Source organism: Plasmodium sp. gorilla clade G2 (genome assembly GCF_900097015.1).
Source record: "Plasmodium sp. gorilla clade G2 genome assembly, chromosome: 3".
NCBI classification, from domain to species: domain Eukaryota; phylum Apicomplexa; class Aconoidasida; order Haemosporida; family Plasmodiidae; genus Plasmodium; species Plasmodium adleri (nom. inval.).
Window position 1 is genome coordinate 627,546 of NC_041695.1, and position 144,179 is coordinate 771,724.

The 144,179-nt window shown below is 19.4% G+C and overlaps 34 protein-coding genes across 34 annotated transcripts in view; 23 read left to right on the top strand and 11 right to left on the bottom strand.

The window, feature by feature from the left end:
* The window catches only part of PADL01_0316600 (CPSF (cleavage and polyadenylation specific factor), subunit A, putative), a gene marked incomplete at both ends in the record, with an annotated part of 9,014 nt that extends 2,240 nt beyond the window's left edge, over positions 1-6,774 (top strand). Inside the window, 10 exons of the mRNA XM_028684614.1 lie at positions 1-4,915; positions 5,021-5,092; positions 5,181-5,257; positions 5,358-5,424; positions 5,570-5,616; positions 5,754-5,825; positions 5,961-6,003; positions 6,097-6,170; positions 6,277-6,579; positions 6,693-6,774. The exon at positions 1-4,915 is cut by the window's left edge and continues 2,240 nt beyond it. Of these exons, the coding sequence (XP_028536580.1) occupies positions 1-4,915; positions 5,021-5,092; positions 5,181-5,257; positions 5,358-5,424; positions 5,570-5,616; positions 5,754-5,825; positions 5,961-6,003; positions 6,097-6,170; positions 6,277-6,579; positions 6,693-6,774 (5,752 nt within the window). The remainder of the gene's footprint in view (positions 4,916-5,020; positions 5,093-5,180; positions 5,258-5,357; positions 5,425-5,569; positions 5,617-5,753; positions 5,826-5,960; positions 6,004-6,096; positions 6,171-6,276; positions 6,580-6,692) is intronic.
* A 316-nt stretch (positions 6,775-7,090) lies between these two features.
* PADL01_0316700 (proteasome regulatory protein, putative) lies at positions 7,091-7,756 on the bottom strand (the record flags this gene model as incomplete). Its single annotated transcript, XM_028684625.1, has 1 exon — positions 7,091-7,756. The coding sequence occupies one exon, from the start codon at positions 7,754-7,756 to the stop codon at positions 7,091-7,093; it is 666 nt and encodes a 221-aa protein (XP_028536581.1).
* Positions 7,757-8,292: 536 nt separating this feature from the next.
* On the top strand, positions 8,293-10,533 carry PADL01_0316800 (conserved Plasmodium protein, unknown function; the record flags this gene model as incomplete). The annotated part of the gene is made up of 2 exons (XM_028684636.1): positions 8,293-8,355; positions 8,548-10,533. 2 exons carry the CDS (start codon positions 8,293-8,295, stop codon positions 10,531-10,533), a joined length of 2,049 nt encoding a protein of 682 aa, XP_028536582.1.
* A 466-nt stretch (positions 10,534-10,999) lies between these two features.
* On the top strand, positions 11,000-11,608 carry PADL01_0316900 (conserved Plasmodium protein, unknown function; the record flags this gene model as incomplete). The annotated part of the gene is made up of 1 exon (XM_028684647.1): positions 11,000-11,608. One exon carries the CDS (start codon positions 11,000-11,002, stop codon positions 11,606-11,608), a length of 609 nt encoding a protein of 202 aa, XP_028536583.1.
* A 1,082-nt stretch (positions 11,609-12,690) lies between these two features.
* On the top strand, positions 12,691-13,812 carry PADL01_0317000 (stomatin-like protein; the record flags this gene model as incomplete). Its single annotated transcript, XM_028684658.1, has 1 exon — positions 12,691-13,812. The coding sequence occupies one exon, from the start codon at positions 12,691-12,693 to the stop codon at positions 13,810-13,812; it is 1,122 nt and encodes a 373-aa protein (XP_028536584.1).
* A 3,260-nt stretch (positions 13,813-17,072) lies between these two features.
* Positions 17,073-24,317, top strand: PADL01_0317100 (DNA-directed RNA polymerase II subunit RPB1; the record flags this gene model as incomplete). The annotated part of the gene is made up of 1 exon (XM_028684670.1): positions 17,073-24,317. One exon carries the CDS (start codon positions 17,073-17,075, stop codon positions 24,315-24,317), a length of 7,245 nt encoding a protein of 2,414 aa, XP_028536585.1.
* Positions 24,318-24,948: 631 nt separating this feature from the next.
* Positions 24,949-28,576, bottom strand: PADL01_0317200 (conserved Plasmodium protein, unknown function; the record flags this gene model as incomplete). The annotated part of the gene is made up of 3 exons (XM_028684681.1): positions 24,949-27,777; positions 27,925-28,349; positions 28,486-28,576. The coding sequence occupies 3 exons, from the start codon at positions 28,574-28,576 to the stop codon at positions 24,949-24,951; spliced, it is 3,345 nt and encodes a 1,114-aa protein (XP_028536586.1).
* A 1,277-nt stretch (positions 28,577-29,853) lies between these two features.
* PADL01_0317300 (conserved Plasmodium protein, unknown function) lies at positions 29,854-33,482 on the bottom strand (the record flags this gene model as incomplete). Its single annotated transcript, XM_028684692.1, has 17 exons — positions 29,854-30,034; positions 30,131-30,201; positions 30,320-30,386; positions 30,479-30,560; positions 30,672-30,741; positions 30,826-30,966; positions 31,088-31,159; positions 31,271-31,344; positions 31,434-31,539; positions 31,634-31,713; positions 31,827-31,884; positions 32,034-32,084; positions 32,184-32,247; positions 32,424-32,466; positions 32,590-32,688; positions 32,820-33,015; positions 33,126-33,482. 17 exons carry the CDS (start codon positions 33,480-33,482, stop codon positions 29,854-29,856), a joined length of 1,812 nt encoding a protein of 603 aa, XP_028536587.1.
* Positions 33,483-35,626: 2,144 nt separating this feature from the next.
* Positions 35,627-50,242, top strand: PADL01_0317400 (conserved Plasmodium protein, unknown function; the record flags this gene model as incomplete). Its single annotated transcript, XM_028684703.1, has 1 exon — positions 35,627-50,242. The coding sequence occupies one exon, from the start codon at positions 35,627-35,629 to the stop codon at positions 50,240-50,242; it is 14,616 nt and encodes a 4,871-aa protein (XP_028536588.1).
* A 252-nt stretch (positions 50,243-50,494) lies between these two features.
* PADL01_0317500 (cleavage and polyadenylation specificity factor, putative) lies at positions 50,495-53,746 on the bottom strand (the record flags this gene model as incomplete). Its single annotated transcript, XM_028684714.1, has 1 exon — positions 50,495-53,746. One exon carries the CDS (start codon positions 53,744-53,746, stop codon positions 50,495-50,497), a length of 3,252 nt encoding a protein of 1,083 aa, XP_028536589.1.
* Positions 53,747-55,951: 2,205 nt separating this feature from the next.
* On the top strand, positions 55,952-56,311 carry PADL01_0317600 (trophozoite stage antigen; the record flags this gene model as incomplete). Its single annotated transcript, XM_028684725.1, has 1 exon — positions 55,952-56,311. One exon carries the CDS (start codon positions 55,952-55,954, stop codon positions 56,309-56,311), a length of 360 nt encoding a protein of 119 aa, XP_028536590.1.
* Positions 56,312-57,334: 1,023 nt separating this feature from the next.
* PADL01_0317700 (triosephosphate isomerase, putative) lies at positions 57,335-58,792 on the top strand (the record flags this gene model as incomplete). The annotated part of the gene is made up of 4 exons (XM_028684736.1): positions 57,335-58,096; positions 58,239-58,359; positions 58,530-58,624; positions 58,697-58,792. The coding sequence occupies 4 exons, from the start codon at positions 57,335-57,337 to the stop codon at positions 58,790-58,792; spliced, it is 1,074 nt and encodes a 357-aa protein (XP_028536591.1).
* A 510-nt stretch (positions 58,793-59,302) lies between these two features.
* On the bottom strand, positions 59,303-60,912 carry PADL01_0317800 (conserved protein, unknown function; the record flags this gene model as incomplete). Its single annotated transcript, XM_028684747.1, has 3 exons — positions 59,303-60,420; positions 60,562-60,648; positions 60,837-60,912. The coding sequence occupies 3 exons, from the start codon at positions 60,910-60,912 to the stop codon at positions 59,303-59,305; spliced, it is 1,281 nt and encodes a 426-aa protein (XP_028536592.1).
* A 2,090-nt stretch (positions 60,913-63,002) lies between these two features.
* On the top strand, positions 63,003-68,702 carry PADL01_0317900 (P-type ATPase, putative; the record flags this gene model as incomplete). The annotated part of the gene is made up of 1 exon (XM_028684758.1): positions 63,003-68,702. The coding sequence occupies one exon, from the start codon at positions 63,003-63,005 to the stop codon at positions 68,700-68,702; it is 5,700 nt and encodes a 1,899-aa protein (XP_028536593.1).
* Positions 68,703-69,699: 997 nt separating this feature from the next.
* On the bottom strand, positions 69,700-70,023 carry PADL01_0318000 (E3 ubiquitin-protein ligase RBX1, putative; the record flags this gene model as incomplete). The annotated part of the gene is made up of 1 exon (XM_028684769.1): positions 69,700-70,023. One exon carries the CDS (start codon positions 70,021-70,023, stop codon positions 69,700-69,702), a length of 324 nt encoding a protein of 107 aa, XP_028536594.1.
* A 909-nt stretch (positions 70,024-70,932) lies between these two features.
* On the bottom strand, positions 70,933-73,644 carry PADL01_0318100 (endonuclease/exonuclease/phosphatase family protein, putative; the record flags this gene model as incomplete). The annotated part of the gene is made up of 1 exon (XM_028684781.1): positions 70,933-73,644. The coding sequence occupies one exon, from the start codon at positions 73,642-73,644 to the stop codon at positions 70,933-70,935; it is 2,712 nt and encodes a 903-aa protein (XP_028536595.1).
* A 950-nt stretch (positions 73,645-74,594) lies between these two features.
* PADL01_0318200 (ubiquitin-conjugating enzyme, putative) lies at positions 74,595-75,192 on the top strand (the record flags this gene model as incomplete). Its single annotated transcript, XM_028684792.1, has 2 exons — positions 74,595-75,020; positions 75,136-75,192. The coding sequence occupies 2 exons, from the start codon at positions 74,595-74,597 to the stop codon at positions 75,190-75,192; spliced, it is 483 nt and encodes a 160-aa protein (XP_028536596.1).
* A 2,114-nt stretch (positions 75,193-77,306) lies between these two features.
* Positions 77,307-81,462, top strand: PADL01_0318300 (kinesin-8, putative; the record flags this gene model as incomplete). The annotated part of the gene is given in 2 exon segments (XM_028684803.1): positions 77,307-77,363; positions 77,380-81,462. The coding sequence occupies 2 exon segments, from the start codon at positions 77,307-77,309 to the stop codon at positions 81,460-81,462; spliced, it is 4,140 nt and encodes a 1,379-aa protein (XP_028536597.1).
* A 1,419-nt stretch (positions 81,463-82,881) lies between these two features.
* Positions 82,882-84,140, top strand: PADL01_0318400 (RNA-binding protein, putative; the record flags this gene model as incomplete). The annotated part of the gene is made up of 4 exons (XM_028684814.1): positions 82,882-83,002; positions 83,096-83,194; positions 83,340-83,494; positions 83,610-84,140. The coding sequence occupies 4 exons, from the start codon at positions 82,882-82,884 to the stop codon at positions 84,138-84,140; spliced, it is 906 nt and encodes a 301-aa protein (XP_028536598.1).
* Positions 84,141-85,072: 932 nt separating this feature from the next.
* On the top strand, positions 85,073-85,827 carry PADL01_0318500 (elongation factor 1 (EF-1), putative; the record flags this gene model as incomplete). Its single annotated transcript, XM_028684825.1, has 3 exons — positions 85,073-85,200; positions 85,321-85,471; positions 85,636-85,827. The coding sequence occupies 3 exons, from the start codon at positions 85,073-85,075 to the stop codon at positions 85,825-85,827; spliced, it is 471 nt and encodes a 156-aa protein (XP_028536599.1).
* Positions 85,828-87,578: 1,751 nt separating this feature from the next.
* PADL01_0318600 (ABC transporter, putative) lies at positions 87,579-97,379 on the top strand (the record flags this gene model as incomplete). Its single annotated transcript, XM_028684836.1, has 4 exons — positions 87,579-87,720; positions 87,910-88,012; positions 88,160-97,098; positions 97,267-97,379. The coding sequence occupies 4 exons, from the start codon at positions 87,579-87,581 to the stop codon at positions 97,377-97,379; spliced, it is 9,297 nt and encodes a 3,098-aa protein (XP_028536600.1).
* A 255-nt stretch (positions 97,380-97,634) lies between these two features.
* On the bottom strand, positions 97,635-99,050 carry PADL01_0318700 (conserved Plasmodium protein, unknown function; the record flags this gene model as incomplete). Its single annotated transcript, XM_028684847.1, has 1 exon — positions 97,635-99,050. The coding sequence occupies one exon, from the start codon at positions 99,048-99,050 to the stop codon at positions 97,635-97,637; it is 1,416 nt and encodes a 471-aa protein (XP_028536601.1).
* A 1,056-nt stretch (positions 99,051-100,106) lies between these two features.
* Positions 100,107-100,991, bottom strand: PADL01_0318800 (conserved Plasmodium protein, unknown function; the record flags this gene model as incomplete). Its single annotated transcript, XM_028684858.1, has 1 exon — positions 100,107-100,991. One exon carries the CDS (start codon positions 100,989-100,991, stop codon positions 100,107-100,109), a length of 885 nt encoding a protein of 294 aa, XP_028536602.1.
* Positions 100,992-103,400: 2,409 nt separating this feature from the next.
* PADL01_0318900 (protein phosphatase inhibitor 2) lies at positions 103,401-104,350 on the top strand (the record flags this gene model as incomplete). Its single annotated transcript, XM_028684869.1, has 5 exons — positions 103,401-103,429; positions 103,584-103,692; positions 103,814-103,876; positions 104,008-104,144; positions 104,254-104,350. The coding sequence occupies 5 exons, from the start codon at positions 103,401-103,403 to the stop codon at positions 104,348-104,350; spliced, it is 435 nt and encodes a 144-aa protein (XP_028536603.1).
* A 1,966-nt stretch (positions 104,351-106,316) lies between these two features.
* On the top strand, positions 106,317-107,640 carry PADL01_0319000 (SNARE protein; the record flags this gene model as incomplete). The annotated part of the gene is made up of 6 exons (XM_028684880.1): positions 106,317-106,483; positions 106,648-106,754; positions 106,922-107,008; positions 107,119-107,265; positions 107,390-107,433; positions 107,527-107,640. The coding sequence occupies 6 exons, from the start codon at positions 106,317-106,319 to the stop codon at positions 107,638-107,640; spliced, it is 666 nt and encodes a 221-aa protein (XP_028536604.1).
* Positions 107,641-108,440: 800 nt separating this feature from the next.
* Positions 108,441-110,078, top strand: PADL01_0319100 (CPW-WPC family protein; the record flags this gene model as incomplete). Its single annotated transcript, XM_028684892.1, has 1 exon — positions 108,441-110,078. One exon carries the CDS (start codon positions 108,441-108,443, stop codon positions 110,076-110,078), a length of 1,638 nt encoding a protein of 545 aa, XP_028536605.1.
* A 1,540-nt stretch (positions 110,079-111,618) lies between these two features.
* Positions 111,619-113,226, top strand: PADL01_0319200 (T-complex protein 1 subunit epsilon; the record flags this gene model as incomplete). The annotated part of the gene is made up of 1 exon (XM_028684903.1): positions 111,619-113,226. One exon carries the CDS (start codon positions 111,619-111,621, stop codon positions 113,224-113,226), a length of 1,608 nt encoding a protein of 535 aa, XP_028536606.1.
* Positions 113,227-114,095: 869 nt separating this feature from the next.
* PADL01_0319300 (oocyst capsule protein) lies at positions 114,096-123,347 on the bottom strand (the record flags this gene model as incomplete). The annotated part of the gene is made up of 1 exon (XM_028684914.1): positions 114,096-123,347. One exon carries the CDS (start codon positions 123,345-123,347, stop codon positions 114,096-114,098), a length of 9,252 nt encoding a protein of 3,083 aa, XP_028536607.1.
* A 3,207-nt stretch (positions 123,348-126,554) lies between these two features.
* PADL01_0319400 (nicotinamidase, putative) lies at positions 126,555-127,823 on the top strand (the record flags this gene model as incomplete). The annotated part of the gene is made up of 1 exon (XM_028684925.1): positions 126,555-127,823. The coding sequence occupies one exon, from the start codon at positions 126,555-126,557 to the stop codon at positions 127,821-127,823; it is 1,269 nt and encodes a 422-aa protein (XP_028536608.1).
* Positions 127,824-128,418: 595 nt separating this feature from the next.
* PADL01_0319500 (conserved Plasmodium protein, unknown function) lies at positions 128,419-129,507 on the bottom strand (the record flags this gene model as incomplete). Its single annotated transcript, XM_028684936.1, has 5 exons — positions 128,419-128,529; positions 128,766-128,834; positions 129,076-129,109; positions 129,202-129,314; positions 129,436-129,507. The coding sequence occupies 5 exons, from the start codon at positions 129,505-129,507 to the stop codon at positions 128,419-128,421; spliced, it is 399 nt and encodes a 132-aa protein (XP_028536609.1).
* A 1,205-nt stretch (positions 129,508-130,712) lies between these two features.
* On the top strand, positions 130,713-132,146 carry PADL01_0319600 (signal peptidase complex subunit 2, putative; the record flags this gene model as incomplete). Its single annotated transcript, XM_028684947.1, has 8 exons — positions 130,713-130,749; positions 130,914-130,978; positions 131,140-131,221; positions 131,327-131,388; positions 131,486-131,572; positions 131,676-131,733; positions 131,886-131,952; positions 132,065-132,146. The coding sequence occupies 8 exons, from the start codon at positions 130,713-130,715 to the stop codon at positions 132,144-132,146; spliced, it is 540 nt and encodes a 179-aa protein (XP_028536610.1).
* Positions 132,147-136,343: 4,197 nt separating this feature from the next.
* Positions 136,344-137,822, top strand: PADL01_0319700 (ATP-dependent RNA helicase DDX6; the record flags this gene model as incomplete). Its single annotated transcript, XM_028684958.1, has 2 exons — positions 136,344-136,734; positions 136,912-137,822. The coding sequence occupies 2 exons, from the start codon at positions 136,344-136,346 to the stop codon at positions 137,820-137,822; spliced, it is 1,302 nt and encodes a 433-aa protein (XP_028536611.1).
* A 2,578-nt stretch (positions 137,823-140,400) lies between these two features.
* Positions 140,401-141,466, top strand: PADL01_0319800 (histone H2A variant, putative; the record flags this gene model as incomplete). Its single annotated transcript, XM_028684969.1, has 3 exons — positions 140,401-140,494; positions 140,872-141,123; positions 141,336-141,466. The coding sequence occupies 3 exons, from the start codon at positions 140,401-140,403 to the stop codon at positions 141,464-141,466; spliced, it is 477 nt and encodes a 158-aa protein (XP_028536612.1).
* A 1,584-nt stretch (positions 141,467-143,050) lies between these two features.
* Positions 143,051-144,179, top strand: part of PADL01_0319900 (conserved Plasmodium protein, unknown function) — a gene marked incomplete at both ends in the record, with an annotated part of 1,667 nt that continues 538 nt past the window's right edge. The window contains one exon of the mRNA XM_028684980.1: positions 143,051-144,179. This exon is cut by the window's right edge and continues 104 nt beyond it. Within this exon, the coding sequence (XP_028536613.1) occupies positions 143,051-144,179 (1,129 nt within the window).

Here is a 144,179-nt window from a genome sequence, read left to right on the forward strand (position 1 = left end):
TCATCCTGTTGAATATTCGACTTACTCTGAAATTTTAAAAGAAGATGAAATGTTATCAACAGAAATGAATAATATGTGTGATGATAATAAATATGTAGAAGACATTTGGAATAAAAAAAAATATATGGTAGTCCCTATAATGAATGACAATGATAGAAATATGTTCCATATAGATAATATTAACAATGTAAGTAATATTAACAATATTTCAAATATATCTAGTGGTATAAACAATTTTTATAATAATCATTATGAAAATAATCAAATAGATGATATAAGAAAATATTGTATCAATAATAAACAAGAGAACAATATTAATTATAATAGAACTTCTTTTTCTACATATCCTTATCATGATACTATAGAAAGAAATAAATATAATAGACCTAAGAATGATTACTATCATTCTAGTATTAATACATCAACAAGAGATGTAACTTATGGTCCTAATATGAATTATATAAATGATTATAATGAAGTAAATGAAAAAAACAAAACAGAAAAAAAAAAGTTTTATATTGAAATATTATCAGTAATACAAAATATGGGTCCTATATTAGATATGTGTGTTATAAAAAACAAACATAATGAAAATGAAATCATCACATGTAATAGCTATGGAAGGACGGGATGTGTATCTATTATTCAAAGTGGTTTAAAAACTAATATAACATGTGATCTTAATATTAATAAAGTTAATAATTTTTTTGTAGTAAAATATGTTATATATTTAAAAAAAAAAAAAAGTGCACATATTACTATTACAAATGATACAATGAAAAAAGAAAATAATAATCCTGAAGAAAATATTTCTAAGGATTGTATTACAAATGATAAGGATAAAGTTTATAAAGATTCTTTATCTATTAATGAGAATAAAAATAATATTCCTATCAATGATGATGAATATATGATGAATGTATCTAATGATGATGGAAATAATTTACATCCCAAAAAAAAACAAAAAAAAAACAAAAAAAAAAGTATATCAGAAGAACCATTACATTTTGATGTTTTTGTATCTTTAAATAATAAAAAATATATAAAAATAAAAAATATAGATTTATGTTTTCTAAATAAATATTACTTTGAAAATGAGAAAGAAATAAATGTCTTGAAATATTCAAATTTTATTTATTTCCATATTTTTATGATATGTGTTACGTATGCAAACCAAACAAAAATAGTTGGAGTTTCAAGGAATATATTAAAAAAGAAGAAGACAAATAAAAAAAATTGTAGCACTGAAATTGTGATTAATAATAAGGATAATAAATTTGATAATATTACGAATGAACATCAAGATAATATTATTAATTATCCTTTGAATGATTCTTTTACAAGTTATAATAATGATAATATGATTGGTATGTCTCATTCTAGAGATATACCAGATGATAAAAAAAAGAATTTAAATAATCATAATTTTTTTTTAAATGAAGAAAAGAAAGAAGATATGAAAAATAATATATCTAATGAAAGCTTTTTAAAAGAAATATGTAATGAAATATTTTTATGTGAATATGAAAATACAGATATTGATATGTATAGTAATACATTATATTTTAATATTGTTAAGAATCATCCTTATCTAATACAGATATGTAATAATAATATTCGATTATTATGTTGTTTATCTTTAAAGTTGATATATAATTTGGAAGTTACATTTATTTTTAATTATTCTATATATAATGATTATATATATATATATTGTAAAGAAGGAATTAAGATATATGTTGTTATGGAAAATTATATTGCACATTTATATACATATATTTTAAAAGAAAACATCAGTAGCTGGTCTTTATATAAAAATTTATTAGTATGTGTTTTTAATAATAAGGAAGTTGTTATATATAATGTAAATATGAATAAATTGAAAGAAATAAAAGAAGGCAATTATAAAAAGGAAAAAGAAGCAACAGACATAGATACAAATGTCGAACAAGAGAAGGATGAACAGACTCATCAAATTTTTAATGCCGTTAGTTATTACAAACCAGTGATGAGTTTTTTTGTATATATAAGTGACGTCGAATTGATAATGATGAATGATAATATGTATTTATTCTTGGGTTATAGTGATGGACATATAGAATATTTCATAATGTGTGCATATGATAAGAAGAAGCAAAAAGAAAAAAATATGGAAGGGCAACATACGTGTCAAAATTATGAAATGTGTGATAATAAAAGTGGTGATAATAAAAGTGGTGATAATAGAAATGATGGTGATAATAGAAATGATGGTGATAATAGAAATGATGGTGATAATAGAAATGATGGTGATAATAAAAATGATGGTGATAACAACAATGGTGATGAAAGTAATAACAATGATGAAAGTAATAACACATATGATGATAAACTTGAGTGCACTACTATGGACAGATTTTTAATTGATAATAATTATAGAAAATGGGTTAAGAAACAACAAGAGTGTAACACATTATTTAAATTACATAAAGAATATTTAAAAAGGAGAGAATTCATTTTAAAATATATTTATAAAGTTTGTAAGGATAATAATTCTGAAGAACCTACACATTCAAATTGTAAATATACATATAAATTAAATATGTGTGAAGATTTAGAAAATGAGAAAAGAATAAAAAATAGTAAAAGAAATGTTTTAAATTTTTTATCTCAATGTAACACTGACGTTTTTGATTTCTTCGATTTTGGTAGTGTGACATTTAAAAATTCGAAGGAGTTATATAAAATATGTAATAGATGTAAGGATGATGTTATATATATTGACAATGAATATTATTATAATGTAGATATTGAATCTAATAATTTTGTTAGCTTACAAAATTTTCTGGAATATAATAATGAGATTAATAAAATGGATACGAATACTAATAGTGTGGATGGTATTGAACGTGTTGATAAGAAAGACTCATCTGCTAATAATAATATGAATGGTAATATGAATGATAATATGAATGATAATATAGATGACAATAACGATAGTAATGATTCAGATACAAATTTTAGTAATTCAAATGATAGTGATTTATTATATATAAATAAATATAGTAGTAGTGATGAGAAAAGTTTAGAAAATTCAGAAAAAAATATAAATAAAGGAATGATAAAAAAAAATAATTCTGATAATAATAACAAAAAAGTATTGGTTGTTAAAGGAGAAAAAAATGTAAAAATAAATATTAAGAGAGCTAAATATTTTTTTAACTTTTATCAAGTTTATGGTATATTATCTGACGAATCTTCTGATTATGATAATAATATTGATTTAATAACCTTCAAGAGAAGCAAAAAATCAAAGGAAAAATATAATCATGATAAATATAAAAAAAAACTTGGAGTATATAATTCAGAAGAAGAAATATATAATGATTCTTATTATGGTACCTTATCACCTAGAAATATGTATATTAATAGACATAACAAATCTGTTGATAGCCTTTCTCATTATCTCAATAAATATAGTATAAGTGATGATGACATCTTCTCATCATATGATGATAATGATGATGATTTTAATCAATATTTTGAGTATACCAGAAAAAATAGAAAAATAAATAAGAGAAATAGAAAAAGAAAAAGAAGAAGAAGAAGAAGAAGACAAAAAAAAAAAAAAGAAAGAACAGATGAATTTATAACAAGCACAGACTCATCAAGTACTTATAACAGTAATATGGATTTATATTTTGATTATGATAATGAATTTGATATGTATGAACAAGAAAATGAATGTGATGATAATATTTTTGAACAGAGTGATATACCAAGAAAATTTATAAAAAATGTAAAAAAGAAAAAAAAAAAGAAAAAAAAAACAGCAAATAATGATAATATGACTGTAATAAATAATAATAATAATAGTAATATTAACCATAATGATATTAAGAAACGAAAAAGAGAAATTAAAAATATGTTAAATAAGAAATTAAGAAAAGAATGTAACGATAATAATTTAGAAGAAAATAATAAATCTGATAATTCAAAATATAGTACATCTAATAATAATATCTCTTCTGATATTCCTTCATCTTTTGAAAATTTGAATAATATATTATTTGATGAAAAAATATATTTAAAGAGTAATATTTTAAAAAGTAATAGAATCGTTTTAATAAATAAGAGGAAAATGAATGTATGTAATGATTCTATTAAATTTAAAAAATTTTTAAAAGTCTTTTCTGAAAAAAAAAGAATTGATATAAATCAAAGTAATATAATAAAAAAGTATAATTTTTTGTTTGTATGTTGTGAAAGTCCAATAATTATATATTCAGATATAAAAAAAAAAATAAATATATCAAAATTATCATTAAAAAATATATATATTGTAGATATATTTAATGATTTCAATTATTTAAATCCTTTTCATAATTTTCTATCATTTAAAAAAAAAAATCAAAATAATTTTTATTTTATTTTTTATGATGGGTATAATATGCATATATCTCCATTGAATCAAATAAAAAAAACCTTTTTAAAAAGAATACCTTTCTATAGAACTGTTGAAAAAATTACATATCATTCAGAAACGGGTTTATTAATAGCTTCATGTCCTTCAGAAGAAAAACATAAGACCAATGAGATGATGAAACAAATTATATGTTTTTTTGATCCTTATCATGATTCTATAAAATATACATATATTATACCATCAAAATATCATGTATCTACAATTATTATATATGATAATGATAAACTTAAGAAAAAAAATTTCGATGTTACAAGTTTCATTTTTGTAGGTACATGTAATTCAAATGAAAAAAATAATGAACCAACATCTGGTCATATACATATATTTATAGCAAAAAAAAAAGCTAACATTTTTGAAATTAAACATATATATACACACAATATTAATTACGGGGGAGTGACAAATCTTGTCCAATATGATGACAAAATAGTAGCAACAATAAATAATATGGTAAAATGGAAGAAGTCCATATGTATTACACACACATAAACATATATATATATATATTTATATATTTATTTATTTTTTATTTTTTTTTTTTTTTTTCCTTTACAGGTTGTCATTCTTGATATAAATAACCTAATAACAAAATATGAAGCTTTTATGGACCCACTAAATCTTCAACCAGTACGTAAAAAAAATATAATATATAATATGTAATATATGTGTATGTATATATATTTATATGTGTCTTATTATTTTATCCTTATTTTAGAAAATAGAGGGAAACAATGCTATTGTTGAGCTAGTCTCCTTTACCCCCAGCTCATGGATCATGACAGTGGATGTTCAGTAAGAAAATATATATATATATATATATACATATATATGTGTGACCGTTTGTGTGTTAAATGCTCTTTATTTATACTATTATTATTTTTATTTTTTTCAGTGGAGATTATATCGTTGTGGGTGATATCATGACATCAGTTACAATATTACAATACGACTACGAAAATGTAAAAAATAAAAATTTTAAGAGAAATAGGAAATAAATAAATATAAATATATATATATTATTTCCTTATGAATATTTGGTTTATTACATATTTTTTTATATTATTCTTACAAATATATATCATTTATATATTATCTTTCATTCAGTCTCAATTACTTGAGGTGTGCAGAGATTACTCCAATATTTGGTGCACGTAAGTTATAATTTGATAAACAAAGAGAATATAAATAAATAAAAATATATATATGTTAATATAACATATGATGAAATTATATTTTATCTATATAATATATATGTTCAATATTTTTTTTTTTTTTTTTTAAATTTCAGATCACTTTGTGCCTTGTCGAAAAGCCACGTTGTTGTATCAGACATGGATGCCAATTTTATAATATTACAAAAGTAAAAAAAAAAAAAAATAAAAAGAAAAAGAAAATAAAAAAGAAAAATAAAGTCAATAAAAAGGTGCATATAAACAAGAATATGTATATATGTATATATATATATATATATATTTATTTATTTATATTTATGTAGGTCCAAGTTTAAATATAACGATGAGGATTCCTTTAAACTATCGGTAAAATACAATGCTGAAAATATAGGATTATGTTCCTGTTACATATAAAAATAAAATATATAATTTTTTTTTTTTTTTTTTTTTTAAATATAGTCTGTGTCATTGTTTAACCACGGAAGTATAATAAATAAAATGCTACCTCTATCGAATTCAAGTTTAATTGAAGAGTAATATTTTTTTTTAAATACATACCATTGTATATATATATATATATATATATATATATATATATATATATATTTATTTATTTATTTATTTGTTTCTATTTTTTAGTGATTATGATAAACACAATATACTTACAAAAAAGGATGGTATTTTATGTGCATCGAGCGAAGGATCTATTAGTGTTTTGATTCCCTTTTCCAATTTTTCTAATTTTAAAAAGGCCTTATGTATAGAAATAGCTATAAATGATAACATATCGTCTATTGGTAATTTAACTCATAATGCATATAGAGAATGTAAAGTAAATGTAACTGCAAAAAATTGTAAGGGTATTGTTGATGGAGAATTATTAAAAATGTTTTTCCATATGTCATTTGAAAAACAATATAAGACATATGTATATGCTAAATGGTAAACAATAAAAAGCTCAACTTGTTGAAAGTTTTTAATTTTGTCATTATAAATTTATATATATATATATATACATATATATATATATATATGATTTCATTTTATTTTTATAGGATTGCGAAAAAGATTAATTGCAAATTTGGAAGTTTCGACAATTTCGTAATAGATTTAGAGAACATGTGTAGCTTTTTATAATTTTTAAATATATTTTGTATATATTGTATATATATATATATATTATTAGTTTTTTTTTTTTTTTTTTTTTTTTTTTTTTTTTTTTTTGTTATTTTGTTTGTACCATTCTGGTAATATTATTTTTCAACAAAATTAAAATATAAACATAATAATGATTATAAATAAATACATATATATATATATATATATGTATATAATATATATAATATATATTTATTTATTTGTTATTATTTTTTTTTTTTCCCCTTTCTTCTTTTTTGCCTTATAAAAATCATATATATTATTTCATTTTTCCTTTTTTGAAGGGAACAAATATTTAGGAACTGTCATATGGAGATATGTGACATCCTATATATAAACCTTTCTGTGTCTGCTCAGGAATTATATGATAAAATAGAATATTTTCTTCTCTTAATATTTTAACTAATATTTGTTTAGGTTGTGTTTTCATATAATTTCCTATTTCTTTAATGAGTTGTATATTTGAATAATTATTTTGTTCATTTTCATTTTTTTTAATAATATCTCCAAATTGAAAAATCTGATCATTTATTTTTAATCCAGATTTATGAGATGGAGAATTATCTATAACTTCATCTATAATAGCAAATATATTTTTCTTAGCGTTTTGAATATCTTCTTCTTTTGTTATTTGTTGTGGTGTATTTAATAAATCATTATTTATATTTTTATTTCGTTCGACACGTATAACTGGATGAGTACTATGCACCTTATGTATATATTCTTCTAGTTTCTTATTTATATCTATATAATCGTTTTTTAAACATATTATCTTATTTCGAGCCACACGAATACTATATATGTCAATATCATTCCTTGGAAATCCTTCTGAATCAATTAAATTTCCTTTCATACCAACATTCTTATTTTCAGGACTTTCTAAAAAATCCATATGTACCTTTAATTCATTTTCAATATCTTCTCTTTTCTTGACTAATTCGTTGAATTCATCTAAATTCATCATATTATAAATTATTAAACAAATAAATAAATATATATATATATTAAAAATTTTTGGATTATTCCATAAAAATATTCTTATTCGAATTTGTTTATATATGTACATATATACATGTATTTTTTTTTTTTTTTTTTTTTAAAAATATTATTCACAATTGTATACCTTACAATTTGTATGTCACAAAATTTTAGAAAAAAAAAAAAAAATAAATAAATAAAAATAAAAATAAACAAATAAATATTATATATATATATATATTTATATATATGTAATATTTATGATTTAAAAAAATACATGAATTATGTACATATGACCAATGGGCCATATATCCTCAAAATGTGAAAAAAAAAAAAAAAAAGGAAAAAAAGAATCCATATATAATTTATTATCGATGATATATAAACCCCTTTGGAAAATATACACCTTATTTCTAAATTTAAAATAAAAATAAAACAAAACAAAATAATAATAATCAAAAATTTTGTATGTTCTCATTTTTAACTTTAGGAAAAAAGGGAAAGAAAGAGAAAAAAAAAATGTGGGTTCAATATATTCCTCAAATTATGCCTATGGAAAAACCTATGTTTCATATTCAGAAGGTAATACAAATAAAAAGAAAAAAAAATATATATATATTTATATATATATATTTTATATATATATCATTTTATATTTATGTTCATATATATACCATATTATGTTTAATCAATTTATATATATATATATATATATATATATATTTTTTTTTTTTTTTTTTTTTTTTTTTTAAATTTGAAACCACTTCATTGTAGCGCTTTGCATATTATAGATTTCATAAGCGAGTAGGTAAAGGGTCTTGGGTTGGATATATAGAAAGATATAAAGTTCCAAGAAGTATAGAAAATACACAAAGATTAATTTACAATTATGAGGCAAGTTATTGTGAGAAGAAATTATCATGCAGCTGGTTATGGATGTTACCAAAAAAGCTAGCTCTATCAACGACTTCAGATGAAGTTTTAAATGTTTGGGTTTATTATCGACATAAAAAAAAAAAAGCTTATCATTATTTAAAAGTTTTAAAAAGATTAGTAGATGTTGGTTTTTGTTCTTCTAGTGATTGGAGATTTAAATTAATTACTTCTAGAATTCAAAATAAAATAAATACATTTTTGAATTTACCACGAATATGTTTTTATTATGGTAAATTAAAAGCTACTGCTCAATTAGAAAATGTTACTAAAATGTTATATAATAGATTAAATTCATATATGCCTTATCAACTTATATTGATTTTAAGAGCCTTCTCTTATTGTCATTTACAAGATATATATCTCTTTAATAAAATTAGAGATATACTTCAACCACAAATACAATCACTTCCTTTTTATTATTTGATAAAAATTGTAGAGTCCTATTCGTCTTGTTTAATACATGATTATTTATATCTTAATAAAATTGTAGAAGAAATTATTTATAGAATGAATATGTGTAACCAAGAATTTGTAAACAATGTGAATGACCCTATATCTGAGAGGATGAATAATATAAACAGGGATATATTTTTAAATAATAATCATATAGACAATTCAGACAGCGAGATAAACAACAATAATTGTAGTAATCAAATTGGCATTGGTTCTATGAAGAGTAGGAATATTATGAACAGCCATGTTGTTACTGATAATGATAGAATTAAAAATAAATATGAAAATAATGATAACTATATAGATGACCATATATATGATAATACAGATGATGATTCATTTTATAACTTACCATCTGATGATGAGTTAATAAAATATAAACAAGAACAATTTAATTATTACCCCAATATAAAGAATATAATAGATGTAGGATATTATTTATCTAATTTAAAATTTCAAAATTATATTTTTTATGATTATATAAGTAAATATATAATATATATGTTAAAAGAACAGAATTGTTTAAATCCATATTTTATAGAAAAAGTAATATTATCATTTCATAAAATAAAAATTAATGATATAATTTTATATGAATATATATTAAAACATATTGATATATATTTTTATGACTATCCACCTAGTGTATTATGTAATATAAGTTCTTGTTTATCAAGTGTATTACCATTATATTATTCTTCAATATATAAAATATTAAAAAAAATATTATTATATATTAATAAAAATATAGATATATTAGATCTTTCAAGTTTATCAAGTTTATGTTATTTCGCACATAAATTAAAGATTAATAAAAATCTACAAAAGGATATATTTTATAATATAAATAAACAATTAAAAAGAAATGATAATAAAAATAATAAAAGCATTTATGATATATCAACAATTTTTGAAATATTATCTTTTCATAATCTTTTAGATGAAACATCTTTTCAAATTTTATGTAAACATTTACATCGTCATTTAGAAAGTTTAGAACCTTATGAATTTAATAAAGTTATGAGAGCATTAACAAATGTTCAAAAACATTTAAAATTAAATGATGAAAAAATTGTTAATGCTATAGCTAGAAATGTCATACAACAACATGAACTATTCCATATTATAGATTATCATCAGATAGTCAAAATGTTGTTACAATCTAATCTAGTTAAAGATATATACAAACAAGATCTAATAAAATATCATAATAATCTTCCTTTTTATTCTTTTGACAATTTAGAAATTCAACATGACATAAACAAACAAGTCAAACCGAAATCAATATATAGATATCAAAAAGGAACCATTTATTTTTCAAATAAAAAATATGAGCAGCCATATCCCTTACACCAGTCCCTCCAACATTAAAAAAAAAATATATATAATATATATATATATATATATGTATTTATTTATTTATATTAATTTGTTTTTATTTATTTCCTATTTTTTTTTTTTTTTTTGTGTGTTTTATTTTTTTGTATCATTTGAACCATTGTTTTATATTTTTTGTCTCATAAAATTTATTTGGTCATTTGAAGAAAAAAAAAAAAAAATATATATATATATAACACATAATTTTTGAATAAATATGTGTTATTATACTCTGTATTTACATACAAAATGTACAAAAAAATATTTGTCTTGTTATAATTTTAAAATATATTTTGCACCTCATGAATAATTAAAAAAAAAAAAAAAAAAAAAAAAAAAACATAATATTTTTTTTTTTGTTTCAATTAATTTCTTGTTATCATTTATTTTTCCTAATACAAATGTATTGATATATAGCATATTATCTCTATATAGATTTTTCTTTTTTAATAATAATAAAATGCAATATTTTCCTTTGTGTTTTCTCTTAAGTTTATGTATATATAACATTTTGTCTATTAAATGTTTCGAAAATGTTTATAAACAAGATAATACAAATAATTTAAATTTTAAAAATAATATTTATGAAGATGATGAAAAAAAATATTATTATAACCCTCAAGTAGTATACCACCTAAAAGGTGATGCAACTAAAGAAGAAAATGTTGATATGTATGATAATATTCAAAACAAAATGGACATCTTACATAATTTAAATAAACAATATAATTTTGGTAAGATAAAAAAAGAGTATTACAAGGATGGGTCTAACAAAAAATATTTAAACAATCGCTTGAAAAAAATTTTAAGCAATGCTCTAAATATCCCACAAAAACAAATAAATATTCACGATATAAATATGTTAATAAAAATGTGGACAAATATGAATAGCAAAGATAAGACCTATTCTAATATTTTAAATAACGATGAAAATTATTTTAAAGGATATATTCAGCAACACAATAATTTTGCTGACGAAAAGAATAAAATTACATTTAATGATAATGAAAAAGAAAAAGCTGAAATTCATTTTATAGATCTGGATTATTTTACACAATTAACAAATTAATAAATTATTCCGTTGTGTAAATAGAATAATGAAATATGACAGTCACGTTTTTAATATCATAAAATGTTAATAAAGATATATAAAATATATTTTTAAAAATATTTGAAATATATTAACCATGTATATATATAATTAAGGTAATAATAAAAAAAAAAAAATAATACGTTTCATAATTAATTATATCTACAAAATATATATAATGATTGTATCTCTATACACCTTTAAGGTGTTTATTTATAATACATATGGAAAATGTATTTTTTTGAAATGTTTATTTTGTTAACATGTTCATTACTTTTTAGTATACATATATATATATATATATATATAATGTTAATTTTTATTGATCCTATAAAACTACAATTATTAATTCATTATGTATAACATTTTTTTTTTTTTTTTTTTTTTTTTTTTTTAACAATTGTATGATCATATGATCCTGGTTATATGTAAAAATTCCATTTCTATTTGTTGATTATTTTTTAAGCCTACCTTATAAAAATTAAACATTATTTTATACATTCTGAAAGGTCATCAATATGAAATGAATAAATAAATAAATATATATATATATATATATATATATATATATATAGTGTTTGTAATTAACTTGTATATGTAATTTCTTTTATGTAATAGGTATTATAATTCATAGTTAAATATATTATGCACATATATTATTATGTATATATATATATATATATATATATATATAATAATTTATTTTTTAAGGCTTAAAAGTCATATTTCAATTATATATTATGAGAAAATAAATAATATAATAATGTGCTCTCTGTTTTTTTAAGAAATATTTGAAAAAAAAATTAAAAAAAAGAATTATATATATTATATATAAAATGTACATTTTAAAGTATTATAAATATTTTACCAAATAGCCAGCACATATATAGAAGTGTAAATTAAAAAAATTAACAGAGAAAAAAAAGATTGTGTAATAATTAAAAACTTTGAAATATTAACATATATATAAATATATATGTATAGATATATTTTTTTTTTTCTTATATCGTAAGAGATTTATCAAAATAATTATTATAAGATTTATAAAAATTAATGAGAAGATGAACACTTTTTTTTTAAGTAGATTTAGAGGGGGCACCTTTTTTTTACAAAAGTATGAAAAAATATTAAACCCAGCTAAAGGGTATCATACATATAATTATATTTTTCAAAATAATAAAAATATAATAAACTATAAAAAAAATAAAAATTTGTTTTTATGTGAAAAAAGAAATTTCTATACTAGTAATGATGGAAAAAAATATACAAAAAAGTTTTGGAACCATTTAGGTTTTGTAATTATACCTCAACAAACAGCATATATAGTAGAAAGGTTAGGAAAATATAATAAAACATTATTAGCAGGTATTCATTTTTTAATACCTTTTATAGATAAAATAGCTTATGTTTTTTCATTAAAAGAAGAAACTATTACAATTCCAAATCAAACAGCTATTACAAAAGATAATGTTACTTTAAATATTGATGGAGTATTATATATAAAATGTGACAATCCATATAATTCTTCTTATGCTATTGAAGATGCTGTTTTTGCAGTAACTCAATTAGCGCAAGTTACTATGAGATCGGAATTAGGTAAATTAACCCTTGATGCAACATTTTTAGAAAGAGATAACTTAAACGAAAAACTTGTTAAGGCTATAAATGAATCAGCAAAAAACTGGGGAATAAAATGTATGAGATATGAAATTCGTGATATTATCTTACCTGTGAATATAAAAAATGCTATGGAAAAACAAGCTGAAGCAGAAAGAAGAAAAAGAGCTGAAATTTTACAAAGTGAAGGAGAAAGAGAAAGTGAAATTAATATAGCAATTGGAAAAAAAAGGAAATCGATATTAATAGCAGAAGGACAATCTTTTGCTATCAAAGCTAAAGCTGATGCTACAGCTGAAGCTATAGAAATTATTTCAAATAAAATAAAAAAACTAGATTCAAATAATGCTATTTCTTTACTGGTTGCTGAACAATATATTGATGTTTTCTCAAATATATGTAAAAATAATAACACTGTTATTATACCAGCAGATCTAAATAATATCAGTAGCCTTATTTCACAATCATTGTCTATTTATAATAATATTCAAAATGCAAAAAAGGAAAATAATCAAATTCATACTTTGCCAATTCAAAAACAAATCCATTCTGATATGAACAACTAATTTGATTCAAGTTTTGGAAAATAACAATGTTACACGTGTAATATTTAGGGAATTATATGAATCAATCAATAATATATATATATATATATATTGTTTGTATGTTTTTTTTTTTTTTTTTTTTTTTTTTTTTAGTTGGATAAATTTACCTGATCTGTTCATGCAAAACGGATAAATTAACACACAATAATTGTCGTTCATACGACCTGAACTGTTCATAAAAATTGAATCATGTTCATACAAATTATGCATTTTATATAAAATAAAAAAAATATTTTTATTTATATACTTAATTTCAACGGCAGAGGTTGCACAGTTATTCCTTTTAATATTTAATATTTTTTTTGTTAGGTTTTATTTATTATGATTACATTTTGTTTTTTCACATTTCTTAATAATGTTGATTAATGCTTTTATATCTATAAATGTAAGTATATATATTTTGTTTTACATTCTTATGAATCATAGGGGATGGCAATGAAGCTAGTCTTATTATATATATATATATATATATATACATATATATGTATGTATTATATGTATTTATTTCATTTTATCATTTTCATTTCTTTTCTTTTTTGAACACATTTTTTCTTATTTGTATATTCTTTTTAAAAATATTTGTTATAAAAAATTAATCATAATATGAAAAAAACTATATTTTTATGAAAACATTTTTTTATTATTACATGGAATATACATATATTATTATATCTTGAGGGAAAATATAATAAATAAGTAGTGTATATTATCTACTAAAAAAAAATTATATTCAGTGAAATTTATATTATATATATATATTATATGTGTCCAAAAGAAATATTTAATATTTCCTTTATTCTCCTATATCACATATTCATATTATTTTACAAGTTTAATGGTTTGAATAAAATATAATAATACGATAAAAAATATAAATTCAAAAAAGATAAATGTATGCATAAATAAATACACCTTAATATATATATTATTTATATTTTTATGCGTTGCAAATTTTTTGTAAAAGAAGTACAATGGATTTATAAGTTTTGTCATTTTTTTTTTTTTTTTTTTAATTAAGTTTAAATGCTTATATAAAAAATATAGAAATATATATATATATATATATTATAAATTACTTATTAATAAAAGGTGCACATTTTTAATATTTATAAATATTTGATCTTTTAAATTATTTTTCTCTTTTATTATGTGGAAATGTTAAACTATGATATACTGTTAAAAATATAATTAAAATAAAAATTATACATTTTTTTTTTTTTATGCTTTAATTTATACGTATTTCTTATTATAGATCTACAAATGTTATCATATTTTTTTTTTTTTTTTGACATGTTGAAAAATATATATATAATAATAATGAATAATACGTACAATTTATAACATTAATTTATTAAATATGTCAAAATTGTTATTATATGTAGGCTTTTTGTTATATATATATATATATATATATATATATATATATATATATATTTTATTTTTTTTTTTTTTGTTGTTATTTAAAAATTAAATTATATAAAAAGTTCTACTTTTATTTTGATATAAATAAATGATAATATTTATTTAATATGAATGATTATAATGTTATGTATTTATTATATATAAAAAAATAATAATATATAATAATATATTTTTATTACCTATAATAATTTTAGTGGAAAAAAAAGAGTACAGATTTAATATAAAAATTTTGTACTTCAGTTAAGATCCATAAAATATTATATTATATATATATAATATATAATTAATATATATATTAATATTATAAAAAAAATTTATAATATTATTCTGTTGAAGTGATATCATCTTAATATGATTTATTATATATGTTCAAATAGAAAAACTATAATATTAATATTATAATATATTATATATATATATATTATATTTATGTGAATACCATTTATAATAATATATATATTAATAAATTAATAATAATAATAATAATATATTATTATCACTTATTATATATATAATAATTTATATGTATGTATAATATTTTTATTCTTTATATTATTTCTTTTTTTTTTTTTTTTTTTTTTTTCCCATAAAAATTTGGTGGATGATAGTAAAACTGATTTATAGTTTATTATGATTTTAAAAAAATAATTTTTATTATCCTTTTTTTTTTTCTTTTTTTTTTTTTTTTTTTTTTAAAGAATATAAAATAAACTTTTTATATTTTTTTATATGTATATATTATTACATTGATATATTTATAATTTAATTACATTTATATTATTATTATTTATATATATTATATATTTTTATGAATCCTATTATTTTCTTCATAACATTAAATATATATATTATATATATAATATATTTTTTATGAATTAATAATAAAAAATGAAGGTTTTATTTTTCCATTCCTTAATATAATTATAATAAATTGTGTTTCCACATATATTGAAAATTATATTAAAGGATAATTTTTTATATTATTTATATATGTAAATATGTTTGAATAAAATTATATTTATATGGACCTTATCCTTCTTTTTTTTTTTTTCTTATATCTTTATTCTTTAATTTAGTAGATTTAATTATTTCTTTGTTTATTTTATTTTATTTTTTTTGTGAGACTACATTTTTTAATGATATAAGAGAATAAAGGGTTATTTATATTATTATATGTGAAATATTATATAATAAAAAATTAACAAAAAAAAAAAAGAGGCATATATATATAATGTTGTAATTTTATATAGATTTTTTTAATATGATCTTTAAGTTATACATATATATATATATATATATATATATATATATATGTGTTTATTTATTTTATTTAGCTGTTGTTTCTTATGAAGAGTAAACTATAATATATATATATATATATATATATATTTATATGTTTTATTTGTATATACGTTTTATTAACCCTTCCTTTATATATTAACACTTATAAAAAAAAAAAAAAATTACTTTCAAAATATTTGATTTAAAATCATGTATAAATATAACGAAGATTATATACATTGTAACATGAAAAAAAATTAAAGCAAAAATTAAATTAAAAGAATTACATATATTTATATTTACATACATATATATAATTATTTATTTATTTTTATGGTGATGAGATCAATGGATAGTTATCCAAGTTGAGCAATAGGAAGATTTTTTTTTACCATAAAAAAAAAAAAAAAAAATATTTTTAAATAGAATATAGATATATAATAGAGTCAATAAAATTAATGTAATATAAATATATATATATATATATATATATATATATAATATAATTCTATATAACAATGACGGTAGATTTGAATATTCCATATTCAGCATGTGAATTAAAGAGAGTAAAACGATTAGAGTTAGGTGTTTTAGATCCAGAAATAATAAAAAAGATAAGTGTTTGTGAAGTAGTAAATGTAGATATATATAAAGATGGTTTTCCAAGAGAAGGTGGCTTAAATGATATACGAATGGGTACTATTGATTATAGGACTTTATGTGGTACATGTAATATGAATGTGAAATATTGTCCTGGTCATTTTGGTCATATAGAATTAGCTAAACCAATGTATCATTATGGTTTTATGAATGTAGTATTGAATGTTTTAAGATGTGTATGTTATCATTGTGGTAGATTATTATGTAATGTAAATAGTTCTAAAGTTAAATATATTGAAAAGATTAAAGTGAATAGTTTAAGATTAAGAAAATTAGCTGAACTATGTTTAGGCATAAAGGCATGTGATCATTCTATAGAAGAAGAAGGATTAAATATTAATGATAATTCTTTAAATAATTTTTATAACAATGATTTAAGTAATTTAAATATGAATCAACAAATGGTTTTAAATAAAAGTAATTATACGAACCTATTTGAAATGGTAAGTAAAGAAGATGTAGATTGTGGATGTGTTCAACCTAAATATAGTAGAGAAGGACCAAATATGTATATTCAATTTTTACATAGTAGTGAAGAAGATATTGATGAAAGTAAAAGAAAATTAAGTGCTGAAGAAGCTTTAGAAATATTAAAGAAAATAAGAAAAGAAGAAATGAGTATATTAGGATTTAATTCGGATAGATGTATACCAGCTTCTTTAATATTAACATGTATACCTATACCACCACCATGTGCAAGACCTTATGTTCAATATGGAAATCAAAGAAGTGAAGATGATTTAACTTTAAAATTATTAGATATTGTAAAAACAAATATACAATTAAAAAGGCAAACAGATAGAGGAGCAAAATCACATGTATTACAAGATTTATGTTCCTTATTACAATTTCATATCACAACTCTTTTTGATAATGATATTCCAGGTATGCCCATAGCAACCACCCGATCTAAAAAACCTATAAAAGCTATAAGAACAAGATTAAAAGGTAAAGAAGGAAGATTAAGAGGTAATTTGATGGGTAAAAGAGTAGACTTCTCAGCAAGAACAGTTATAACAGGAGATCCAAATTTAAATATTGATTATATAGGTGTTCCTAAATCTGTAGCTATGACATTAACATTTTGTGAAACTGTAACACCTTTAAATTATGATAATCTAAAGAAACTAGTAGAAAGAGGTCCATATGAATGGCCTGGGGCAAAATATATTATTAGAGATAATGGTACGAAATATGATTTAAGACATGTACGAAGAAATTCAGAGAAACAATTGGAATATGGATATAAAGTTGAAAGACATATGACAGATGAAGATTATATTTTATTTAATAGGCAGCCTTCATTACATAAAATGAGTATTATGGGTCATAAGGCTAAAATATTACCATATTCAACATTTCGTTTAAATTTATCAGTTACATCTCCATATAATGCAGATTTCGATGGAGATGAAATGAACTTACATTTAGCTCAATCACATGAAACCAGATCTGAAATCAAACATTTAATGATTGTGCAAAGACAAATTGTATCACCACAAGGTAATAAACCAGTTATGGGTATAGTTCAAGATTCATTATTGGCTATAAGAAAATTTACAAGAAGAGATAATTTCCTTACAAAAGAAGAAGTAATGTCCTTATTAATTTGGATTCCATATTGGAATCATGTAATACCAACACCAGCAATAATAAAACCAAGGGCATTATGGACAGGTAAACAAATTTTTTCGATGTTATTACAATTTGATGATATGAATATACAAGATGATAAAAATGATATAACTAATAATAAAGCTGGTAGAGATGTTAATATGAATATTAGCAAGGATAGTAGTAAAATCAATAATAGTGGTAATTATTATTATGGTAATTCAACTAATGATAATAATGATAATTATGCAGAAAAGGGAAATGCATTTTCAAGAAGTGGAAATAATCATCCTAATAGTCCTCTATCAATTGTAGATAATATAAATGTAGGAAATGCACAACAAAATGATATCAACCCTACCACCACAAACAATAATAATAATAATAATAATTTTAATAATAATAATATTGGTGGAGGAGTTAATTCATTTAAACGTTTTAATATGGTAAAAATTAATTTAATGAGAGATTCTTCAACATCTTCTAAAGATGATAATCCATATTGTTCAATTAATGATGGTAAGGTTATTATAAAAAATAATGAATTATTAAGTGGTATCATATGTAAAAGAACTGTTGGTTCTTCTAGTGGATCGTTAATTCATATTTTATGGCATGAAATGGGTCCAGATAAAACAAAAGATTTTTTATCAGCATTACAAAAAGTTACAAATAATTGGCTGGAATATGTTGGTTTTACTGTCAGTTGTTCAGATATTATTGCAAGTAATAAAGTATTAGGCAAAGTGCGAGAAATATTAGATAAATCTAAAAGTGAAGTGTCAAAACTTGTTGAAAAGGCACAAAAAGGTGAATTAGAATGTCAACCAGGAAAATCATTATATGAATCGTTTGAAACTAGAGTTAATAATGAATTAAATTGTGCAAGAGAAATGGCTGGAAAAGTTGCATCAGAAAGTTTAGATGAAAGAAATAATATTTTTAGTATGGTGGCTAGTGGATCAAAAGGTTCTATTATTAATATATCTCAAATTATATCATGTGTAGGTCAACAAAATGTTGAAGGAAAAAGAATACCATTTGGTTTTAATCATAGATCTTTACCTCATTTTATTAAATTTGATTATGGTCCTGAAAGTAGAGGATTTGTATCTAATTCATATTTAAGTGGATTAACACCACAAGAAGTATTTTTCCATGCTATGGGAGGTAGAGAAGGTATTATTGATACTGCATGTAAAACATCTGAAACAGGGTATATACAAAGAAGATTAATAAAAGCAATGGAAGATGTTATGGTGCAATATGATAGAACTGTGAGAAATTCATATGGAGATATTATTCAATTTTTATATGGAGAAGATGGTATGGCAGGTGAATATATAGAGGATCAAGTTTTAGATTTAATGAAATTAGATAATAAAGAAATTAATAAATTATATAAATATAATTTTGATGAAGAACCATATGGAAAAGATTTTTATATAGGTAATAAAAATGATGGTAGTAGAAATCCATCATATATAGATTATAATAAACAAAATATATTAAATCAAGAATTTGAAGAATTATATAAATGTAAAAATTATTTATGTAAAGAAATATTTCCAGATGGAGATATAAGACAACACTTACCAATAAATATGAATAGACTTATTGAATATGCAAAATCTCAATTTCCATGTATACCATTCGTAAGTAATAATAATAGTAGCAACAATAATAATAATAGTAGAAAACTTATGGAGAAGGGCAATTTATCATCTACACATAATCCTTTGGAACGTAAAAATAGAAATAGAAGAAAAAGAAGAAGGAGAAAAAATAAATTTGATAAATATAAAAATGAAAATAATGAACTTATGTCTGAAATTAAAAAGGAGTATGAAAATAATGATCTTAATAATATGATAATAAGTAAAGGAGATCAATCACCTTTTAAAGGTATGGATGAATTTCATATGGGTGATGCAGATAATGACATGGGATCTGATATAGACAATAATAATAATTATGATAATGATGATTATGATGATGATGATGATAATTATGATGATGATGACGATGAGAATTATGATGATGATGATGATAATTATTCAGATAATATTAATATAGGAGCAAAAAAATATTATGGAAATACCATAAAATATAATTATGATGAGAATTCCATGTTAAATCCTATTGATGTAGTACATAAAGTTAATAATTTCTTAGAAAAATTAGTAATAATTAAACAAATAAATAGTAATGATACTTTATCAGTTGAAGCTCAAAATAATGCTACTATTTTGTTGAAAGCACATTTAAGAACTTATTTGAATTCAAAACTTTTAACTCAAACACATAAAATTAGTGTTAAAGGATTAGATTGGTTATTACAAGAAATAGAAAAAATATTTTATAAATCTTTATGTCATCCAGGAGAATGTGTAGGAGCTTTAGCTGCTCAATCAATTGGAGAACCTGCAACTCAGATGACTTTGAATACATTTCACTTTGCTGGTGTGGGTTCAAAAAATGTTACATTAGGTGTTCCAAGATTAAAAGAATTAATAAATATAGTAAAAAATGTAAAAACTCCATCAACAACAATATATTTAGATGATATGGTTTCGAATGATCAACAAAAAGCTAAAGATATTCTAACCAAATTAGAATATACTACATTGAAACAATTAACTTCGCATGCACAAATTATTTATGATCCTAATACAACTACAACTATTTTAGAGGAAGACAAATCTTGGGTTAACGAATTTTATGAATTTCCAGATGAAGATGATACTCAATATTCTCTAGGTGAATGGGTATTAAGAATACAATTAACAAATATACATGTAAATGAAAAAAAATTAACTATGAAAGAAATTGTTTATATTATATATTCTGTGTTCTCAAGTGATGAATTAGATATTATATATACAGATGATAACTCAGAAGATTTAGTTTTAAGAATTCGTGTGAAATATTTAAATGGTGAATACAATTTTATGAATTATGATGCTGTAGATCATCATAATGAACAAGTTGACGAACAAGAAGAAGAAGATGAAAACATAGTTGATAATGACAGAGGTAATTTTGATGAAGGAAAAAATAGTACTCATCCTCATCATGATTATGATAACAATAGCACAAATATATTTAAGTCTAAGGTAAAAAATAATATATCATCAGATATAAATACTAAGAATGAAGATAATATCAGTATAAATAGTGGTAACAATGAAGAGGTAAACAATATTAGTTCCTCACCTGTTCCAAATAATATTTATAATAATAATAATAATAATGATGTTAAAGTGAAGAATATCAAAAAAGAAGATGGAAGTGGAGATGATGATTCTAATGCATCAGATTTGTTTGGAAATAAAAACAGCCCAAATGAAGATAACAGCATGAACAATGATAATAATGATAATAATAATGATGAGGTTGACGATTTTGATGACGAGGGTGATGACTTTTTGTTTGGTGAAAATAATGTATCTCCAAAAAATACGAAAGATGGAAAAAATAAGAATACAAACAAAAGTAACAATAATAATAATAATAATAATAGTAATGAGAACAAAAAACAAAAGAAGGGAAATAATAATAATAGTAATACTTATGATGATGATGATGATGATAACAAGAGTGATATAACAATCAAAGAGGATGATGACATGGTATTTATGAAAACAAACAGCAAAAATGCAGAAGACGATTTAGAACTTAAGAATAAGAATCATATTGGACATAATATTTCTAGAGAAGATACAGAAGATACGTTTTTAAAAAAACTAATGGAACAATGTTTATCCACATTAAAATTAAGAGGTATTGAGAATATAACTAAAGTATATATGAGAGAGGAATCAAAAATAACATACGATTCAGAGAATGGAAAGTTTGTTAGAAGTTCACATTGGGTATTAGATACTGATGGATGTAATTTAGAGAATATATTTTGTGCACCACAAGTAGATTTTAAAAAAACAGTATCTAATGATATTGTAGAAATATTTGAAGTATTAGGTATAGAAGCTGTAAGAAGAGCTTTATTAAAAGAATTAAGAACTGTTATATCATTTGATAGTTCTTATGTTAATTATAGACATTTATCAATATTATGTGATGTAATGACACAGAAAGGTTATTTAATGTCTATAACAAGACATGGTATAAATAGAGTAGATAAAGGACCATTGATTAAATGTAGTTTTGAAGAAACTGTTGAAATATTATTAGAAGCAGCTGCATTTGCTCAGGTAGATAATTTGAAAGGTATTACAGAAAATATAATGTTAGGTCAATTATGTAAAATAGGAACTGGTTCATTTGATATAATTATAGATAATCAAAAATTGAATGATGCTAATCAAAATTTAGAAACTATTCAAGATTTAACAAGTGCTGGATTTACAACACCAGATAGTTTACATGTTATAACACCTGATGGTTTACAATCACCAGTAGCAATTAATACTATTAATTCTCCTTTACCATTTTCACCAACATATAATGCAAATTTATTATCACCTACAGCACCTATAGATAATGTTAATAGTTTATTATCACCACAATATAATTTACAGAATTATGGAGATAATGTAATGTCTCCATCATCTAAAGATATAAATAATTTAGATACATTAAAATTAGGTGGTAAATTTTCACCAACACAATCACCTAAATCCCCAACATCTGTTATACATTCCCCATTCTCACCTTTTGATCATCAAAACCAACAACCAGTAGATGCAACTAATTTATTATTTTCACCTAAAAATAATAATATTATGAATTATAATGTATTTTCACCTAATCCAAATATGAATAATAATATTATTCAATCACCTAATATATATTCACCTAATCCTATGTTAGATATTTTTTCACCTAAACCTCAAATTAATCATAATATTTATTCACCTTCATATTCACCAACATCACCTACATATAATGCAAATAATGCTTATTATTCACCAACATCACCAAAAAATCAAAATGAGCAAATGAATGTAAATTCACAATATAATGTTATGTCACCAGTTTATTCAGTAACATCACCAAAATATTCGCCAACCTCACCAAAATATTCGCCAACATCTCCAAAATATTCGCCAACCTCGCCAAAATATTCACCAACCTCGCCAAAATATTCGCCAACCTCACCAAAATATTCGCCAACCTCACCAAAATATTCACCAACCTCACCAAAATATTCGCCAACCTCACCTGTTGCACAAAATATAGCTAGTCCAAATTATTCACCTTATTCAATAACATCTCCAAAGTTTTCACCAACATCTCCAGCATATTCGTTAAGTTCACCTGTTTACGACAAAAGCGGTGTAGTGAACTCACATCAGCCTATGTCACCTGCATATATTTTACAATCACCTGTGCAGATAAAGCAAAATGTTCAAGATGCCCATATGTTTTCACCTATTCAGCAGGCACATATAGATGAAGCAAAAAATGACGACCCATTTTCACCAATGCCATACAACATAGACGAGGACGAAATGAAGGATGAATGAAGGCAAATATGTAGCACGAAGTAATTAACCATAATAAATAAAAAAAAAAAAATATATATATATATTTATATATTTATATATTTTTTTATTATTCCTTCTTTTTGTTACTATTATTTCAATTACATATTTTATTTTTTATCAATTTTATTTTATTTTTTATCAATTTTATTTTATTTTTTATCAATTTTATTTTATTTTTTTTTTTTGTGTTGAAATGTGTAATATACATATGAAATTCTAAACATTAAGTGTCGCAATTGAATTTATATATATATATATATATATATATATATGTGTAATGTCTTTTTTGCCTTAAAAAAAAAAAAAAAAAAAAAAAAAAGAACAAATATAATATATACATACATATATATATATGTATATACATATATTTTTTTTTCATTTGAACAAAAAAAAATTAAGAAAATTGTAAGTGTAATAAAAACAAGTCCTTTAATTAAAAAATAAAAAAATAAAAATAAATACAAACATATAAATATATAAATATATTAATATATATATATATATAAGTCCATTTCAATATATGGATAAACAAAACATTGAACACACATATAATGTGTTTGATATGCATATTTTTATGTTTCCAAAAAAAAAAATACATATTTCCTTTATTTTAACAATTTTCATTTTTTAAACATATAATTATATAAACATAATTATCAAATAAATCAAATAAATGATATTGTGGTAAAATAATATTTAAGAAATCATTTCTTATATCACTTATAACATTTTTGATATCGCTAGCTGAACGTTGATATATATTACCTTTGTGGTAAACAATTTCTCTTCCTTTATTAGATACGACATATGCATTAATATGTGACATGGGTGAAATTTTATGTAACATATCCATTTTTAATCTTTTTTTGATAGTACTACTTTCATCTGTAGTTTCAATAACAATATATGCACTTTCATTTTTAATTTTATATTCTTTTAATGTTATTAAGGTTTCTAAAAAGAAAGATCTACTAGAATAAATGATCTGATTTGTATTTACATCTCTTAATACCTCAATTTTAATAATTGTTCTACATGTAAAAAAAAGTGGTGTATATGGCATGCTAGGTAAATTTTTTTGCCCATAAAAAATATATAACTTTAAAAATTCATTCTTCTCTAATATCACTCCTAATCTTTTCTGTACTAAGAATTCAAAAAAATTAATAAATTTTATTTCCTCTAATAAATGTTTTTGAAATAGTCGCATATATTTTTGATTATGATTTTTTAAAAATCCAATCTGTTCTGTTATTTCGTCATGTTCTTCATCTGTAGGTTTATTATTTTCATCTTTATTATCATCCCCACTTTCTTCTTTTGCAACCATTTGTGTGTCCTCCCCACTTTCTTCTTTTGTATCCACTTGTTTGTCCTCTCCACTTTCTTCTTTTTCATCCACTTGTTTATCCTCTCCACTTTCTTCTTTTTCATCCACTTGTGTGTCTTCTCCACTTTCTTCTTTTTCATCATTATCATTATCAATATCATTATTGTCTTCCTCATTTTCTATATCATTATTATTAACTTCATCGAAATTATTATAATCTCCCCCTTTGTCTAAACTTTGAACACTTGCAGGAGATTTTGGAATATAACTTTTAGCCAAAACATTGAGGGAATCACAATAACGGAACGTTTTATAAACCTTCATAATTTCAGGTAGCTGACCCAAAAAGTTGATAGATACATTTCTACCTTTTAAGTTAGGATACTTTTTATGAATACGATGATCATTATCATTAATAGATTCAACAATATTTAAATAACTTTCAAAAATATGAGAAACTATGGAATAATAATGTTCTTTTTTAACAACTTTAAATGATTCATGATAAGCTACATAATATGTATTTAAATAATCATCAATATTTTGCATATTAATAAAATCGCTAGATTTATTCGAACCTTGTGTTGAATTTAATAATTTAAAACATTGATCACTATGTGAAAAACTATCATTTTTATTTTGCGAGTAATTTTTTTCTATATCATTGGAGAAGGGATGTGTATAAGCACTGCATTTATTTGAAGCATCTTCATTATTAAAAATATTATTATTATTATTATTATTTAAATTGTTTGTATTATTAGTGTTATTATTATTTATATTATTATTATTTATATTATTGATATTATTATTATTATCCATATTATTTGTATTATTATTATTATTATTATTATTATTATTATTTATATTATTTGCATTAGTTATATTATTATTATTTATATTATTTGTATTATTATTATTATTATTATTTGTATTATTATTTGCATTAGCATCACTTGTTATATTACTGATAGTATTAGTTGTATTACTAGCCAGATTCATGTTGCTTATACGATTTATATCATCCTGCGTATTGTTAATAGCTCCAATACCTGTCTTATTTTTCAATAATTTATTTTGATTAATCTGAAAGAATTTTTTTAATTCATTTTTTAAAGCGAGATGACTTTTTAAAATAAATGTATTTTTATTAACATCATTTATTAATTGAAAAATTCTGTTATTACATCTTGTACTTTTATTACATAATATATTTATAATTTCTTCATATGTATATGAAGATAAGAATTTTTTATAATATTCTTTCTGTGAATCAAAAAAGATATTTTTTTTCCTAATAAATAATAATGGATCTATATTTTTATTATATTTTTGTAGAGTATCATTTTGTTTTTTTTCTTCTTTTATATCTTTCTTTATTTTTTTTTTATAATATTTATCATGAAACATATTATTTTGATAAATAGAATTATTTTTTTTTTCAAAATGAAAAAGCATATCTTGGATTTTACTTCCATCAACATTACGATTACTTTCATGAAAAAAACTTTTTATATCTTGTTGAATATCTAAATAGATATTACTTGATAATACATTATATTTTACAACATAATTATCAATACATACTAATATATGATTCACATTTTTTCTTTTTTTCCCTTTTTTTTCTATTAACAAATCTACATTTTTTATTATTACATCTAATATATAAAGATCTAAAACAACATAATAATTAAAATAATTTAATTCATATTCTTGAATAAGAGGATCTTTTAAATATATATAGACATTTAAAACATTCTCATCTTTTTTTTCTTTCAAATAATTATGTAAAAAATTAAAATACATAAAATTATTTTTAAAAAATAAATTACTGTCATAATTTAAAACATTTATTTTCTTTTTGTTTAACATAAAATCATTTATTATATATGTTGAAAATACTTCAAAATTACTATTATTATTAACATAATCTATAGCACTTGTTTCAAACATTTGCATATTTAATTCACTTTCGCTTTTTAAAAAACTAGATTTAGTAATTATTATATCGTTTAATCTTTTATGCATATCAAACATTCTTTTTTTTAGATCTTCTAAATATTCCTTTAATTCTATAACATTTTTTTTCTTCTCCTTATCTAATTTCTAAACAACACAAATAAAAAAAAAATAAAAAATAAAAAATAAAAAATAAAAAAATAAAAAATAAAAAATAAAAAAAATGTAATAGTATATATATATATATATATATATATATATATATTTTTATTTATTATTTTTTTTTTTGTTTACCTTCTTGTTAAGATCTGTTATTAAATCAATTTTTGCTAATAAATTTTTATACACAAAATTAAGATAATAAATATTTTCTCTCTGGAAATTATTTACAGTATCCTTAAACATTTGCAACTTTGTATCTTTTAATTTTTCAATATATTCAGAATATCTTTTTAATTTCTTTTCATTATTTAAATATATTTGATTTAATATATTTTCATTAAACTCATATGATTCATATAATTCTGTATCATCTTGTACTATATGTTCTAATTTTGTTAATATGTCTTTTTTAAAATCTACAATATAATTATTAACATCTTCCAAAAAATGAACCACCTCTAAAATATTATGAACTAGCCATTCTAATTTACGTGGTACAGGTGAAACGAATTCCTTTTTTTGCACACTCGGCAAAATATTCTTCGATACATATAATTCTAAAAAGAAAGTCAATCATTAAATATATAAATAAAAATATATATATATATATATATATATATATATATATATGTATGCACCATATGTATATTTTTTTTTTTTTTTTTTTTTTTTTTTTTCTTTTCTTTGTCTTACTCTTATCGCAATATATGTACTTTGTATTAAAACATAATTGTATTATATAATAAATCAAAAATATATATAAACTTATATATATATTATTCATTCTTTCCCTCTCTTCTTTTTCCCTTTTATATATATATATATTTTTTTTTTATATAATTATTCACATTTAATTATTTCAGAATTTTTTTTACAATATTTATGTAATATAAAAAATTCTTAAATAGGTGTTTATTTTTTTTTTTTTTTTTTCATATTTACATATAAACATATACAAAATGAATAGTTAATTTGATATATTTACATATTCTTAAACATGTGTTTATATATATATATGTAATCACAAAAATGTAGTTTCAATATTTTTATAAAAAGTTATACATGGTGATATACTGTACAAAAATAAATATATACATATTCATCATGTCCAAAGGTGAAAAAAAAAAAAAAAAAAAAAAAATTAAATTAAATTATAACATATGATATTATATATATATATAAATACATATATATGTATTATATTATAATTATCAATCCTGTTAATGAAACGGATACAAAAATACTATTTTTTTTTTCATAATAATATAAAACTTTATAAAATATTCTTTATAGTCTCTACACTTGATTCAATTCTCTTCAATATATTATCTACAGGGATATTATATATATATATATATAAATATATGTAAAATTAAAGAAGAGAAAAAAACATACAAAAAAAAAAAAAAAAAAACATAAAGGTAAATATATAATAAATATTATGTATATTATTATATATAAATTAAAAATCAAAATACAATATGTTTATATAATACTATTGTATATAATAAAATTACAAAATATATAAATAATATTTATATAATAATATATTATATGATATTATTATATAAATAAAAATAAATAACAAAAAAAAAAATAAAAAAAAAAAAAAAAAAAAAAAAAAAAATTCTCGTACATATTGTATATAAATATCTTTTTATATGTAATGAATAATACTGAAATTGTAATAAATATATTTTTATATATATATAATATATATAGTTGAGGTTTAGAAAAATAAAGCATATAATATATATATATATATATATATATATATTTTTATATATGTATCATGAATAGTTCTTAAAAAGGACATAAAAAAAATATATTTAATATATATATATATTATATATATATGTAATAAAAAATAAAATATAATAAATACATATATATATATATATAATACTTATGAATACAAAAAGCAATTAATTATTTAATTTTTTTTAATGAAAAGTATCAAGATATTTAATTTAACAAAATAAATATAAACGTAATAATAATATATATATTTATTATAATATTATGTATAATAAAAAAATATGAAGCATTAACAGAAAATCTTTAAAACATTTTATTTCTCATAACATGTTTATTTCTTACATTTTTTTTTTTTTTTTTTTTACCTGTATTACTTAGTAATTTACTTTGTATATGCATATACTTTTGTTTTGTTTTTTTATCCTTTTCGTTGTTATTTTCTTCAATAATGTTATTATTATATTGTACTTTTTTTTGTAACAGCCTTCAAGTGAAGAAAAATATATAAAGAATATCAAACATATAAAATGTTCACTTCATATAAAATTAACAATATCATATATTTTTTTTTTTATGTAACCTTTCATTCCTTTCATTTATTCTTTGCAACATTTCTTCAGACAGCACATTTTTTTGTCGTTTTTCAGTCTTCTATCAAAAAAAAAAAATATATATATATATAAATATATATATATATATATATTATTTATACAACGCTTTATATATGTTCTAATTTTTTTTTTTTTTTTTTTCATCTTATAAAATTAACGTTTTTTTTTATTTCCTCCTTTTTGATGCTAAGTTGTTCTTGTATTATTTGTTTCTTTTTCTTAATACTAAAAAGAAAAATATATAAATATATATATTATGAATATGGATAAATTTATATAATTTTAATTTTCATTTTTTTTTATATTTTTAGTTCTACTCTTCTCTTAATTTTTTATTTATTTTCATTTCTTCTTTTTTAGTTTGTTCCTTCTCTTTAATTTTGCTTTCTGTTTCTTGTTCTGTTAACCATTTCAAAATTGAATGAACATATATATTATATAATTATGTATTTACATGTGTATGTTTTATTTATTATTATTATTTTATTTTTGATTTGCTATTTCCTTTACTCTTTTTCTCTTTCCACTGCTGTATCATAAATTTCTTTTCTACATCTTTGATGCTGTTTTTTTTTTGCTCCTGCTCCATTTTTTAAATAATATATTGTGAGAAAATGAATAGTTATCTACCTGTGCATGTTATTTTTATGTTTACTATACTTACGTTTATATTAATGATATTAATTGTATTAATATATTTATTCTTCAAATTGTTATAGATGAGAAATTCTTTGTACCATGTAATATGCTCAAGTATTTCTTCCTCACTCTTGTTTATACAATTTTTTAATATATTGATGATGATCTTTTTAATAATATAAAAACATATATAATATATATATATATCTATTTTATTATTATATAAAGAAAGAGAATATGAAATAATATTACTATCCTGGTTATTATTATTTTATTTATATTATTACTTCATCTCCTAAACTGATATTACTTTCATATACCCTCATAAAATAATTATTTTCATCATCATTCCATTTACCCTATAACATTGATAACAATATATAACCAAATATAAAAAGTCAACAAGTAATAATATATAAATATATATATTTTAGTATGTCGATCATTTAATATATATATTTTTGTTGTACTGTTTTTCCTCCTATGTCTTCAATATGATTTCTTGTTTCTACCAGCTTTTGAATTATTCCATATACACCCTTATCTGAAAAAAAAAAAAAAAAAAAAAAAAAAAAATTATAAATTTAAATACATATACACAATTATTAAATATATATAATATTATTTATTTACCTATATTGGAAGACATATAGTTATCCTCTAAATATTTCAGAATCCCTTCATCAACTGAAACTTCATGTTTCATAATTAGCATATATAGGGTAATATTTATATTATTCTAAGGAGCAATGAAATAATATAAACATGAAAAATATAATGTACATATCTATATATATATATCTTATATATATATGTGTGTGTCCATTTGTTACTTCTTCTATGCTTTTTTCTTTAAAATCATCAAAAATATTTTTTGATAAAATGAAGTACTCCTTTTCATTCAAATCGGAAACTGACGTGAATTTACAAATAATAAAAAAATAAAATATATATATATTTATATATATATATATTTATTTTTTTTTTTTTTTTATTATTAATTTTTTTCTTATATTTATGGCTTACCAGAAGAACTTATGTTCTTCTTATATTCGGATATTGTTTTTTGTAAAGTGTATAACCACTATATATAAAATATATATAATATAAAACTGGTAAATATGATATATACATATATTTATTAAATATAATGTAAATAGCAGATGTCATTTAAAAAAAAATATATATAATACATATTATATATATATATATATGTACTTATGTATGTATAACCTCCTTATATTCATTATCTAAAAAGTCCTTATGTTGCTTAATACTCCTTCTCTGCAATAATTAAAAATTGCGTATATATTAAAAATATGGTTTATAACAAAGGCTATCTTATTATTTTATTTTTTTATATGTGCTTATTTTTTATATGACGTTCAACAAATTAATATGATCTTTGTTTATCATCTTGTTTATTTCTTTGTCTAATTTACGAAACCTATTCAAAAATATTTAATTCTCATTGTATTAGCAATAAGTATATATATATATATGTAAATATTATGATATATATTATATAGAAATATAAAAATTATAAGAACATAAAATATGATTATATGAATATATAAAATAAGATCATAAGTATAATAGATTTTTTAAATGCTTAAGAGTTACGAGGAAGTTAAGTATCGATATTTTATTTTCCATTCATTAATATCTATTAGAATAAAAAAAAAAAAAAAAAATGAAATAATAAATAATAAAATACTGTAATAAACATATATAAAAACATATAATCCATAGTTTTCATAAACAATTTATACTTATTTTATTTTTATACTTTGAACATCCATATAAAAGAGGTCATTTTTTGTTGTATTAAAGTCCATAGTGTTTTGAAAAGATATTTTATCATAAGTATCATGTAGAGGTAATTCTCCTATTTTAATATATTTCAAAAAGGAAGTATAAAATTACATTTACACATTATTATATGATTGTATTATTTTGTTTTATATGAAATTATTTTAATTGTTTATATATATATGTATATAAATTCATTTGATTAACTTTTTTCCTCCTGAGTTTCTTTTTGATTTTCAGGGATAGCTATTTCATTTTTCTCTTCCTGTTCAACTTGAGGAATATTATTTTCTTCACAGTTTGATATATCATATTCTTCTTCCTTTTCTTCTACATTTAAATTTTCTAAATCGTTGCATTCTTGTTGTGATTCATCTTTATTTCTTTCCTCACTTAATGATATCTTTGAATTTGAAAAAAGAAAATTAAATAAAATAATAACATTTTATATTATGAAAATTAACTGTATGATCAAAATTATGATTATTTGTTATATATATATATATATATTACATCATCAGATGCATTATCAAGATTATTATTAAAATTAACTTCTTCAGGTATTGAACATATATTTTCCTTTAAACTATCGTTTAAAACATTTTTATCTGCTTCTTCCTCATTTAAGCTTTTCAAATTATCATCTGACAAAATAAGATTCTCTTCACTATCTAAAAAACTCTCCTGTTCACATTCATTATTAGACAAGCTACTGTTCATTTTATTTTTTTCTGAATATTGATCCTCTTGTTCCTTCAGTTCTTGCTCTACAGTATTCATATATTTCATAATTATTTTATTCTTATTATTGCATTTTTTATCATCATTTTCAAATTTATATTTAGAGAATGAGTTCAAATTTTCCTTCATACTTATTACTTTTTTAAGTCTTAATGAAAGAAAAAAATAAGGGTGTGAACAAGTTCTTTATGTTTTTATAATATAAAACAATAAGAATATAGATGGCACAATATTATGTAAATCCATAAAGATAAAGGAAAATTGTTATGATTTTACATTTTCATTTAAGAAATTACATATAAATAAATATAAATATATATATATATATATATATATATATATATATATATATATATATGTATATATTTTTCCCTTTATTTAAAATATACTTTATGAAAAATCCCAAACGTATTATACGAATATATAAACATGTTTATATATTTTAAAGAATAAGAAAAGAAATGTTTAATGCATAATATAGGTTCGATTAAATATATAGAGTCCATATATGGAATTTATACGACAAGTGAAAGAGTATTAATATAATAAATAAAATATTATATTACAAGTATTATATATATGTGTATGTGTACATATAATTTTTTTGTATTGGATATATAATATCTTTATAAGAAGACAGATTTTTTTTTTTTCCTTAATTTTTTTTTTTTTTTTTTTTGAATCATATAAGAGTAAATATAAAATATAAACACGTATATTATCTATTTGATTTAAAAAACAAAAAAAAAAAAGAAAAAAAATTGAAATTTTCTTTTATCCTTTTTTTTTGTAATCATTTTAAAATGTGAAAATTGTATTTCTATAAATAATTTTCTTATTATGATCAATAATGTTTTTTTTTTACCTTACCAATTCAGGTGAAAAAAAAAAAAAAAAAAAAAAAAAAAGACGATAAGGCTAATTACATTATAGTGTTTCTTTTTATATATAAAACAGAAAGAATTACAAAATATAATATATATATATATATATATATATATATATATATTACTAATGTTTTATAATTTATTTATTGACTTAACATTTTAAAAGAAAAATTGTGTATAATGATGTATTTCATTTAAAAAATATATAATTTCTATTTATTGTAAAATTTGTATATATATATATATATATATATATATTTTTTCTTGTGAATTTTAAAATTTATATTTTCTACACGTTGCTGTTTTTTTTTTTTTTTTTTCCTTTTTGTCCATTAACACCAAGGAGGGGGAAGAAAAAAAAATAAAAAAGACAACAATATTTTATATTAATTTAAGAAGATAAAGAAAAAAAAGAAAACTAAAATAAAATATAATAAATTACATTTTTTTCATCATTATTAGTTCATTATTTTATTATATATATAAACATTTATTTATTTATTTATTTATTTTTTTTTTTTTTTTGTTGGATTTTCCTTTTTAAACATAAAAATTTATAACATTTTACAACATTACATTACACATGCATTAAGAGAGTGAACAAATAGAAAAATCTTTCATTTTAATTTTTGTTCTATTGACACATATTTATTGATTATACTTTTCATAAAATTAATATCATTATATGTGTATTATATATATATATATATTTATATATATAACATTTTAGTAGTATTAAATAAAATACATTAACATTATAATTTATAACTTTTATTTTTTTTTTTTTACCTTTTAAATCTACGTGTATAAAAAAAAGTTTGATAATTTGCTGAAATTGCAAACTACGAACGCACAAATAGGTAGTAATTTTATATAAACATTTTTGTTGATTATATATATATATATATATATATATATATATATGATATACTTATATATTTTTATATTTAAAGACTATGCACTGAATATATACTTTTATTAAGTGCTATATTTATATATAGTCGTATATTTTCATATATGAATTATATTAACATGTCCATTTTTAATTATATACCATAATTGAAACTATATACATATATATTTATATTTTTTTTTTCTCGTAAAATTTAAAAATATTATATATATATATATATATATATATATATATATACATATATATGTATATTTATTTATTCCGTGTCCTATTAATGTACTCTACACACATATAAGAGGACATTAAAATGAAGACACCCAATTGTTTTTAATTTATATATATATATATATATATTTATTTATTTATTCATTTTATTCTACTTTTTTAACGCATTTCCACCCTGTTGTGCATATAAAGTGTAATTAGTTACACTGTTTTGTTATTTTCCTTTTGAATAACATTGTTTGAACAAGATGAGGAAAAAGGGATATATAAAAAATTTTGAAATGGAAGAAATTATATTTACATTATTAAGTTGTTTAGATGAAGATAAGAAATTAAACTACGAAATAGTGAACACTCTTAAAATGTACATTATGTATCATAAGAGTGAAATATTAAATTATGTGTTTTCATTTCTCCAAATTCAAAAGGTTAGTCATGAGAATCAAAAACTGTTATTGTTATTAACATACGATTTTGTTCATTATTGTATATATGATAACTTTAGTGGCGTTGTTAATAAATATTTTGAGGAAGAAGATAATAGTGATAATATAAAAGTGGAAGAAAAAGATATAGGAGGAAGAGAAGACGATCAATATGTAGACATAAAGATATTTGACAATATTTTAAAATATACATTTTTTGATGGGGACAAGTATTGTTTTGTATATGATTATGAATTGAAAAAAAGCTCTAGTATGATAAATGAAAGAGGTGAGAATAATTTATATGAAAATAAATATGAACATAATAATAACAATCTGAATAGTTATAATAATTATTGTGAGGATTATAATAAATGTCATAGTAACATAAATCATAACCATAGTTACGTTAAAAGAGATAGTAATGATTATAACACATTACGAAATAAAGAAGATATAAATGATCAAAGTATTTTTTGTTATGATAAAATTGTTAATATGAAAACATTAAAAAAAGAAGAATATAAGCATTTTTTAATTGAACAAAAAAACTTTGCTATTAATTATTTCAAAAAAGACCAGATTTGTGAAACCAATTTGGATTCATTTGATAATATAGAAGATATTAATATAAAGAAAAATAAGAAAAAATCGGAAATAAATAATATTATTAAGAATATAATAAATTTTATATTAAAGGAAATGTTATATATAAAAAAGAATGACGAGAGGCACAAAATAATGACAAATTTATTGATATTATGTATAATAAAAGAAGACAATTATTTGAAAAAGAAAATAATAGAGAAAATACGTTATTATAAAGATATTAATAGTAGTAATAATAATATAAACCCTACTACTGATAGTAGTAATAATAATAATAATAATAATGGAACAAAATTGAATACTTATATATATATCGATTTATATAAAGAAATATTCATGAAATCTCCACACTTAACAAAAAATGTGTTAGGAGATATTTTCAAAAGTATGCTTAGTTTAGACAATAACAAACATATAGATATAATGTTTGAAATATTTTTAAAAATTTTTCAAGATGTTCAATTCCCATCTGTATTATATAGCATCATATATATGAATAAGAAATATAGAAAAAAGAATTTCATTATAACAAATAAAAATAATACTAATGTATATATTGAAAATGACGTTATTCAATTGTCACTAGAAAATACCAGTGAAGATACCTTTACGACAAATACTAGAGAATCTTCTTTAAATTCTGGTATGATAAATGATATGAGGCATAGTAGTAATAATAATGCTGATGATAATAAGAGTGATGAGCATCTTATATATAAGGATGTACATGATGAAAAAAATATATATATATATGACGAGATGTATACAAAAAATAAAGAAAATGAAAACATAATATATAAATCTAATATAATTGATAAGAAAAGGTGTGATATTAATTCACAAATAGATAATGGTAAGGACAAATTAGATGTTGAAAAATATAAATGTTCAAATATAAAAAATGATGAAAATAATAAAGGAAATGAAAAAAAGAAAATACATAATATAAATAAAAAAGAATATATTGATAATAAAGAGAGTGAAAGAAGTTTATCATTGAACATATATGAAATGGATAAAGAAAAAATAAATGATATACATAAAATAACAAAGAAATATTTAGATATATATTTTAAAATAAGTATGAGTATGAAATATACAAATGAAAATTATATAAAAATACTTTATATAATATCGAAATTATTATTATATATAAATAATGAAGAATATATAAAAAAGACATTTGAAGTATATATATATTATTTTTTAATATTTTTTAATTCTACAATAGTAAACAATTATAATACCTATAATATGGAGATACATGATACTTCATGTATATATAATAATGATTCTCAAATAGATATCAATTATATAAATTTAAAAAATCTACCTAATTATATCATAATAAATAGTTTTAGAATCATTTTACAAAGTTGTCTAAATAAGGTTCATTTGATAGTAGTATTTACAAATAATATATTGAAGATATCTTATGCATTATTATATATATTAATAAATAAAAATGTAAATATAACAAATTCTGGTAGTATTATTGAGGTTATAACATCTAATGATTATATAAGTACATTTATTGAAATTATCGAAATATTTAATATCTTTATATCGTGTATATATACCAATAATTCAGTAGTACATTTTTTAAAAGAGAAATGTAAATCAAATAACAAAATTGATATAATTGCGTCATTAATTATTTTGAAACAATATATTGTATTAATATCGAATGATTTTAGTAGTGATAATATAATATACAATATATCTAACCAGAATATGAAAATAAATGAAAGGAATGATAAGAAAAAAGGTTCAAGGAAATATAAAAAGTGTTTTAAAAAATTAAATAGTTATATTGATACATATCAGAATAATACAAACATTGAACTTATTATTCAAATAGTACATAGCTTATTGGAAAAATATAATACTGATTTGAACATTATTTATATGTTATTAGAGATTAGTTTATTACTTTCTTATCATAACTATTTTAATTGTTTTTCTTATAACCCTAATGCGATTTTTAGTTTATTGCAGAAGGATAGTAGTCCTTTGTTGGTTCTTTATGAAAATGTGCATATAAGAGAGGGAGAAACATATCAAAGAAATGAAGCAACAGATAATGAATTGGATAATAAAAAGGGTGATATAATAAAAGATAATGTAACAAATGAAGAAGGGAATCATTCCGATTCATATCCTTATGGTAGCTCTTTTAATTTGGATAGAAAACCTAAGAATATGTATGAAGACATATACAAAGAGAAAGAGTTTGTTAAGACAGGTTGTTCAAATGTAGACATGAAGAAAAAAAAAAATGATATAATAAATGATAGTTATAAAAAAAATGAATTTTATGAGGATGATAGAATAAATATGATATATGATGAAGATGAAATAAAGACTTGGTTTCTTATACCAAATAAATATGTGATAAATATAATATATTTATTTTTAAATATATTATTAACTGATGAATCTAATTTTAAATTAAAAAATAAGAAGACTGGATATTTTGTAAATGACGAAATAAAAGGAAGCATTTATGAATTTAATAATGGTGTGAAAGAAATATTAAAGAATGGAAAGAAGTATAATAAACTTTTATATGATATACATTCTCATTATTTTATGTATATGTGTCCATCTGTGTCATATATGAAAAAATTAATAGTATTAGCTTTCCAGTGTAATTTTTCTTTATATTCTCCTAGGATATTATATCCTTTATTATTTGAATATATAGTAAATATAAAGAATAGTTATAAGATAATATTATTATTGTTGAAATGTTTAAATATAATATGTATATCATTATGTAATTATATGAGTAAAAGTAATTTAAAAATACATTCAAGACTTCATTTTAATTATTTGGCTTTACCAAATATAAATAAAATTATATCAGTATTGTTTATGTATGGTTTCCATCCCAACTTTGCTGTTTCATTTTTAAGTTTACAACTTGTATCTATTCTGATATACTTTACACAGAATAGAAGTATGCGTTTTATTCATAACAGTTTATATTACAAGACGGTGCTTCTTGTTTTATTTCTACACGATAAATTGAGGAGGATGAAAAGCGGGGTGGGATCTAATCAGAAGGTATCAAAAAATGAAGAAATGATGAACAAGAAGAGAAAGAATAAGAAAAGGGGGAAATTTTCGAAAGGTATTTTTTTCGAATCGTCAAAGTATAATAAAGAAAAAAAAATTATGGAGGAAATAAATAAGGATATCAAAAAGAAAAAGATGAGGAACAAAAAAATATTTGGAAAAAATGAAAAGCTAAAGAAAGCACAATATTACAAACAAATGATCTTATTAAGTTATAAAAAAATAACTCAGAGGATTAGTAAAAAATTGATTAATACATATCTGCGTGGTTTTTCAGTATATAAACAAGATAATTTGAATAGAAGAAAGAAGAGAAAGATAAATAAATTTATAAAAAGATATTTTCATGTGGATATGTTGGAAATTAATGAATTTCTGAGGAATCATGATCCGTTATGTCATGACCCATACAATTGTATAGAGGTTGAAAGGGTTAAAATTTATATTGATGATAAGAATAAAAAGAAAAAAAATAACAACAATAATGTTGACAATGATGATAATGATTATAATGATGATGATTATAATGATAATAATAATGATAGTAATAATAATAATAATAATCATAGTAATAACCATAGTAATAACCATAGTAATAACCATAGTAATTATAATTCTTACAATTATGACCATAGTAGTATACATCAATGTTTGGTTTTCCCAATGATAGAATCACTACCCACTTTTTATATTACAGACATCTTGGAGTTATTCCATAAAATTTTTCTGAATTATATAAAAAAAGAAAAAAAACACATTTATAATTTCCAGACTTATATTACAACATTTTTTTTTACTTTATTAGAGATGTTAAAAAATATACAGAATGATAAAGAGTATGATAACACATTATTTAATATAGGAATTATAAATATGATGTGTGTAACTGTTAAATTTATGAAGGAAAGATGTCCTAATAAGCTCATTAGTATTTTTTTTAAGCTACTTGAAGAGGTCCCCTTAGGAGAAGAGGAAGATAAAGTTGTGACTTTATATAACAACTATTCTTACATTTATCGAACTCACTTTTTTAATTTATATAAAGATAAATGTACTACATTATATACGAAAAATTGTATGGAATATATAAAAATGATGAGAAATAATATATGGCTAAATAAAAAAAAAAATGATAGCCAAGTAGATTTTAATAACTTTATTATATTATCTAATATGTATAATAATAGTGATACATTCAAAAAAAAAAACATCCAAAATGTTTTGCAATATTTAAATGATTATCAACAAGTGTATAAAAAAAATGTGTTCCATATTTTTAATACGTATATATCAAATGTGCAGATCAATAAGGCGATGGAAAATGATATGTATAGGAAAGAAAGAAATAAAAGAGAGAATGACAATACATATGAAAAGATTAATACGTGTGATCAAAATAATCTAGATCAACCGATATATAAAAATGTGGATGAATTAACAACGAAGAGACATGCATTGGATAATTCATCAATAAATAGTTTACAGTCTAGATATGTTTCACGCCATAATAATAAAAAGGTTAGAATATACGACATAGAAAAAATAGGAAATAAATTAGATACATCAAATCAAGTAGCAATGAAATCACTTTATTTTTTATTTGAAGATAAATTGGGTTCCTATATTTTACAGAATGATATGAATTTTTCTATAACAAAAAATTATAAACAAGAGATAGCATCTTATTATATTCAATCATTATTATATGAGAAGAATTTTTTTCAGGTACTTTTTTTGTTAAACAATATATATTATTCCGATGTAGCCAATAAGAAAAGTGGAGCCTTTTCATTATTTGGAAAATCAAATAATGTAATACATGCAGAAAATATAAGAAATACATTAATATTAAGTATGGGTTTATGTATGAAGAAAATAAATTCTCATAAATTTAATCATTTATATAATATAAGAGAAACATATGTAAGTAAGGAGATATTTCATATATATTTAGAAAAGATATATTTGAATATCGCCAAAGAGAATGAAAATTTTGAAAATATTTTATTTGATAAAAATGATTCCGTTGGCATAATATCGAGTGAAATATTAAATAAGATAAAAGGCAATAAGCAAAAATATGTGAAGACAAATTATAGGGACCAGATAAATTTATATATAAAAATTAAAAACTTATTACTGTCAAGTATTCATATAAGTAATAATAATTCTTCTGAGTCTAATAAACTAAACGTAGAGGGTCAAAAATATGAAGATAGTGTAAAAAGGACATTATCAATTATGAGGATAATTACAAATACTAATATAAATAACGAAGGCATGGAAAATAATAAGCAATCAAAAAATAATTGTAATAGTAATGATGGTATTAAAAAGGGGGTGGGTTATAAAAATGATGATATAAGTATCACAAATGATAACAAAAAGGATGTTTCCACCATGTCTAACAACAACAATAATAATGAAAAAAATAATAAAAATAATAATAATAATAATAATAATAATAATGATAATAACAATATTGTTGTGAATTCTGATTATATTCCAAATAATGGTTTTACTACAAACAGTACTTGTAGTAAATCATCAAACGGTAACGATAAACTTATGGGTAGACAAAAAGAAGAAATTGCTCATATATATAAATACATGTCTAAAGAAAAGCTTCATTTTTTTCTTCTACAATTATTAGTAGATCCAATATTGGGTTCACTTTATCAAGAAAAAGAAAGTGTGTTACAGTCCAGTTTGTTGAAATCATTAAGAATGATATCTAAAAGGTTAAAGAGAATAAAATGGATAGGGCTAAAAAATGATAAATATAATAATATGAAAAAGGACGATTTAATAAAAAATAATAGAATAGTAAATAATGAGAACAAAAATAATATGTTTGAAAAAAATTATTCGTCTGAAATCTTAAATTATATTGATATAAATAATAAACGTTGTATTTTAAAAGATATATGTGAAGATTATTTAAAAGAAAATTTGAGTAATGTAAAGAATTATTCATGTTTGTATATATATAAATTTATAATAATATATTCTTCTTTATATTATTTATCCAGTATTGATAATTTAATATTCCCGATAAGCAATACAACAAATGACATATCTAATGTGTCTTTAGAAAAATTTGTGATATATTTTAAGTTTTTTTATAGGGGAATCATAAATAAAAGTGAATATTATTTTAAGGAGGAAATTATTAAGAAATATAGTGAGGATGGTCAAAACAGTAATGATGACTATACGAGAATAAATAATAATAAAAGTGGAAATAATAATAAAAGTGGTAATAATAATAAAAGTGGTAATAATAATAAAAGTGGAAATAATAATAAAAGTGGCAACAACAATAATAATAATAATAGTAATAATAAAACGATAAGGGAAAATATGGATAGGTTACATCAATTAAATGCAAACATAAATTTGGAAAAAGAATTTTATTATATCAAATTGATTGTTGAATTAGATAAAAAAATGAATATAAAACATCTGAAGAAGTTATCAAATAATTTGATCTTAAATGATTATTTTTCTGAATTATTAGTACAGCATAATGGCAACTCAAATAATATAGAAGAAACAAAAGCATATAATAATTATAATAATTATAACCCTGTAGATATAAATAAGGAATCATATGAAATTCTGTTACATGCTTTAAAGACTATATATAATTCTTTATATATACGGCATCCTTTAAATTTTCAATATATTTTTATTATTGTAGATGTACTTATCGGCTTGTTCTTAAAAATTGTATTGAACGAGAAGAAAAAGATATATCAAGAATTTCAAAAGAATTATAAAGGGTGTAGTAATAAAGAAGATGAACGTGTGGAAAATTCGGAAGGTATTGCGAATGTAGTATCGAAAAGGGGAGAGGAAAATATGAGAGAGAAAAAAAGAAATAATAAAAGGACTAAATATAAGGTGCAAGAAAAAAAAGGAGATGTTCGTTTGGATATGTATAAATATAAAACTATAAGGAATGACAATGATATATATAATGATGAACACAAACATAATAATAATGACAATAATGATAATGATGATAATAATAAATTGGGTATATATAATATAACACATAATAATATTTTAAAAGATAATAAATTGAAAGCAGCATGCAAATGTAATGGTGATATGTATACGCATTCAAAAAAGAAGAATAAGAAGAGTAAGGGAAAAAAAAATAATAAAAATAAATCATCATATATAAAATTAAAAAAATACAATGAATCAAGTTTTATTAATAATATAATATTTGATAATTTAAATAAATATGATAAAATTTCCATATCATGTTTAAATTTAATTATATCTATAATTGTGCGACTTGTATTGGATATAAATTGTTTTTTCTTCTTGTCCAAAATAATTAAATATATACATGACCTTTGCATATCTACAAATATATGTGAAGTGAAATTCTTATCATTTCGTATGGTACTTCAAATGATAGTAAATTCTAGATCCATTAAAATGAGACATGTAAAAAGAGTAAGTTCTCAGGAGGAATATAATAACAAGGATTCATTTTACTCAAGTGTAAAAGAGGGGGAGAAAAAAAAAAAGGAAAAAATAAAAGAAATAAATTTAATAAAAGAAGAAAAATATAAAGAAGATATATCAAATGAAGAACAAAATAATAATACCAGTTTATTATCATATGATTCATCCAATTTTGAGAGATATTTTAGTTTGCTTTTTTCACCCAATTCTAGTGTATCTTATGGCACTCTTTTTGATTTAAAGAATGGTCAAAAAGGGAAGGTGGAAAATAAGTCTAATGATAATAATGAGAGAAATAATATGAGTAAGGAAACGGATTTGTATGATAATTCTGTGGCTGATATGACAAAAGGGAATAGGATCACAGGATTGGATGATCATAAGAATTGTACACCAAAATATAACAACAACAATAATAATAGTAATGGTAATAGTAATGGTAATAGTAATAGTAATAGTTGTAGTTTTGTTGGGGGGTATAATAAAAAGGGTAAAGTAGATATGAGGGGACAAATGGATAAAAATGATATGTATGATCAAATAAAGGAAGAAAATCATTATCTATGTGAGTGTATTGGATTATTAATACCTTACATGAAAGATAAACAAAAAATAATAAGTTTCTTCAGTATATGTTGTATTATGACATTATTAGGAAAATTAAACAACGTGTGTATTATAAATAAGACACATTTTATATATTTTTTTTTAAATAATTCTTTGCATGATATTCTAAATATATTTAATGAGTTAAGGGATATGAGCTTAACAAAAAAAGGGATTAAAGAAAAAAATAATAAAAAGATAAAAAAAAAGACTTGTTCGAATAAAGGTACTATTAATAAGATATCGAAGAAAGAGAAATCAGATAAGGTGCACCATTCGGAAGATATAAAATTTGGTTCTACAGAGGATAAATATGACAAAGAAGAAATACAAAAAATGAATAAAAAGGAATCTATAAATGGTAATATGCATAAAAATGATAATATATGTACTGGCGAAGAAAAAATAAATTATTCTTATAAAAATAGTGAGAGCAAAAAAAAGAGAGTCAATAAGATTAATAACAAGAGAAACAACAAGAACAAAAAAAAAGATGATAATATGAATTTTATTTCGTGTGATATGATTAAAAAAGGAGGTAAAGGAAAAAATGGATTTATTTATAATTTTTCTTATCGAAATGTAAGAAAAAATTTATATAATATAGAATTTGAAAAGAAGTTTTATCGAAAATTAAATAGAAAAATATATGAGATAAATAGTAACAAATATCAAGAGAAGTTTATAAAAAAGTTAGGTATGTTTAAAAAAAAAAATAATAATAATAATAACAAAGGGGAGATGAATATATACAAATTGGTTAATGATATAATTATTGAAGATTTTTTACCTGATGAAAAACATTCATACGTAAATACATTATTATGTTGTATACATAATAAGAATAAACATATATCTATGAATGGGTTATATTTCCTTATGTATTATATCCTAAAGGAGGAGTTTGATATTGGAAGTATAAAACTTCTAATGAATAGAATTTTTGACGAATTGTTTTATTATACTAAAAGGAATATATTAAATGAGAAAAGTTTAAAAAGGAGACAAAAGAGTGAAGAACAAGAAAAAAATAATAATAATAAAATAAAGAGTAATGGCAACAGTAATAGTAATAGTAATAATGATGATGGTGATGAAGATGATGTAATAGATGCATATAATAAAGATCACCCAAAACAAAACAAATTAAATAATACCATAGGGGGATATTATAATATTATGGATAATAATATGAAGAAAAAAAGTGGAGGGAAAAACGAAATAAATACAGATATAAGACAAAAAATAAAAAATATGGATATAAAAAAAAAACAAAGAAAGAATAAGAATATTTTGGACATGTCTCTAAATCTGATATTTTTATTATGTCGAAATAACTTTTATGTTATGTTAAATAAAATATGTATGTTACAATCTAAATATAACTATGAACATATTTATTTTATTTATATGATATGTAACAATAAAAAAATGTTAATTAAAACATTAGATTATTTATTTTATATATTGAATAATCATCACAATATTAAATTGAATAATAATTTGAGTAATATATTATCCTTATTATTTCATTTTCTAAAGTTTAGAAATATACATGTAAGGAACTATGGCCAGGAATATTTTATCGAACTATATTTGATTCTATACTATGTATTAGGAGTAAGGCAGTTATCACATTTATATAATAATACAAACAATAGTATGGGTACTAATATGAATAAAAAAAGGCATCTATTTCATAATTTTGATAAGGTACATTTATTAAAATATAAAAAGGAAAATAATAAAGTTGTAATTACAGAAGAAGATGAAGAAGGAGAAGAAAAGGGTATGGAAGGAAATATTATAGATATAAATAAAAGTAAAGATATGACTAAAAATATGGAGATTGATCAAAATATTGAACCTGATAATAAGTATGATAAAATAAGAAATGATATGGATGCAATATATATGGCAATAGATAAAGATGAAGAAAAAGATAATATGGGTATAATAAATAGTATGCGTTATTTTAATTTGTATAAAAATTATATTAACATATCGAATGAATGTAATAATAGGGAGTATAATTTGAATGAATTATATATGGAAGATACAAATAAAAATATAAAAGGACCTGAAAATAATCACAATCATTATGATGATAATAATAATAATAATAGTAATAATAATAGTAGTAGTCATAATAATACTGGTGGGTGTTTTTTTTTTAATGTAGACAAGGATTTATTTTTTTCTACAAAACAAAACATATTTCAATGTAAAAATATAGAAACTGTATGTAAGAATGAATATAGCAAAAAAATATATAATAATTACACGTGCAATATAAGCGTGAATAATACTTTAAATTGCTTAAATATAATAAAGGAATTAATAAAACTGAATAATAAAAAGAAAATATTAAATTACTATGAATATCATAAAGTGGAAAAATTATTATATTATAGACATTCCTTTGAAAATGGTTTAATAAAATTAATATATGTATTTTTAAAAGAAATTGATTGTATACAAGTATTTAAAATTTTGAATGTTTTTCTTATAAGTGATAATATAAATTATATCATAGTTTCTCTTATTATTTTATCTCAGATATTATTATGTATAAAAATTAATGAAGAGAGTATGAAAATAATACAACCACTTATTGAAGTATTATATTCTATAAATAAAAGAAAATACAATCATATATTTATTACAAAATATCTGCACATATCCTTTAGGAATTTTTTTCTTATTTTTAAATATATTTTTATGTATCAGTCATATAAAACAACAGAACCGTTTTCTTTGTTTATGAAGGAGGAGTATATGTTGAACATATTAAATTCTTTGTTTAAAAATTTAGATAGTACTGATAACAGTTATACAATAAGGGAAACGTTAAAGTGTTTAAAAGAGTTGTGTAAATATGAGAGTGATTGTTGGCCTTCAACTTCAATGTATTTATCCTTTCAGAAAATATTAAGTGATAACAAAATGATTCAAATATATTTAAATAGCGATGAAGTTATGAATAGAATATATATTTGTAAGATAATGTGTGAAATGTATAGAACGCTTAGGAGGGAGAAAGATAAAAGGATCGATATGGGGGTATCATTAAATGGTGATATAATAAAAAGTGAGGAGGAAAATAAGAAAAAAGAAAGAAGAAAAAAGCAGAAAGAAAAAAAAATGAGAGGAAAAAATAGGAAAATAAAAAAGAGTTTCTACGAAACGATTACATATTTATTTATCCATTTAATGGATAAGAACAGAAGAGTATCTAAACATGTATGGTTAGCTTTAAAGGAATTAATCAAATATAAATTTTATGAGGATAATGTGAAGGATATTTTAAAATATTTTGACGATAAAATTTTTGAAATAACAAAAAAAACAAATATGAAGATACAAGAGGAGCAACATTCTGTTTTTGTTAAAAAGGAATATTTTGGAAATATTGAAAAAAAAGATGAAATGATAAAAATAAGAAGAAAAAAAAAAAAAAAAGATTCAGAAATTAAAAATAATGGTATGTATAATAATAGAGAATATAATATAAAGAAGAGAAGAACGATTGATTATGAAAATATACAAATAATGATAACAACAGATGAAAGTGATAATAAAGAATCTGAGTGTAGTTCTAGGAAGGATGTTAAAAGGCAAAAAATTAATATATATTATTATAAGTTATTCATTGAGATGTTTATACCTTTATTAATATGTGTAGATACAAAAGAATGTTACAATAATATTAATAATAATTGCAATGGTTTAAAATTATTGTTTGTTGAATTGACAAAATATTTGTATAATAATGACATGGACTTTAAACAAAGAAAAAATCGTTTAAAATATGAGTCTATAAAAAATGACGAATTATATAACATTTTCTTTAAATACCTAAAGTTAGATTTAAAAAATATAAATAATTTATATAGAGCATATATAATATTATTACATAGTAGGATTTATTTTGATAAAAAATTATGGAATGTTAAAAATGTACAAGTTCGTGAAGAGGTTATAAAAATGATAAATGAATATGAGATGAAAAATACTAAATCTCGAGCAGAGCATGTTTTATTTGGAGATTTAAAAAGGAAGGATATATCATGTGAGGAGATAAAAAATATAAATAAGAATAATATAAGAAAAGGTAACATAGAAAAGAGTAATATAAAAAGGAATGATACAAATAAGAGTTATATAAAAAGGAGTTATACAGATAAGAGTAATATAAAAAGGAGTTATACAGATAAGAGTAATGTAAAAAGTGATTATAATATTATCTCTAATAATAATATTACTAGAAGTTTTACAGCTACATTAACTGACTCTATATTCAATACCTTATCTGAAACATTGAATTATTCATATGATAATTTTTTCTCAAATGTTGATAATATTAAGATCAAGAAAAATGAGATTAATAATGTAACAGATGTTGATTATGGAAATAAAAAGGAATACCATGGAAATTATTTGAAGGTTAAACAAAATAAGGTTAATGAAGAATATATAGAAGAAACGTTTAAGAGTGATAAGGATTGTTCAGTAAAAGAAGAGGCATGTACAATAAGAACACTAAGTGAATCTTCTAATATCTCTGAAAATATTTCTAATAGTGATATGGATGAAGACCATATGTCACATACTAATGGAAAGTATGTGCATGATAATAATTATATGAAGAAGAATCATATGAACTATGATAAAATGCGTGTAAAAAAAAATAAAATTGTTAATTCTATTCATTTTGATAAGATTTTGGCAGAGCAAAAAAGGAGTGACAAGGATATGTTTTCATCAAAATGGTTAGAGAGGGAAAAGAATGAATATATGAATGGTAATATTGATGTTCATAGAAGAGATCATATTGATGGTCATACGAATGAATATGATGGAGATATATATTATAGCAATAATATATATAACGTACGTGATAACAACACATATGATATGTTATATCATCCTTTTGTATCTTCTATACAAATTAACAATGAAAATTATAACATATTTATTTCAAGCAGTGAAGAGGAGGAAGAATATGACGATAAAATATACGAAGAAGATGATGAAAATAAAAGCAAAAATACACTTATAACGGATAAATATATTGATGATAAGAATAGAGAAGATATAACAAACAACTATCCAGATAAAGAATTTATTAAAAGGAAATTAAAAAAAATCCAACTATTGAATAAGAGATATAATTTTGTTGATCATTTTAGAAATGTACAAACTTTTAAAACCAAAGAAAATTTATTATATTGGATAGAGATGTTAAAATTTTTAAGAGAAAATCCACAAGAGATAAGTGACTTATTTTCAACAAGAGAAATTCAAAAGGTCAATGTAGCAGATTTTTTTGAAGCATCTTTAATGTGTGCATTAACTGTAATAAAGTTTGTATCCTTAACGATTAATTGTAAAAAATTATATAAGCATACATTAAAATGTGGTATTAATAAAGTAAACAATGATATAATAAATGAAGATAATATATCAGATGTAAAGGAACAAGAAATAGAAGAAATGTATTTTATACATACATTAATTATATCAACAAAATTAGAAGCATTGTGTTCTTCTATTAGTAAACAATTATGTACATATCTAGAAAATGAAAAAACGGAATTGCACATCCCTATTATAAAATCGTTATCTATATTGTCTATACTCAAGCCGTCCACCTAAAGTGGTACATAAGTAAAAATATATATATAAGTATATATTTTTTCATTTTTTTTTTTTTTTTTTTTTCTTTTATTTCTTTTTTTATTATTTGTCTATTTATTTTATCATTTGTCTTAAGAATTGTTTAACAATTTATAAGGTATAACATAAAAAAAAAAAAAAAAAATTACAGAAAAAAGAAAAAAACTTCAAATGAACAAGTATACATATATATATATATATATATATATATATATATTATAAATATTTGTATTATTCCATTTGATTATATTTATGTAGACATTGTATAAATTTGTGAATAACTGAATTTGGGTAGTCATCAACATAGGACCACTGCATGATCAAATTATTTTGTCCATCATGTATAGCTCTTAAAGAATGAAAGGATAAATAAAAAAAAAAATTATCGTTATATTTAACATTTTTAATTAGAACTCTTTTACCTAGAAAATCTATTTTATCTTTATTTTCTGTATTAACAATTTCTTGAAAAAATGTAAGAACAAAATTATAAAACGTTTGATAAGCAATGGTAATAATTTCTTTAAATCTTAGATTAAGTAATGGTAGATTAACTTTATCTTTTTTATGAACAAAATTAAAAGGTTTTTGTTCATCATTGGATGAGCTATCATTCTCAAGTATATCTTGTTCACATGTATTATCATTATTATTATTTATTTGATGTTCGTTTATATTTTGGTTCTTAGATTTGTCATCACTATTGATGGTATTGTTTTTTATTAAAGGTTCTTTTTTTTTTTGTGACATATCACTTTCTTCATTGTCATTATTACTAATGGGGCTAATATCATCATCGTCACTTTTTGGGGATTGAATTGTTATGTTAGATGAAGAATCTATATTTTGATTAGTGCGATAACAATTTGAATTATTTTTATTTATTAAATCATTCATATTAGTTATGATATGTTCATTTGGGTTTTCTCCTATAAACTGTTCATCTGTACATGGATGATCGATTACATTTGAGAGTTGTTGTTGAGGTAGATTATTTGATATATTATCATCCTTTAGTGACACATATGAATGATTCAAATATTTATTAAAACATTTATTTTTATAATTTTCAAAATTTTCATATTTTGTTTGTATATTTATTTTTTTTTCAATTATTTTATTACGAACTTTAATTTTGTGTTCATTGATAGGATTAGAATTTTTCTGTTTATCGTTTTTAAGAAATTTGTTTAATTTATTATGTGTTTTATGAGAATTGCTTATTTTTTCATTTTTATATATAAATAAATGATCTGAATTAATTATTTCTTCTTTATGTTCAATTATGATTGGTATATGTTTTCTTTTTAAATATTGTATTAAAGTTTTTTTTGAAAAAAGGAATATATAAGGTTTATGAGTTAGTGGTATATAAAACATATATGCATTAAATGGAACATTAATTTTTTTGTTTACATATGTATATTCTTTTTTTCTTTTTTTTTTTTTTTTTTTCTTATTTTCATTAACATAAAGAGCTGTATCTTGTGTGTCCGTAATGTTTATGTGTGTATTATTGTGTTTATATTTCATGATTTTTTTTTTAAGTTGTAATATTTGTTTATGTATATTTTTATGTATATATATATAATTAATATTATGTTTTATAAAATCAAAATGACAGTGTTGTCCTAAAGATGGGCACATAGAATTAATCATGTGTTTATTTGAAATATATTTGGCTAGTTTTTGCATTCCGTTTTTTTCTCCATGAACAAATATAACATTTTTTGGAGAGACATGTTTAATAAGTTGCTGTATACCATTAGAATCAGCATGTGCAGAAAATGATAAATAAATAATTTTACATAAGACTTTAATATATGTAGTTCCATCTAAAGATATTTGTTTTTCTCCCATTATTAATTTATGACCAACAGTACCTTGTACACAATAACCTGGTAAAACAATTAAATTTTGTGGATTTCCTGCCCATGCTTTAAATGCTTTAAGAGAAAGTCCGGTATGTAACATTCCAGGTGTTGCAAATAAAACCATAGGTCTTTTTTCATTTAAATAATTATTTAAAAATGGAGATATATTTACAAAATCAAAAAGATTTTCTTTTTCATTGGACATACAACTACTATTAATCCATGAAGAGTATATTTTATAATATTTATTTGCATTTTCTGTTAATCCACAACCAAAATATATAGGATAATTTATTTTCATTTTCTTCCAATAATCATCTAATAAAATAGATAATTCTTGTGCTCTTCCTATAGCAAAAACAGGAATTAGAACTTTTCCTCCTTTATGTACACATTCATGAACTAAATTACATAATTCTAATTCTGATGCTTTTCTAGTTGGTCTTACATAAGTTGCATATGTTGATTCAGATATAAATATTTCAGGATTTAATGATGGTATATTAGCACTACCTAAATGTTTATCTGGTATAGTATTATAATCACCTGTATATATCACACTAAAATTTCTTACTTGAATTTTAAATATACAAGCTCCTAATACATGTCCTGCATAATATGGAGTTATTGACATATCACCTAATTCAAATGTTTCATTTATCTGTAAACCAATTACTTTATCGATACAATTATATATATTATCTTCATTTATATTCCATGGATCTTTTTTTATACAATTAATATTGTAATTTAATAATTCATCCGATTTTTCATTTAACATTTTTATTTGTCTTTCAAAATTTTTTTTCTCCCATTTCATGTCGGTTACACGACAACTATCTAATAATAAGATCGGACTTAAAGCTTTAGTAGGATAACTCATAAGTATTATTCCTCGATATTTTAATATTTCTGTAAAAAATGGTAATGCACCTATATGATCCATATGAAAATGACTTATAATCACACAATCAATAATTTCATTTATTCTTTTTAAATTATTTATTAATTTCTCTTTATCTGTTATGCTACTATTTACTATACTTATATTTACTTCTGTATTGGAATTATCATAAAAGTTTGGTTCATCTACATTTTCTTCAACTTTTTCAATATCCCTATTATTTTTTTTAGGGCCCAAACTATCTTTATATTTATCATTATATTTATCATTATATTTATCATTATATTTATCTTTATATTTATCATTTATATGTTCATTATTTATATTATCTACATTTTCATCATTTATATTCTTTACATTTTCATCATTTATATTATTTACATTTTCATCATTTATATTATTTATATATTCATCATTTATATTATTTATATATTCATCATTTCCATTATTTATATTTTCCTCGTTTATATTATCTTCATTTTCATCATCTATATAATCTTCTTTTTGACACTGATCAATTTTATCTGGGCCCCTTATCAATAAATTAAAATTCGGATATTTTCTTTCATCCTTATAACCCAAATGGCAACCACAGTCAAACATGACTTTTCTATTTTCTAGCTCGACGATAACACAAGACCTCCCCACAGTTTGCCCTGCGCCCAGTACTTGTATAATAATCTTCGTTTGATGGTAATAATTCATTATATAAAAAAGTGAAATATATAAAATATTATATAAAATTATATAATATAATATAATATTAACACTACATAATGTTCTAATAACCAAAATGAAGGCGAATGTTCTATATTTTATATATTGGCAGACGGATGTCGAAAAAATATTCCCTCCAAGTAATCATTATTTTTACATATATTTATTATGGTTTATTTGTATATAAATATATTCAATATGTGTTTTATAATAAAAATTAATTCAAATAAATAAATATATATATATTTTATATAACTCTTAAAATGTTATAATGGACAAAGGTTACATGTACATGTACATGTACATATACATAAATATATATATAAGCAAAGCTTCGTAAAAAATTGTGGGAAACTTATATGTTACATTTATTAAAATTATATTTTTAAATTTTGAAAAATATGTTTTTTCTTTATTCTAGCGAGATCTTTTTGTTTTCTATATATGTATTTTTTTTAATGACACAAAAAAAAATCAGGATTTTAGTAATGTATTCAAAAAAAAAAAAAAAAATTAAATAAAATATAAAATAAAGAAAATTAACAAATCTTAAAAATATTATATTATAATATAATAATAAATTTATTTATAAATATTCTACATAACATTTTCGTCAATTTTAAAAATGAAAAAAAAAGGGGTCAATTGAATATATATTATTTATATGTTTTTTTTTTTTATTTTTATTTTATTTTATTTTATTATATTTTTTTAAATCTTTAATTTAAAGAATTAAGTATCTTTTTTTATATATTACATTTATTTGAACTTAGAGGTATTTTATAATAGAATGAAAATTATTTTAAATACATATATATAAAATAATATATATATATAATAAATTTTTCTTTTTTATGCGTCATTATTTTATGTATGGTATGACAATTCATATAAAACCTATAAAAAGTATTTACAAATATTTTTTTTCATAAATTTTTAATAACATTTAAAAATGCGCCTTTAAAATATGTTATATAAAAATATTATATTTTATATATATTTATTTTTATTTTTTTTGATAATATTTCTCATTATGTTTTAATGTAAGAAACCCAATTGTATGTAGAACAATTAAGATATAGATATGAATTATTCTTATATTTGTAAAATATATATATTAATATATATATATATATAATAAATGAACCATTCTTTTTGGAAATTTGTTCATCATGTTTTTGTCATATGTTTAATGGTTTAAAGGAAAAATTATTTTGTTTTTCACATAATTTAATTTATTTTAAACATATTATGAATTAAAAAAAAAAATGATAATAATAATAATAATAATAATAATAATGTTTCCTTTTGTATATATAAATATATATATATATTTATATATTAATATATAAAAATTTGTAAACAGTTGATAAAAATTCGTTTCTTTCTAAATAACATTTTGTTTTAATAATAAAATAAATAAAAAAAAATTTAAATAAGTGAAAATTGTAATATATATATATATATTTTTAATATTATTATTATATAGAAAAATTATAAGTTTCTTTTCACTAAAAAAAAAATATAATATATAAAAATATATATATATATATATATATATATATATATGTATAAAATCCAAAATATTATAGTACTAAAGGTTCATATATTCAATTAAGTATGAAAATTTATTAAAGTCGTATTAGGGGATTTTTTTTTTTTTTTTTGTTTTTTCATTTTTTATTTTTGGTTTTTTCTATTTAAGCCCGGTGACATGTAAAAAATAGGTGCGTGTTACTTTTGTGTGCATATATGACACTTTTTTTTTCTTTTTTTTAAATATAGATATAATATAATATATATATATATATATTTTTTTTTATTTATATATTTATATAATTTTTTTAATTTTTCAATTTTTCTTTTTGTTCTTTTTTTTCTTATTTTTTCTAGTTTTTGTAAAAAACATTAATATATAATTAGGTATATTTTTTGTGGTTGTATATTATAAATAGATAATCCCAACATCATTTTAAAAAAAAAAAAAAAAAAAAAAAAATTATTTTTATATATTTAATATTTAAAATATAAAAGAATATATATATATATATTTTTTGTTATTGTCACATTTATTATATTGTATTATATTTTTTTCAATTTTTTTTTTTTTGTTTTTTTTTATAAAAGGGTTCTTCTTTGCTAGGTTGTATTTTAATCCTATCAAAAAATTAACTATATAAAAAAAAAAAAAAGATGGGTTACGATCAAGAAGGGTTAACAAAATTATATAAAAGTTTGTATATTAAGGAGAAAGGAGGATATGGCAAAAATGATAAGAAAGCAAAAAGATTGTCATTAAGAACTCAGGTTTCTTCACACAATGCTTATGATTTAAGATGTAATTCTGTTGATACTACTATGAATGATTATGAATTCGAAGTTTTTACAACGTTAAATGATAAAGTAAGATTACCATCACAATTAAAAAATATAAATAATAAAGATATGAACATACCTACTGAGTTAACACATGAACATAACAAATTTTATGCAACCATAACTTTGAAGTGTAAAGACTGTTCCGAGGAGTTTACACGTGATTTTGAATTTTAAACAGATAAGATAAAAAAAAAAAAAATAAAAAATAATTAAATATGTTTACACTATAGGTTTAAATATATTTGAGACATTATTTTAGTATCTAAATGATTTATTTTTAAAATAATTAATTTTTACATTTTTTTTTTTTTCTCCATATTTATATGTAATGAATTATTATATATATATATATATATATATACATATATTTTGTTTATTCTACATTGATAATTTTATTTAGTTTTTTTAATTTATTTTTTAAGGTATTAGTTCATATATGTGAGAATTTAAATGAATAAACCTTTTTTTTTCCTTTTTTTGTTTTTCTAATTAAATGTTAATAATATAACACATAAATTATTATTCATATAAAAATGTAGCAAAAAATAGATATACATATGTAAATATATATATATATATATATATATATTCTTATATTCGTTTAATATGCGTGCACCTTAGTTTTATATCTTTTTTTTTTTGAATATTCCTGTTATGGAATCTCTATACTATTCGCATGTGCAATTTTTTGTAATGCATACAGTAGGCATAGTATTATTTTCCTTATACTTTTTTTTATAATAATTATATTATATATAATTTGTAGGTGGGTATTAAGGAAATATATTTTTAATAGAAAATCTACAAGAGTTCCTTTTTGTTTTCTCCTTTTTTTAATCCCTTCTAAGGATATTTATATTAATTAAAAATTTATTGATTCAAATATAACGATACTTATTTTATATATCTCAATTTTGTTTAATCTGAAAATTTATTTTATGACTTTATTTAAGAGATATGTTTTATTTAGAGTATAATATTATTGGATTTAATTTATGTATGTGTGTATATATTATAATTTTTTTTATATATATTCCAGTATGGTGATATTTCTTCATCTTGACATAAAATTATAGATACATATAAAAAAAAAAAAAAAAAACAATAATATATATATATATATATATATATATATATATATGTGGAAGTATTATTTTATTTATTTATTTATTATTAATTAATTTTTTCTCTTTTAATATGTTAAAAACGATTGTGTTATTATCTTTTTATTCTCTATATAACGTATTCCAAAAATCAATCAATTGTCTAACTAAATATTCTTCCTTTCGAAAAAAAGGAAAGGAATGTTATATATTAATCTCTTCTAATTATATATTAAAAAATAAAAGTAAAAAATTTTCAAGAGATACATGCAACATCCTAAAAAAATTCGAACGAAATCAATCGAGTGATGAAAAATTTATAAAAACATATTCCGTAGAAAATGAAAATGATTATATGGAAAATATATTTTCTCATAATGAACAAAACAAGATAAAAAAAAAAAAAAAAATTTTAATAGCTAACTGGAAATGCTATTTATCAAAAGAGGAAGCATATAAATTAATTGATACATTGACAAGAATTAAATATTCTAATTATATCGATGTAATAGTATCTCTTAATTTATTATATATACCATATCTTTTACAAAAGATAAAAGAAAATAATTCTAAGATATATGCATGTTCTCAAGATGTAAGTTTAGTTAATGATTTCGGACCATTTACAGGAGAAACAACTGCAAAATTAATTTATGACTTTAGTATTAAATATACTTTAATAGGACATAGTGAAAGAAGACAAGGTTTTTATAAGAATGGAGAAACAATTGAACAGATAGTCTTGAAGGTATATAATGCTATTAATTCTAAATTAAAAGTTATACTATGTATTGGTGATGACTATAAAAATTCGGATAATTCTACATCTTTATACAAAATGAAGGAGCTCTTACGAGTAAACATAAATATTAGACATATATATTATTAATATATATATATATATATATATATATATATATGTATATATTATATTATATTTTTTCATTTTTTATTATATTTCATATGTTATAAAATTTTTCATATTTTATTTTCCCCAGCTTATCAAAACTAAAATTTCAAAAGATGATATGAAAAATATAATCATAGCCTTTGAGCCAAGGTTTGCTATAGGTACAGGAAAACCAGTATCCTATGATGTTTTAAATAAATATTATTACGGTAAAAAAAGAAGAAAATTATGTATTTTTTGAACTAATAAAATTATTTTCATATGATGGAATGATATCAACTGTTCGTATGTGCTATGCTAACATATTAGGACGATAAATAAATAAATATATATATATATGTATTATTTTATTATTATTTTTTTTTTTTTTTTTGCTAAGAATTAAAAAGGGATATAGCAAAAGAAATCGACAAGTCAACAAGTGAAGAAATGATGATAGTTTATGGAGGATCTATAAACAAGTCTAATATGAAAGTAAGAATACATATATATGTTTTATTATTATAACACACATATATATATATGTTATTATTTTTTAATTCTCAGGTTTATGTAGATAATACTAATGTGGATGGCTTCTTAATTGGAAAGGCTTCATTAAATGAAGACTTTATCGATATTATAAGATATGTAGATCATTAACATATTCCCTGTGTATAAGTTTTTTTTTTTTAATTTTTAATTTTTGTTAATGTTTTTAAAAGAATCTTAATTTTATTTAAAAATATTAATAAAAGGTTATTACATTTTTATCATTTTATTTTATAGTTTTATAATTTTTTTGTGATTCTTTTTTTTTTTTTAATTTTATTTCGTGACTTTCAAAAAAAATATATATATTATATATATTCAACTTGAAAAAAAAAAAAACAAAATATATATATATATATATTACAATGTTGCATAGTAATACAATCCTATGAAATTTATGAATAGCATATTAATTGATAATATAAAATCATAATTATTATTTTTTTTGGGGTATAAAAATATTAAAAAAATATATTAATTATATTATATTAAAAAAAAAATTAATTGATACAAAAGTTGGACATAAAAAGGGATTGATCAAATATTAAAAAATTAAGAAATATATAATATATATATATATATATATATATATATATATTTGTGTTTGGTTTAACAAAACAATTACATTTTAATAATTTTAATTTTTTTCATTTTTCTTAAACTTTTTTTTTGTTTTTTTTCTTCATATTTTCTTTGTTGTTCAGCAGACATTTTCTCAACTTTTTCTTTTTCTTCTTGAATTTTTTTAGCTTTTTTTTTTTCTTGCAATTCCCTCAATTCTTGTTTTCTTTTGATATCATCTTTTTCAATGATATATCTTAATTTTTTTACATTATCTCTAACTTTTTCTGGTAGTTCGATGGAAGAGCAAGCATCTATCATATAGATGGAAAAATTAATTAATTTTTTTAATTCTTCAACATCTTTTGGAATAATTAAATTTAGATAGCAATATTTTTGTTTTTCTGTTTTGACAATATCCTCTTTTTTTTTATTATTTTCATCAATATTTTTATTATTGTCATCATTTTTTTTATTATTGTCATCATTTTTTTTTTTATTATGATCATAAGATTTTTCATCATATTCATGAAGAGGTATATCTGTAATACACATATAATTAATGTATTTATCATGTGTATTAAAAAAGTTAAGAATTTTTCCGCTAAGGACTAAATCTGTAACTTCTGATGAGTCTCCTTTAATTTCATACATTTCTTTTAATTCTTTTTTTTTAATAAGTTTAGTGTATTTATATAAGTTTGGGAAATTTGTTTCAACTTGTTTTTTTTGACTTTTTTTATAAACACATAAAACATTTTTATCCAGTCTTTCAAAATTTATAACAATAAGCATAGTATCATTTTCATTAATAAAATAATTAAATATATAATATCTCCATAAACATTGTCTTCTTTTCAAATATAAATTGACAAAATAATAATTACAATTTTTTCTACCAGTACAATAAAATTCATAATTATCATAAGATTTTTCTAAAAGAAAAGATTTATCATTTCCTACCTTTGCAAAATTTTCTATAAAAATTTCTTTACAAGATCTAAGCCAATAAAGAGCAATCATTTTATTCGTCTTTCTTCCTATAATTCCATTAAGTATAACAATAATTAAAATAACAAAAAAAACACCAATCTTTATGTAAAATAATTTCTCATTTTCTCCCATCCAAGAATACACATTATCGTTAAACCCTAAGTTATAGTTATTTCCACTTGAGTCTAAAAATAATTGTCAAACAAAATAAATATTATAAAAAACGAAAATATTGTTGTAAATATAAAAAATGTTATGTAATTATAAAATAGTAATATGTATACTATGCATCCTTATTATTTATTTTTTTTTTTTTTTTTACTTACCATCACCACTTTTCGCTTTATTTAAGAAATCATTGTTGTAATTTAAATCATTAGAATCGTCCACAATTATTATATCGTCTATATTATCTGAAAGAGAAAAAATATATATATATATATATTTTATATATATTATACCATGGTCATAATATAATAACTTAAAAATATTACAAACATTTTCAACACAGCATTCTAACATATTTCAATTGACCATAATATATATTATATATATATAATATGTACATTATATTTATTATTTTATCTTTTTATAGAGGTACCATTTTTCTTTGTATAGATCAAATGTAAAGAAAGATATATTATAAAAAAGAATATTACTGATATAAATTTTTGCATTTGTAATTTTAAAATAATAATTAACAAAATATATTTATAATATTTATGTATACATATATATAAAACAAATATGTTATTAATATTATGATATTTATCTTCAAACTTATTTTTAAAATTATCTATTCTTTCATTTTTTTTTTTTTTTTTTTTAATATAGATTGAGCATTTTTACTCTCAAGGATATTATTAAAATGAATATTATATATATATATATATATTTTATATTTATGTTGTATTTTATATATAATCCTTAATCTTAAATATTTAATATAATTATTTATAATTTTTTTAAAAAGTTATATATTTATCTTTTTATTATTATACGAACAATTTTGGTTTGAAATCGACAATATATAATAATATTATAAAAATATATATATACTAATATAAATAACATAAATGTTCATTTATTTTTTCATTTAGTCATTTTATACATTCATTTGGAAAAAGGAATTATATATAAATGTTTTATAATTTCTGTTTAATAATTAGAACAAGTGTAAAAGTTTTTTTTTTTTTTTTTTTTTTTTTTTGAATATTTCTTATAATTTTTATTTTTTTCATCGTGATATATATATATTATATATATATATATATATATTTTTTTTTTTTTTTTTTTTTTTTTTTGCATATATTTATTTTATATGTGCCTATATGAAAATAATAGGTAAAAAGTATAAAAAAAAAATATATATATATATATATAATAATATATATATTATATATATATTTATATATACAATATTTTAATATGCATAATACATAATATTATATATATATAAATATTTTTTTTTACTATTAGAAATATCCTTCTAATTTTCCTAGTTCTCAAATATATAATATATATATTATATATATATATATATATATATATATATATATAATAAATATATTTGTTATATACACATATTGTATTTTTTTTTTTTTTTTCCTTTTTTTTTGTATAACTATTTATATGTTTTATACATATTCATATAATAATATTAGGTATATATATATATATATATATATATATATATATATATATATATATATATATATATATATATATATTGATTATTATTATAAAATATTGAGGAAATATATTACTCCTCTTTTATTTTCCAAATAATTGTAAAGAAATGATGGAAATATTATTATATATTTCTAGCACGTGATTTTCTTTTTTTTTTTTTTTTTTTCTTTTTTTTTACACATGAGAAAATGTACATATAATAAAAATATGTACAATTATAAATTTTAATGTACCTTTTATAATTATGTACTTTTATGAATATGTAAAAATTATATGAATACTTATCAAAAATATGTGCAATATTATAAAATGAATAAATATAAATATAAATATATATATATGTATGTATGATATATTATTTGAATGTACATATTATATTTATATTTTATTTTATTATATTTTATTATATTTTATTTTAATTCATTTATATTTTATTTTTCTCGTTCATTTACCAAATGTTGTGGTTATGACTTGAACTTTTATAAGTCTATTTGTAAAATTTTTGTTTATGTATCATTTTATTATTTTATTTTTCTAATAAATAACAACTGTGCATACATAAATATTTTACTTCTTGGTCTCTTTTTATATGACTTGAAATAATTTATTTTTGAAAACATAAATAAATAATATAAAGTGTGTATAAATATAAATATATATAATATATATAAATATATATATTGATTTGTTATTTTATTTTTTAACAGCTCTCTTATTGATTTTGTTATTTAACCATAAATATTATTATCATTTTAATATGAGTGTAGATAATTTTATCATGTTTGAACACTTTTATGAATAATTGTCTTTTATAAAAAAAAAAAAAAAAATTAAAAACAGGGGCATAATTAATTTAAAAGAAAATACATACATATATATATATATATATATATATTTTAACATTTAAGGACAAGAAAAAAGCAACATAAGAATTTCGCGATGTATTAAAAAGAATTATATATTGTATACATATGTTTTAATTTTCATTTTAATTTATTATTATTATTATATATTTATTTATTTTTTTTTTTTTTTTGATACTTATGAATGCACATAAATCCACTATCAGCTGATAATGAAAATATTAGAATGGATATCCTGTACTATCAAAGGAAAACATAATGAGAATAAAATATATTTAATATCTAATTTTGAATTTAATAAAGATGATAATGAATATTATATAAAGAATGCTCAAAACAAGATCGAGGAGGAAGATTTGAATATAGATATAATATATGGGAAGAAACATAAAAATGAAATAAGAACAGCTAAATATAAATTATATAGCTTTTTGCCTTTGATTGTATTTTTTCAATTTTTAAGATTAGGAAATTTATATTTTTTATCAATATCAATGTTACAATTAATACCTGAAATAACAGACTCCAAAGGAATGCCAACTTATTTAATACCCTTAGTTTTTATAATAGTAGTGGCAATGATTAAAGAATTTTTTGAAGACTGGCAAAGACACAAATCTGATAATGAAGAAAATAGTAAGAAAACTATGGTTTTTGAACAAGGAGAATTAAAAGAAAAAAAATGGGCAGATGTTAAAGATGGTGATGTTGTAAAAATTTTCTCATATGAATATTTCCCTGCTGATTTGATTGTATTAAATTGTTCTAATAAAAAAGGAATTGTAAACATTGAAACCAAAAATGTAGATGGTGAATCTAATGTTAAACAAAAATATTGTTTACCAGATATATCTAAATATTTTAGTGATGATAAAAGTGCAGGATTCTGTAGAATAGAATTAATAAGTGAAAGACCTAATGATAATATTTTTGATTATAAAGGATATATGATATTACCTCCTTTACAATATAAAAATATGAAGAATGGAAAACTTGTTCATTTTTATAATACACATTATAAAATGGATGATAATAAAGATGACCACGATGAAAAAGGAATAGGAATCTTTATTAATGAAAATAATAAATATGATAATAATGAAAAACATATTTCATATAATGCAAATGAACAACATAATTTTTCAGACATGACAAAGAATGATCATAATATATATGATGACCATCATCAAAATGGTAGCCATGATAATAATGATGATAATAATTTTGATAATAATAATAATAATAATTGTTTTTCTTTGGATGACATCAAGAAACAGGTGCAAAAAGAAGAAACAGTAGATAAAAAAAAATCCTTTTTTACTATAAATAATAAAAAAAAGGTATACGACACATCTAGTAGTAATAATGACCAAATAACACATATTAATAATGATGTTATTAGTGAGAATAAACCAGAAAGGAGAAGAAGAACTTTGTACAGCAAATTAACATTTAATAAGTCATTTTTTAATAACAAAAATGAGAACGAGAAATTAAATAAAAGGAATTCAACACTATCATCAATTGGTAATAATAATAATAAAAATAATAATAATGATGATGATAATATTCATAATGGAGCATATGATGAAGAAGAACAAAAACTAAAAAAAGAAAAAATTTTTTTTAAAGAACATAAAAGAGATCAGAAACTTGTTCAAATAACAATAGATAATTTAGTACTTAGAGGAACATCTTTAGTAAATACAAAATGGATTTATGGTTTAGTAATTAATACAGGAAATCGTACAAAGTTAATGAAAAATGCTTCTACAAAATCAAGACAAAAATGGTCAAGATTAGAATTTGTATATGGAAATCATGTTATTGTATTAATTATATGTCAAGTGTTTATATCTTTAATAGTAGCTATAGCAGGTGTATTATGGATGAGAAGAAAGGGATATAATTTGTGGTATTTAAATTTAGATCAAACATCTGATAGTTTAAAAACATTTTTTATAACTATAGGATCTATGATTTTATTATTTGGTTCTTTTATACCAGTAGATTTATTATTAATATGGGAGGTGGTTAGATTATTACAAGGATATTTAATAAATTGGGATAATGATATGTATAGCGAAAAAACTGGTAGACATGCATTAAGTAAAGCTGGACAATTATTAGAAGAAATGGGGAATGTTACTCATATATATTCGGACAAAACAGGAACATTAACACAAAATGTTATGCAGCTACAAAATATTGGTTTGGGAAATAAGGGAACATATGGTTTTTATGATTTCAGTAATATAAAGGAAAATATTGCAAAGAGCAGACATTGGGGTAGTCAAGATCCTATGGACCCTGTTTTTGAAGATTACGATAATGAAGAAAATGGACATGGACACCTAAATGATGAGAACAAAAATGATGATGGTACAAATGATAGTGATGACAACAACAATAATAATGATGATGAAAATGACGATGAAGATGTTGATCGTGATAAAGATCATGATATTGATCGATATAAAGATCATGATATTGATCGTGATAAAGATAATGATATTTATCGTAATAAAGATAATGATATTGATCGTGATAAAGATAATGACATTCATCGTCATAAAGATAATGATATTCATCGTGAACATAATGTTCATAACCATCATTATGACAATTATGATAATTATTACCTTAATAATTATCAACGCCAAAACCAAGTAAAAAATAAACCATACAACGATGATGAAACAAATTTTTATAGAAATAATAATTTGAATAAAGAAAAGACAAGAAGAAGCCATACATTTTTGAATCCTTTAAATTGGTCAAATACTTCATTAAATACAAAAATGAAAAAGAAAAAGAGTCTATTTTATAATAAAAATAGCTTAGCTAATTATGAAAGCTTACTAAATAGTACTTATACTGAAGATGATTTTATTAGGGGTGAAAATGAATTTGTTTTTTTTAATAGATTATTATTTGTTAATAAAATATATAGCATTCGCCATGATGTTCAAGATCAAATATATTTTTTATTATTAGTTTTAAGCTTATGCCATAGTGCTATGATAAGAAATGTAGATATAGATGAAATGGATAATAATGAAGATGATAATAACAATAATGAAAAATTAAAAATATATGATAAAGAAACTGATATGGCTTATACATACATTACACAAACACAACCACAATATGATGCAAGTTCTCCAGATGAATTAGCTTTAATAAGTACATCTTTATATTTAGGATGTGAGTTTGTAAACAGACCTAATTTAACTACTATAGAAATAGAATTATCATCTACATTTGCTCAAAGATTTATATTAGGTGAAAAAAAATTCGAAAAATTTTTAGAAAAAAAAAAATTTTATGAAAAAGAATTTGATACATATTTCCCTGATGTAATTGGGTGTTTTGGAAAGGATAAAAAAAAAGAGAGTATTAAAATAAATGAGAATATAAACAAAGGTAATACAAAAGATGATTATATGAATAACTTTCATATGTCTATACCAATAAAAAATATCTTTGGTTCTAATAAAATTCAATATAAAGAAGAAATTAAATCTGAAGAGAAAATTATTAAAAAAGTTGTACCCATTTTATCATTTGAAATATTAGATGTATTCGCATTTGATAATGTAAGGAAAAGAATGTCATTAATTGTTAAAAATGAAAAAAAAGAAATCTTTATGTTAGTAAAAGGAGCTGATACAAGTGTGTTAAAATTAGCATCAAAAAATCAAGAAAATGTTGTAGATCACGTAGAGCATCAATTACATGCATTTGCAACATCAGGTTTAAGAACGTTAGTTTTAGGATATAAACATTTGACAGAAAATGAATTTACTGATATGTATCGCAATCATATAGATGCTAGAAAAAAATCAGAAACAGATAAAGAAGAATATTTACAAGAATTTTATGAAGAAGCTGAGAATAATTTAATTATTATTGGATGTACAGGTATTGATGATAAGTTGCAAGATGATGTCCCTCAAGTAATACAAGATTTAAGAGATGCAGGTATGACAATATGTGTATTAACAGGAGATAAATTAGAAACAGCTATTAATATTGGACATTCAATAAATATATTAAATAAACAAACATATAATGCTATATTTACAGAAACTGACCCAGCTTTATTATTAGAACAGATAAATATTCATGAGAAGAATACAAATGCAGCAAATCTTTTAAATGTAGATCATGGTACGAAATGGTGGAATAGTGTAAATTGGGAAAATTTAAATTTAGATTTAAGATCAGAAACAATATTAAATTTTATGAAATCTAATTTTCATGGTTCTATAAAAAAGAGTATTATATCATCAAATATGTTTAATATGAAAAATAATAATTCTTTTCCAAGTTTAGCTAGACAAGATAAAGTATTCAACTCTTTTTTAGAATCAAGTGAATCATTTTGTCATAATAATGAATTGGATAAAACGAAAGGAAAAGAACAAGTACATTATTCACAATTTTCTATAACAATAACAGGTGAGGCATTAGATGTTATAATGAAAGATAAAATTTTAAAAATCAAATTCTATACATTAGCTAGAAGTGCATCTACATTAATTGCTTGTCGAGTAACACCTAAACAAAAATCATTATTAGTTAAAGAAAATTCTGCTTTTAATCCTCGCGGTACATCATTAGCTATAGGTGATGGTGCAAATGATGTTGGCATGATTTTAATGGCTAATGTTGGTGTTGGTATTGCAGGAAAGGAAGGTTTACAAGCTGCTCGTTCTTCTGATTTTACTATCAGTGAATTTAAATATTTAAAAAAATTATTATTTGTACATGGTAGAGAATCATTAAGAAGAAATTCTTTTTTAGTATATTTTTGTATATTTCGTAATGTTAGTTTTTGTTTATGTTCAATGATATTAATATTTTGGACAGGTTATAGTGCTATAGATGCATGGAATCCATGGACCAAACAAATTATTAATATAGCTTTCACATCATTACCTGTAATATTTTTTGTTGCTTTAGATAAGCAGTTACCACATAATATCCTTTTAAATAATCCTTTATTATATGAAACATCACCATCAACTTTATGGCCATTTTATTCTAATAGAAAAATGGAATTTTATACTAACAAAGTAAAAAGTTGTTATAAATCATTTTATAAATTTTTTTTTTTCCCTATTCGATATATACCATATATACAAAGATATACAGAAAAAATAAAATCATGGATTGGAAAAAGATCAAAACCAGAAAAATATAGAACTTATGGTACACATTATTTATTTGTTTATTTATTATTTGCAATTTGGCTAGCTACCGTTGAAACGGTTATAATGTTACATTTTTCAACAGGACAAGCATATTCATCTTCTTTAAAAGATAATCATCATGCAGATATAGATTTTAATACCTTTTCACAAATTCTTTATACTCATCATGTAATAGCAGTAAATATAGTAGTAGTACTAATGACTAATACATGGTTTTTTATATCTCATGTAGTGTTATGGGTAGAATTGATAGCAACATTTTTCTTTTGGTTTATAATAAGTAATACTAAATTCTTTTTAGATATTGTAGGAGCAGATGAATTACATGGTACATTTGAAAAAGCACATTCATCTGGTAACTATTATGCTTCATTAATAATTTCTTTATATATATCTATATTACCATTATTAATATTAATGACTTATCAATTTATAAAAAAACCGACTATGGAACAAATAGTGCTCGAGCAATTAAAATTGGGGAAATTTGAAGGATTAAGAAAATACGAAATAAAAAAATTAGCATATATTGATAACCAAAAAAGTTCAAATGAATTTAATCATAAAGGATTTGCTTTTGCAGTAGAGGCGAAAGAGGCTTTTTGGGGATTGGTACAGAAAGCTATCTATAAAATTAAAATGCCTTTACTTAAAGATGAAACTGGAAATATAAAGCACAAAAGAAAATCATAAAAAAAAAAATAAAAAATAAAAAAAATAAAAAAAAATAATGTTTAAAAGGTATATATGTTCAGGGGGAAAAAGTAAATGTGTTAAATTATATGACTAATATTTTGATTATATTATATATATATATATATATATATATGGAAATAGTTTCATCAAAAAAATATTTTATTTTTTATTATTTTTATTTATTATTTATTTTATTTTATTTTCCTTTTCTTTTTTTTTTTTTTTTTGTTATAACTTAAGAATAAGATTTTATTTTTAATAACAATTATTATTAAGACATAATCATTTTTGTAAATATAAAAATAATATTAACATATGAAGAGAAATGATATATATTTTTTATACATATTCCTTTTAAGATATATCTAAATATATCCCACTGGACCCATAAACAAAACAAATTTCAAAGTATATATATATATATATATATATATATATATATATCATATCAAGTAACGTATTTATTTACATTATAATTTAAAATAATGAAGACATTTAAAAAAATATATGAAAATAAAGAACATGAATATATAATCCATACATAGATGATTTATAAAATAAGCATTTTAAAATTTTTTGGTTTCATTCTTCAATCTATTTTGTGACTTCAACATAAATATGTATATATATATTTAATGATTTATACAGTTTTTTTTTTTTTTTTTTTTTCTTCCTTCATTGTTGGTGTATGTATTATAATGATTATTAATATCCTTTTCTTTTATCATTATCCATTTTTGTAATTTTATAATATTTTTTTGTGTTTTATTATGATAATTTCTTAACATAAATATATATATATATATATGTTAATTTACATTTTACAAAAAAAAAAAAAAAAAAAAAACACAAGATTAAAATAGTAAAAAATTAAATATATATAATAAACAAATAAATAAATATATATATATATATATATATATATATATATATATATATATATATATATACATATATATATATAGTACCTCTTTTTACATATATCCATATTTTTTTAATCTGTGGCCTTTTGAAATTCCCAAGTAGTATTATCCAAAGGACATACTTGTCTTGCCTTTATCCATCTTGATATGCAATGAAGATGAAAAGCATGATTACATACCCCCCAAGCAACAGTACAAGCTTCTTTATCAATTTTTTTATCCTTATCACTTTCATGACCTGTTGTTTTAGCTTGACATTCTATACATAAATCCATAATATGATTTCTACATATTGCGCAATTATCTACACTTATATCCCATGACCAAGCTGCTACTGCTGACCATTTATGAATTTTAAATATATCTCTTTCATCATTTGTTATATTATCTGCCATTTTTTTTTTTTTTTTTTTTTAATGCTATTATACTTTTGATTAACTAAGAATGTTTTACGTATAAAGTTAATACATTTAAAAATGAAATAAGGAAATTATATATAATATAAAAAATATTCACATATACATAAAAATAAATAAATGCATATATATATATTATATAATATAAATATTTATTTATATTTGCTCATTTTATTATTCATACAAAATTAATATATTATGTATATATAATTTATTTTGATACTTCAACATTTTTTCCTTTTATATAATTTAAGAAAAAAAAAAAATACAAAAAAAAAAAAAAAAATTAAATATAACCTCCTACAGGGTTCTCTTCCTTAAGTATATTGAATATGTGCATTATAATTTAAACATCGAAAAAAAATACGTCATAATTAAATTATTATTATATTTTAAATGTTAGAGGACCAAAAAAAAATATATATATATAAATATAGGTATTGTACTATTATGTATTTTATATACGATGAATAAAAATTAAACATTTTAAGGAAAAATATAATATATATATATATATATATGTTCAAACATTTTTTATTTATTTATAATAAAAATATATATTTTATATTTAAAAAAATATATACGTATATATAAATGAATTCGTATTTTACTTTTCGGAAGGATTATTATATTAATATTTAGATATTCATAACATATGAAATATTATATGTGTTTTTAATATATATATATTGTTTTAAATTTTTATGGGAACTTAAAAACCAAAAAAAAAAAAAAAAAAAAAAAAAAAAAAAATATATACATATATATAACATATATATATGTAGTAATATATAGTAGTTTTAATAGTTATAGTTTGAGGTATCTTATATAAATTTTTTTTTTTTTTCCTTAATTTGTCTCTAATATTGTTTTTCTTCTTTCAATATATCATAATTCTACCTCAGCAGCTATAGATATGTGATCACTAGGGTTTATAGGAGAAAGAGCACCTTTGTATTTTTGAAAGCATTCTTTATCAATACCCTTTAAGACTTTTTTAACTTTTATATTTGTAGATAAAAATATATAATCAAGAACATCAATAAAGTTGTTATTCCAATTTGTGAATTGGATATCTTGTTTTGTATATGCAGAATATAGAGGTATAAATTTCTTTCTGTCTAAATGTGGTCCTATTATAGATTGTTCATTATTATTTTTGTTTTTTTCTAATTCGAATAGATTTGGATATTTATCTAGATCATCAAATTCTTTTTTAAAAAGTTGTGCATTAAGCCATATTTCTGACGTTGGAGAAATATCTTTTCCTTGCATAAAATGAAATACTTCTGAATCGAAATTTGTATTAAAATCTCCGTTTAATATGACATATATTTCTTTGTCAGGATAAGTTAATTGATATTTGTTTTTTAATGTTTGTAATATGTGTAGAATAGTATATGATTGTAAAGCTCTTATATGTTGTGCTAGACTATGAAAATAGAAATGAGTATTAGATATAAGGAAAATGGAATTTGTATTTTTATGCATATATATTCCTATTTGGAATACTGTTTTAATTTCTTTTATTATATCATCTAATTCCTTTGATAAATTTAAAAAGGTATCATATATGTTTTTTAATTCATCTGTTTTTATAACTTGATTAAATTCATAATTTTTATATTCAATTAATGAAAATTTTTCTTTATTTACAAATAAGGAACATCCATCATTTCCATAATTATTTTTTGGCTTATAATTAGAAAAATAATTTTCATTTAAAAAGGTACAAAATAAATTATTATGTAAATATTCACTTACTTCTTGTAAACTTATAATATCATAATAATTATTAATATCATGTATTAAAAGATGGGATCTATAATTTGTTTTTAAATAACATGGGTCTATATTTTTAAACATATGTTCTAATGCATATTTAGTATTTGTATATATAGGTGCTAAAATATTATATGATAATATACGTATAATATTTTTTTCACAACTATTATTTTTTCTATCATCATTATTAAATTCAGAATATCTATTGTTCTTTATCATCATTTCGTTTTTAAACCTATTTTCATTAACATATACATCATCTGTAACATAAAAATGGAAAGGATTTTCCTTATCATATATAACGAGTTGAAGTTTTTTATTAACATCTTCTTTATTTGGTACATAAAACAGATCCAATGATTTAATTACGTTTTTATCATTTGAATCAATCCAGTAATATATATATTTATTTAAATTATTCATAGGCATATTACAAGGTATAATAGGATGATTATCAAATACATCCATAGATATATATATTTGTTTTAATTCATACAAGTTTTTGAATATTTCTATTTTCATTCCATTTATAACTACATATTTTAATTTATCCATAATATTTGATAATATATTATTTTCATCAATAATATTATTATCAATATCAAGAAAATGAATTGAAGTTTTTTCTTCCTCTTTTGTAGCTAGTTTACATATATTTTCATTAATGTTATCTTTTATATTATTTATTAATTCTCCAGATTTTTCTTCCTTTATTAATATCATTTTATCCTTTCCATTTTGCTCTTTAACTTCACCATGTTGTCTTTTTCTTTTTAGTTTTTTTTTTTCTAATTTTAATAAATTTAATGTCAATCTATTTTTCAAAGAATTGAGTGTTTCCTCTTTTTTTCTTAAAAGCTTTAATTCTTTGTGATCAAAATATAATTCGATATTTAATTCTTCATTTTCTGTGTTATTTATAATAAAAATATTTGATACTTTTTTTGTCTTTATTAACTCTTCAAGAGTAAGAATATTTGCATTCTTATGAGAATCATAATATATAGTATTGCTATCATTATTTTTTGTTTTCATTAATGAAACATTATTCATATTTTTTATATCATTCTGTTGTTCTTTTAATTCTGTACTTTTATTATCTTCTTTTACATCATAAATGTTGATGTTATGTAATATTTTGGAATGTTGCCCCCCCTTTTTTATCTCGTCTTCTTCTTCTTCTTTATTTGGAATAATATTTATTTCCATTTTTTTCTCGTTTAATATTAAATTATTATCTAAGTTACTTTGGCTAGTCGTTTTAAGGGTGGTTGCAACTTCTTTAATATAATTAGTATTTTCTGCGTTAAGCTGGGTAACAAAATAATTCTTCTTTTTACAATAATGAGGCGAAAAATGATACTGATTATTAGTATATAAAATATATTTATTATATTTATTATTATTATTTATTCGATGGGATATAAATGAATGTATAAAAAAGTGCAACGGATCAGATAATTTCTTTTTATTATTATTATTTATATTTGTATCAATATGATTTGTATTATTATATATATTATGAAAAGATGAAGATATGTTTCTTCTTGATTTATCAATAACGCTATTATAATTTATTTTTAAAGGAGAAGAAAAAATGCAAGACTGTGTTTTTTTCCTTTTATTTTTTATAACATTCATATATGGAGGAAATGTATAACTTTTTTTTTCTTTTTCACTAAAATTGAATTTATCATTAAATATGTATTTTATTGTATTATGGTTATTTCTTCTGGTACTAAGCATAATTGCATTATATTCATTCAAAAATATAACTACAACAAAGAGACACTTGTAGAAAATCTGACATTTCATCTATATATATGATGTTATATATGTATATTAAGTGTCATTATTACGTTATATTATATATATATATATATATATATATATATATATATATAATTTTTATTTTTTTTTTTTTTTTATATTTCTCTATTTATTGATATATTTTACTCTTCAGCATTATACATTTTGAATCACGATGTTTTTTTTTTCGTTTTTTTCGTCAATGTTTAAAATAATTATCAGCAAAATATAACTATTTGTTTTTCTTCAATGAAAAAATTAAGTATATATTTAAATATAAATGTAAATTTTTTTTTTTTTTCTTCTTCTTCCCTCCAATTATATTTATAATTATATAGAAATTGTATTTATATATTTAGATATATATATAATATATAATATATGCATTCAAGTACAAAAATATATGTTAAGAAAAAAAAAAAAAAAAGATTCCTTCTTTTTAAATCCTCAAATGGGCATATAATAATATATGAACAGTAATATAATAGCAGTTAAATATAATATCTGGGAAGGAATGAATATTTTTTATAATAAACATAAACAAAGCAGGTTCCGATTTCAAATATAAAATAAATATAAGATTTATAATATATTTATGAGTATATGAAAATATATATAAGTATTAAAACAAAATTGTGATGAACAGAAAAATATAAAATATAAAAATTTGGTAAAATTATAAGAATTATATGTAAAATAATATATATATATTATATATATATAAATTTATAAATATTTAAAATAATCCTTAGAAGAAAATATATACATATATATATATTTTTTTTTTTTATTTTGTAAAGGAACACAACAACGTTTCAAAAATGATATGTATATAATTAAAATATACAACAGAGGAAACATATTGATGAAAAAATAAAAATTGTTGACTTATATTTTCTTATTATTTTCTTAATTTTTTATGTAATAAATTAATATAAAAAAAAAAAAAATACATCATGTCAACATTTGCAAGAAGAAGAATCATTCAAGATTTGAATAAAATAAACAAAGAAAAAAATAAAAGTTTTGAAGCTTCACCATTTGCTGATAATATTATGTATTGTCATGCAATTATAAGAGGACCAGATGATACTATATGGGAGTGTGGAATATTTCATTTGATAATTCATTTTTCTGAAGAATATCCCGTATCACCTCCAAAATTAAAATTTCTATCTAAAATATATCATCCTAATATATATACAGATGGAAATATATGTTTAGATATTTTACAAAATCAATGGAGTCCTATATATGATATTACGTCTATACTTACATCAATTCAATCTTTGTTAAATGACCCCAATACATCTTCCCCTGCTAATCCGGAAGCAGCGCGAATATTTATTAATAATAGAAATTTATATAACAAGAAAGTATTAGTAAGGAACCCAAATAGAAAATATAGCAAGATTATTTTCTTAATTTAATATTATATATAAATATAAATAAATATATATATATATATATATATATATATATTTTTATTTTTTTTAGATGTGTGTTGAGGATAGCTGGGAAATGCCCAAATTTAATATAAATACTTATAGTTGAAATAGAAGTACTTATTTATTTGAGACAACCCTAATTTTAATATTTTTTTAATTTATTTACATGTAATAAAAAAATATATGTATTTGAATTGTACATATGTTATTCATATGTAGTAGACTTATCATAATTTTTTCTTTTTTTTTTCTTTTTTAGTGATTCATATAAATATAAAATTTATTTTGATTTTTTTTTTTTTTTTTTTTTTTTTTTTTGTTAAAATTGTTAGAAATATCATTATTTTATTCCTACATATTGAGGATGTAATTAATGTTGAAAAAAATATCTAAAAATATAATATGTATGATAAATATCCTACTTGTAATGATATAATAATATATAAAGTTGTTATATATAAGATAAAATTATTATCCCATATATATATATGAATATATTTATAAATTTGATGAAATACATTATTTCCTATTTTTACCAGACAGTCATCATGTTTTTATGAAATATAAAAAAGATATATATATATTTATTCTTGCAATTATACATTATCGATTATTTATTTTTTTTTTTAATTCTTTTTTTTTGAACTATATAATTATTTCTTTTTAACAAAAATAAATTCTTAATATAAACCAAAATAATATGTTAAAATGTATAGTATATATATATATATATATATATATGCTTATTTATATAGACAAGGAAATATGAGAATTTTTTTTTTTTTTCTTTTTCTCAATAAATATGTAAGAATAGAAAGTCTATAAATAATAGTATATACATTTATTATAAATTACACATATAAAAAAAAAAAAAAAATAATAAAAAATAAAATAAAAATAATTATTATAAATACCAGTGCACACATTTCTACGCAAAGTAGAAATACATTATGTTTAAATAAAACATTTTTTAATATATTCATATAAATAATAACATGTATATATTTTTTTATTTTATTTTTGAATTTATGCTTTATATTTGTCAATATAGAGATACCATGATGCATAAGGCATATTTATATTTTCATTTTCTTTTCTCCAAAAAAGTGGGAAGAATTTTTTTTTTTTAAATATATAAATATGAATCTTTACATATATTATATATATATATATATATATATATATATATATTAAGGTATGAAATACCTGTCTAGAATAATCGAATGGTTATATGAGATATAATTATATAAATATATAAATATATATAAATATATATATATATATATAAATGATACATATGTAGAAGGTAAAAAACTCTAAGTCATTACACATATATATATATTTTTTACTTTTTTTAAAATCCTTATTAAGAATTATATTAATATGTATCTCCTCCTATTTATTTTCTTTTAAAGATTTGTTTATATGTTTTCATCTTATTTATTATTTTTAATATTATTAATTATGTATTGTTAATATATAAATGTTTCAATAATTATAAATATCTATATTTAAGTGGAATTCCTTTTTTCTATATTTGTTTTTATATAGGATGAATAAATTTGGAAACTTTGATTTTTTGACATAAAGAAATATGATATTATATATTGAAAAATATATATATATATGTAAAATATCTGTAGGACGTAATTTTTTTTTTTTTTTTTTCTTTTTCTTTTTCTTTTTCTTTTTCTTTTCTCTTCTTGTTTCTTGAAATCATATATTTATTTTTTTATAAAACGTTTTTTTTTTCTTTAAGTTAATCCTTTTTACTTTATATTGTATATATTTGTATCATAGTTAATACATTTAAAGAATAATATGAACATATTTTGCTTATATTTTTTTTTTTTTTTTTTTTTTGTAAAAATATAAAAATATATATGTTTTATATTTATAATTTTTTTCGTTTAAATTATATTTTTTTTTTTTATTTATTTATTTTTTTTTTTTTTTTTTTTGTGTTAATTTTCCAAGGACAGCTTATTTTGGGTATTATAGTATTTTTTAATATATATTAAATATATATATTTACATATATGTATATATTCAAATGTGCATGTAAAAAACAAAACAAAACACAATATTAAAGTACGCACAAGTATAAATATACATATGTATATATATATATATATATATATATATATATATGTATGTAGCGCCAGTTAACTTGTTATTAAGGAAAGCAAAAATGCTTATGCACTTATATAATATATGTATATGTATGTATGTATACATATGAGTACAAATGAGTTTAATAATTTATTAAAAAAAAAAAATGCATAGACCAATTTGTAATAAAGTTAAATTGAATAATAATGATGAGAATAATAAGGTAAATGATATATGTATTTATAATAGGGATTTTCCTCATAATATAAATAAAAATAATATTACGATAAATAATAATAATACAAATAATAATAATAATATAAAAAAAAAGAATAATAATTTTTTATGTGCACAAAATAAGAAAGGTGATAAGAATATTATATGGATACGTAATAAAGAAAGAAAATCCATTATAAAAAAAAAAAAAATAAGTAATGATACCACAAAATATATAAATAATAATATTAAAAAAAAATCCATTAGTTGTACTGAGAAAGCAAATTGTGTAATTAAACATAATTCTTTTATTAATAAAACCAAAAAATTTGGAAGAATAATTAAGGAATACGAGCCAATAAAAAGTTCAAAAAATATAACAAATATTCCTCATATGAGAAAAACAAAAAATTTGAATGATCCATTTTTCTTAAATAATTATTATTATAATAAAGAAGAAAACAATCCAATCATTATTTGTAGTGATGAACAAGAAAGAAAAACTAAGATATATAGTACCAATCATCATACAAATAATATATTAAATTATAATGATCACACATTAAAATTATTTTGTAATATTACTGAGAACAATAAAGCTATTTTACATACAAATAAAAGTCATTTGCCAAAAAATAATATTTTAATGCCATCATATATGCAAAAAAAAGGTACACACATTAGAGAGACTATTAAAAATGGGTATCCAAATATAAAGGGTGAGTCTAATACCAGTGGGGATCATATAACAAATAGTGAGCATATTATAAATGGACAATATGATGCATTAAAAAATATGTCTTTAAACAATTATGATCATCAGCATAATAATATTATGAACAATATGCCTAATAAATCTAACAAAAACAAATTATCCGTACTGAACAATAATATTAATATTAATAATAATATTAATAATAATAATAATAATAATCAGGATGTGATTGAAAATATGAATGAATATCCAATTACTTCAAAAAATATCTATGACAGTATATATATACCCCAAATAAATATAAAAAATATTATAAACTCAGAAGAAATTAATAGTAATAATAGTAATAATAATAATAATAATATTAATATTCATAATAACAATATGTATAGTAATCCAACAAGTAGTGTTACTTCCAAGAAGAATGAAAATAACAATTTGATCAATACATTGAATGCTTACTCAAATGTCAAAGTTGCTGTTCGTATAAAACCTATAGGAGAATCTGAAGAAAATATTGTATCCATTTTTAATAATAATTATGTTTTGATAGAGAAAGAAAATGAGAAAGAATGTTATTTACTGTCTCAAAAAAAGAAACAGTCAACATATGTGTTTGATGCCGTTTTTGATGTTAATGCTACACAAGAAGAAGTGTTTTTTCAAACAGCTAAGCCATTAATACCTCATGTTTTTAAAGGTATAAATTGTACTGTTTTTGCATATGGTGCTACAGGATCAGGAAAAACATATACTATGCTTGATGATAAAAATCAAAATGGTATTGTACAATTATCTTTATTAGAATTATTTAATATAATAAATGAAAAGAAATGTAGAAATATAAAAGTACTTATGAGTTTTTTAGAAGTATATAATGAAACAATTCGAGATTTATTAGGAAAAGAAAAAAATAAAACTTTAGAAGTTCAAGAAGATGTTGCTGAAGTTAAAGTTAGTAATCTGTGTGAAATAGAAGTAAAGAATTATGAACAAGCTATGTTATTAATAAATGAAGGTGTCAAAAATAGGAAAATGTCACCTACGAGAGCAAATAAAGTATCTAGTAGATCTCATGCTATTTTACAAATTTATGTTTATAATGAAATTTTAGATGATGATATGAATACTATAAGTTATAAAGCCAAATTATGTTTTGTAGATTTAGCAGGTTCTGAAAGAGCTAGTGCAACATCAAATAAAGGAGAAAGATTCAAAGAAGGATCTTATATTAATCAATCCTTATTAGCATTAGCTAACTGTATTAATTCTTTAGCATCTAATAGGAATATATCCAAAGTAAGAGTTAAATATAGAGATAGTAAATTAACACATTTATTAAAAAATTCTCTTGAAGGTAATTGTCTAGTTGTTATGATTGCTAATATTAACCCTTCTAGAACATCATTTCAAGAATCTAATAATACTCTTAAATATGCTTTCCGTGCTAGAAATATTAAATTATGTGCTACAGTACAAACAAATGATAATAAAGAAAGTGATATAGAAAAAATTTTAAAAAAAAATGAAAATTTACAAAAAGAATATGATATCTTATTAGGAAAATATACTAATTTGAAAGAGTTCTTTGTCATTATGAATGTTATAATTCAATTATATAAAAAACAAATTTCATGTTATAAATTAATAGAAAACATATCTGATAATATGTCCTCCATGGAATTAAAACAAGATATTACTATGTATGATCAACTTATCAAAATGAAATTTGATGAATATAGAAAGAAAGTGGATTCATTGAAAGATTCATATCATGAGGAAAAAGAGTTTCTTAATAATTTATTTGATACCTTTCTTGAAAAAAACTTAAATTATCTTATTAATAGTAAAAATGGTTATGTTGGAGTGAATGGCAATGAGAGCAATAAAACGTTGCTGGAGGAAATGATTTTTTTTAAGCACAATGAGAATAAAGTGAATGAAAATTTATTAGTCAATGAAAATGTTGTGAATGAAAATAATGTGGTGAACGAAAATGTTGTGGTGAACGAAAATGTTGTGGTGAACGAAAATGTTGTGGTGAACGAAAATGTTGTGGTGAATGAAAATGTTGTGGTGAACGAAAATGTTGTGGTGAATGAAAATAATGTGTTGAATGAAAATATTATGGTGAACAAAAATGTTGACGTTGATGAAAATATTATGGTGAACAAAAATGTTGACGTTGATGAAAATATTATAGTGAACAAAAATGTTGATGTTGATGAAAATATTATAGTGAACAAAAATGTTGATGTGGATAAAAATACTATGGTGAACAAAAATGTTGATGTGGATGAAAAGTATAAGGTGGGATTATCCGCCGAAGGTAAGACTGAATATCATAACAAAAATAATGAGGAAAATAATAAGATCGATATAGGAGATAATGATAAGGATGCTATTAATGATAACCATAATAATAACAATGGCATTGATAATAATGATGATGAATATCAAAGTGCAAACTCACCAGTTGAATCTGAAATTGTAAAAAAAGAAAAGAAAAAAAAAATTCCAATAAATATTGAAACATATAAAAAAATAACTATTAAATGCACAAGATTTCAAGTAAATAAAATACCAAGTGATATTAATATTGCAGGAATATTAAACAAAGAAGATGTATCAAATAAAAATATGGAAAAAAATAATTTTGAAAAAAAAGATGAATATAACCCATTCCATAATAATCTAACAAATATGCAAAATTCTATATTATATAATATCATTAATAGCAATGTAGAAAACTCACCACATTCTCCTAGAGTAAGAAAAAATGTTGCAAAAATGTTATTAAAGGGGAATTTAAATACAGCTAATTTTTTAATGGATAACAATACAATCAAAAATATGAACACCAATAAAATTTCAAATAAACATAATATAAAAAATAATAACATACTCAATAATGAAAATGGAAAGATAAATGACAAGTCGAGCAAGTACAAAAATGAAAACAACACCACCACCAACAACAACAACAACAACAATAATAATAATAATAATAATAGTAGTAGTAGTAGTAGTAGTAGTAAGGTAGACGGGATAAATATATTAAACACTTCAAATACGAATGAACCTTTACATAAATCCAATGACGTATACCCATTAAATATAAATGATGCAAATAAAATGACGATCCATAAAAATGATATGGAAAAAAATGATATTCATTTGACTAATATAGATACCATAAGTAAAAGTCATAATACAGACTTATTAAAAGAAAATAAAAGGAAATTAGAAAATTTTCAAGAAAATATAAAACATGAACATAAGGATGAAGCTTCTTTATATGTAAAGAAAAAAAAAATTAAAAAGAAAATGTAAAAATTAAAAAAAAAAGAAAACAAAATAAAATATAAGAAAAAGTTTTCTTTTTAAATATTATGAACAAATGGTTCATTATATATATGTATATATATATATATATATATATTTATATATCCTTTTTCACAAAATGATTATCAAGGTGAAACTGTGCAATATATTTTAACTTAAGTTAATGAACAAATTATTTACTTATTTATATCTATATATATATATTTTTTATTTTTGTTGATTAATTTATGAATATATATATATATATATATTATATATATTTTTTTTTTTTCTGATGAATATACACAAAAAAAATATATATTATTTTCATTATATTATATATATATATATATATAATATAATATGTATATATAAGTGTATATATTTTATTCTTATTTTTTTTTCCTAAATATGATCTTAAGAAAAAATAAAATGAATAATTCTATACAAAATTATTAAAAAAAATGATAACTAAAAGACAGAGAAAAGGAAAATAATTACAATACTTTGTAAAAGCTTTTCTTTTTATATATTTCTTTTTATTCTCACGTATAATACATGATACATATGCATACTCCCATTAGTAGTTTAATACATGTATTTTTTTTTGAGACTTATATATCTCATTTAATAATTCTCTGTCTAATGAATACATTAAAGTATGATTGTACATTTTATTATATTATATTATATATATGTTTTGTTATTTTATAAACCTATTTTTTTTTTTCTTTCTTTTTTTTTTTATATTAGAAACGAATTAAAACTCATATAAAATTCAATAATTCCGTCAATAGATATAACTTTTTAAGGAATTCTTTAAATATATATATATATATATATATATATATATATGTATGTATTGACCATAGGAAGATATTTTATTTTATATTATAATTTTATTGCATATTTATATATTATATTTTTTCTTGAGACGAAAATTATTATAATTTATTTAATATTTTATAGATTCCCTTTTGTTATTTTTATTTTTACAATTATATAAATTACTGAAGGAAGATATATTTTATATATATTATAAATCATCTGCGCATTTATAATATTATTTGTTATATTAACCTTTTATACAATAAATAAATTACACGGCAACATAATAAAATACATACATAAAATAATATATATGTTGCATATATGTTTTTATACTTAGAATATATAATTTTCTTTTTAAGTTTATATAAATTACAAAAGTTCCGAAATATTTTATTAGGAAATTTTATATATATTTATAATAAAAGATGATCATATAAATATATACATAGATATATATATATATATATATATATATAATTTATCATATTTTATAATTTTTTTTTTTTTTTTTTTTTTTTTTCTTACATGAATTAACAAAAAAAAAAAAAGATATAATATGAAAAAAAAGAAAACAGTTGTTGATAATAAAAACTAATTATGGGATTATTTGATAAAATAAGGAATATTGAAAAGTTAAATGAAGCAGAATTAAAAAATATTGGAAATAATGATAGTTCTTGGCACGATCAATATAGAGATTCGAGTTACATTTATATAGGTACAAACATAAAATGTGGATATAGGAAAATATATATATATTTATAATATATATGTTTTTTTTTTTTTTTTTTTTTTTTTTTTTTTTTTTTAGGAAACTTAGATAATAGATTAACAGAAGGAGATATTGTTATAGTTTTTTCTCAGTATGGGGAACCAATAGATGTTAATTTAGTGCGTGATAACGAAACAGGTATACTTCCAAAAAAATAAAAAATAATAAAAAAAAAAAAAAATAAATAAAATAAAATAATGACATAAAAAGGAGTAACTAATGAATATAAATATATTATATATATATATATATATATATATATATATATTTTTTTTTGGTTTAGGAAAATCAAAGGGATATTGTTTTTTATCTTATGCTGACCAGAGAAGTACTATTTTGGCTGTAGATAATTTCAATGGTTATAAACTTTTAGAAAGACCACTTGTAGTTGATCATATATTAAATTATAGGTTGCCCAAAAAATATTTGAAGGACGAGGTAAGGATATAAATGGATATACAATTGTATGTATATATATATATATATATATATATATATATATATTTATATGTTTATATATTTACATTGATTTCCCCTTTTAATACAACTGTAGGATAAAAACGAATACAAACCAACCGGTGCCGAAGGACAAGGTATAGGTGTTTATAACGTAGTTGAAAGTGAGATAAAATTATCAAAAATTTTTGATAAAATAAAGAATAAATCAAATGAAGAGAAGAAAAAGAAATTATTAGATGAAGATGAATTATGGGCATTAAATTTTGAAAAATCCATAAAAAAGGATATTATTAGTCCTATAGGACATGATGAAAAATCACGACATAATGAAGGAATGAAAGAAGAAGAAGAAGATTATGATGATGATGATTCTGTTGATATTAAATATAAGAGACATAAAGAGGAAAGAAAATCCTTGACCACAAAAAAATATGATAAGAAAGAGAAGCATAAAAAAAAGAGTGATCATAAAGATAAACATAGGAGAAGAGAAAGTCATTCAAGACATAGGGAAAAAGATATAAATAAAAAATCGCATAAACGTAGGCATAAGCATAGGCATACTTATGATAAGTATAGTAGTAAGAGCAGAAGTTATAATACTTCATCAAGTACTGACAGATGAAAAGGGGAAAAATGAAATATATATATATATATATATATATATATATATATATATGTATTTTATTCATTTATTTATTTTTATATTGTTGCTTCATATATTATATTCCCTCAAATTTTATAACAATAACATATATTTAATTATAATATTGTTTATTGATCCATTTGTGTTTACACAACAAAGTGTTGTATTATATTTATTTAATAATATATAATATTTATACACTTCTTTTGTTATCTAATATATATATACATATATATATATTTTTTTCCTGTTATAAAATAAATGATAAAATTTTTATGTATAAAATATTATTAAATTATTTTTTTTAATATATGAAATTAGAAAATATAATAATTTTTTTTTTTTTTTTTTTATTAAAAATATATTTATATATATATATATATATTATTATGTATATGTAAAATATTTCATAGGAATTTATTTAATTATATTCTTATGAGAGAAAAACATACTAATACAATTATATCCTTATTATCATTATTATTTTTTTATGAGTATAAGAATATACATACGACTAGTTAAAAAAAAATATCTTTATATATCATATATATATATAATATATTATGTTTATATATATAGTATAGTATTTCAAGTATACTAAAAATATAAAAATGTATAAAAAATATCATATTTATTTTGATTTTTTATTTTTATTCTTATTTTGATATTGACGTATATACGTTGCTCAATCCTTTTAGAAACATAATTTTTTAATTATTTAGCGTATTATATATTATATATTTAAAAATATAAAAAAAATATATTAATATTCTTTGTAAAGCTTTATTTTATAATTTCTTTTACTTTAAAGGTCTCCATTTCCTTTTACTAATTTCACCATAAATAGTAGGATATATATTATATATTAATAAAAATCTTTTTGTTTAAATAATATTATAAAAAAAAAAAAAATGGCAAATACTTATGATGAATTATATGTACCTTTAAGTTATTATATTCTACAAAATGAGGGAGGAAATACCAGTAATGTCGATCAAGTTAATAATAAGAAACCAAAAAAGAAGGAAGTTATTAATAAGTAAATATAAAATAATGAAAAGAAAATAATATATATTTATAGTATATAAATATATACATATGTATATATATATATATATATATATATTAACCTGTTTATGTATTTCTTTTAATATTGTAGGTCATCCCTAATTATTGATATAAAACCCTATGGTGAAAATACAGATCTTGATGAGGTGTTAAATCTTGTAAAAAATATAACAATGGAAGGATTAACATGGGGAAAAGCTCATAAGAAAACACCCTTTGCCTTTGGACTTTTCAAATTACAAGTAAATAAAAGAATATGAAACGATATATAACACAAATATATATATATATATATATATATATATATATATATATATGTTGTTTGTATAATTTTTATTTATTGTTCTTATATTTCTGACATATATTTTTATCATTGAATTTTATTTTTTTTTTTCTTTGCCTCCAGGTATCTTGTGTTATAGTAGACGATTTAGTTAATACGGATGAACTTATAGAAACCATTGAAAACCTTGGATTAGATAATGAACAATTACAGAAGAAGAAACAAATGGATGACGATGAGGAAAATTTCGATGAAGAAGATGAAATTGAAGGATTAGTTCAATCTGCTGAAATCATATCCTTTAATAAATTGTAAATATATACATATCTATGTATGTATTGAAGAATTTAATTTTATAAATTATTAAGAAGATAATGTTTTTTATTTTATTATATATATTCAATTTACTTTTTTATTTCATTGTATTTAAAAAAACATTGAAACATCGTAATTACATAAATATGTATATAATATTTTATATAGTGCATTTGCACATTGTATATAAAAAAATAAATAAATAAATAAAACCTAAAGGTCGTTAAACTTTATTTCTTGTTATATTTTATTCAAAGGGACAATATATGATATATTTATAATTAAAAAAAATATATATATATAAAAATAAAAGAATAAGGAAGAACAAAAAAGTGTTGAATATTATAATTTTTGAAATTTTAAGAAAATCATAATTTTATGTTTTTCCTTTTTTTATTTATGGCTTTTTTTTTTAATGGCCTATAAAATATGAGAGGAAATACTTATAAATATATATATATATATATATATATATATATTATATAAATGTTTAAATACTATTAAAAAAAAAATGTAGAAAAAACAATATCTTACATATATATATATATATAATAAAAATGAAAATATTTAAATTTTCCTTTAACGTTTAGATAATTTTTCACATTTCAGTGACATTTTAATATTATATATAAATATATTTATTTATAAAAATAATGTAATATAATAATGTTCTTCTCATATTGTGCATATTTTATAATTCATCCCACTTTAATTTTTCATTTCCTCCAAATATCAATAATTTTAATAAATATATATAAATTATACATTTATTTTTCACCTTAAAAAATAAATATATATAATATGTATTATATATAAGGGAAAAATTAAATAATTTTTTTTTTTTTTGTTTTGTTTTTTTTTCCATAAGAGGAAAGTAAAGAAGGTTCCATGATGTTGTTCATATATATACATATTATGTTCTTTAAAATAATTAATATATTTTTTTTCTTGTTAGAATATTTTAAATACTAGAGTTTTTTATTCATTTAACTGGAAATTAATTTTAATTTTTTGTATATTTATATTACTTTTCTATTTTCTATATATATATAAAAATACATCTATATATATATATATAATATATGAATACGCTATAAACAATAATTTACTTTGATAATTTTAATTATATAGTATGGCTTAATTTATATGTAATAAGTATTGTATATATATATTATATATACATATATATATATATAATATATTTTTTTTTTTTTTTTTTTAGTTTTTGGAATAGATTATTCTATATCTAATATTTTTGACGTATTATTTTTTTTTTTTTTTTTTTTTTTTGCATTTAATTTGTTTTTTGGTGTTTTATGATTTATTATTATAGAAAAAGAAGAGTATTATATTTTAATAATAATTACGTAATAGTAAAAAAAGAATTATATAAATAAAATATATATATTATTATATATATATATATATATATATATATATATATATATTTATTTATTTATTTATATAATAACCAGATAATGTAATTTATATTATATAATATTATATATAGATTAATACATTTATAAATAATAACATCTCTATATATAATATTATAATAACAGTTATGTAAAATATTTAATTTTTCATGTTTTCTTTTTATTTGATATTATGATAAGCTTTTAGGACTAATTTATCATTCTATCTATTTTTGATTTTTTTGTTTTTTTTTGTTTTTTCTTGTTTTTTTGGATTTATTTTTAAAAAGAAAATAAAAAAAAAAAAAAAATAGCAGCAATTGAAAATAAATTAGAATGAAGATCCGTAAGCTCTACGGTTTATTAAAAAAAATTTATTATGAAAAACGAAAAGATTTCTTCCTTTATTTTTTCTTTTTGTTAATTCCGTTTTTGTTAATATCATTCCATTTATTTCTAAGAAATATCAGTGACAAATGTAAGTTTGAAAAAGTAAAAACATGTGGATATATAATATATATATATAAAAATATATTTATATATTTATATATTTATAATTTTTATTGTTGTTGAATTATATTAGTCCATTTTTTTGTTAATCTTATTACATATACATTTCTATAAGTTTGATATGATACGATATTTTTTTATATATTTATTTCTATAGATTCCTTAGAAATATATAATACATCCTCTCCAAATGATAAAATAAATTTGAATGACACTATAAGACAATATGTCTTATTTTTAAGTAATGAATTGTGTTCAAAGTAAGTTTTTATGAAATAAAAAATTAGATGAAAAAAAAAAAAAAAAAAAAAAAAAAAAAAAAAAAATGTAAACAATTATGAAATATGAACCAATAATATATATATATATTTATATTTATATATTTATCTGTTTGTTTAACTTTTCAGAGAAGTAAATGATGAGATTTATGTTAACCATATTTGTTTAACACCAGGCAATGAGCTTACGACAGACTTTTTGTCGTATGCAGAGAATAACGATTTAAATATTTTTAAATTATATAATTCAGAAGAAGATTGCCTTAAGAATTTGAAATACGCAATTGAATTAAAATCAAAAGATGTTAAAAAGTTTAATTCACCTGAACTAGGTGATGATGTATTAAACATACATGAAAATGATAAGAACAGTTTATTATATAATTTACATAAAAATATTATAAACTTAAAATCATCGGAATTGAATATAAACGATTTATATAAAGATGTATATACAGAAAATGAATTTGAAAATATAAAAAATTTGAAAATAAATCCACATATATTAAAAGTCGTTAAAAAAACACAGTTTTATAAAACCTTTATTAAAGATATAAAAAATTTTAAAAATGAAAATGACTATACAGAATATTTTAATGATGACAGAAAAAAATTATTTTTTTATAATTTTGTAAAAAATAATTTAGTAGAAACAAAATATTCTTGTGGTTTATTAGGTGTAGAAAATATAAATTATTATAAGAAAGAAAATAATTTTAAGTTTTCTTATCTGTTTGGTTTATCACCACAAGTTGAAGGTTTTAAAAGAAAAGGGTTATATAAAAATGCAACCTTGTTTAATAAATATGAGAAAAAAGAACAAGGAAACCCATTTGACTTACATTATCCTTATGCTACAATAGCAAACGACAAAAAAAATGATGAAAATAATGAAATGAATGAAATGAATCAAAAGAATGAAGACATAATATCACCTGTAAATAATAATGTAGTAATGAAGAGTAATATGCAACCACACAATAATAATAATTCCATCAACAGATACAATAACAATAATAATATTAATAATAATATTAATAATAATAATAATTATTATTATTATAATTCTGATGGATTAATTACTAATGTTAAGTATAAAATACGTGTAGGTGATTATGCCTTATTAAATTCTAATGAGAAATATTTTTTCAATGATATAAATATAAATTTGAAACAGAATTTTATAAATTTCAACACAGTTGATGATTTGTCATTTAATATTTATTTCAATGAATGGTATTATTTTAGTTTCTTTATTGTATTAGAATATCAATTTAATTCATTCATATTAAATTATAATGCTGACATATTAAAAAAGAATAATATGTTAACATCTAGATATGGAGAGATAAATGAATCAAATAAAGAAAGAGAAAATAACAAGGAATATGAAAAAAATGAAAAAGAGTATAAAATTAATAATGGATATACTAATTATAATGTAGGATATGAAGAGAAGGGTGCAAACAATAATATTGAACTTAAATTAAATGACTTTTATATATACAAGATGCCAATGAAAAGTATGAAAATTAATGCATTTGATACTTTTGAAAAAAACATATTTCGGGTTGTTGTATTTTTATGTGTATGTTTATTTATTGTAAACATATGTTTTGATATAAATAAAGAGAGGAAAATAAATATAGAGAATTTCTTATGTTGTCTTAAAATAAATAAATATTATTATTATTATTCGTGGCTTTTATTTTATTTTATTATATTATTTTTTTATAATATAATATTTACATTAGTTGTATATTTTTATGTATATAAATGTTTAATGAATTATTTTATTCTTTTCTTTCTTATATATTTCTTTTTAATGAATAGTTTATTATTTACAATTATATGTATGCAATTCTCTAATAATAGTTCCATTAATTATATAGCTACCTTTTTATTATTCTTCTTATTTTCCTCCTTCCGTTTAATTATTCATTCAGGTGCTAGTAATATACTTACATTCTTTGTACTCTTGATACCGCATTCATCATTTTGTTTGGCTCTTGATTTTATATTTATATTAATAAAGAATAATATAAAAATAGATTACAAACAGTTGTTTATAAAATTTGAAAATATCAGCTTGATGCACCTATTTATATGTTCCATACTATCCTTTGTGTTATTAATATATATATTGAATTATATAATATATTACAAGAAGAAGAAGATGAATATGTTAAGTACTAAATACAAACCTAAGAGTAAAAGTTTTAGTAATGACAAAAGGAAAAAGTCACAACAAAAAATATATGAATATGGAAATATGAATTATAATATGGAAGAAAAGTATCAGACAGATCAATTAAAAAACCACAATAATAATTTCATGCTTGAAGGAACTGACGAAGATGATACATGTTATGAATTAGATACATTACATAAAAAACAAATTAATAGTCAAATGTGTTTAAGGATTGAAAAGTTAGGAAATGATAGAAGAGAATCGAATAATGGTCATCCATATGATATCTCCATGGCATCTCTTCGACACAGCAATAATGATAATAATAATATGAATAATACTATAAATGTAAATATAAATAATAATAATAATAATAATCAACATCGTAGTAATCAATGCTATTTAATTATTCAAAATGTAAATAAATTTTATGGTAAGAAACATGCATTAAAAGATGTCTCCTTAACCCTTAGAAGTAATCGTATTTTTGTTTTACTAGGAGAAAATGGATCTGGTAAATCTACATTAATTAATATCATAACTAAGATGATTAGTAAAGATAGTGGTGAAATAAATTTTTATAAAAATAGTTATAAAAATAAAAAAAAAGATATTTATATGGATGTTAATAAAAATAGAAGATATGGATTATGTAATCGTATATGTTCTTCAAATGGTTATATTAAAGAATTTGTAATGAATCGAATATTTAAAAGAAATGATAATGATAACAACAATTATGATATTAATAATAATAATAATAATATTATTAATCATCATAGTAGTAATACTAACAGTAGTATTAGTAACAATAATGTTATTATTAATAATAATAATAATAATATGAATAGTTTACATAATAAAATTATAAAAAATGATTTAGAAATTAGCTATTGCAGTCAGAATGTTATATTATATGAAAATCTTACATTCTATGAAACTATAAAAATATTTTTATTATATTATAATAAGAATGTAGATAAATATTTAAATAAGAAAAGGACATTAAAAATTATGAATGATTTAGATTTAGTGCAATATTTAAATGATCAAATAAAAAATCTTATGGATGAAGTAAAAAAGAAAATATCCATTTTTATCTGTTTTCTTGTTAAAAGAGATATATATATATTAGATGAACCATTTATAGCTTTAGATATAAAAACAAAGACAAAGTTATTTAAATTTTTCGATAAAATAAAAAAGAATAATATTATCTTTATATGTACTCATGATATATACGAAGCAAACAATTTTGCTAATGATATAGCAGTTATAAAGAGTGGGCAAATTATTTTTAAAGGTTCGAAAAATTCATTTCAGAAATTAATTGAATATAAATTTACGTTGAATATACAATTTAATGGTTTACCAAATGAGGAACAGACAAATTATTTGAGTCAAGAAAAAATTATGTCTGCTCTGAATAAAAAGGGTGGTATAAATTCTCCAAGAAAAGTAACAAATAATTATATGGACAGTTATAGTATTGGAAAGATATCATCGCATGGAAGTAGTATTAATGACAATAGTAAGAATATATACAACAATAATGATAATAATAGTAATAATATTAATAATAGTAATAATAGTAATAATATTAATAATAGTAATAGTAACAGTAGTAACAATAATGTTGATAATCTGTTTGATATTCTTGTTGGAAACTTAAGTGAAGATACCAATAATAAGGATATCATTAAAAAGAATATTATAAAATTTATTAAAGGCACAAGAAATGAAAATAAGAATTGTTTCATATTTTTTAATGAAAATCATATTTATTGTACTTACAAAATAAATGAATTAGAGTCATTAAAAAAGTTATTATGTGTCTTAAATAAATTTAAAAATATGTTAACATATCAATTAAAAACAATAGATATATATTATACTTATATATATATTTATACATTAAATGAAAAAAAAAAATTATTAAAAAATATTCAAGATAAAGATATTAAATATTTAATTGAAATTGATCCATTATTTTTCTTATTCTTTCAAAATTTTAAATATTTTAATGAACTTAATAATTTATTATTAATGAAGAATAAGAATATACAACCTGTGTCTTATAATTTTGCATATTTAAGGGACATACTGGTAAGAGGCAATGAAAATAATAATAATAATATTGATAGTAATAATAATATTGATAGTAATAATTATCTAGATAGTAATAATTATCTAGATAGTAATAATTATGATATTAACATTTATAATAGTGACAATAAATTTGGTAAATATAAAAAAAATGATAATGACCCTTTCTACAATATGAGGGATGATACCGAATTAACAGATATAGAAGAAAATATATCAAGTAAAAAAAAAAAAAATAAAAATAATTATATAGAAAACGAATTCAGTTATAATAAACATCATAATAATGATAATGATATGATAAAGATGAATAATTCAAATATTATGAAAAAGAAAAATATAAAAAAAGAAAATATTTTTAAAACATGTATAAACTTTTTCACAACATATATTAAACCAACTTTATTATTAAAATTGAAAAAAGATTTAGGTAGCTCAAGTTTTTATTGGTACAAATTTATAGTACCTTTATTTCTTTTATCTTTTGGTCTTCTAATAATAAAATGTGTGTCATTATTTGGAAAAGTGCAAAATATTGATTTGGATTACTCGACAATAAGTTCTAATCATTTAAAACAAAGTACGATTAATTATTTTATATTATATAAGAATGAAATGAATAATAATGAACAATTGAATAATTCGTATGATAAGATTTTACAAACGTTTCAAAATAAAGGAAATGATAATGAAGAGACATCACATAATAATATAAAGGATATCCTAAAATTAGAAAACAATGAATATAATTATAATAAATTAATATATGAAAACTCATTTAATTATTATAACAGTACAATAAATTCGCTTTTACAAAAATATTGTTTAAAAGAAAAAATTAATTATATAGAAGAACCTTTAATCGAAGATAATTTATATGATAGTATAAATAATTATTTAGAAAAGAAAGCAAGCCATGAAAATGAAATATCTTTAGGTACCTTTGCATTTTTAATAACAGAAAGGAAACCAGAAAATAATGATAATAATGATAATAAAAAAGTTGTGGAAACGTTGGAGACAACGAATCATACTGATGTTAATAATAAAGAGGTGGAAATTAATATAAACTTGTTTTATAATTATACTTCTATCCATTCGTATGCATATTATACTAATTCAGTGTTTAATATGCTCTCAGATTTTCAAAATATATTAAACAAGAAAAGTGCTAATAAAAATATTATTTTGGATGGTAGTACATATAATAATATTAAAGGTGTTGATGATATAAAGGGACATCATGATGTGAATACATTATCAGATTATTACAAAGAAAATAAATACAATTTTTTGACAAAAGATATAGATAATAAAAATATTAAAGAAGGATGCAATTCAAATTTTAAATTAACAAAGAATGAATCTTATAATAATAATGAGGAATATATAAATGAAAATATAAATTATGATAATAGTAATAAATTATTTATACCAAATGATAATGAAGAAGAAAATAATTTTTTCCATGTTAAGAAATTAAAGAAAAGAATTGACACCTTAAATGAACCATTCAATATAAAATTTCATGAACATTTCATGAGAGATTTTTATATTAATATATATGTATTTTTATCTATAGTAATATTTTTTTGTGTATTTTTTGAAAGATTTAAAAATGAAATTGAGAATAGAAAAATATTCGAAAATTTCCATGTCCATCAATATATACATTATTTTCAAATATTATTAGTAGAATATTTATATTATTTTATATATATATTATGTTTATTTTTAGTATTATACATATTTGATTATAAAGAATTTTTATTTATGTCATTTTTTTGTTTCTTATTATTATATGGTTTTAATATATTTTTATCTATATGTTTATTTTCCTTTTTATATTTACATAGTTATATATTATTTCTGTTTTTTAATTTCATTTTCTGTGGTATAATTAGTATAGTTATATATGTGTTAGTTATTTTATCATATGCATATAATAATGAGATATTAATAAATTTATCTCATGTGTTAGTATGTATATTTAGAATATTTGATTCCTTTGCTTTATCTCATGTATTGAATATAAGAAGTTTATGTTTAAATGTCAAACGACATATGAAGCACATTGATGAAGATATAATGTATGAAGATATGAGTAATTCAAATAGTTTTCTTACATTTGGCTTTTTCAAAAACGTATATAATAAATTATCAGGAGACAATAATTTAAATATCTCAGATGGTATACAAGATGTTTGTGAAGATTCAAATTCTTTTTTTAATACAAGTGGAGATTTCTTCTTTCTATTAATCAATTGTATTATTTATTTGTCTATTGTAGTTTATAAATTGTTAGAAGTTATAAGATCGAAGGAACGTGCAGAGAACGAAAAAAAGAATTATGAAGAAAATATTTCAAAAAATTCATATAATCTAAGTGTACCAGAAAAAAAATATTATAAGCCAAAAAACAGATATACATTTTTTTTAAAAAATTTTTATTTATCTAATAAGGAATATAAACAACCAAAAGAAAATTATGAAAAGAATGTGAATCAATTTTTTTATTTCATTCAAAAATTATTTAGTTTAAGAAGAGGAAATAATATAGATGAGAATAATACAACAGTGGGTATGTATAAATATGGAGAAAAAATAGATAGTAATAATTATATATCTGAAGATGAAATTAATATAAATAATCAATTAAATTCTGAAGGATATTTAAAAAATGATATATATATAAATGAATTGAATGATAATTATAATAATGATTATGATGATAATACAGTTGATATAGAAATGCAGATAACTGATAGAACAAATGTCAAAGAAAAAATATTATATAAACCATCCGAAATTGATAAATATTATAAAGGACAATCAGATGATGATAATGATGAAGAAAAAAATTTTAATAAAATTAGCCAAAAATATATATTAAAAAATTTAAATATTAAAATGCGTCCATACAAAATATATACATTTTCATCTATATTTAATAACGATTTAAATATCTTATATTTTTTTAAATATTTTTTTTGTAATAATAAAGATAATTTAAAAGGAAGTTTACAAACAATAGGATATGGATATAATAACTATGAATTTAATAATAAAAATGAACAAAATAAAGAATACAACCTCCAAAACAATAATAATAAATATAATAATAAAAAAAATCAGAATGAACATATATCAGAAAAAATACAAAAAATGAATGAGAGAGATTATAAAATTGAATTAATTCCGACGATGTCTATATATGAACATTTTAAAGTAATTTTAACTTTTAAAAATATTGAATTAACAAATATTGAATTAAAATATATTATCAATTTATTAATGTTGATTGTCAATTTAAAATGTGATATACATATTAATTGTAATCAATTAAGTGGAGGTATGAAAAAGAAAGTAGAATTAATGATTAATTTGTTGAGAGATGATAAAATAATCTTTTTATACAAATTAAATGATAATATAGATTTCTGTTCACAAATATATATCAATATTATTTTAAAAAATATTTTATTATATAATTATGAAGAAGATGAAGATGAACAAAATAAAAATAAAATTAAAGATGAACAAGTTTATGAATATTATAAATATTATGAAGATCATGATTATCAACACGATATACAGTTATATAAAGGACAGGATATTTACACAAATGATGAAAACCAATTTGATGATTATATAGATAAATATTCATTATATGATTTAAGTGGAAAAGAAGATCATAAAAAGTTAAGAACAAATAAGCTAAAAAAAACATATGGTAAAAATAATTATAAATTTGAGGAATCAAGCGAAATCATTAATACATCTAATGATATATTAAATAGTGAAGATGACATATTGAGTTTGAGAAGATATACAAAAGAATCCAAAAGGAATAAAAAAAATAAAATGAATAAAAAGAAGAAAAAGACAAATGAATTAGTTTTAGAAACATATGATATTGAGAAAACAAATATGAATCAACTAGGAAGTAACCTAAGTAATAGTAATTATTTAGAATGCAATATTTCATCTAATTTAAATAGTGTGAATGAAAATATTATTCATTCATTTATAAAAGAAAATATTTTAAAAATAAAATTTGGAATTGAAAATTTTGTTATATATACACATATATATACAGATATATTATATTATGATTATTTATATTTATTTAATAAAAATAAAATCACATATAAGAATTATACCAAAAATATCAAAAACAATTTTAAAAAGTTCTATTCATTTCAAATAAAATTAAAAGGTATACATGACAGTAAAATTATTGATTATGTTCATATGTTTTTTTCAATTAATAAACATGCTTTTGCACGCTTTGAAAAAGTTATAAAAAAAATGGATGATAAAAATTCAAAGAAACCAAAAAAAAAAAAACAATTCATCTCACCAGAAGACATGCCATCCAATTCTATTATTTTATTCCTTGAAAATAATGTTAAAAGAAATGTTTTAAGTGTACATAATTTATATTATATATTTAAAACTATGAAGAAAAAGAAATATAATAATAAAAAGAAAAAAGGAAATCTAATTAGTTTATGTAAATTTCATAAAATATTACTTAACTTAATGATAGATAAATATTCATATTTACATTCTTATTTAAGCAGAAATAAATATATATCAATTTTCCATCTATTCAAATTTGCTATATGTGAAGTGGCATATCAAAATATACAAAAGTTTATAATTAAATATAAAGGAATAAAAAAAGTGTATTCAGAGATAACTTCTATAAATAATTATGTTTTTATATTGAAAATATATGACAATAAGCATATTTTTAAAATATTGGGTAAGAAAAATTAAAAAATAAAATATAATAAAATATAACAAAATAAAAAAGAAATTGCACTAAAGAAATTTTAAACACATAAATGGAAAATATATGTATATATATATATATATATATATATATATATATATTTATATTTTTTTTTTTTTTTTTTTTTTTTTTTTATAGAAATGGACAAGAGACTCAAGTTTAACGACAAGGATATCGAGGTTGAACAGATAGACATCAATAATGTAAACGCAAATGATATATTTTTGTTAATGTTTAAGAAATTGCTTTAACGAGTTACATAAAAAAAATGTATAAATAAATATATATATATATATATATATATATATTTTTTTTTATGTGGGTATATATTTTTTTTTTTATATATATAAAAAACTTTTAATCAAACTTAAACCGTAATGTTTTATAAAATTATATATTCGAGATGAATAAATATGTATTATGCATAAATATATATTTATTATATGTAAATTTATCAATATGTGAATAGTTATGAAAAAAATATAATATAATATAATATATTTATATTATGATGAGATGATTTTATTTTTTATATTTTTCCATTTTTGAATATTTGCATCTAATTTTTTATTTAATGTTTCTGTGAGTTTATTGATATTTTGAACTTCATCAGATAATATGTTGATTTTAATTTCACAATTTAGGAGTTTCTTATATAATTGTAGAGTTTGTTTATGGTTATCATTTATTTGTAATGTTAGAATATTAAATATGGATGATAAATATAATGATAATTTGTTGTGTGATTTATTATTAATATTTATGTTCATTATAAGATCTTTAATATTTGATAACATATTTAAAAGTTTCTTATCATCTTTGTGTTTTATATATTGTATTTTCTTTTTTAATTTTAATTTTATTAAATAGATATAATTAAGTATTCTTTTGTATGTATTTTCATTAAGACAAATATTTAAAAATAAGAAGAAGGATAAAAAAATCGATGAAATATTTTCTTTGTCATTAAAACATACTGGACTTTTTAATAAGTCTTCATATTTATATAATTTATTATGAATAAATAAATATTTCGTAGTAACATTTTGATATTTAAAATATAATAAATTTAAAAAATGAATATTTGTTAATTTATTTATTCGTAGTGTTGAGGATATATTATCATCTTGTGTAACATTATCCATATTATATTTCAATAATACATCATATATGGTTTTATAATTATTAAAATTTTTATTATTTTTCATAATTCTGTTTTTGTTTTTGAGGGGAGAAGTTATATATATAAAATTATTAACATATTTATAATATTTTTGATTCTTATTCCAGTAAGGATCATATAATTGTTCATATTTTATAATTTCATAAATATAATTTTCCATATTATATAATTTCACAAGTAATTTATTAAAGTCTATAGGATAATTATTTAAACTAGTACTGTCATTTTTTTTTTGTTGTTGTTCATTTTGTAATTTATGTATACAATATGTATAGTTTTTAATAATACTAATTATCCTTTTTATATTTTCAATTCGTAAGATAATTTGTCCTTTTATATTATCATAAAATATATTTTTACTATATGTATTTTTTATTATTTTCTCTTTTATATTATTATCTATTTCTTCATTTAGATCGAAATTATGATATTTATAGTTTCCATTATAATCAAAAGATATACTTTTTCCAGTAAATTTTTTAAAAGATATAAAAGAATATATATGATCATATGTTATACAAGTATTATTTTTTTTTCTATCCTTACATACAAATTCTTTATCATATTTATTATAATTTATCAAATTTTTATCTTCCTTTTCTTCATATATATAATATTCATAATTTTCTTCATTTATATATTTAAAGAATTTTTCTTTAAGTACCTCACCAAGTTCTTCAAATATTTCTTGTTCATAAATTCCAGTTTGAATTTCTTTCTTTCTCTCTTCAATATTCATTCTCAAAAAAATAAATAAATAAGAAATATATGAAAGATCTACTGTTGTTGTTCAATAATAGTTATAATTTATGTATTATTTTTTTGTCTTTATACATATTAAATTTTAAAAGAAGCTAAAATGGTTTCAATATAAAAATAAAGAAAAAAAAAAAAAAAAAAAGGAAAATGTGTTAATGAATAAATATTTCTTTGAAATATAATTATATATATATATTTATTTATATATATTTTATTATAATCAATTTATGCTCAAAAATTATGTTATTTATTTTATATAACAACATAAAATATTTTTTTCTGTGTATACATGTGCAACTATATTTAATGATATATAAATAAATAAATATATATATATATATATATGTTAATGACGTGAAAGAGCATGTTATAAATATGCCATACATTTGGATTAAAATTTCTTGCTCAACCAATTAATAAACATAGATATTAAAAAATAAAAAAGTGTTAGAACGAAGAAGTTTTTATTAGTTCTATGTTTGAAATGATATTCAAATAAAAAACAAATATATGTAATATTTTTAATTCTCTAAATATAGACAACAAGTATAAACTCGAAAAAAGAAAAAAATAAAACGATAAAAAAATTAAAAAAACAGAAAATACACATAAATAAATAAATAAATAAATACATATATATAGATATAATATATACATATTTGAAGAAAAAAATTTCATATATTATTTAATTACTTAAAAAAAAAATAATAATAAACAAAAAAAAAAAAATACATATATATATATATATAAAATATATATAAATTTATATTTAATTATTTCAATTTAGATAATATTGTTATACACATGAAAAATGAGCATACACAAAAAAAAAAAAAAAAAAAAAAAAAAAAAAAATGAAAAAAAATGGTGTTTATACAATACAAAGTCGAATATAGGCGATATATACAACATATGTAATTTATAATAAAAATAAATAAATAAATAAATTATAATACATAAAATTAATTTCTTTTAATTTATAACATTACTTTTGTTTTCATATAATATAAAATATGTAAATATTATTATATGCTTCTCATTTGAGGGGGTTCAAGAAATTAACTCTTATTGCCCAGATTTCCCCTGTAATATCATCAGTTACTACTTCACATAAATAATTAAAAACACAATCTGATGAAGATACACAAACACTTCCAATTGGCATATCAATAAAATCAATAATAGTAATTGATGATGATAATGTCATATTACATATTTTATTATACCATGGATATAAATTATTCATATTTTGATTAAATAATAAATCTAGTTCTTCTTTAGTATTAATATCAGGTTTTGCATTTTTCTGAAGAAGAATATTAGAACATTTTTTAATCGATTCAACACAAAATAATCCAACTTGTCCTCCTTCGATGGTTAGTATGTTTGTGAAATATTTTGAGACACTATTATTATTATTATTATTATATTTATTATTATATTTATTATTATTATTATTATTATTATTATCATTTACATGATCACTTTTATTTTCTTCATTATTTATACCTATATTACTATTTTTCGCTTCATATGTTTTCCACTCTAGTTCATTAATTTTATCAATGGTCAAATACTGATGCATTAATTCTGAATTATTAAAACAAATAAAAGAATGAACCATATCATTATTATAACCCTTATTTGAATACATATTATAAGTAGAATTGTGACCATAACTTTCTTCTGTCATATTATAAGATGAGAAAGAAGTTTTCTCTCTTATAGCAAATGATGACCATAAGCCAGCTTTAGCGTTCTCAAAGTAAACACCATTTAAACCTTCATCAGGTAACAATACATTCTTATCATTTATATAATTATTAAAATAATTTGTAATAACATAGTTTATATAAAGAGGATCAATTAATAAAAGTTCATTCATTTGAGAAATAAAGCATCCTGCATCAATTAACTCCATTGTATAAATATGTATGTAATATATGTAAAGGACTCAATAAATAAATATAAAAATATATATATATTTCAAATATGTGTTGTTTTAATACAAAAAAAAAAAATAATATAAAATACAAAAAAATCAATAAAGATTTATATATATATGTATTAATTTAAATATATAAATATAAACAATTTATATTTAAACTAAATAATGTATCATAATTATAATATTTTAATTATATATATATATAATGTTTTATAAATAAGACTTCATAATTTTTTTTATTTTTTTAATGAAGGAAAATTTCTTATTTTTTTATATTTTTCATATATTTCATATTTTTCTCATTTTTTTTATGTTTTCTTATGTATTCTTCTTTTTTTTTTTTTTTTTATGTTTACTTATTTGTTCTTATTTTTTTTCTTTTTATATATTTGCTTATTAATTTGTAATAATTTATAATTATTTCTATATTTCTATATTTTTTTTTTTTTTTTTTTTTTTTTTTCTATTTTATCATACTTTTTAATATTTGTATGCATACAACAAATAATTAATATATAAATATATATATCATATGTATTTTTTTTTCCTTTTTTTTTATGTTATTCTCATATAAAACGGATATGAAAAAAATTAAGGGAATATAAGTAAAAGAATAAAAATATATATATTTATATATATATTATATATAATATATATATATGTTTTTTTTTTTTTATTTATTCATAAATATAACAAATTAATTTAAAAAAATAAATAAATAAATTTTAACTTATTGAATATTTAAAGAAAAAAAAAAAAAAAAAAATATATTTTATATAATAAAATGACATTTATACAATGTAATTTTATGAGTATAAAAAGGTGTTGTTCTCCTTTTTTCATGCATTTTTATATCAAGGGGTTAAGGAAAAAATAAAGGATATTTAAAAATAACATATTGTGAAATTATAAAAAGAAAAAAATAAATTAAGACCAACGGCAATAACATCATTATCATCATATATATTATATGTAACCACAGAAAGCTAATCATACGACTGATATATGTTCTTTACTCATAATATTTTTTTTTATTTATATTGTGCCTTTATTTTTTGATATTTTATATGTAATGTATGAGAAGTGTTCAGTAAGCTGAATATTCATAGTAGACGTTCAATATATATAAACAAAAAAAAAAAAAAAAAAAAAATTCTTGTTATTTTTTTTAATTTTTCTTTATATGTCTTTAATTTATAATGGTCGATTTTTATTTAATTAGAAAAAAGGACACCTTACATTTCTTATAAAGAAAATAATACTTTGATATCTTTTTAGTTTTAATATATTTATAATAGCCGTTTTATAAATACAAAAATTTACACACATATTAATTATAACATACTACACAAAATGGGTATATAAAAAATATATAAAGTTGTCATATATATGTAATATATATATATATATGAGAAAAAACGGATGAAGTTTTATTACTTCATTTTATAAATCCCTTTTGAATTAAAAAATAATATGAAACATATCAAACGGATATATGAAAATTATTCAAAAGGAGGTATATTAAAATAATTAAAATATATACATATAATTTTATGTACATAATTATAAACCCATAAAAATATTACATATATTATATATATATATATATATATATATATATATATATTATATAATGCTCTAATAAATGTCTTAAAATATAAATTCCACGAAAGGTAAAATAAATATATATATTTTATCAATAAAAAAAATTTCAAGTTAAATATATTTTCTTTTTTAATAATTATATTATATTTTCTTATATTATATATATATATATATAATATAAATATTATATCTTTCCTTTTGCTTCTGGCTAATAAAATCTTTTTACACTCATGAAAAAAAAATATATATGCATATAATTATATATTTTAATGCTACAATATTAATTGGAATATAAGAACAAACATTATACAATAAAAAATACATACACATATATATATATATATATATATATAATATATATATTTATATATTACCTATTTATTTCACACCTTTTAAACAAATAAATATTATACTATATAAATTTTTTTTTTTTTTTTTTTTTTTTTTTTTTTTTTTTTTTTTTTCTTGTTTTTGAAATGAGTAAAATTTAAGATTAATTAATATATATGCTTTTGATTATATTGTAAAAATAATTACATTTTTTCAAAAAAATATATCTTATAATTACAAGTATAATATATTAAATAAATATAATTATACATATACATTTTTTTTTATTTTATATTATTTCATTTTGCGATAATTATACTTGTTTTCCCCTTTGTTTTGTATTATTAAAAAAAAAAAAAAAAAAAAAAAAAAGAAAAAAAAAAAAAGGAGAAAATATAAAATTCGTTTATATAATACTAATGAAAATATGAATTAATAAGACAAATAATGAAAAAAAAAGTTGATAAATCCGTTACGTAATATAAACAAATAAAAGAATGAAACATTAATATATATATATATATATTACACATAATTAATATTACTTATTTATAATTATGATATATGCATACATTTCTTTATATTACAATTAAATATTCTAAATAATATGTTTTCTTTTTATACATATAGAAAAAAAACAATATCATGGGATGAAGTAACAATAAATGAACAAGATAAAGAAAGAGGTTCAAGGATGAAAATATTAGAGCCTAATACCCCCTTCAATTTTATTTTAATGGTAAAACTCTTGTATATAATAATGTAACATTATTAGAAGTAACATGTTGTGTGTTTATAAATAATATATATATATATATATATATATATTTATATTTTATTTATTTTTTTTTTCATTATAGGATAGTGCTTCAGAAGATGAAGCATCAAAATATGGGGATGTGAAAGGAAGTAATGAAGAACAAGTAATATTAACATTTAAAAATTTTTTATAATTTTGTGAAATATGATAAACATATGTTTATATATATATATGTATATATGTGTGTGTTAATTTATATATTTCTTTTTATTTTATTTATTTTTTTTTTTCAAGAATAATATTGCTGATGATTTGATAAATAAATTAAATCAACTTGTAGAAAAGCAAGAAAATAAAGGAGTCTCAAATATTGACTTTAAGGAGAAAAGAAAAATGCATTACAATGAATATAAGATGTTACAAAAATTAAGGTATATATACACATGGACATTTTATATTTTCACTAAAATGAAAAATATATATATATATATATATATATATGTATATGTTTTTATTTATTTATATTTTATCTTAATACAGAAAATCTGGAACATTAGAAGATATTGATGAAGAATATAACCCAGATAATAAAGATTCAAATTGTGATAATAGTAATATGAATGAATCCGAAGAATAAGCAACTCAATATATATAACAATTGTAATATTAATATTGTAATAAAAGAAGAAGAAAAAAAAAAAAAAAAATTATGTTATGTGTAATTTTTAAACGTGTTCTTATTTTATAAGACATATATTATATAGGTACTATATTAAAATATAAATGTGATTATAAATGACATTATTATAATTTTTTTTAAAAAAAAACATAAATATATACATAACATATTATTTAAATTTAGATATATGAATAGTTTTATATACTTTAATAATTATATAGGTGTTTCAAAAGAATTTCCTTGTTACATTGCTTGCAATTTCGTTGTAATTTCTTTATAATTATTTTTATGATTTTTTTTTTTTTTTTTTTTTTTTTTTTAATATTTCTGTTTTCATATTTTAGATATTTTTTTCTTTCTATCATTATATTTTATTTTATTTTATTTTATTTATTTTTTTAAATTCAAAAATATATCATAAAGGTTAACATTTTAAAAATGTACATTGATATATATAAATATAAACATATTAAATATATTTATATATATATGTATATGTTAATTGTTGTGTCCTTTAATAATTCTTAAATATTTAATGGACATAGAATAAATTAGGAACCTATTTAAAAAATAAATAAAAAATAATCTCATATGAATATCCCATTTTAAATAGAAATATGTATATATGATATATATATATATATATATATATATATATATATATATATATATATGTTCATTAATTATATTTCTATTTTGATTGTTCATAAAAAAAAAAGGTCATTAAACTGAAGAATTGAATACAGATCATATTTATAATTCCATAAAATAGACACACGAATGTATAATATGCATACATATACAACATATGTATAATTTCTTTATTCATAAATGAATACCAATAAAGGAGCATAGAGTCTTATATTAAAATATATTTTACATATATATATAATATATATATATTAAAATTTTTCTGTTTTTTTAAACTTGAAAATTATTTTATTTAAATAAAGAAAGAACATTTTTTAAATCGTATATTTTATTTAAAAAAAACTTACAGAATATACAATTTTTATATAAATATTATTTGAAATTTTTTTTTTTTTTTTTGCCCTTACCTCAACAAAATTTTTTTAATATCATTTAAAAAATATTACATATATATATATATATATATATATGCTTTATATTTATTTATATTGAAAAGAAATTTGTTTTTTTTTTCTTTTTTTTTTTTTAATAATAAAAAATAAAGATATCTCAATTTTGATTTATATATATCATTAAATGAAAAAAAAATAATAAATAAATAAATTAAAAGAAAAAGAAAAGGAACGAAAGCATTTATATATATAAAACAATACAATATAAAAGAATTACTTTTATTTTTTTCATTTTTTTTTTTTTTTTTTTTGTTTTTATATTTTATATTTTTATTTTATTTTGTATTTCCCTACACGTAAAATGAGAAGAAAATATTTTATACTAATAATTTATTTAATATATATATATATTTTTAATATGAGAAAACGGTTTCATCAAAAAATTTGTTTCATATATTAAAATATGTATGTATATAATATTTTTTTATTTATTTATATATTTATATATTTATTTTTATTTAATTTTATTTCAATACAGTTTCTAAAGATCTGTTAATCTTAATTTTTTTATGCCATAATGTATATAAATAAATATTTATTTATTTATTTATGATTTGTGTGTTTATTTATTTATTTTTTTTTTTTTTTTTCAGATAATAAATAAATAATAATATAAATTACATATTTTTTATATGTTTAAAAATATATATAATATATTTATATATATATATATATAAGATGATCCATAAAATATAATAATATATATATTATGTGTATACATATATAAGTGCTATTGGGTTTAATTTCTATTTATTTTATCTTTTCCTTTTCTTTTTTTATTTAAAAAAAATATATAAAGAAGAAAACAATAAAAAAGAAAAATGTGCGATGTAGTATTACTTTGTAGGGTTAGTGATGGAATGACTTTGGTCGAAACAAATAGTGAGACAAAAAGTATTGCACATAAATTAGAATTAAAAAAGTTATGTAAAAAATTATACTCTTTTCCAAATTTATCAACTGTTACATCTAACAATTTTAATTACCAGTAAAAAAAAAAAAAAAAAAAAAAAAAAACAAATTAAATTATTATTATATAATATTAAGATATAGGTTTATATGTTTTGAAAATTTTGTTTTCTATTATTATATTTTTTAAATTTTATCTTTTATATTTTTTATTATTTTATTATTTTTTTTTTTTTTTTTCAGTTTTCTTATTGAAAATGGCATAGCTTATATAGCTGTATTTCCTGTTACGTACCCAAAAAAATTAGCTTTTTTATTTTTGAACGATATTTGTAAACAATTTAATGAAGGTTATTATAAAATAAAATAAAATAATTGTGTGATAAAATACAAATAAAATATGTATATACAAATATATTATAAATTAAACTACAACGCTTTAACAAAGTTTTATGGGATAATATCTAATTATTACATATATATATATATTAATTTATATTTTATTTATTTTTTACAGAACTTATGATACAATATGGAACGCATTCAATAGATTATCGGTCAATTATAGAGACGATAGAAAAGCCATATTCATTTATTAAATTTGGTAATACAAATATGTAACATACATTAATATGTTAGCTATCTTCCTTTTTATATTCTTTGTGTTATGATTTTTTTATTTATTATTATTTTTTATTTTTTTTTTTTTTATAGATAGAAAAATTACAAAAATAAAACAAGAATATAAAGACCCTCGTTCTAATATAGCAATAAAAAAATTAAATGAAAGTTTAAATGAAGTTAGTAGCATTATGAAGAAGAATATAGACGATATATTGATGAGGGGAGAAAATTTAGAAGGTATAGAAAATTAATATATTTAGAATAAAAAGGAAATATGTGTGTACATAAATATAAATATATATGTACATATATATATGTTTTTTTTTTTTTTTTTTTTTTTTTTTTTTTTTTTTCTTCTTAGATGTTGGAAGAAAGGCATTTAATCTAAAATATGAATCAGAAAAGGTAAAAATTTAAAAGAACATATATATATATATATGTATGTATATTTATTTTTATTATGTCTTTATTTTATATCTGTTTGTATCATTTTTATAGTTTAAGAAGGTTTCCAGGGTATTAAATCTAAAATATGCATTATATCAATATGGGATATTGGCATCAATAGTTATATTTTTTTTTTTAATTATAATTTTTAAAAATTATTTTTAATTATATGTGTATAAATATGCTATATATATATATATATATATATATATATATGTGAATATGTTTCCATTTTTAATTTTTTTTTTTTATTTTATTTTTCTTTTTGAATGTTTTTGTAATAAAATATAACATTAATATGTATATATTATATATATATATATATATATATATATATATATATTTAATAAATTATAATATATTTGATTTTATAAAAATTAAACTCCTATAAAACTACTTTTTGGTAATAAATAATTTCATAATTTACAATAAACAGTTATATAAAATAATATTATAATTTACAATAGTTATAATGAGTGTCTGAAAGAAAATTATAGAAATAAAAGTTAAAAGGAGCTCATTAATATACTTAATTTGTGATTGGTTTTTCTATTTTAATAAAATATATATATATTTATTTATTTTATTTTGTGTAATTACATATAAATATATATATATATATATATATATATTTATTTATTTAGACATAGAACAAATGGGGAGAAAGTAATAAATATTCTTTTAATATGTTTCTTTTTAGTTGATAAGTAGAAATATTCTTATAATCACTCTTTTTGTCAAACTGTCCAAATTGGATATATGTAAGTTTTTCTTTTAAAAATATATATATAAATATATATATATATATATATATATATATGTTCAGTTATATTTTTTGTTAATTATTTAAAGACATCATAGTTGTTATATAGAATGATTGTATATATTTCTAAATAAAAAAGAGGATTTATACATATATATATATATATATATATATATGTGCATTTTTTTTTATATGTATGATTATGAAATTTAGTATTTTTTCTGTTGTAATTTGTTTTGTTATTTTAGCTTATTCAGCTAGCTTAAATAGCCAAAAGGAAAAAAAGAAAAAAAGCGATATACATATCGAAAGCAATAAAATTGATAAAAATATAAAAAAATTCGACTATGGTACATTGAAGAAAAAATTTCACTTAAACGATAAGGATGATAATATAAAGGATGTTAAGAAATATAACGAAATAGAAGAAAATGAAAAAAATAAGAAACCTGAAGGAATATCATTAAGCTTGAAAAAAACAAATTCTCTTGAAGAAACATTACAACAAATAAATAATGAATATAATAAATGTATTGATATGATTGAAAAAGAGATTCAGGATAATGTAGATAACAAAGAAAGTTTAAAAGTAAAAAGCGAATTAGAAAAATTATGCGTAATAAAAAAAGAAAAAGATGAAAAAGAAGAATATGAGAAATATAAACAGATGAAAGAAAAATCTATGCAAATGAATATGGATATTGAAAAAGAAGAAAGAAAAAAAATAAATGATGAAATAAAATCTCAATTAGGTATATCTAGTAAAATAGAAGTATCAAATGAAGTTTTAAATGAATCATTGTCTGAAATAAAAAATTGCATAAGAAATTATAGAGAAAAATGTCCGCTTAACTGGAAAATAAATGAAGATAATAAAGAATATTGTATGGCACCTGAATCATATAAAGGACCATGTGAAAAAAAATTAATAACTAATTTAGATATAAGTGAGAAAATTAAAATAGAAAAAAAATGTTATATATTTTGGCCATGTGAAAATAATTGTATACAAGATTTCGAAATATCTATATGTCCTTTAGAATGGACAATGAAAAATGAAGAATATTGTATATCCCCTGAAAATTATGTAGGGAATTGTTTGAATAAAATTAATTTCATAAATATGACAAATAAAGAAAAAGCTATTTATTCTAATTTATGTGATGTGAGATGGCCATGTAAAAAAAAATGTGAACATGATTATTCTGTTCTTTGTCCATATGAATGGATTGAAGGACATGATGGATATTGTTTTCCTACACGTAATTATAAAGGAAATTGTAAAAATAAAATATATTTAAAACATTTAGATAAAATAATGAAGCAGACATATGAACAGAAATGTCAATTCAGTTATCCTTGTATTAATTCTTGTGAAAAAAATTATGATGATTTATGTCCTAACTTATGGATATCAATAAATGGAAATGAATGTGCTCCATCTGAATATTATAATGGAAGTTGTAAAGAAAATTATATTTTTAAAAAAAAAAATGTTGAAGAAAAGAAAATGTTTGAAAAGATATGTGAAGTATCTTATCCATGTTTCAAAAAATGTAAAAGAAATTATTCATACAGTTGTCCTATTGGATGGAAAGAAACTTTATCTTTTTGCTTAGCGCCTAATTCATATAAATTCAATTGCAAGAAATTAATAAAAAATGATATGAACGAAAAGGAAAAAAAAGAAATCAGTAAAAAGTGTCACATTTTTTGGCCTTGTGAAAATTATGAAATACTTTTAAAAAAATTAATTTATAATAATATGACAGAGAAAGATTATTTATCGATAGTTAATGGGCCTGTTGATAATACAACAGGTAAAGTCATATATATTTAAAATAAAAAATTTAGGTAATAAAAATGAAACAAATATATAGTCACATATATATATATATATAGAAAGGATTAAATGAAACATATGGAAAAATATACCTAACGAAAAATAATATATATGATATATGATGTCATATGGTATGATATATGGTTTTAATTTTTTTTTTTTTTTTTTTTTTTTTTTTTATTTCCCCCATAAATAAATATTATATATATATATATATATAAATACATTTAAATTGTTTTTATTTCATATTACAATATTTTTATATTTTTTTGTTTCCTTAAATTTTTATCATGCTCCTTATCAATTCATATGTGTATTTATATAAATCATTAAGTAAATTTATATATTATTTAACAGGTAATGGTGTGTATTAATAAAGAAAAACTTAAAAAACAGGAAAATAAATAAATAAATAAATAAATATAAATATATATATATATATATAATATTAATAAACCGAATAATAAATAAAAAAATTAATAACATCACAATGTTCAGGTTTTTTCTTCTTGTCAGTTCTTTAAATTCCAAAAAAAAAAAAAAAAAAATAAAAAATAAAATAATAATAATAATAATAATAAATTAATAAATAATTATATAAAATTACATACTATAAAAGATGCTGTTTTAATATACATATTATGGACATAATAAACCTCTAAAAAAATAATAAAGTAAATTTTTGTTATAATTTATAATATTCACAATGTACATATAATTATTTTATTTTTTGTATAAAAATAAAACTGTTTTTCTTATGACTTTACATATAAAAATATCGCTTGTGATATTTATATATAATATAGTATATAAAAAATATTATAATATAATATAATATAATATAATATATATATATATATATTATATATAAGTTCATTATTGTATGTTATTTAAAATTTATATAGTATAATATATTTTATATATATATATATATATATATATATATATATATCATTTTATAAATATATATTTATAGCATATGTTCATTTATCTATTTTCTTAAAAAAAAAAAAGAAAAAAAAAAATATATACTTTATATTATACAGAATAAAAAAATATATTAATTAAAAAAATGTATAATTAAATATATTATATATCTATTTATATATCCTTAATGTAAATTTTTTTTTTTCCCATTTTTTTTTTTCTTTTTTTTGAAGAAATTAAAATTCTTCAATATTTATGTATATAAAAATATTATTACTAAAATTTAACATATATTTTGAAAGATAATAAATATATATATATATATTTTATGTTATATACATGTATAGTCTACAATCATATGTAAATATATATATATTAAATATAATTAATGAAAAATATTAAACATTTGTAATAATATAAGGGAAGAAAAGAAAAACTCCTTTAAAAGATATAAGTTTTTTTTTTTTTTTTTTTTTTTTGTATTATCCTATTAAATATAAAAAGATTTATATAATAATAATAATATATATATATATATATATATATATATATATATATATAGGTATATATTTATTTATTCATTTACATTTAATATTAAATATATTTCCAAATGAATATTGCTATCGATGAGTATGGTCAACCCTTTGTTATATTAAGGGAAGAAGAAAAGAAACGAATTAAAGGAATTGAGGCCCATAAGAGTAACATATTAGCAGCTAAGGTAGTAGCTGATATATTGAAAAGTTCTATAGGGCCAAGAGGTATGGATAAAATAATAGTAAGTGAAGATAATAATGTAACTGTTACAAATGACGGAGCAACTATACTAGAGAAAATCGATGTACAACATGAATGTGCAAAATTATTAGTGGAATTATCAAAAAGTCAAGATAATGAAATTGGAGATGGTACTACAGGAGTAGTTATTATAGCAGGTGTATTATTAGAAGAAGCTTATGCATTAATTGATAAAGGAATACATCCTTTAAGAATAGCTGATGGATTTGAGAATGCTTGTAATATTGCATTAAAAGTTATAGAAGAGATTGCTTTAACAGTAGATATTGAAGAAAATGATCATAAAATATTAAAGAAACTAGCTAAAACTTCTTTAAGTTCAAAAATAGTATCAAGTAAAAAAGATTTATTATCAAATATTGTTGTAGATGCTGTTTTATCAGTAGCAGATATGAAAAGAAAAGATGTTCGTTTTGATTTAATAAAGATAGAAGGTAAAACTGGAGGATTATTAGAAGAATCAACTTTAATAAAAGGGATTGTTTTAAATAAAGAATTATCTCATTCTCAAATGATTAAAGAAGTTCGTAATGCAAAAATTGCTATTTTAACATGTCCATTTGAACCACCTAAACCAAAAATAAAACATAAATTAAATATAACCAATGTAGAAGCATATAGAGATTTACAAGCTATAGAAAAGAAATATTTCTATGATATGGTAGATTCTCTTAAAAAAGCAGGAGCAAATTTTGTTATATGCCAATGGGGTTTTGACGATGAAGCTAATTATTTATTATTAAAAGAAAATATCCCAGCTATCAGATGGGTTGGAGGTGTTGAAATGGAATTAATAGCTATTGCTACAGGTGGAAAAATTATACCAAGATTTGAAGATATTGATGAATCTAAATTAGGTAAAGCAGATTTAATTCGAGAAATTAGTCATGGAACTGTAAATAATCCTATGGTATATATTGAAGGTTGTTCTAATACTAAAGCAATAACTATTTTATTAAGAGGAGGTAATCAAATGATGATTGAAGAATGTGAAAGAAGTGTTCATGATGCTCTTTGTTCTGTTCGTAATTTAATTAGAGATAACCGTATTTTACCAGGTGGAGGTTCTAGCGAAATATATGCTGCTCTAGAAATAGAAAAAGTTGCTGATAAATGTAAAGGTATAGAACAATATGCTATCAGAGCATTTGGTAATGCATTATTATCTATACCTATTAACTTATGTAATAATATGGGTCTAAATAGTATTGATATTATTTCAGAAATTAAAACCAAAATTATTCAAGACAAAACAAAAAATCTAGGTATCGATTGTCTAAATTATAAAGTAGATGATATGATTGAAAGAGGAATATTTGAAACCTTTAATTCTAAATATAACCAATTTTCTTTGGCTACACAAGTTGTTAAAATGATATTAAAAATTGACGATGTTATAGCTCCAAACGACTTCAATTAAAAATATATGTTATACATATATATATATATATATATATATATATATATATATATATATATATATATATTTATTTATTTATTTATTATTTTCTCATTTTTTATTTACATTTGACACACAATTCTATTACACATTGTTAAATTAAAAAAAAGAAAAAAAAAAAAAAAAATTACCTAATTAATTATTTTTTAACACAATAACATTATATAATGCAACTTCATTATATTTTTATTATGAACTTAAAAACTTATGTATATATGTTAATTCATTAAATAAATCTTTTATAAATTATAAAAAAAAAAAAAAACATATACATATAGATATATTTTTTTTTTAGATATATAAATTATTACAAATAAATATCCCATATTTATGTTAAGATAATTATTTCCCCAATGAACTATTTATATATATATATATATATATAACAATTTTAAATATTTTATATCCATGAAATTTTTATATATTACAAGAATAATTAAACTTATGTAAGTATTTATTTCCTTTAAAAAAAATTATTTCATTTTTTTATAAGCGTTATAATTATTTATGCATTTATGTTTTTATTTTCAAATAAAGAAATTTTTTTTTTTTTTTTTAAAGTTTATATATATATGTGTGTGTATGTAGGTTAAGAATATTTCTTATGAAAAAAAAAAAAAAAAATTATGAGAAACAAAAATATTATATATATATATATATATATTATATTTATATTTATGTCATTTTAAAATGTTTAAAATATATGATTATATAGTTACATGATTACATGATTATATGATTAAATAATTCTATTTATGAATCGTGTAAAAATAAAAATAAAATACATACATATATATATATTTATATATATACCATTTAGTGATTAGTTATTAAACTAATAACCTTCTACTTCTTAATAAATTTCTACAATTTTGTTTGTTCGTAGAAGAACAGTGAGTCATTTCTACAATTCGATTTGAAGATTTCTTTGCACGATATTCAGTTATTATACTATTTGCATTAATACGTGGATAATTTATTGTATTCAAAGGTAATGTTTGTTCTGCATAGGGTAAGATGATGTTGTTACTACGACTGTTATCTTTTGATAGGGAGGTTCCTAACCAATTCTTATTATTTATATTATAATCATCATTTTTGGATTTTATTTTTACTATATGCTTCATAATTGTGATCTGATATTTTCCTTTTTTAACTTTGCTATAAGATAATAAAATAATATTTTTCACTAACATTGGTTCCATTTCATTTCCATAAATATCCTTTCCTATGAAATTATTATCATCTATTACTTCAATTTCATATTCTCCTATTTGTAAATTATGAGCAACTATCTTGATTTTCTGAGATTTTTCAAAACTTTCATCTTGTTCTCCATCTAAATATTTTAAAACTATATAATAGTATTCTTCCCCTATTATCTCATCAGCAGTACTTATATGAATTATTTCTGGATATGTATGAACATCTACATAATATCTTAATTCTCTATTATCGTCCAAGAACCAGGCATTATCTATTATTGTTTTGATATAATCATTTTTTATTTGTGGTCCACTAATGATAGATGGATAATAAAAACCATTCAAGACTTGTACACTATATCTTCCATTTTTTATATCATCTAAACTTCCTTCTATAATTTTTTTGAAGGAACATGTTTCGCCATTTCCGTTATCCAATAAGTAAACGTAGGATCTGAAAAAGGTTTTCTGTTTCTTTGGTTCGACAACACTTGGTGATATTACATCATTTTCATCATTTTCTTCCTTTTCACCCTTTTCATCCTTTTCAATTTCCTTATAACATATATTTTTTCCTTCCAACATTGCGTACACACGTTCAATAACTATTTCATATACATCATCTTTTAAATTTGTCCCACTCAATTTGATAATATCCTCTATGCCAGTCTCCTTTAAGTCAGTTTTATCTTCACTACTAAAATCGTCCATAATATATTTTCCGTCCTTCACCGTTATGTAGTATACTCCTGGTTTCATAAAATAATTATGAACTATAACCATTTCATTCACTTTATTCGTGCCTACATTTTCTAGATGCGTATTTGTTATTAACATACGATATCCTACGTTATTTGTTGCATTCTCTTTATCTAACTCTTCAAAAAAAGAATTATCTCGAATGGTTATTATGTCATGTATACCATAATTAATCATGTCGTCTATTTTCTCTTTAGAAATTTGAACATAATATAAACCATTTTGTGGTTTAGCATATAATAATTTTATTAAATCGGAAAAAAACTTTTCTTCATCCTCCTTAAATAAATCAACGTTGTAAACTGAAGAAGCAACTCCACCTCCACCTAGCGGTTTATAAACCTTACCATCTATTATTATTATAGAATGTGTTGAATTATAAAGATTTTTATTTGACACAAAATGTATTATTTTATTATCAATAGGATTTGGTATATTTCCTTGCAATGATCTATTTACTGATAGATAATATCCTTTTTCATCTTTATCAGTTTTGTTATATAATATATCGTCTTTTCTTTTTTCCTTTTCATCATATTTTTTTCTATCCATAACTTTTATGTAATACATTCCTCCAGTATGTTCTTTTTTAGGTATACTCCATGCTTTGTTTATACATTTTTTAAGTATTTCATCATTTTCTTGTGCTGCACTATTTCTTATAGGTTGAATGATATACTCTCCATTTATCATATGTATCTTATACCTTCCATTTTTTATTTTATTAACACTTTCAAATTCTATAATTTTTTTAAATTGTGACAAACCAATTTTATCACCAGCAGTTATATTTTCAATAATACATACATAAGAGGTAGGTGGTAACAAAGTATTTGATGGTTTTAAACTATCTGATGATATAATATCTGTTAAACCATTTATGATGAAATTTTCATATGATTTAATTTCTTTATCTAAATGTATACGTTTTTCAATTTTCAATTCATATAAACCATCTTTTATTGTATTCTTGTCAATCAAATGTGAACCCTCTTCAATCATTCGCTTAAGAAAAGATTCTTCTAATATACATTCTCCTTCGATACAAGTTCCAACAAATTTTCCATGTACAACTTGTACATTACATATACTGGAACTTAAATTATTAGTCAACAAAATGTAGGAATTTCTAAATAATTCACCCGATGTGCTACTATTTTGAGGAAGTTGACTGATATTAATTAAACAGTCTACTTTTCTAACATAACTGATTTGTGGAATCACAACTTTTTGTTCATTTTTTTGTATATTTTCATTCTTATCAATTATTGATAAAACTTTTGGGATATCAAGAATATGTGTATTTTTTCTTATTTTCTCAATATTCAAATCAATATTAAAGTCTCTTTTTCTTGCATCCATTTTTATAATTTTTTTCTTATTTTCGTTATAGTCCATTCCATTTTTATCTACACGCACTACATGCATATTCTTTTCAGGGTTTATAGAACGAATATTGTCCATTATATCTACATTCTCTAAAATATTCACATAATAATCTCCATTTATTAATGTTACTTTCTTAAGAATATTTTTGTATATGACATCAAAGATATTTCTAGTTAACAATACATCTACATTTCGGTCTATCATATATTCTGTTCCTATAACTCTTAGAGACATTTGGCCTTCATGAATAACACATTTTGTAAATACAACAAAATAAAATTTTTCTTTTGGTAGATTTTCTTTACTTGGGTCAGCACATTCTATGATTAATAAAAATGGATTCCATTTTTCTTTTTTATCACCACTTATTGGTTTCACAACAATTTCGGGTTCCTTCTCCTTTTCAGACAAAGCATTATCACTACTACTATTATTACTACTACTATTATTGCTATTATCATTATTATTATTATTACCGTTGGTGTTATTTTTATCTCCTGGAACAACACTTTCGTCAACCAAACATACCACAAACTCATTATTAAATATATCCCTTATTATCACCCTTATTAATTCATAACTCTTAATAAATTCTAAACCATATACTGTACACACCTTATTATCTTCTTCCAACTTATTATGTACTAATGACAAATCTATTGTGTTACTTTTAAATATACTTCTACTAAATGGAATGTTGATATACTCCAAATGTTTTAATTTTCTTGGATATTTATAAGACATATAATCATCAATTATATGTGTGCTCATATTATACAAATACGATTTTAAAGTAAATATTGGTTTGACCACCATATAAGGGTCTTCATGTAATTTAATTGAATCTGAACATACATATATTAAATATTTAACAATACTATCATTTTTAGTATCTTCCTTATTTATATTCTTTACTTGTATCGATATCTTATCCTCATCAATAGGTAATAAAATGTTATTATTCTTTACCTCATATACTGGCCTTACTGGCATGGGCTCAAGGATTTGACGAGTTATTTCACCATCCTTTTCATATTGAATAAAATAATTATTAAATTCATATAATCCATTTTTCAAATATTGCACGAACACATTTTTACAAACGAAATAAATGGAATAAGGCTCCAAATTAAAATCTTTTACAAAAGAATTATCATAATTTTTACGAGGATAACAATTTAAAATTAACTGATTTTTATTATCTAAGGAATTACCTATTATACGTATATAAGAAACTTCTTCCACTGATGAAAAATTATATGGAGACAAAACAAGAATGGCACTCAAGTATTTCTCTTTCATATAATTTTGACCCTCATATAAAAATACATTATTAAATGAAAAATGTGAATCTGGTTTTTTCTTTATATAAATCTCTTCATTATCTGTATAGGTAAAACTTGGATAATGATATGTTAAAATATTATGAGGCAATTCTAAATATCCCCTGTTTGTAAAAAAAGAATTGTTACATCCATCATTATTATAAATATAATCTTCCATATAATGTTGTACATCCCATAATTCTCTTATCAACAATTCATCTTTTGATGTAGGTATATATTTTATTATATTCGTGTATAACTTTGTATTAAATAACACCAAAGATTCTTTCATATTTTCGACATTATTTAACATTTCTCTATTGATATATATCATATTGTCTTTTATGATAATCATATTATTATTTTTATTTCCATCTTTCAATTCATTTATTTCTAAATATATCGATGATTCTTTTAAAGCAGATATAACTTGAGGTGGTATAGATACGAAATAATAAATTAACGTCTTCAATTCATCTCTTGTTAATGTATCAAAAAATTGCTTGTTCAACGTATAAGGTAATATATTACTTTGTAAATCACCAAACAGATTTGCCAAATCGTCTTTCTTAAAATGACATATTTCGATGATTTCTTTAAATATCGCACCTCTATTTATACAATAATAATTATCATACCATATGTTAGATATTAAAGAATTTTTATCATTCATTAAATGTAATTGATTATTATTCAGATATAATGTGCCACAAGTATTTAAACTATACGTTCCAACAGAAGTAGCCACCTCGTGAACTATCATTTGGACTGTGTTATATATATCTGGATGCATAACCTTTCCTCCTAATTTTATATTATATCTATTAGATATTATACTTGCATAATTATTTACCACATGAGAGAGTACTTCATTCTTTGTAAATAAAATGTCCTTTCTTTGATTATTCTCTAAATAAGATACATAAAATGGAGAATAATGTACATTATAAGAAAATTCTGGATAATTATCACACACCTGTAACCCATTATTATAATGATTACATGTAAGCCTTTTATTATAATATGTCTCAAAGGTTCTAATTCTTTCATTGTTTGGGTCTTCAGTATCTATTAATAATAATAAATTAAATGGATGAACAAAAAATGTTTGATATTCGACATTCAATTCTTTAACTACTTTATCTCCTTTTTTAGATACAAAAATGATTTTCTCTAACATGAAAATGGAATTATTATTTAGTATATCTAAATAGGTATTAAATATTATTTCTGACTTCCTATAATTTACAGGTTCACCTGCATGTACCAATAAAAATCTTTTCATTTCTAAAGTTTCCTTTTTATTTGATTTTCCAACAAATGGGTATGATAAATTTCTGTATAAAAAGTATACCATATAATCCATACTATTATCACTCTCTTCTTGTATCTTTATAATATTATCAAGTAATGTTCTGTTCATAGTTATCGTTACTAATATCCCATTACTATCAGCAGCTGTAAAAAAATTACTTATAACATTTTCATTATGATCAATCATATCTAAGTTTATACATTCCATATGTGGATGTTCACTTGGTATCATTTTTGATATATATCCAGATTTTGACATTATTAATTGTATTATATCTAATATCTCATCCTCTCCATATTCACATATATCAATAGATTCTATAGGTCTTTCTAACAATTTCTGTATTATATTATTTGCCTTAGTTATCATGTTTCTATTATCTGAAGGTATATATACTTCACTGTCATTACTAATATATTTATATAAAATAAAATATTTAAGGGCATTTTCTACTTCATCCACAAAATTAGAACAACATAGAATTTTCTTTTTTATCAATAATACATCCAATTGTGACATATGATACATCATTTGGTTGATATCATGTTGTTTATTATTATATTTGAACTCATCTACATATACGAAATATTTTATCTCAGCAAAGGGAGTTGTGTAATTATAATTATCATTTGTCGACGTTGTACTTGAATTATTATTTATATATTGAGAACTTAACTTATATGAAGATGTTAATTCAACTATATATGCTGCCAATAATGATATCTCGTTTAATAATTCTTCAAAAGAGGTCGTGTGCCTATCAATAGATATACCAAATTTTTCTTTTAATAATTCGTGCACAGTTTCTATATTCTCTTTATCTTGTTTTGGTAATTGACCTATATTACTGATAACATTAGAATCTATTAAACGTATTCCAGTTAAATCATAAAAGAATGTATAAAAGTCATAATTATTAAACAAATATGCTACTTTAAACATCAAAATGTAAACATTAGAATAATATTTATTAGGATATTTCAAATTCTTATGAGCATAAAGCAAATTCTGATTATATTCATCAATACTAACATTCAATTTGTATACCTTAATAGGCTTTAATGGGATTCCATGAGATTCATATATCCTCATTTCAACTAAATCAAACACATCTAATGACCCTTTATCACGTTTATAAAAATTTAAATATATCTTATTCTTATTATTGCCTATGAAATATTTACCCATTTTACCTTTCAATAATACTTCTATAATCATATTTATTGCCTCACAATTTAATGAACCATTCACTAATATATTGAACTTGTTCATTAAATATGCATATGCACCTAAACATTCATAAGTATAAGGAGATACGTTCACAAATGGGTTCTGATTTGAAGACATAGATGGTACTGATGGTATGACAGATATGCTTTCATTATATACCCCCTCCTCTTTCTCATCATAAAAGTATATATAATCATTCATAAATTTCATATACACATTCTTCTTTATCTTATTATAATTTACATTAATTTGACCAAAGGGATATAATGATATATCATCATTCTTGGATGTTTGCACATGTATGTTTAATTCATTGTTATATATTAACTCATTATATATTTTTATATTATATTCTTTTAATTCTAATAATGATTCATAATTATAAAAATTGTCATCATCATCATCACCATCACCACCATCAACCAAATTATGCGATGCGTTCCTCACAGAAGAATTAAAAATTATTTTCTCACGACTAGAATGCATCATATTATTGTGCATATTTGTATACAAACTGTTACTATAATGGGTTAAAATATGTTCCTCCTTATGAGAACTCAAATTTGATGTATATTCAACTTGTAACATTTCTTCGTGTCTTTCATTAAAATTGGTTAAGAAAGAAAGTTTAAAATTACCATGTAAATCTTTTATAACATTTGGTACTTCCGTATTATTAATCAACACTTTAGATGTTATAAGGAGACAACGATTTATATATTCCTTACATACCTTATCATTATAATTAATAGGGAGAAATATATTTGGTATTATAGGTACATAAGGTATCAAAACACAATAATACGATTCTGTTATTTCAGTATGAGTTTCATCCGTTAATACTATTTCAGGATATGGATTGATACTTAACGTATGTACTCTTAATAATCTAGTATCAAATATATATGAAAATGTATACTCAGGAAAACATATAGTAGATAATCCATTATTATTCTCTATACATATTTTACTTATAGCTATATAATCGTAATTGTCTTCTATTACTATTGGCTCTGTGTTGGTACAATTCTCGATACAATTTATTGAAAATGATATTTTTTTTAATTCAAAATCTACAAATGTTTCTGTTCTATCACTTTTACGTCCAACTACTACGATACTTATGACACTGTTATTATTTACATATTTTGGTACAAACTTTTTTAATGTATCTACATTTTTTTTATCTAAATGTGCATGTACATATACAGAATATACAAATATTTCATTATAAACAAGCTCAATACTAACTTCATCAAATAAGGTTTTGTTCGTTATATGTTGTTTAATCATAATATCATCAGATAAATGAAATTCTTGATAATATAAAGTCATGTTACAATCTAATTCATATGTATAATACATTGTAGATATGTTAGAATAACTATTAGCAATTCTCATAATGTAACATTTATTTTTTAATGAACTTTTTAATTTATTATTTATATATATACTAAATTCACGAGCTATAGATTCTAATATTATTAAACATATTTCTGTTGATGATTCTCTTAGTATTAATTGATTATTTACTATTTGTGCATATACATTTGTACCATACTCTGAAATAAAATCTTTCTCTTTTTTAATTACAACGTTATTGTTTAATCCAATAGTTTCTACATTAAATTCGAAATTCAATGAATTTAATAAGACTGCTAATTCTAAGGCATATATTCCGTTATGTAGTTGATTCATATCTGCACTACCATCTGGTAAATACAAACCAGTAGTATAATATAACATTTTTTCATTTGATATGTTATTATATTGTGCATATAATTGAAATAAAATTCTGAACATGTGCACATATTCCATTCTATTGTACATATTATTTTTATATATATATTTGGCTTTTGAAAGAATACGATGAATATTGATTTTAATTAAACTTCCTCGAACAGTACCTCTAGATATATAATAACTATTGTCATACATTAAGGGAAGGTTTATATTTTGATTATTAATAATTTGTATTAGTTGATCACTGTCTTTTTGTTCGAATGAGATCATTATAGCATTCTTAAATTTTATATTCTCATCACCAACCTTTTTGTTCATACTTAATTTATTCATAAATTTATCTACTAAATATACATGATAACAATGAACATTTGACGACGTAATATCATAATGAATATTATATTTCTCTGAATGAGTCATAATAACTCCAGAACATGGAGATACCAATTCATGATAATTTTCATATAATGTTTGATAATTTTCAATAGTACTAGAACTTATTTCAGAATGGAAAAATAAAAATTTGTTAAATAAGTTTTGTCCATTAACAAAAGATTTTTGAGGATATGTTAATCTATTTTTCTTGTCACTTTTAGTTTTATGTATAATATTATTTTCCATATTATTCAAACTTATTTCTCTTGTAAAATCATCACATGATCTGCAATGACATCCTTTTCCAATATCATAATCTTGGTTATATATTAAGTCTGAAACTTCTATAATAATATTATAGTTTAATGAGGGAATGTTTTTAAACGAGAAAAACACAGCTCTATGCTTGTTAAATTTTCCCATTAAAGTATGTACTGATATGATATCACTTTTTTCCTTTTGAACTAACATAATCTTGACACTATGTCCACTTATTCCATCTTTCACAAGGATATTGTAGTCAGTAGTTTCACATATATTTTCATAATCAATTACACATGTATTCCCAAAGGAATAAATATCCAAAGTGTATCTCTTTTGCTTAGGTAACAATTTGGATTTCTTTAAATTCCTTGAATTATAATTGTTAATAGGATCTAACTGAACCTCACCAACACCAGAAGAGAATACAATGCCTATAAGGCAAGCAAATAAAATATTATATATATTAAAAATATGCATTTTACATAAATTAAAAAATATAAAATTAAAAAAAAAAAAAAAAAAAAAAAAATATATATATATATATTATTATATATATATTTATTTAAATATATAAGTACTTAATTATATATTTAAAATCTTCTACAAAGATATGAAGTTTAAAACTAATTAAAGTCAAAATATTTAAAAAAAATTTTTTTAATATATAAATAAATATATTATTAAAAAAAAAAATTATTAAAATAATATATGTTTTTATATTATTTAAAGTACTTTAACCTATATTTAAATATTTATTTTGGGGAATATATCGTATATATATATAATTTTTCTTTTAAATAAAGGTTAAATAGGTGTAATTTTTTGGTATAATTTTTCAAAAATAATCATTTTTTATAATATTAAGCCTTTATTTTTATAGTATTTTTAGTTGTTTTTATTATTTATTTTTTTTTTTCAGTTAGCCAAAAAGATAATTTTTGTCTATTGCAGCATAATTTTTTTTTTTTCCTATTTCAGGTAGCTAAATGTTGTATTTTTTTTTTTTTTTTTCTAGGTAGCCAAAATTTGTATTTCTTTTTTTTTTTTTTTTTTTTTTCGTAATGAGAAAAGGATTATTTATTTTGTTATCTACATGATTTAAAAAATGTGTTTATTATATTTTTTAGAAGGATACACTTTAATAGAATATGTTAATGGTTGCATTATATATAATTGGTTGTACACATATTATTTTATAATATTTATGTTAATTGTAACATTTTATGAAGCATTAATAAAAGAACAAAATAAATCAAATAAAATAAAATCATTTTATATTTATTTCATATTTAAAAAATGTTTTACAAATAAATATAAGATAATTTTTTTTTGTATTTCCATATGATAAATGGAGTTATATAGTGGTATTATACTTGAACGCAATTGCAAAAGGCACATTTTTTATGATATATATATAAGTATTTTTTTTTTTTTTTCGTATCATTTTTTTGGATATTAACAAAAAAAATAATAAATAAAATGAATAAAAAGAATAGGTTTCCATTGATGCTACAAAATAGTACAATATTTAGATAATTATCTATATTTTGTATATTCTCCTTTTTTATTTATTTAAACATGAATTATAAAATTTTTTTATATGAAATATATAATTACACTTTTTTTTTTTTTTTTTTTTTTTTTTTTTTACATTCCTCCTCTGGTAATCGAATATAATATGGAAATAATTTTTAAAAGGTGTTATATATATATATATATATATATATATATATATATATTTATTTATTAATTTACATTTTTAATAAGATATTTCCTTAAAATATAAAAGTTTTATTTTTAATGTAGATATATAAATATTACATTTTTGAAATATTAGCAATTTTGTTTTACATATTTTTACCTTTTAAATATTATATATCTACAATAAAATAACGAAATATTTAATTATGTGGTACTTTTGTTATAAGAGAAAAAAAAAAATAACAATAAATAAAATGAATACGTGAAAAATTATCTCAACTTAGGATTATGTGTATGGTTTTTCATTTTATTAATATTATACATATTTGTATTTTAAGTGAATGATTATAAAAGTAGGTGCCTCAAAAAATACACACACACATATATATAGTTTAATAATTCACGTATAATATAATAAATAGAAAGTGAACTATATTTGATATTTAGATAAAAGTGACTTTAAAGCATATGTTATTTTACAATAATATAAATGAAATATATAAAGAACAATATACTTATTTCATAAGTGTTATTGATAAGTGAGCTGTTCTTTTTTTTCTTTTTATGATATTTATGTGGAACATAAATTTTTACGAAACCTTTTATTACCTTTTTTTTTAGTACTTTATTATTTTCATCTTCTTTTATTCTTTATTGCCATTAGTATTGTTTACAGAAAAGGGTGATAAAAAAATATATATGAATTAAAATACAACCCAAATATATTATTGCATTTTGTATGGTATATTAAAAATAAAATTATTTTTGATAGATGAAAGAAAAGATTAAAAAAAAAAAAAAAAAAGAAAGAAGAAAAAAAGAAGGGATGAAATAAAGAGTAACATAATTGTTTATATATATATATATATATATATATATATTTTAATTTACGTTTAACTAATAATAATATTAATTATTATAAGAGAAATAATATATATAAATAAAGGTTAAAGAAGGGTTGTATTTATATATATATTAAAAATAAAGGTTTTTATTTATATACTTTTTATTATATTGAACAATTAAAATAATATAATATATATATATATATTATATGTATTTATTTATTTATTTATATATAGTTCATTTTTCTATATACTAATATTTTATTTCATTTATAAGTATTATATTTTTCACAATTAATTAAAAAAAAAAAAATTTAGGAATATTGCGTTGGGAACTATTTTCATAGTATTGGAAATTTGAATTATAAAATAAGGTTCAATTTTTTTTTCTTTTAACTCTCTTAAAATCATATATTAAAAGTGTTCATATATATTATATGATATGTAAAATTATTTATATTATATATATATATGTAGGAATCTACATAATAATATATAGAAATTTATACTATATATATATATATAGATATATTTTTTAATGTTTAGTTTTTTTATATATGTGTAATTATATAGAAATGAGTTAATGCAATATTTTTACAAAAATTACAAAAGAATTTATAAAAAAAAAGAAAGAAAATAAACAAACAAATAAATAAATATATATATATATATAATATAATATAATATAATATAATATAATATAATATAATATAATATAATATAATATAATATAATATAATATAATTGAGTTTAATATAATTAAATAATATAATATAATATATTTAAATAATATATAATTTAATATAATATAATATATTTTTATAATTGTAATTTTTCAAAAAAATCATAATTTTTAAATATATATATTAAAAAAAAAAAAAAAAAAAATTACATGTTTATATATAAACATCATAATTTATAATTTTCTTTTTTATTTTTAATATAATTAATTTTGAAAACAAATTTCACCTTTTCCCTCCTTAAAAAAAAAAAAAAAAAAAAAAAAAAAAAAGTACAATTTGTTTGCACATTGTAAATTATATTATAAATATTGTAGAAAGTGAAAAAAAAAAAAAATAAAAATTAAAATTAAAAATAAAATATGTAATTTTCTTATAAAATTAAAAAAAAAAAAAAAATGAAATGCCTTGTTATAGTTGACGCACAAAATGACTTTTTACCCAACGGATCATTTAATTCAAAAGCTGAGTATTTTGATGTTATAGATAAAATTAATAATGTAAGATTAAATTTATATAAATGTTCAGAAGAAAATTTATTAAAATTAAAAGATTGTAAAGATATTATAGAAGAGAAAGGAGGAAGAAAATATGAACATATGTATGAAGATCAGGATATTGTAGAATATTCAAAATGTCATAATATCATAGATGATGAAAATAATAATGAGGACATATATTTATTTCCAATGAATGAAAATATACATAATAATATTAATGGTTATCCCCATGATTGTATGAATAATATATATAATAATAATAATAATGAAATAAATAATAATTGTAATAATAATTATTATAACAATGTTGTTAATTTATCAAATCATATAGAACATGTAGATGATACAATAGATTATAATAATATAAAAAGTAATAGTGATAATTCAAAATTTGGTATGTCCATTATAACCATTGATTATCATCCTGCCATGCATATTTCTTTTGCAGAAACTCATAGATTGATATATGAAAAAATTTGTAATAACAATTTAAAATATAATAATAATATAAATAATAATTCCAATATGAATGGTTATGCTATGAATAATTCAGAAAATTCATGTATTAATAATAATGAAAAGGACGAGATTGAAAAAATGGATGTAAATAACAATTTAATAATAGAAGAAACAGAAAGAGAAACATATTTGAAAAAAAATAATATCCATAATTTAAGTGATGTTCTTAATAATATTGATAAAATAAAATCATCACAAATAATATATAAAAATATTAAAAGTAAAAATGATATTATGGAATATCATAAAATAAATTTTTTAAATGAAAATATAGATGTATGGCCTGTACATTGTGTTAAAAATACATATGGATGTAAAGTACATAACAAACTTATCAGACATATAAATGATATTATTATTAAAAAGGCAAGAACAGAAAATAAAGATAGTCATACAATATTTGAAAATGAACAAGTAAATACAAATATACAGAAATTATTAAAACAAAAGAATATCACATCTGTATATGTCTGTGGTTTTATTTTTGAATATTGTGTTAAAGAAACAGCACTCAGCTTTTTAAATCAGGGGTATGAAACTTATATTGTTGAAGATGCAACAGCTTATTTATTTGACCGACAGGAAGATAAATTATTTTTACAAAATAAAGGAGTCAAATTTATTAACTCATCAAAACTTTTGTCTTAACCTGTAAAAATTTTAATATATATATATATATAGTATTGTGTTTATATATATTTCATCTTGTTATTTAATTAGGTATATTTTTTTTTTTTTTTTTTTCTTTTCATTTTATTTAATAAGTTTTTGAAAATGGCTATATTTTAAAGAATAATAATTTTTTATATTCCGTTGTGTAATTTGAAATTGTATATAAATTTATTTTTAAAAGAAATAAATTATTACATACATATATGCACATATATATATATATATATATATATATATGTTTTTATTTATTCGTGTGTGTGTAAGGATTATTCTATTATTATTATGTTATGCGCATTTTTAATCTTTGTTTTACCAAAAAAAAATTAGTTATAATTTATTAAAAAAAAAAAAAAAAAAAGGGGACTTTTTTTTATATTATATAAACATATAGAATGTGTACTTTTTCATATTAATATATTTTTAAATCTATATATTATATATATATATATATATATATACATATTTTTATTTTTTTTTTTTTTTATTTGCAATTTTTCAAATTATTTAATGTTTTTTTTTTTTTTTTTTTTTTTTTTTTAAATATCTTTTTAATTTCCGAATAATAACTTATTTAATATTTATTAAATTGTTCTTTATCATATTTTAAAGCTCTTCTTTTCCATGCCCATAAAATAAAATTTTCGTTATGTAATAAATATCTTTTATTACTTTCCAAAGAAACCTGAAATTGTTTATATATTAAAAGGGGAAATAATAAAAAAAGAAATATATATTACCTACATGTATATATATATATATATATATATATATATATATATATATATATGTATATATTTTGCATTTATAAAATAAAAAAAAATATACTAATAACATATGTGAGATTTATATTAATTTTTTTATTATTCTTATTATTTAATTTCTTTTATATATTATAAATTTTCCTCTTTAATATTATACCTTGACACATTTATCTTGAATAAGATTATTTATCAAATTAAAGTAGGTTCGTTTAACCTTTTTTGTAGACTGAAAAAAAAAAATTAAAAAAAATTAAGACTAAAGTTAAAACATACATATATATATATATATATATATATATATAAATATTTCCATAATTTTTATAAACCATCTTGTAATTTCATATTTTTATCTATTTAAATTTTTAATATGTAACAATGAATATATAAAATAAAATATATTGTATATAATAATTATAGAAATTATATATATATATATATATGTATAGATATATTCTTATATATCTTACATTGATAACGATATGCTTAAACTTTTTCAAATACCTACAAAATAAATAAATACAAATACATATATATATATATATATCTATATATATATTTTCTTTTATTTTATTTCTTTAATTTCCATGATATACCAAGCCAAAAGTTCTGTATCTGAACATTTTTCTTTTTTTATGTGAGATATATAAAAGCAGGCAAAGAAAGCAAAGTGTACATATTTTTCATAATCTAAGACATAATTTTTATCCTACAGAATATAAGAATATACAATATATATAAATGAGGAAATATATATAAATATAAATAAATAAATAAATATATATATATATATATATATATATATATATATGTGTAGTTGTCCTTTTTACTTCTATTAGTGAATTTTTTGAATATCCGCTGTATGTATATTCATTCCCATCAGATGCTATATCAAAATTCATTTTTTTGTTCTTTCTTTTATATATATATATATATATATATATATATATAATACAAAAAAATTAAAAAAAAAAAAAAAAAAATGAATACAATATAACAATGTATTTACCCAATCAAATGTAAATATGATGAAGAATAATAAATAAATAAAATGTTTATTACATATGAAATTTTGATATTATTCTTTTGGAAGGATAATTTTCTGGGATAAATTTTTCATTACAGCATAGTTTATAAATATATATATATATATATATATATATATTTATATTTATATATTTATATTTTTTTTTTTCTGGATGAAATCAATTTAAGACATTTGCTTCCTCAATATATATATATAAAAGAATACGGAAAAAAGGAAGAAAAAAAGAATTTTTTCTCTCTTAAATTTTTATATATTTTATGTCAATATTACATAATGAGAAAAAAAAAAAAAAAAAAAAATTACAAAAAATATAAAATATTTTATCACTTATGAAATTATAAATATTTCTCCCTATTAATAAATTGCAATATGTATGACATTTTACGATTCACATATATATATATATATATTATATAAATGTTGTATAATACATATCATATTTCACATTTTAAGTTATTTATTATATACATATATATATTAAAGGTAATCTAAGAAATAGATATTTTTTTATTATTCCTTCACATTTATATATATAATTACACCATTAAAAATTCTTTTCTTTTTTTTTTTTTTTTAATAAATTTTTGTCATATGAATTAATTTTATGTAATTTTTTCTCATATGTATAAGATACGCATAATGAATATGAAGATTCTTATAAGAGAAAAATAGATTATTATAATTATTATTTATTATTATTATTATTATTATTATTATATCTTTGTTCTGTTATACATATGATTTATTTACTAGTGTAATATTATATATGTGTATATATATATTATATATATATATATTCATACATGTATCAAAAGAAAATTTACTTTTATTGTATGGTTTTCAGTATATGAAAATTTTACGCCTTAAATTTTAATCATAATAATATATATATATATATATGTTTTTTTTTCTTTTTTGTAAAAATATATTTATATATCATATATATATATTTATATGTTTTATAATTTGTTTTGTTTTTATGTTGAAAAAAAATATAATAATAAAACAAGGAGTATTAAACTAATTGATTTTTAATAAAAAAAAAAGAAGAAGAAGAAAATGTCAGGCAATAATGTTCAAGAGGAAGATAGCATATGTAATAAGAAAGGATAAAATTATGTTAAATAATTATATATTTAAAGAAAAAAATAGAAATAGATAAATGAATATATATATATATATATATATATATATATATATATATATATAATATATATTAAATTATGTTGTAAATTGTTGTGTTTATTTTATCTTTTATAGTTCATGTGAGCAACTTATACAGCGAAACGGAAATAAAGAAAATTACCCAAGACTTTATAAGTGAAGTAAAGAGAAAAAGATATACATATATATAAGAATATATTCATCATCATGTACTTATACACATATATATATATATATATATATATTTATTTATGATTATATATTTTTTATAACCAAAATATATAAATTTTTTTCCACACTTTTTTAATGTCCCATTTTAAAGAAAATACGAGAACAAAATTTTGAGGAGATTGTAAAATTTTCAAATATACGAATTTTTTTGAGCATAATTTTGATAATTATAGGCAAGATATAAAAGATCAATATTATATCAAAACAATATAAGACTTTTAAATAAATAAATAAATATATATATATATATATATATATATATATATTGATTTTTTTAGGAACGTATTGCTCAATATTTGTTCAGTATAAAAAAAACCCAATGCTTATGATGCAACTATTGGTAATATAAATAATAATATTGATTATATAATATATATATATATATATAATGATATATATATATATTAATATATGTGCTTATATTTCTCTTAATTTAGGTGGCTTTTTTTGTAGTATCAACAACTTTGATTATCTTTGAATATTTTTTTTTTGATGATGTTTTTATGATATTAAGAGCTAACAACGTAATGAATTATAATTGGACATTTGAATAATATGAATTATGCAACTATTTATATATGTAGTTATATTTATATTTATGTTTATTTATTTATATATTTCTTTTAGGGTTCCTTGGTAAAATTATATTGTCGTTTGGATGTGAAAAAAAGTACCCTAGTTTTGGGTAACAAAAATAAAATAAAATATATATATATATATGTATATATTTAAATATAGCAACCACTTGTTTGTCTATATATATATATATATATATATATATGTATCTATATGTATATCTTTATATATGTGTGTTATATTTATGTTAACTTTTTACAGCCTATAAATTAAATAAAAACGTTTTTGAAACCCCATTTGAATTAAAAAGACTTTATAATGAGAACGGGTAAGCTCCTATGATTTATGAATATATAAACTAAAAACAAAAAAAAAACAAAAAAAAAAAAAAAATTAAAATATATTTTTTATATGTATATACCACTTTATTCTTTGTGTAGCTATTTAATGAAGCCTTATGCGAAAAATGTTATTATGAATTTTCTTTCTGCTCATGGACGAACATTGAAATTAAAAAACTAAAGAGCAAACAAAAGGAAAAAGACGAAAAAAAATAAAAATAATGCGGAATTTTTTAGAAGATAATAATTTTTGATGATAAGAATATAAGAACCTACATATATTATAAAATATACTATATAGAATTATATTATAAACGATTTATATATATTTATATTTTTTTTTTTTTTTTTTTTAAATATTTTTAGTTATTTAATTATGAATGTTTTCATATTTTATTCATAAGAGTTCATTTTAATGCTTTTTCATAATTAAACTTCCTAACCAAAATTTTAATAAGCTCTGTCCTTAAAATTATATTTTTTTTTTATAAATAATAGTTAAAAAGAAATAAGGAATATGAATTATTAGGGGTGGTGATGATGCATATAATAATATATACATATGTGTTAGTATTTATATGTATGTGTATATATATTTACATATTTATTTATGTACCTCATTTTGAACGTTATTAAAAAAAAAAAAAAAAAAGAAGGGAAAAAGTCTGATCATTTTATTGACCATATCTTGTTATATCTAATATGAAAAAGATGTATATACATAATATATAATGTGTGGAAAAAAAAAAAAGGAATAATAAGAAGAAATAAATTAATTTGATATTCATATGTGCTCAATATTATGACAATATAGGTGAATACAAGTTTATACGTGTGTATCAATTAAAAATTTAATGACAAGGTTGTAGTAAAATAATTATAATCTTTATATGAGTCATAAAGAAAAGCAAAAAAAAATATATATATATATATATATACATATATATTTATACATATTGGATACCTTTTTATTATTTCATGCCCTTTTAAAGGAAAAACAAAATACTTATATGCTCATGATTTCATCCTTTCTATTTTGATAACACAAAAGAATATGTGTATAACATAATAAAATCTTAACAAAAAATATTATGCATAAATAAATAAATATATATATATATATTAATATTGTGTAATGATATAATTATTATTTATTATTTTTTTTTAATTTTAGTATTATTACTTATCATAAAATGTAAAAGATATACAAATACATATATATTTTTTTTTTTTTTTACAAGGTTTATATTATTTTATTATATAATATATTTATTACATATATCACAAGAATGTGTTGAAAAAAAAAAAAAAAAAAAACATATATATATTATATATTTAGTTATAAATTGTGATATATAATTTATTATTATTATATATATATATATATTTATAATCCGAAAAATTTTCTTTTTTTTTTTTTTTTTTGTAATAATTAGTAAATTCATATTTAAGCTTTTTCCAAAAGAAAAAAAAAATATATATATTTTTATACCCCCCCTTACTACATATTTTAAAATATCAAAAGAAAAATTAAATAAAAAATAATAAAGCCAAAAAAAAAAAAAAAATAAAAACATAAAAATTTAATAAAATAAGAAAATAAAAATATAAAAAAATAAAAAAATAAAAAAATAAAAAAATAAAAAAATAAAAAAACTTCACATACTATATATAACATATATATTATATTATATATATATTTATCATTTATATATTAAAAAATGAAAAATTAAATATCAAATACAAAATTAGAATCATAAAATTAAAAAAGAAAAAATAACATAAAAATAAACAAAAGTAATGATAAAACCATGTTTAAAAAAAAAAAGAAAAAAAAAAAAAAATGTTTAATATAAATTGAAGAAATTGACTAAATTAAAGAATACCTAAATACCATGAAAGAATATATGAATTGATCATTCATCATATGAATTATATTAAATATATATATATATATATATATGTATGTATGTATTTATGTATTTTATGTATGTATGTGATTATCTATTTATTGAAACTTTTATTAAGTACCCTTTCTTCAAGTTTTATTATTTTATGTTTATTATATTTCTTTTTTTTGAGGAATTAAGAAGAATATATACATATATATATTATATATATATATATATATATATTTTTTCCATAAGTGTAATTAACTCTTAATATATATGTATATGTGTATATTAAAGTATGTTTTATAATAAATCTGTTCATATGTGTTTTATTATTATGAACCACATTTAAAAAAATTATGTTTCAACATTCCATCATTTTTCTTTGTGCTTTTAACATTATACATCTAAATAAAGTCAACACACACATAATATATATATATAATGTGAAAGAAAATGAATATGTATTTTTATAAATAATATAGTAGAAATATATTATATATTATGTATATAATAAATAATTGAGTTATAAAATATTTTTTGTACACATAACTGTAAGACTTGTGTAATTTATATGTAAAATTATTCCAAAGTATAATATTATTATATATGTGTATGTTTTTATTTATTTGTTTTTTTTTTTTTTTTTTTACAAAGTTTTAATAATTTCCAATATTATATATATATAATGAATTTACATTCCTGTTATGTATACTAAGTACTGTTGAATTGTATATGTATATATATATATATATATATACATATATAATTTTTTTTTTTTTTTCAGTATATGCTTGTTTTTTTTTTTTTTTTTTTTTTTTTTACTTCCTCATTTTAATATGTGATTGTAATTATATTAATTGTTATAATTTTTTTTTTTTTTTTTTTTTTTTTATATATTATATATATATAATAAGAAGGTACACGTAAGTAATAATTTATCATCATTAGTTTTTTATTTTTTATTTGTTTTAATTTAATATGTTATAATAAGTATTTTATTTTTTTTTATTTTATTATTTTTTTTATCTTATTAATTGTTATATACTTTTTCAATTTTTTTTTAGTAGTTCTCTTATATATATATATATATATATATGGTGTATGTATGTATGGGCTTTTATTATATTTTTTTAATTTGTATAAATTTTTACACTTTTTAAGACCTTATATAAAAAATCAGCATATATTATTTTATATATATATGTATAGTATAAATTATGTTTATCATTTGTAATATATATATATATATATTGCATAGATATGTGTGTATATATAATTTTTATTCATTAAAAGAATTAGTTGTATGCCTTTTTATTATGGATTAAGGTATTAAAAAAAAAATATAATATATATAGATATATAAGTATTTATTTATTTATATATTTCTTTTTTTTTTTTGTTTACACAGATATAGATTTATATTATGTTATAAAAAATACACACTTATATATATTCTTATCTGAACAATATATTTATATTATATATAATTTTTTTTTTTTTTTTTTTTTTTTACAACAATATATATTTTTTATTTGTTCGTAATATATACATATATATAAAATATATTTGTATTTGTTATTATTTATTTTCTATTTTCATCGAAAAATTTTGATTTGAAAGATTATATAGGATTATTTATTTATATTGATAAATTAATTTATATTTCCTTCTTTTTTTTTTTTTTTTTAAAATATTTATATAAGTTTATATTTTGTTTATTTTTTCATTTCTCTTTAGGTTTCAAGATCTCTGTAATTTATAATTTTTTATTTGGATTAATAACAATATCATTTTAAGATATACTAAAATGCTAACTTAATATTATAAACAGAAAAAAAAAAAATATATATATATATATATATATATATATATATAATATATATTTATATATATATATATATATTATAATAATTTACCATTTCATCATGTTATTATAATTTATAATAATTTTTTTTCATTTTCTTATTTCTTATTTATTATTTCTTTTATTTTTTATCTTTTTTCCTTTTATATATATATATTTTTTTTTGTATCTTTAAGTTTTTTCATTTTACATTAAGAAAATAAGTTTTTCCTTTTTGGGATTTATAGTTAGTTTACTGCTACTTTATTATAATATAAAAGTATTTTATTTTATTTTATCTTATCATCATTATAATATATATATATATATATATTGAATTTTTTTATTTTATTTTTATTTATTATTATTCGTTCTATCATTATAATTTATTATTATTTTAACATAAATAGTACACCCCTGTTGATTTTATAGTATGTATATATTTATGATTATACCATATATTATTATAATTTTTTTACCTTACTAATTTATTTCATTATATATATATATATTTATTTATATATTTTTGCAAGTATTTAATTATTTAATTATTTAATTATTTAATTATTTAATTATTTATTCATTTATTTATTTATTTCTTTATATGTGTATATCCCTTTAATGTTTATAAAATATCAAGATGAGTTATAAAACAAATTGCACGACCTCCAATGCTAATACAAATACTTTGAATAGTTCGTCAAATTATAACAAAATAGATGATAATATAATATTAGATGAAGAATGGAAAAAGAAAATTTTGGAACCTTTAAAAGATTTAAGATATAAGACAGAAGATGTAACAAAAACAAAAGGCAATGAATTTGAAGACTATTTTTTGAAGAGAGAATTATTAATGGGTATATTTGAAAAAGGATATGAAAAACCATCACCCATACAAGAAGAAAGTATACCTGTAGCTTTGGCTGGAAAAAATATTTTAGCAAGGGCAAAAAACGGTACAGGCAAAACGGCAGCTTTTGCAATACCCTTACTAGAGAAATGTAATACCCACAAAAATTTTATTCAAGGTATAAAATAAAAAAAAAAAAATAAAAAATAAAAAAAAAAATAAAAAAAAAAAAATTTAAGAGTGTATTATTTATTTATATATAATATGTGAATATAAAAAATATGATGATATAAAATATTTTACTATATATATGTATATAATCCATATATATATATATATATATATTTTATTTTAGGACTTATTTTGGTACCGACACGTGAACTTGCCCTACAAACCTCAGCCATGATAAAAGAATTAGGAAAACATATGAAAGTGCAATGTATGGTAACGACCGGTGGTACGTCATTAAGAGAAGATATAATGAGATTATATAATGTGGTTCATATTTTATGTGGTACTCCTGGAAGAATATTAGACTTAGCAAATAAGGATGTTGCAAATTTATCAGGTTGTCATATAATGGTTATGGATGAAGCAGATAAATTATTATCACCTGAATTTCAACCTATAGTAGAAGAACTCATGAAATTTTTACCAAAAGAAAAACAGATACTTATGTATTCTGCTACCTTTCCTGTTACTGTAAAAGAATTTAGAGCTATTTATTTATCGGATGCCCATGAAATAAATTTGATGGATGAATTAACCTTAAAAGGAATTACACAATATTATGCTTTTGTTAAAGAACGACAAAAAGTACATTGTTTAAATACTTTATTTGCTAAACTTCAAATTAATCAAGCAATCATTTTCTGTAATAGTATTACTAGGGTAGAGCTACTAGCCAAAAAAATTACAGAACTAGGATATAGCTCTTTTTACATTCATGCAAGAATGTCACAAACACATCGTAATCGTGTTTTCCATGATTTCAGAAATGGAGCATGCAGGTGTTTAGTTTCCTCAGATCTATTCACAAGAGGTATTGACATACAGTCAGTCAATGTTGTTATCAATTTTGATTTCCCAAAAAATTCAGAAACCTATTTACATCGAATAGGAAGATCAGGAAGATACGGACATCTAGGACTCGCTATTAATCTTATAACTTTTGAAGACCGTTTTAATCTATATAAAATTGAAGTAGAACTAGGAACGGAAATACAGCCAATACCAAATGAAATAGACCCATCCTTATATACCTAATTAGCAACATTCATAAATACACAAAAAAAAAAAAAATACATATATATATATATATATATATTTATATGTATATGTAATTATTTATTTTTACGTATAAAATTGAAAAAAAAAAAAAAAAATTTTTTTTTAAATGTTATTGACATTTATATTGGATTATATAAATTAATTAAAAAAGCATAAATAATATTATAATATTGCGAAAAGTAACATATTTTTATATATGTATATATTTGTACATTTTTTTTTTTTTTTTTTTTTTTTTTTTTTTTTTTTTGTTAAAATATTTATAATTGCACTAAAATTAAACATATAAAAACACACACACACAAAGAAAAAAAAAAAAAAAAAAAATAAATAATATAAATAATAATAAAATATAAATATAATAATAATAAATATAATGGATTAATTATTATTTATTTATATCTCCCTTTTACATACAAATATGAAATGAAACGCTCATTTAAAGAAAAAAAAAAAAAGAACAAACTCTATACATAATTCACTGGTTTGTTTAAGGAAATATAAGATTAAAATGAGCAATTTATTCGTTAAAAAAATATATATATATAATATACATTATATTTATATATATGTCACATAAGATATTTTAAAAGAGCTACTTTTTATTCGGTATATATAATAAATATATAATTTATATATATTTCTTTTTTCTTTTAAACTTATAATTTCTTTTCATTTTTTTTCTATTATAAATATAGAATCTTTTTGATCGGTACTAAAAAAACATAGCATTTTAATATTTTAACGTACTCTTTATGTTGATATATATTTCTGTATTTATATGAGTTATATATACATTAAATGTTGGTTAAATATTTATATAAAATGTATTATATATATGTAATGATTATAAATTTAAAAGATTAAAAATATAAAATATTTCTGAACATGTAATAAAATATGAAAAAAGAAAACCTTTGGAAAATAGAACATTTCGAAATAATGGAATATGAAAAAGGAGAAAATTAAATAAATGTGAAGAAATATAACTTTTGCTTTTTTTTTTTTTTGTTTTCCTTTTTAATCTATTTTTAAATGGGTTTGTATGAAAAAATATTTGTTCTTTATTATATTTTAAATTAAAATTATAAATGGTTTTTAATTTTCTGATCTTAATTTTTTCATTTTAATTTTGTATCCTTATGATTTATTCTTTTTATAATCTGAATAAATCTACCAAAACAATTTACATATATATATATACATATACATTTGACCATTTTTTTTTTTTTTTTTATTTATTTTCACTAATTTAAGAAGAATAGAGATGAAAAAAGAAAAAAAAAAAAAAAAAGGAACTTATAAAAATTTAAACCATGTTTTATATGTGAAAAATAAACATATATAAATTATTAATTTTGTAAAATGATGAATATTTGTAACCGTTTCTTATTAAACAAATAAAAATAAATATAAATATTTATATAATAATACAAATATCTTTTTTTTTTTTTTTTTTTTTTTTGTTCCTTAACCAATAAACAAGTAAATATATTATAAATTAGTACATTTAAAAATATTATATATATATAATATATATTTTTATATATAATAATGTTTTAGAACTATCGAAAGTTTATGGGGCGTTCTTTTCTTATTTATGCGATTTAAGTGCGACGATACAATAGTTTTTTTCCACTTTTTTAAAACATAAATATATAAAAATATTATATTATATATATAATATATATAAAAGAAGATTTTTAGAAATGTCTTTATATTGATTTTTTTCTTATCAAAATTGTTTCTTAAAAATATATACATATAAAATATATATATTTTATTTTTACATATATATATTTTAATATATATTCAATATATATTTATATATAATATAATATTATTATATAATTATATATAAAATATAGTATATTTTATACCAATATATATTATATTTAATACATATATATTATATATATATAATATATGAATGCAAAAAATATATATATAATTATTTTTAAAATTACAAAATGAACATGAATTTTTTTTAAACTAAATTATTTTTTTAATATATACCCCATATTAATATAAAAACTAGATTAGCATTATATTATATATAAAAAAAAAAAAATTGCTCTTTTAAAAATCTTTTTTTATACATATATATTTTATATATATAATATATATTTATATATAATATTATTCAAAAAAATTAAAAAATAAAAATATATTGTTTAAAAATACAAAAAAGAAATTTTATTAGAAAAAAAAAAAATATATATTATTTATATAATTTAAAAACATTTAATTATTTTATTTTTTTTTTTTTATATGTATATATTTATTTTCTTATTTTAACAAAATAAAGTTTAAAATAAAATTTTTCTTTTTTTTTTTTTTTTTTTTTTATACTAAATTTGTAATTTTATTTTTTTTATTTATATAAAAAAGTAAATTTTTTTTTTTTTTTATTATTTTAACTATTTAACTTACTTTTTTTTTTAAGAAGTATAATAATAATATATATATAAATTATATATATATATCGAATTTTTTCTTTTTATCATTTTCCAATTTTTTTTTTTTTTTATTTTTTTTTAAAACTAAATTAACAATGGAAGTTCCAGGAAAAGTAATTGGTGGTAAAGTTGGAGGAAAAGTCGGTGGAAAAGTACTTGGTCTTGGTAAAGGAGGAAAAGGAAAAACAGGTAAAAATATAAATATAAATAAATAAATAAATAAATATATATATATATATATATATATATATATATATATGTTGTATATTTATTTATAATATATAATAACAAAATAATGGTTCATAATATATTACTTTATGATTAAAAGTATTTTATTGCATGAAAACATTAAATAACAAATTTGGAATTATTAGACCATAATTAATTTATTATATATATATATATATATATATATATATATATATATATGTATGTATTTATTTTCATCCTTTTGTCTTTATATTTGTGTTAAAATATTTGTCTGCCGAAATATGTACATAAATATATTTTAATATATATATATATATATATATATATTTTTTTTTTTTTTTTTTTTTACCTTACAGGTTCAGGTAAAACCAAAAAAGCTCCCTTATCCCGTGCATCAAGAGCTGGATTACAATTTCCAGTAGGTAGAGTTCACAGAATGTTAAAGAGCAGAATATCCTCTGATGGAAGAGTAGGTTCAACAGCAGCAGTTTACGCCGCAGCTATTTTGGAATACTTAACAGCAGAAGTTTTAGAATTGGCAGGAAATGCAACAAAAGATTTAAAAGTTAAGAGAATTACCCCAAGACATTTACAATTAGCCATTAGAGGTAATTTTCTTTTGAAAAATAGCTATTTTTTTTTTTTTTTTCTTCATTTCTTTACCTGAACGAATAAGAAGAATAAAATAATCAATATAAATAAATAAATAAATAAAAAAATAAATACATATAAATATATATATATATATATATATATTTATATTTATGACATATAATATGCTTCCAATATTTATTTATATTTATATTTTTTTCCCTTATAGGTGACGAAGAATTAGATACTCTTATTAAGGCAACCATTGCTGGTGGTGGTGTTATCCCACACATACACAAAGCTTTAATGAATAAAGTTCCACTTCCTCCAACAGCTCAAAAGAAACCAAAAAAAAACTAAATAAATAAATAAATATTGAATTGTATTATAATATAATGAAAAAAAATATATAAATAATTATTATCATTAGGGTGTTATATTTATGTAACTTTCCCTTTTTTTTTTTTTTTTTTTTTTTTTTTTTCAATAGTGTAAATATCAGCTTACGAAGAAAAAAAATTTACATATATATATATATATATATATATATATATATATATATATATATGTTTATATATTTATACATAAATATATTAAATTGTTTACATATTAAAAATTTAACATTATATTAATATATATATATATATATATATATATATATATATATATTATTTTTAAAAAAAAATGTCCTTTTTTTTTTTTATTCCATGAAGATTTTTTAAGGTTATTATATATAACATACTATACAATAATAAAAGGAAAAGTGTTTTGTTCTATCATTTTAGTATCTTTTTTTTTTTTTTTTTTTTTTTTTTTTTTTTTTTTATTCTGATCATTATATGATTGCAAATATATATTATATATATATATGTACATATGTGTATACATTTATATATTATTATTTTTTTTTTTAATTATCATTCCAAATTGCTAAAGATTGCATTGATAAAAAAATATATTAAATAGTCATAAAAGAAGAAATATAACAAAATACAAATAAAAGGTTATATATTCCTTTTAATGTAATAAGAATATAAAATATTATATATTGGTTATAGATAAATAACGTACTGAATTCAATAGTATTATTAGTAAAAGGATTAAATGAAATAATTTAATATTTTTTTATTTTTTTGTGAAATAAAAGGGAAAAAAAATTATATTACTGTTGTATCGAATTTTTTTTCTTTTTTGTTGGAAAGTAAAAATAATAAAAAAAAATGAAAAGATATCAAATATATTTTATATGTTATCTTTATATAGTTGTAGAGTATTTATTATTTTATTGGTTAGATTATTGAAATATTAATTTTGATAAATTATTTTATTTTATTATTTTTTTTTTTTTATATTTATTCAAGTGCATTATTTGTTTATATACGTATTAATTGCTTATTAGATAAATAAATCCTATTTTTTATTTTACCTACAAAAAAAATAATTTTAAGAGTGTTCACGTGAAATAAAAAAAATAATAAATTCATATATATTAGTAGTAAAAATAAATTGAATTTAAATATATCTATTAATTATATTCCACATATGAAAAGAATAAGGAAATTTTAAATTTATTTTATTTTATTTTATTTTTTTGGCACTGGAAAATTTATTATACATTTTAGAAATTATGAAATATATATAATATATAATATATATAATATATATATTATAAATATAAATATAAATACTATCATATAATATAAAAGTAAGAATCAATATAAAGAATATAAAATATATACATATATATTTATTTATATATATATGATGATTTTTTTTTTTTCTTCTTCTTTTCAAAATATGTAAAAATTTAATGTACTCTTATTAAAAATGATGAGCAAATAAAAATGAAAGAAGAAAGAAAAAAAAAAAAATTAAAAGGAAAAAATATTAAAAAAAAATAAAAATAAAAAGAGATATTTTGGTAGTTATAATAATGTTTGTAATATGTTTAGATATTTAAAGAAATTTGTAACAATTGTTTGTTCTATCATCTTATTATGTGAATATGTTTGTTTTATAAAATATTGTATTGCCATAAATCTTAGGAGTTATAAAAAAAGCAGTCTCTATATATTTAATAACAATATGAATAAAAGATTTGCTTTTCCCTCATGTAGAAAAAATTGTGTGAATTATATAAATAAAGATAATGATTTAAAAGGATTTATGAATAAAATTAATAATAAGAACTGGTTACGATATGAAAAGAAAAAGAAAGAGAACCTAAATATAAAGGTAAATAATACAACAGATGATAAAGAGAGTATGCATACCTTAATGCCAATGCAAATACCTATAAAAGAAATAAGTGAATATAAAAAGGAAGAAAAAAATAATATTAAAGAAGGAAATGAAAAAGAAATAAATAATAAAAGTGTTTGTAATAATATAATAGAAAAAAAAAAAGATGTTGTTATAGAAGATGCCATAAATAATTGTTGTGATAAGAATAGATATAATAGTCATCAAAATAAAAAGAATGAGTATAATTTAGGTAATGAAGAAAATATATCAGATATAGATGACATAAAAGAGAAGAATAAAAATAAAATAAAGACCAAAATAAAGAAAAGAACAAGAAAAAAACTTGAATCAAATAATAATGATGATGATAATAATAATGATGATAATAAAAATAATGATGATAATAAAAATGATGATAATAAAAATGATGATAATAAAAATGAAGAAGAAAAACGTAGGAGAAGAGAACAAGTTAGAAAAAAATTATCGGAATTGGCAAAAATGAGATGGAAAAATGAAGAAGAAAGGAAAAAATTATTAAGATCTAAAAATAAATTTAAACATACAGAAAAAACAAAAAAATTATTATCTTATAAAATAAAACTAAAATGGACAGATGAAAATTATAGAAAGAGAATTATAGAAAAGACAAGAATTTTTAATCAAGATGAAAATACAAAAAGAAGGAAATCTATTTTATTAAAAGAGAAATGGAAGATGAAAGATTTCAGAGAAAAAATGTTATGTAATAGAAAGCCATATAGTGTTGAACGAAGACAAAAATTATCAGAAATTATAAAACAAAAATGGAGAGAGGATGATTATAAGA